This window comes from Hyaena hyaena, unplaced genomic scaffold (genome assembly GCF_003009895.1).
Source record: "Hyaena hyaena isolate Hyena2069 unplaced genomic scaffold, ASM300989v1 scaffold_158, whole genome shotgun sequence".
In the NCBI taxonomy this organism is placed as follows: Eukaryota; Metazoa; Chordata; class Mammalia; order Carnivora; family Hyaenidae; genus Hyaena; species Hyaena hyaena.
Genome location: NW_024080790.1, coordinates 2,536,701 through 2,676,546, shown reverse-complemented (window position 1 = coordinate 2,676,546; position 139,846 = coordinate 2,536,701). Strand labels below are relative to the sequence as shown.

At 37.3% G+C, this 139,846-nt stretch overlaps 2 protein-coding genes across 8 annotated transcripts; one reads left to right on the top strand and one right to left on the bottom strand.

The window, feature by feature from the left end:
• Positions 1 to 35,115: 35,115 nt before the first annotated feature.
• FBXO48 (F-box protein 48) lies at positions 35,116 to 38,457 on the bottom strand. 4 transcript variants are annotated; one of them, XM_039239517.1, is made up of 4 exons: positions 38,380 to 38,457; positions 37,594 to 37,737; positions 36,199 to 36,540; positions 35,116 to 35,729 (listed from the first exon to the last, which is right to left on the bottom strand). In XM_039239517.1, the coding sequence occupies exons 2-4, from the start codon at positions 37,630 to 37,632 to the stop codon at positions 35,568 to 35,570; spliced, it is 543 nt and encodes a 180-aa protein (XP_039095448.1). In that variant the 5' UTR covers positions 37,633 to 37,737; positions 38,380 to 38,457; the 3' UTR covers positions 35,116 to 35,567. The 4 variants fall into 4 exon arrangements, with proteins under 4 accessions (XP_039095448.1, XP_039095450.1, XP_039095451.1 ...); XM_039239519.1 differs by having other exon boundaries at positions 37,594 to 37,829; positions 38,380 to 38,451; XM_039239520.1 differs by lacking the exon at positions 38,380 to 38,457 and adding an exon at positions 38,111 to 38,371.
• Positions 38,458 to 38,763: 306 nt separating this feature from the next.
• APLF (aprataxin and PNKP like factor) lies at positions 38,764 to 118,551 on the top strand. Of its 4 annotated transcripts, none has more exons than XR_005529736.1 (11): positions 38,764 to 39,003; positions 53,384 to 53,455; positions 61,916 to 62,088; positions 70,955 to 71,099; positions 71,413 to 71,545; positions 79,693 to 79,838; positions 91,649 to 92,004; positions 92,670 to 92,795; positions 94,534 to 94,579; positions 108,666 to 108,712; positions 118,057 to 118,095. XR_005529736.1 is itself a non-coding variant. In XM_039239619.1 (11 exons), exons 2-11 carry the CDS (start codon positions 47,164 to 47,166, stop codon positions 118,257 to 118,259), a joined length of 1,419 nt encoding a protein of 472 aa, XP_039095550.1. In that variant the 5' UTR covers positions 38,915 to 39,003; positions 46,988 to 47,163; the 3' UTR covers positions 118,260 to 118,551. The 4 variants fall into 4 exon arrangements, 2 of the variants coding, with proteins under 2 accessions (XP_039095549.1, XP_039095550.1); XR_005529738.1 differs by having other exon boundaries at positions 94,534 to 94,583; positions 118,057 to 118,086; XM_039239619.1 differs by lacking the exon at positions 94,534 to 94,579 and adding an exon at positions 46,988 to 47,181 and having other exon boundaries at positions 38,915 to 39,003; positions 118,057 to 118,551.
• The last annotated feature ends 21,295 nt before the right edge of the window (positions 118,552 to 139,846 follow it).

Sequence of the window (139,846 nt, the reverse complement as noted above, 5' to 3'; positions counted from 1 at the left end):
AAAAAAAAAAAAAAAAAAAAAAAAAAAAAAAAAGAATTCAACTTTGGCCTAAGTCATGATCTCACAGTTTGTGGGTCTGGGCCCTGCATTGGGCTCTGTGCTAACAGCGCAGAGTCTGGAGCCTGCTTCAAATTTTGTGCATCTCTCTCTCTCTCTCCGCTCCTACCCTGATACTCTCTTTCTCTCTAAAGTAAAAAAATAAAAACCATTAAAAAAATAAAAAAGAACCAGCTCCTGGTTTCATTAATCTGTAGTTTTTTTGATTTTGATATCATCGATTTATGCCCTAATTTTTATTATTTCCCCTCTTCTGCTGGTTGGCAGCTTTATTTGCTGTTTGTTTTTTTATAGCTCTTTTAGGTATAAGGTTAGGTTGTGTATTTGAGACCTTTCCCCTTTCTTTAGGGAGGCCTGGATTGCTATGTACTTCCCTTCTAATGACCACCTTTGCTGCATCCCAGAGGTTTTGGGCTGTCATGTTTACATTTTCATTGCCTTCTATGTACTTTTATTTTTTTTTACTTTTTTTTTTAATGTTTATTTTTGAGAGAGAGACACACACATAGAGTGCTGGTGGGAGGAGGGGCAGAGAAAGAGAGGGAGACACAGAATCCAAGGCAGTCTCCAGGCTCCGAGCTGTCAGCACAGAACCTGATGTGGGGCTGGAACCCATGAACTGAGAGATCAGGACCTAAGCTGAAGTCAGATGCTTAACTGACTGAGCCATGCAGGTGCCCTGGCTTCCATGTACTTGTTAATTTCTTCCTTAACGGGTTTCTTGTTTAAGCCATTCATTCTTTAGAAGGATATTCTTTAATCTCCAAGTATTCATGGTCTTTCCAAATTTTTTCTTGTGGTTGATTTGTTTCATAGTGTTGTGGTCTGAAAATATGCAAGGTATGATCTCAATTTTTTTGTGCTTGTTGAGGGCTGATTTGTGTCCCTGTATATGATCTATTCTGGAGAATGTTCCATGTGTACTCAAGAAGAATGTATATTCTGCTGCTTTAGGATGAAATGTTCTGAATATATCTGTTAAGTCCATCTGGTTCAGTGTGTCATTCAAAGCCATCATTTCCTTGTTGATTTTCTGCTTAGATGATCTGTCCATTGCTGTAAATGGGGTGTTGAAGTCTTCTCCTATTTAGTATTATTATCAATGGGTTTCTTTATGTTTGTGATTGATTTACATATGTGCCACATTGGGGGCATAAATATTTACAACTGTTAGATCTTCTTGGTGAATAGACCCCTTAATTATGATATAATGCCCTTCTTCATCTCTTGTTACAGTCTTTATTTTAAAATCTAGTCTGTCTGGTATAAGTATGGCTACTGCAGCTTTCTTTTGACGACCAATAGCATGATAGATGGTTCTCCATCCCTTCCTTTCAATCTGCAAATGTCTTTAGTTCTTAAATGGGTTTCTTGTAAGCAGCAAATCGATGGGTCTTGTTGTCTTATCTATTCTGATACTCTATGTCTTTTGATTGGAGCTTTCGTCCAATAACATTTAGAGTGAATACTGAAAGATATGAATTTAGTGCCATTGTGTTGCCTGTAGAGTTGGTGTTTCTGGTAATGTTCTCTGGTCCTTTCTAGTCTTTGCTGCTTTTGGCCTTTTTTGTTTTGTTTCATCTTTTCTCCATTTAAAGAGTTCCCCTTAAAATTTCCTGTATGCCACACTGAGATACCACCTCACGCCAGTCAGAGTGGCTAAAATGAGCAAATCAGAGAACTCTAGATGCTGGCGAGGATGTGGAGAAACGGGCAACCTCCTACACTGTTGGTGGGAATGTAAACTGGTACAGCCCCTCTGGAAAACAGTGTGGAGGTTCCTCAGGAAACTAACAATAGAACTCCCCTATGACCCAGCAATAGCACTGCTAGGAATTTACCCAAGGGATACAGAAATGCTGAGGCATAGGAGCACATGTACCCCAATGTTCATAGCAGCACTCTCCACAATAGCTAAAACATGGAAAGAGCCTAAGTGTCCATCAACAGATGAATGGATCAAGAAGATGTGGTTTATCTATACCATGGAATACTACATGGCAATGAGAAACAATGAAATCTGGCCATGTGTAGCAACATGGATGGACCTTGAGGGTGTTATGCTGAGCGAAATAAGTCAGGCAGAGAAGGACAAATATCATATGTTTGCACGTATAGGAGGATTAGGAGGAACTTGACGGAGGAACAAGGGGGAGAAGAAGGGCGGAAATGGTGGGGGAAAGGGAGAGAGGCAAACCATGAGAGACTCTTGAATGCTGACAAAAACTGAGGACTGATGGATGTGGGGGGGAGGGGGGGATGGGCATGGAGGAGGGCACTTTGGGGATGAGCACTGAGTGTTATGTAGAAACTAATTTGACAATAAACTATTTGTAAAAAAAAAAAAAAAAAAGTGAGACCATAAAAAAAAAAAAAAATTTTCCTGTATGGCTGGTTTAGTGGACATGAACTCCTTTAGTTTTGTTTGTCTGAGAAATGCTTTATCTCTCCTTCTATTTTATTTTTCTAAAATTTTTAAAAAATGTTTTGTTTATTTTTTGAGAGAGAGATAGAGACAGAGTGAGCAGGGGAGGGTCAGAGAGAGAAGGAGACATAGAATCCAAAACAGGCTCCAGGCTCTGAGCTAGCCGTCAGCACAGAGCCCGACATGGGGCCCAAACCCACGAACCATGAGATCATGACCTGAGCCGAAGTCGGATGCTTAACTGACTGAGCCACCCAGGCACCCCTCTCTCCTTCTATTTTAAATGATAGCCTTCTTGGATAAAGAATTCTTAGCTGCATATTTTTCTGATTCAGCACGTTGAATATATCCTGCTACTCCTTTCTGGCCAGCTGTTTTTGTGGATAGGTCTGCTGCGAACCTGATCTGTCTTTTCTTGTAGACTAAGGACTTTTTTTTCACCCCTTGCTACTTTCATAATTCATTCCTTGTCTGTGTATTTTGTAAATTTGACTATGTCTTGGTGATGGTTGGTTTTTGTTGACTCTAACGGGAGTTCTCTGTTCTTGGATTTTGACCTCTGTATCCTTCCCCAGATTAGAAAAGTTTCCTGCTATAATTTGCTCACATAAATCTTCTGCCCCTTTTTCTCTCTCTTCATTTTCTGGGACTCCTATGATTTCGATGTTATTCCTTTTTGATAAGTCATTGAGTACTCTAAGTCTTGTATTGTGCTCTTTTCCATTTGTTTCCCTTTTTTTCTGCTTCATTATTCTCTAAAATTTTGTCTTCTATATCACTGATTCACTGCTCTGCCTTGTCTATACTTTCCATCATGCCATCCATTCAAGACTGAATCTTGGTTATAGCATTTTAAATTTCATTCTGACTAGATTTTACTTCTTTTATCTTCACAGAAAGGGATTCTATGTTTTTCAACCTAGCTACTCTTATTACTGTGGTTCTAAATTCTAGTTCAGACATCTTGCTTATATCTGTGTTGATTAGGCCCCTTCCTGTCATTTCTTCCTGTTCTTTCTTTTGGAGTTAATTCCTTCATTTTGTCATTTTGAAGGAAGAAAAATTAATAAAAAATTAAAATTAAATAATTAAAAACAAATTAAAAAATCAAATAAAGGAAGCTATATCCTAGATGTGTTTTTGTCTGCTTATTGAAAGAAGCTTGATAGAATAGAGATAAAAAGGTAAGAAAAAATTTAAAAATTAGAAAAATTTATGTAATAAAATAGAACAGAAAACTTAAAAAAATAAAAATTAAGGTAAAAATAATTTTAAAAATTTTAATTAAAAAAACAAAAGTAAAAATACAATTTTCTCTTTCTGTATCCAAGAAAAAGAAAAGAAAAAAACCAACAAAAACAATGTAAACAAAAACAGAAGCAAAAAAAACCCCAAATAAATGAACCAGCAAAAAGAATGAAATTGAATGAAGTTACATATAGTTTCCTCTAGAACACAAACTACGAAGCCTTCTATAGTCCACACACTTAGCAGGTGGAGAGGCTTGTGCTGATTTTCTAGGAGATGTGCTTGGAAGGTGCAGCTGGGGTCTTAGTGTAACTGCTTCATTCACTTTTAGAGGGCGCTGCTTAGCTCACTGGGATGGATCAGTGTGGCGCGCATGGACGGGTAGAGATGGAAATGGCTTCACCCAGCTCCCTGGTCTCTGGCATAGGAACTCTGAGTTCTCACTGATGCATGATCAAGCACTCATGGTGTTTCTTTTTACTGTTTAAAATATGGCTATTAGAAAATTTAAAATTGTACACATGGCTTACGTTTGTGGCTTGCATTGTGTTTTTATTGGATAATGTGGTTCCAGACAGCAGTTCTTCTAACAGTCTGGATGCTTTCTAAAGAGGGGTTGTCAAAAACACGGAGCAGATCCTGCAGCTAATTCACAACGGATCTATAATGTGAGCAAGAAATAAATGTTTGCTGTTTTAAGCCACTGGGGTTTGGGGTTGTTTGTAGTATTAATGTCTTCACTATTCTGATTGGGTCAACATGGAAAAGGAAAGGCAGCAGAAGTGAACCTCCTGAATATTCTATCCTCTGAAATCTCCATGAAAGTCTGTTTTGCTTCTTTAGACTCATCTCCATGACCTACAACCAGAAATATCAGAATCTAAAAATTTTCCTTATCTTTTTAAATGAATTCTGGTCTAGAAGTAATTCAGAAGGAGAAAGGCAAATCTGATATCACTGTATGGATTTTTTTAAAAGTTTTTTTTTGTTGTTGTTTATTTATTTATTTTGAGAGCGAAAGAGCATGCAAGAATGGGGCAGGGGCAGAGAGAGGGCAGTCTTCACACTGTCAGCACAAAGCCCAATGGGAGGCCCGAATTCATGAACCATGAGATCATGACTTGAGCCAAAATCAAGAGTCAGACACTTAATTGAGCCACTCGGGTGCCCCTGGATGATATTATTATTATTATTATTATTATTATATTATTATTATTATTATTTTGTCGTGTCTTGACACACAAAGAAGATGACTTTCTAATTGTCTTGTCTTTGTAAATGAGGTCAATATAAGGCCAGGACTCATACCCCAGTTTGGTCATTTGCTTCCTGTCACAGTGACCCTTGGATAAACAGCCCACTCTTTTTTTTTCATGTTTTATTTATTTTTGAGAGAGAGATAGAGACAGCATGAGCAGAAGAGGGTCAGAGAGAGAGGGAGGTACAGAATCTGAAGCAGGCTCCAGGCTCTGAGCTAGCTATCAGCACAGAGCCCTATGTGGGGCTCAAACCCACGAACCGTGAGATCCTGACCTGAGCCAAAGTTGGACGCTTAACCGACTGAGCCACCCAGGTGCCCCTACAGCCCACTCTTTAAAAAAAATTTTTTTTAATGTTTATTTATTTTTGAGACAGAAACAGAGCATGAGCTGGGGAGGGGCAGAGAGAGAGGGAGACACAGAATCTGAAGCAGGCTCCAGGCTCTGAGATGGCAGCACAGAGCCCGATGCGGGGCTTGAACCCACGAACTGTGGGATCATGACTTGAGCCATAATCAGAGGCTTAACCAACTGAGCCACCTAGGTGTTCCAAACAGCCCACTCTTTCAGTTAAGCCTCCCTTCCTGTTTCTCTTGCTCCCTGGGCCTCTTTATGAAGTGTTCACATTAGGGTTTTATAAGCATATTCCAAAGACAGTGTGAAGGGCATATGGAGCTGGACATCCCTGGAAGAACAGTGGCAGTCAAACTTGTTGTCATAATCCAGGGAAGAGATGACAGAATCACACCAGTGAGGGTGAGGCCGGTAAGAGTTCATTTCAATCATTAGTTGAACAAATATTTACAGAAAATGCATCATATATCAGAAACTGTACCTGGATAAGAGGCAGCTAAGTTTTACTTTCTGCCCTCAAAGAGCTCTTAAGGTGATGATTTCAACATCCAGTGAGTGCTGAATGCTATGATGTGTGGGTAAAGAAAAGAAAATATGCTATTCTGTGAAGCTTTCCTAGAAATGGTGATAACTGAATGAAGTCTTGGAGGATGAATGGGATTTACCAGGGAAAGAGGGTAGGAGAAAGATTTGAAAGACACTTAGGGCAAGGAATCAATAAGAAGAAGGAATCTTAGATGATTTCCAGTTTATGACTTAGCACCTAGAAGATGGTTCTTAATTGATGAGTAAATCAATTTTATTCCTTACAGAATAAAAGAAGAACAGCCTGGTTAGCGGGAAAAAAGGATGCATTTAGATTTTAATAAAACAGTGAGTTTAGAGTTCTAGTTAGGAATCTAGGAGTGACTGCCCATTAGTGGTTAGAGATCTATAGGACTGGAGCAAAGAAGAAAGGTCAAAGCTTTCAGATTTCAGAGTCAAGAGCTCGTCTGTGGGTGTTCGAAATTATAATAATGGGTGTAAATGCCCAGGGAGAACAAGAGTCTGTGTATTCATTCCCTTATACATTCAGTGTTTATTGAGAGCCCACTATGTGGTAAATGAAAAAATGTGAAATCAGCCTGGGTAGGTGTGTACTTTTTTAAAAAGCAGGAGTGTAGACTCTTCTTTCAAGAAACTTTTGTTTGTTCAGGGAAAGTGATCAATAGCTGATAACTAGATAGGATAAGAAACCAAGAGAACACTTTTTAAGGATGAGAGAGACTTTCTGGAGTTGAAAATGTAGTTGAATTTGAAAAAAAGCTTTTCATCAATGAGAGAAAAGTTGGTTTTATGCATAGCTTTTAATATTATTAAAATTTGCAGAGGTTTCATATTTATTAATGTAACTGCTCACTTCTCTCATTATCTGATTGTTCTGCACTGCAAATAATGAATCTAGAAGACTTACGCTTCAAAAGAAATTGGTTAAACAAATTTTAATTGGCCATCTCCTGAGGTGTTATGCAGGCACTGAAAAGTTAAGACCCAATCATGCCATCTGGGACTTACCATCTGTTTATAAAGATTAATGCCTGTGAACTGCATAGATGATCACTGTGAAGAGATTGCACTTTCATTTGTAGAAAATCTCTTAAAAAGTAAGAAAGTGGAAACATTGAGGAAAGTCTAGAAAATTGAATTGAGGTTCTGTTTGTGTCAAATGAACAACTAAATAATTTAGCTTTCTCTTTTTCTTTGTAGGCAATGGGATCCATTTATTAAAGGGGCCTCTGCATAGAGGGGTCTTGTAGGACAGTGACTAAAAGGACAGGGAAATCAGATAGTGACTATTGTGGTTTATCTGTACGGGAGTTAACAGTGCGTAGGTAATAGAGATAAGGATGAACACAACTATTTCAAAGGAGGAATCCACAGATCATACCAACTGAATAAGATGGTGAGTATTAAGAGGTACTCAGGGAGGACTATAGTGTCTTGATCCTCTGAAGAGAGTAGTTTCTTAACAGAAAAAAGAAAGTCATAGAGTGAGGTGGGTTTGGGACATGAGTTTGAAGATAAGGAGAGAGGGGAGATGCACGGATCTGCTTAGACTCATGAACAAAGAAGTAAGAGCTGAGGTCCAAGGAGATGTGTTCACTAAAGGAGAATATGTAGAATTAAGAAATTAACACAGTTTTTGTTGTTTCGAAGGGGCACATGCAGCCCAGTTTTTATAGCAGTGCTATCAACAATAGCCAAAGTATGGAAGGGCCTCAATGTCCATTCCAGCAATCAAAATGAATGAAATATTGCCATTTGCAACAATGTGGATGGAACTAGATGACATTATGCTAGGCGAAATAAGTCAGTCAGAGAAAGACAAATATCATACGACTTTTAGGATAGAAAACAGATGAACATAAGGGAAGGGAAGCAAAGATAATATAAAAACAGGAAGGGGGACCAAACATAAGAGGCTCTTAAATACAGAGAACAAACTGAGGGTTGCTGGAGGGGCTGTGGGTGGGGGGATGAGCTAAATGGGTAAGGGGAATTAAAGAAGAGACTTGTTGGAATGAGCACTGGGTGTTATGCATAGGGGCTGAATCACTGGAATCTACTCCTGAAATCATTATTGCGATATATACTAAATTGGATGTAAATTAAAAAAAAAAAAAAAAAAGGAAATTGACACAGTTTTATGTCAGACAACTGGGAAGAACCATGGTAGAGATCGGAAGCAGGAAGAGGATCTAGCAAAGGGATTGGTAAAAGTGTGGTTTACTGAAGAAGACAGAAGTTTAGGGAGAAGGGTGATTCTACAAGAAGGAGGAAGTGGTCAAAAGTGTCAAATGCATAGAGCTTACAGAGGCTGAGGCCTCAAAAAGGCAGTTGAGTTTGGTGACTAATGTGCCATGGTGACTTTCAAGGGGGCAGTTTCAGAAGGAGGCCAAGGGAAAAGTCACACATAGAGAAAATGGGGTGGGGCTAGTGAAAAGGGGAAGGAGAGGTTGCAGACTATTCATTATAGAAGTTTGTTATAGTGAATTATAGAGAACTGGTTTGTAGTTTCCAGGAATTAATAGGTAACTCATTCATTTATTTGTTTACTAGGACCATATTTATTAGAGCCTACTAGGTGCTTGTTCACTGCTGGGTGAATAAGGTGGGCATAATCCCCATATTATGGAACTTGCGTTCTAGTGTGGAGGGATAGTCTGTGAACAATGAAGACTACTCCAGATATCGAAAGTGCTGTTGATGAAAATAAAATAAGGCATGAAATAAACACATAGCTGTCTATGGAAAGAGAAAATGTGTAGAACTTGAGGCAGGCATGAGCACCATACGTTCAAGGAACCCAAAGGACAGTATGCCTAGTGCTTGATACACCAGGGGAGAGTGATGGGAGACATCAGAGAGACATAGGGAAGGACTTTGAATTTTACTCCATGTTTAAGAGAACAGAAACCATTGGTGGATTTTAAATGAGAAGTGACATGATCAGATTTACAACTTTCAAATTCTCTTTGGCTGCTGTGAAGAATGGATTGTAGAAGAAAGCATGAGTTCAAGCTTGGACACATTATGAGAAGCTGCTGAATAATTCAGCAAAGGGATAAGCATGGCTTAGACCAGACTGTAGCCCTGAAAATGGGGAGAAGGGATCAGATTTGGGATATGTTTTGGTGGTAGAATCACCAATAGGGTATGCTAAATGATGCTGAGGATAAGGGGAAGAGACAAATGAAGAATGACTCTTAGGTTTTTGGCCTGAGTGACTGCATAAACAGGGAAAAGTTTGCTGATATGGGAAGACTGGAGGAGGTGCACATGTGGGGTGTGGTATGGTGGTAGGGATCAGGGGTTTCATTATGCTTATATGGGACATGTTCTGAGTCATCCAAGGCGAGGTGGAGTTCAGAGGAGTGCTCTCCTAGTGAAGGGCTGTATGTTTGTAAGGCATAGATTGAGGGCAGGAATATGCTGGAGAGAAGAAGAGAGGAGGAATGAGGGTTTGGGAGGGGGTGAAAAGAAGGATTGGATCACTGGCCTAGACAGTGGGTTTCCATGGAAAGCAGGAGGGACACCACTGATGCAGAAAAGGAAATAAAGACACATGTAGCAATAGAGTCCTTTAGAGGCTGAAGGAAGAAAGGAGACAAAGCTTAGGCTGAATGCCCTCTGATGTTTCTCTGAAGAGAGTGATGAAAGTCACCTGCTCAGGGGGATGTGAGTGGAAGGAACTGTTGGAGCCTGAAGACACAGAAGGTTTGGAATAACATTTTGGAGAATCATTTGAGAGCTGAGAGCCTGGAGTGAGAAAGCCCTTGACTTCTGTCAGAGTCCTTAATGACCCTAAGGAAAGAACAAGGAACCCGAATAGAATAACCCAGTGAGGGAATGTGTGGGATACAAAAAGGTCCTAGCGCACTGAGAGGGGCTGAGAGGTTAGGTTCTTGGTGTAGACAAAAGGCTGGGTGTTTGCAGTAGCATAAAAATGTGGAAGTGCAACTAAAAGCTGGGTCTACAGACCACGGTTTCAGCATCCCCTGGCAGGCTGTTCTAGAAAGCCAGCACTCCAACCGAGATCCGAGTCAGGCCGTGCAATTTAATTAGGTCCCTGGGTAATGTCCTGTGTGTATTAAAATTTGTAATGAGCTGCTCTAGGGAATGAGGCTTTTAAGGGTTAAACACTTTAAAAAATAAGAATGGTGTATTTCTACCAATGGTCAGAGGATCTTTCTTATAGATTAATTTAATACATTTTCCTTTTTATAGATTTTATGTTTTCCTGATTTTAAAAAAGAATGTAGACTTATTTCAGAAGTGGAAATATGGGCATGTAAGAAGACACTAATGTCAAGCCACATTCTTAGGGCCTTTTCAATAATAAAAGGAACTGAGTAATGACTGTGAGGCTCCCCGCAAGTTTAGACTCTCCCAGGGAGTTATCGCCAGGAGGCAGTTTAGCAGCAGAGCATTTATTTCCTTGTAAGAAGATCTTCAGCCAGTTGCTTAACTTATCCTCTGTTTCTTTATCAGCAAAATGGGTATGTAAGTAATACTACATATGATTAACATAAGAATTACATTAAAAATTTATGTAAATACCTTAATAAAAGTTCCAAAAGTTATTATTATATGTTAAGATTGTACTAGGGTAAGAAATCTCTAAGCAAAACAAACTTTTAATGCATATGATATAAAAGTTCGCCTGCTTGGTGGTCTTTGGGGCACTTCAAGTACAGACTACTGTTTTGAAGATCCTTACCAGCATGACAGTTTAGGAGAAGAACCCAGGAGGACTGATGAGACAATACATATGCCGAATGTGAGGCACATGGTCAGGGAATGGAAGCCGAGGTTTGTGCAAAGGGAAACAAGGCATGAAGACTTTGATGTGGGAAACTGGAAGCAACAGAGCAAAATTCCAGGACCTGGATGGAACACAGGCTTCTCCTGGGGCTTCTTCCACTTTGTATTTGGTGTTAACACCTTTTCCCTTTGTCTCATTAAGTCCCTAGCTGCAATGTAAATTGCTTTTGCAGTTAATAGCTGCAAATCACATGCAATTTGGAAATCCCCCATTTTCTCATGGTGGCTTGCCTACATATTTGAATAAGTACTGATGAAACACTATGATACGTGTTCAGCATGATGCCCTATAAGGGTATATGAGATGCTTAATTTGCCATGTGGCAAGTGTAAGGCCGAAGGAGTCCATACCTTCTAATGCACTGAGTGTGTCCCTCTTTCTGAAAGTCCCTCTAACTACAGGTTGTGCTTGAGCTACAGCAATAATATTATCTTTGTGTGAGGGAATAATGAAAAACCCTGGTCTTGCTTCTTTAACATCCTTTGCATCCTGGAGAATGAACGCAGAATTGAAATTATTTTATGCGTGGTAGATTTGTTTACAAGAGCAAAGATGGTACACTTTGGGTGGCACAGTTTTAACTGCATTTTTGCAGTTCTTCTGGGTGAAAGATGCACACTATCATTAATTCCTTGAGGAGTGACACGTGATATTAGAGCTTCCTTGGATTTAATACAATAACAACCACTTACAGAATAGGTAGCCTGGGCTTGACACTGTGTTAGGTACTTGGCAAGCATTGTTTTATTCCAACCTCACACTAATCCTCTGAGGCAGTTCCTTCTATTATTCCCAGATAAGGGCACTGAGGCTCAGAAGAGTGAAGTAAATTGGCCAAGTTTATGTGACTAGAATAGTAGAGATGGGATTCAAACCCAGATTTTGCACTTGTAATCAATGTTATGTTTTTTCTTCTTATTCCTCACACTCTTCCTTGGGATGTCATTCGAATCATGTACTACATTTAACATCTACTGTAGCAGGAATTCTTCAGCTTTCTAAGGTTACCTTTTCTTTTAGCATCCAAATAAAATGACTCTGTTCCTTTATACTGGCATACCTGAGAAATCTAACCACCTCATCAACTTTTCAAAAACGTCTGAAGGGTAGAGGAGAAGATTTACATTCTTCCACCCTTTCTTATTCTGAATTCTTCCTTCTATCTTAGTTCTCATTACCTGCCCCTGACATAAAGCTGTTGCTGTTCACTGTCAACATATAGCCTCATATCCCACACATGCACACAGCCTTTCCTTCTCCATTATCCTGAACACCACTCATCTAAAGGGAGAATATATCAACTGGGTTTTCTGGAAAGCAGAAGCTGAGACAGAATTAGAAGTGGAAGAGGTTTATTGAAAAGTGGAGGTTGTAATCCCATGTAAGATGAAAGAAAAAAGAAGCAGAGTTGGGCAGAGAAGGCCTTCAGACTGTGATATAGATCTGACAGGGGTGGCCTTGAATGAGAGTCTCACAGATTAATCCTCCTAATAGACACAGCTTTGAGCTTTGTTTGGAAGAAGAAGTGGCCCAAGATGACAATATATATGGACTCATGAAGTAGCCAATGGCTCGGTCAGGGTCCTTTAAAGAAAAAGATCATAGACAAGAAAGACTGAGGTAGCAGCATATGGACACAATGGGAGTGGGCCTGAAGTCTGAAGGTGTTTGTATCATTTGTTAATACCCTGAAAAAGGCATTCACCCCCCAAATCAGTTGGCCATTTGATGTTATCCAGTTCCTGGTCTACTCTAGAACCGGCAGAACAGGCACATGAATAGAGTGGTTGCAGTGGCAGAGACGGGGGCTACGCCTAGTGCCCACAGTCTAGACTTCCACTCTCCAAGGCTCATCTAGCTACTTCCATCTCTGAATGCCCAATCTGTGAGTAACAGAGCCTGATGCTGAGCTCCCTGTATGGCACTGTTCTTCAAGGAGGCGAACCAGTCATTTGGCAAGTTGACTACATTGAACACCTTCCATCCTGGTAGAGCCAATTATTTATTCTCATAGGAATGGATATCAGCTTTGAGTGTGAATTTTCCTTTCCTGTCCATAGAGTTCTCAGCCAACATCACTATCCAAGAGCTTATAGAGTGCTTGACCTAAGGCATGGGACCATATACAGCATAGCATCCAAACAGCCGACTCACTTCGCAATGAGGGAGGTGAGGAAATGAACCTGTTACTGTGGGATCCATTAGTCCTATGACATATGGTACCATCCAGAAGCTTTGGGGGCATGGTATAAAATCTGTGAAATTGCTTTTCGCAGATGACATGATACTCTACACGAAAAACCTGACAGACTCCACCAAAATCTGCTAGAACTGATACATGAATTCAGCAAAGTCACAGGGTCCAAAATCAATGTACAGAAATCGGTTACATTTTTATACAGAAATAATGAAGCAAAAGAAAGAAATAAATAAAATGACCCCATTCACAATTGCACCAAAAACCATGAAATGCCTAGGAATAAACCTAACCAAAGATGTAAAATATCTGTATGCTGAAAATTATAGGAAACTTATGAAGAAAATCGAACAAGACACAAAGAAATGGAAAAACATTCCATGCTCATGGATTGGAAGAATAAATATTGTTAAAATGTCAACACTACCCAAAGCAATCTACACATTGAATGCAATCCCAATCAAAATTGCACCAGCATTCTTCTCAAAACTAGAACAAACTAGTGTTATATGGAAACCAACTTGACAATAAACTATTTGTAAACAAAAACAAAAACGAAAACTAGAACAAACTATTCTAAAATTTGTATGGAACCATAAAAACCTCAAATAGCCAAAGTAATACTAAAGAAGAAAACCAAAACGGGAGGCATCACAATCCCAGATTTTAGCCTCTACTACAAAGCTGTAATCATCAAGACAGTATGGTATTGGGACAAAAGCAGACACAGAGACCAATGGAATAGAATAGAGAACCCAGAACTGGACCCACAAATGTATGGCCCACTAATCTTTGACAAAGCAGGTAAGAGTATCTAATGGAAAAAAGACAGCCTCTTTAACAGATGGTGCTGGGAGAACTGGACAGCAGCATTCAGAAGAATGAAACTAGACCACTTTCTTATGCCATACACAAAAATAGACCCAAAATACATGAAGGACCTGAATGTGAGACAGGAAACCATCAAAGCCCTAGAGGAGAAAGCAGGAAACAACCTCCTTGACCTCAGCCGCAACAATTTCTTACTCGACGCACCTCCAAAGGCAAGGAAATCAAAAACAAAAATGAACTATTGGGACCTCATCGAGATAAAGAAGCTTCTGCACTGCAAAAGGAAAACAATCAACAAAACCAATAGGCAACTGACAGAATGGGAAAAGATAGTTGCAAATGACATATTGAATAAAGGGCTAGTATCCATATATATAAGGAACTCAACAAACTCCATACCCAAAAAACAAATAATCCAGTGAAGAAATGGGCAGAAGACATGAATAGACACTTTTACAAAGAAGACGTCCAGATGGCCAACAGACACATGAAACGATGTTCTGCGTCATTCATCATCAGGGAAATACAAATAAAAATCACACTGAGATACCACCTTATGCCGGTCAGAGTAGCTAAAATGAACAAATCAGAAAACTATAGATGCTCGTGAGGATGTGGAGAAATGGGCACCCTCTTACACTGTTGGTGGGAAGGCAAACTGGTGCAGCTGTTCTGGAGAACAGTGTGGAGGTTCCTCAAAAAATTAAAAATAGAACTACCCTATAACTCAGCAATAGCACTGCTAGGAATTTACCCAAGAGATACAGGAGTGCTGATGCATAGGGGCACATGTATCCCAATGTTCACAGCAGCACTTTCAATAATATCCAAATCACGGAAAGAGCGTAAGTGTCCATCAACTGACAAATGGATCAAGAAGATGTGGTTTATGTATACAATGGAATACTACATGGCATTGAGAAAGAATGAAATCTGACCGTTTGTAGCAACGTGGATGGAACTGGAGGATATTAAGCTAAGTGAAATACGTCAGGCAGAGAAAGACAGAAACCACATGTTTTCACTGATATGTGGATCTTGAGAAACTTAACAGAAGACCATGTGGGAGGGGAAGGGGAAAAAAGTTACAGAGAGGGAGGGAGGCAAACCACAAGAGACTCTTAAAGACTGAGAACAAATTGAGGGTTGTTGAGGGGTGGGGAAGAGGGGAAAGTGGGTGATGGGTATGGAGGAGGGTACTTACTGGGATGAGTACTGGGTGTTATATGGAGACCAATTTGACAATAAATTATATTTAAAAAATAAAATCTGTGAAATTGCAGGAGGGAATCTTGTAGGATGGTGGAATGTTCTATAACTTGACCTAAGAACTGTGTATTAATATGTGGAATGCTATCTTGTTACCTGTACATCTTGCACACATTTCTGTGGCTATCATTATGCATTCATGCATCAGTACTGAATGTTCTCTCTCTATGTGGATGCTACTTCAGGGCCCACAGACTTATCAGAAATTGGAAAAATACCTTTCGAATCGATTCTCTCCCACATCCTCCAGATCCTTACTCTTCATTTGCATTTGCCTTTGGGGACTGGTTTCTTGCATTGTCAGGTGAATCAGCAAAGATGCAAATGTCCCCTTACTGGATTTGTTTCTTGTGTTTCAAAGGTGCCAGGGATGCTGTTTCAAAGTCCGTGGTCTGTGCACATGGTGAACTGCACACAAGTGAAGGCATCCATTTACCTCCTCTATGCCATCTGGACCTGGATGTCAGCTACAAATACTAATTGATTGAATGGTTTGTATGCTTTCTCTTACAAAGTCTGAAGTTTAAAAAAAAAACCCTGAAATTTCTTTTTATTTTTAAAAGTTATTTTAACTATTTTTATTTGAGAGAGAGAGAGAAAAAAAAAGAGAGCATGAGCAGGGAAGAGGGGCAAGAGGAGAGACAGAATCTTAAGCAGCCTCCACAATGAGCAATGCCATGACCCTGGGATCATGACTGGAGCCAAAATCAAGAGTTACGCATTCAACCGATTGAGCCGCCTAGGTGCCTCAAAACTGACTTTTCTAAAATCAGTAGAATGGTTAGTTAAAAAGTGAAGCCTCAAAAGAAAATGTGGTCATTATAGTTTATTAAAGATTAACTTAGGCAAATTATTTAAAATGGAAGTAAATTTAAAGTAATATATAGGCACTATTGTGTGATTTTCTATTAACTAGTGTGCAAACACTTTTATAGTATATATTTTTCTCATTCATTCAAAGTGAAGTCAAAAACTTCAGAAACAGTTGTTACTGAATGGAATTCAGAGAATAGGAAAGAATTACACTAGTGCTTTGAGGAGAATGCTCCTGTGCAGCCATTTATATCTTACTAGATAGAAGTATATGTGTGGGAGTGTAAGACATTTGCCTTGTAGATTATAAAAACATGTCCCTTAATCAAAGTTGGGGTTTTCTCCCTTCTTGGGAGGTTATTACGCTGTAACGAGTTACTGTGAAAATATTCTAATTGTTTTTCATTCATTCATTTATTTTTATTTATTAAAAATATTTTAAATATGTTTATTTTTGAGAGAGAGACACAGAGAGAGACAGAGTGTGTGTTGAGGAGGGGAAGAGAGAGAAGGAGACACAGAATCTGAAGCAGGCTCCAGCCTCTGAGCTGTCAGCACAGAGCTTGACACAGGGCTTGAACTCACAAACCAGGAGATTATGACCTGAGCAAAAGTCAGAGGCTTAACTGACTAAGCCACCCAGACACCCCTATTTTTATGATTTTTTAAATGTTTGTTTATTTGAGGGATGCCTGGGTGGCTCAGTCGGTTAAGCATCTGACTTCGGCTCAGGTCATGATCTTACAGTTCGTGGATTCGAGCCCTGCATCGGGGTCTGTGTTGATTGCTAGCTCAGAGCCTGCAGCCTGTTTCAGATTCTGTGTCTCCTTCTCTCTCTGACCCTTTCCTGCTCACACTGTCTCTCTCAGAAATAGATAAAACATTTTAAAAAAATTAAAAAAAATGTTTATTTGAGAGAGAGAGAGAGAGAGAATAGGCAGTGAGAGGGAGAGAGGGAATCCCAAGCAGGCTCCACATGGAGCCCATCACAGGGCTTGATCTCATGACAGTGTTATCATGACCTGAACCGAAATCAAGAATTGGACATTCAACTGACTGAGCCACTCATGCACCTCTCATTTATTTAATATCCATTAGAAATATTTATTGATTAACCACTATGTACAGCAAATAAGAAAAAAGTTGAGGGTCAGTGGCTAGTGGTACTCTTTTAGTGAGGATAGTTAGGAAAGTCTTCTCCAATAAGATGACATTGGATAGAGACCTAAAGGAAGAGAGCGAGCCATGTTGATATCTGGAGGAAAAGCATCCCAGATCAAGAGAACAGCAAGTGCAAAGATCCTGAGGTGGCTTGAGGAACATCAAGGATGCCAGTATGGCAAAAGCAGAGTATGAGTGGGAGGCAGAAAAAGGTCCTGAAGGTAAGATCAAAGCAGCAGTGGAGTCCAGGTGAGATAAGACCATTTAAGAAAATACCACATATAAGTAAAAACTTCTATGTAATGTGTTCTATAAGTTCTCTGGCATTTTTAAAATTCCTGAGCAACAGTATCTTCAATTAGATTTATATATGCAATAAATTGCATCTGTCAGCCTACTGGCTACTTAGATGACCTCCACATAGTTCAAACCAATGGTCACAGTCATCCTATTATTTGACCTATCAGCGCCTTCTGATGTCAGTCATCCTCCCAACCTCCTTAAAGCATTTCACTTTACTCCCTAGTTTTCCCTCTACTTCACTTCTCAGTTTCTGGCTCCTTTTCATCCTCTTCAGTCTCTCAATGATGTAGTGTCACAGGGCTTAATCCTTGGATCTCTTTTTTTATCTAGTTAATCCTGTGCTGTGAAAAGTCTTGAACTTTTTAATATGATTATGATCAAAATGATTATTCTCCTGTGATGGTTGGTGTTGATGCTGAACTTGTTACAAAACTTAAATTAAAAGGCAAAATACTTTGCAAGGATACAATCATGAAGATACTCACTAGTCATCAAGAATACTCTGTCCTTGGGGCACCCGGGTGGCTTAGTCGGTTAAGCGTCCGACTTTCGCTTAGGTCATGATCTCGCGGTTTGTGGGTTCGAGCCCCGCGTCGGGCTCTGTGCTGACTGCCAGCTCAGAGCCTGGAGCCTGTTTCAGTCTGTGACTCCCTCTCTCTCTGACCCTCCCCTGCTCGCGCTGTCTCTCTCTCTCTCTCCTATAAATAAATTTTAAAAAAAAACATAAAAAAAAAGAATACTCTGTCCTTAAAATCAAATATGGAAACACTATGGATGTGGGGCACCTGGGTGGCTCAGTTGGTTGAGCATCCAACTTCGGCTCAGGTCATGATCTCACGGTTTGTGGGTTCGAGTCCTGTGTCAGGCTCTGTGCTGACAGCCAGCTCAGAGCCTGGAGCCTGCTTTGGATTCTGTGTCTCCCTCTCTCTCTGACCCTCCCCTGCTCACGTTGTCTCTCTCTCTCTCTCTCTCTCTCTCAGAAATAAATAAAATAAAAAAAATTTTTAAAAAAGGAAACACTATGGATGTATTGCTTGTGAACTAAATATGGCCCCATTGCTTGATACCCAGGCAGTTCCATGCTCTGCTTAATAAACTGGCTGCATGATGTGGTAGCAGCAATTGAATGGGTTATTTCTGCAAAATGTTGAAGAGATTGTTTGAAATGTGAAAATGAAACAAAACAACCAACTTGTTTTATGCCATTAAAGAAAAACAATCCCTGCCATAGGTAACCATCAAGCTCAGATCAAAGACTTGGTCATTTGGTTGACATTTCCACTCATCACACTGAGTATAACCTTGCATGGGCACTCATAGGTGGTGACATAAATACATCATGTAATCTACCTATCCTTCATGAAACTGTGTCTTGAGGAAATTCAAGCGGTGGAAAATAATCTGACCCACTTTGCTACATTGAAGTCAGTTTCCAAAAATAGAAATCATGGTATAAAGTATAATTGTGAAGCTAAATTTCAAAAAGTCCTCTGATTTCAACTTTATGAAAATGAACTAAGATTATTCTTTTTACCATCTGAGTATTGATACTGTGGAAAATTGCTACAAAGGAAAGTTACTAAATGCAGTTCAATAAGAGCATAGAAAAAGAAATCAAATGATTTTAGGAGAGCAGAATTTTACAAGTACTTTAAGAACGGTAACTCTAGGTATAAAAACCATGATGCAAAGACTATCCATATTTGCAAGTACCTATATTTGTGATCAGTTGATTTCACTATGAATAAAAATAAACCTCTTTCTTACCTAAATGATTTAAGGCTAAATTCTGCATTGCAAACTATAAGAAGAGATACAAACTTGATAAGGACAGCTTAGTGAGGAAGAAAATGCATTATATTTTATATCCAAATTAAAGTAGTAACCAATTAAAAAAGGAAAATACAATTTAACGGTAGTGATATTTAAAGAAAAGTTATTATTTTGTACTTTACAAGTACATGACCGTTTTCCTGGTTAGCCTTGGAGGAGATTTGGATCTGTTACTGAAGCAATGTGAGAACAAAATAAGGCATTACTCTTTTATTGGCATGCTTTGAAATTTACAGAAAGACAATATGCTTAAGATTCAGTTAATGGGAGACTGAGAGGGCTTGTGTTTTTCTAAGACTTGAAAAACTGAGATCATAGTGCTCATGTAAAGGAGAGACTCCTCTGGGACAGCCAGCTGGGGAGGCTAGATAGAGCACAGAAAGGGATGGTGGTGGTTGAAACCCACCCATTCTACTTCTGGGGTTGTGGGAGAAGGCAGAGAGAAAGAATCAGTGTGTGTGGTTGTCCATCTTTGGGCCTTGGTGTTGAGAATGGGAAATCAGATAAACTGAAGGGAGAATGGCTTTCCCTGCACTCAGGTGGAGATTCTGGAGGAGATTCCTGTGTAAAGGCTCCGTGCCAGTATGGGTGAACCAAGAGAGCTATCGGGTGTGGCCAGGAAGAGAGCAACTCTCACTTAGACACCAGCCTCTCTTGGTTCCACACTAAGAGCCGGGGGGGCTTGTCATCAGGCCTACCATTGTTGGGAGCAGGTTGCCCCACAGCAGATCCTGAACGGGGAGCTACTGGCGGTGAGACTGCATGGAGGACCTAGGGGAGTCAGGTCTATAGGCAGGCGATAGCTAAAGGCAGGCCTGCTTAGCATGAGACAGCGGACAAAAGCCCATGTGTGCATTCATGTAAGCCAGCAGTAGAGGCCAGTAGAAAGCCCAGGACAGTATCAGCCAACCATGCGTTAGCAGCCATGAGATCAGATGATGTAGAAGAATAAATGTCACATGACTTCTGGTACAAAACCATATGAATCCTCTGCGCTCAGTGTCTTCACCATTTTGAATGAGAACAGGGCAGAGATCAATGGAAACACAAGATAATGAGCATTTTTCTCAGAAGTTTGATATTTAATAATTCTTTATGTTACTGCGTGGTCTAAGGCTTGAAATGGATTGAACAGTAAACCTTTCCTCTGCTGAAACTTAGAGGTTGGAAGCTTGCAAGGGTTTATTTATTTATACTTTTCAATTTGTAGTATTTCATTTTTAAAATAAAACTTTCAGTATTCTATGAATGTGTTTGAGATTCTGTGCTTAAACCACAATTCTATAAAAATAAGTCAAGTTTGGGGGCATCTGGGTGGCTCAGTTGGTTAAGCACCTGACCTCAGCTCAGGTCATGATCTCATGATTTTTGAGTTTGAGACCCCCATCAGGCTCTGCACTGAAAGTGAGGAGCCTGCTTCAGATCCTCTGTCTCCCTCTCTCTCTGCCCCTCTCCAGCACATGCTCTCTCTCTCAAAATAAATAAATAAACATTAAATAAAAATAAGGCAAATTTGGTTATCTGTCTTCACTGGACTTTTCTTACACTCAGCTTGCTTCATTCCTGTGTATTGCCAGCTTGTGCCCTGAAGGTATTTGCAGTTTATGTATTTCTGTATTTAAAGAAATCAAATGACTCTTTAGGAACTCCTTGACTCTAGAAGGAACACAAAGAGAGGAAAGAAAAGAAAATTCACACACTAAACTCACACATTGAAAGGATCTTTCAGTAATTCCATGAAAAATGAACACAAATCCAATTAAAATGAATTCCAAATCCAAAAATCCATAGAAGGAGGTTTTTGAAGAATGGGTTTGCTTTATTACATTGGGGTTTAGGGGATGGTTAAATACTATATGGTTCCTTACAAAAGTAAGCCTTTTTTTTTTTTTTTTAAACCAGGATGGAGCTAAGAATAAATCAGAAAAGTAAAGTAAGAGATTTGGTTTTAAAAAAGAAAAACAAAAGAGTAAGACAGATTTAGCTAAAAAATTAAACAAAGATTACAGGTAAATATTAGACCTAAATAAAAAAAGGGATATGAAAAGGATAAAATATACACTGTAAAGTCAAGAATAGATAGGGTGAAAAGTAAAAACAAAGCTAAAATAAATAAGCTAAAGGATAAATAGAGAGAACAAAAATAGAGAGGTGACAAAAGACTAAAACGGGAAGTGCACAAAATCAAAATGTTAAACCTTACTAAATTTAACTCCAAATCTTCAAGTATTTGTGGAATGAAGGTCTGGAAAAATAAGCTCTCATTACTTAAAAAGAAACAAAGCTGATAAGTCACATAAGTAACTCAGAATGACCTCTGGGCTGAAGTAACTTCCAGGGGTTGGGGTCCCCAGCAGAGCTTCTTAAGGACAGAGATGGCCCGAATTTCTGGGGTCTGCAGTCTCTCAAGGGTCTCTTTAATGCCAACAGCAGGCCTGTTCATCCACAGCAAGAAATCAGCCTGGAGCATCACTGATAACCAATATCAGTATTTCTATTGCCCTCTCTCTGTTCCTATTTGTTACTGCACAAATTTTTATTTATTAGATACTATTTATTATACCATACTGTATAATATAGAAAATACCAGAGGAACAATATATCTTGAGTATTAATGTATTATTAAATGCCTTCTGTTACTTTAGCTACAAAAGAGATATACTCCATGCTGAAACTGGCAGAAAAGACAGCCGAATCACTCAGAAGTCTTTTTTTTTTTTTTCCTGGGACAGTTTTATCTCTCCTCCTCATGGAACACTCCCCCAGGTACAGTAAGGTTAAAAACCAAACAAACAAAAAACTATTCTCCTGAGAGTCAGAATAGTCAAAACAATCTTTTAAAAGAACAAGGTTAGAGAACTTAGACTTCCCAATTGCACTTAATGCAAAGCTACAGTAATCAAGACAAAGGGGTACTGGAGTAAGAGTAGATAGATCAATGGAATAGAATTGAGAGTCCAGAATGAACCCATGTATCTGTGGTCAAGTGATTTTCAACAAGGGTGCCAAACCTATTCAATGAGAAAGGAACAGTCTTTTCAAAAAATAGTGCTGGGAAAAGTAAAGAGCCACACGCAAAAGAATGAAGCCCTACCTCACAACATTTGTAAAAACTGACCTAAGTGAAAAGAATGGGCAAATCTATAGAATCAAGTTGATAAGTAGTAGCTGAGGGAGAGAAAGGGATATGAGGAGATGGAATATGACTGCTGATCTTCATAACAGTTCCATGAGATGAATCTTTTTGGAATCATATTTCAGATTAAAAATTAAGGCATAGATAACTTGCCCACACAGTTAATAAGGGGAAGATTCAGGAATGGACTGTCTCCAGTGGTTGTTTGAAAGATATCTTGTACATAGTAATAAGCACTTACCTTAGGGTAGCAATTATTATCTATAGACATTAATCTTGAGTGGGGACTCTAATACTACAAATATACTGTACTTTAGGCAGGGTCAGTAAAATAGAATACAAAACTAAGTGATATGATAAAAAAATTATACAGTGTACTTGAGCACATTTAGCTTTCCATTTTGAGATGTGAATATTGTATATAAAATAAAATGTGTAATCCAGGATATGGATTTCAAAATGTACATGTGACAGGTTTATTTGTAAGTGAAAGAGAATCTTGCACACAAATTTTGATTACCTTGCTCAGTTCCTCAAGGCCCCTGGCTCACTCTTTCTGCCCAAATTAGTTTCAAAGGGAAATAATAAAAACATAATTCTAGAAGAGTCTTCACCTCTGGATGAATTCCTTTTATAGTCTCTTCATATATGGGAGTAGAATTTAGTCACAGTATTGGTAAAAGGGTGAGAAATTTATTGACACCTAAAGACTGTTTAACCATAAATGTCTAATTCTAAGCTCTTGGAGTCATTGTCAGAGCTTATATCTGTTACTCAGAAGAATATACTCACATTAACAGCCCAACTTCATAGAACTACAGTATCCATTGACCCTGGGCTGAAAATTTGGAGAACTTGTGGAAAATGAAATTATGCCCTCATGTAAAGACATGTACATAGAATAATGACGTGGGCCTAAATTTTTGGGGAAAAAATTGTAAAACTGAATTCATATGTTCTTTATTGTGCCTTTGGAAATGAAGCTAGAACTCTCTTGGGCAGTGGAGACAAGAATGAAGGGCAGAGTGGTATAAGAATCTTTTTCATTGGAGGGTTATAGTCCCTGACATCTTAACATTCTAGCTAGAAAGGTTGATTATGATTTTTGAGTTATATCCAGTCTTCTCTTGTTGGAAAGGCCTAGAAGATGGGCAGGATTAATTTCAGTTCTGTCATTTACAACAAAAGGGTTTGTACAAATTCTGACTTCTGACATTTTGCAATCAGCTAACATGGCTGAAATGAGGAACTGTGACCTCCCACACATAAGCTCTTGTCAGTTTCAATAGAAGTATTGCTGCTCCCTCTGCTGGCAGCTGATTAGTATTTACCAGGTCTCAAGGATGGTGTAGCCGACCCAGCTCCCTGAACCAGTCCTGAGGTCAGGGTCCTTTTCTCCAGGTACAAGCTGCTCGACCTGACTCAAATTACTTTGCTTCCATGAAACTCAATTTTTGTATTTTAAAAATATTGAAAACTATCTTTCAAGACTATTTGATGGGTAAATGGCCATGTAAAATGTGCTCAATCATTGGAAGATATTATTATAAGACAATTTGGGGGAAGAGAGCTAGCCTGTTCATCAAGTTTTTCATTGTTGTAAAATAGGATTTTCAATATTGTTGGTTTTCTGGATCTGAAAAAAAAATGCATGTGTTATAGCAACTTAAGAAGCTATTGCCACAGCATGTAGAATAATAACAAAATGTTTGTCAAGTTCTTAAAAATTCTCAGGTGTATAACTTAAGTCATAGATGCCAAACAGTCATTTTATGAAATTCAGTATCCACTGCTAATAAAAGTAGTAGATAAAAATAGAAATTAATGGATATTCCTTTGATGTGATTAATCTAATCTAATATAAATGATATAATTATTATATATTGTCCTATAACTATATACATAGTTATATATCTTTTTTAGCCTGCTGATTACTGAACTATTTTGTTCATATTGGTGTTATCATTGATTCTATTGGGTTTTCCAGATATATTATCATACCACCTGCAAGTGGAATTTTACTTCTCTTCCAATTCTTATGCCTCTACTTTTTTCCCCCCTTGAATGAGTACACTGACTAATGCATCCAGTATGGTATGAAATAATAATGGAGATGGGGATTGTGGACATTTGTATCTTGTTCCTTACCTTCATGGGGATGCTTTCACTGGAGAGAATGTTGAAATAAAGAAACACTGAAAGCATTCCCATGAAGGTAAGCAACAAGGCAAAAATGTATTCACCCCTCAGTAGTTCTTGCAGAAATTGGCAAATGCTCCATGGCAAGAATAACTTCAATCATGGGCCTAGGTCTCTGGTTCTCTTTATTTCCCGACACTGGTCCAATATTTCTTTACTATTTGTTAGCTCTATCTTCAGGAAACTATTTTTTTTTTCCCCAGGTTTTCAAGTTGCCGTAAGTAGGAAGGCTTCTTCCATTAGCATAAATGTCAAGTTCTATACATCTAATATTAATTTCCTCTGATTTTCTAGATATTTGTATTGGGAGGTGTTCCTTGTTAGCCTTAGTCCTTTATGTTGCCTTAATGTAAGGACTTTCAAAAGTGCTATACTCTAGTGGTTAAAAACTTGGTCTCTGAAATCAAAGAGAGCTGGGTTTAAATAGTGGCTTTACCTCTCTTTATATTGATATGGAAAACAACTTGGAGATGATTTCCTGCGTTCTTCTTTAAAAGTCTAATTATGAAGATGGAATATGAAAATATTATAAAGAGGTTAGCATAGGGTTTAGTTAACAGGGAATACTTTAGAAATTGGTTCTTCAAAAAAGAAGTCTTAACTCTATAAGAAAATATCCTTTGAATGGAAAGATTTGAGGATTACCACCTCAATCAAATAATCAGACTTATCTGGTCACACAGACATTAGGTGGCTCTTAAGTGGTGCATTAAGAAGCATACTACATTTACCTGTGTAGAATAATTGCTAAATACATTTTACCTGAACCAAATAATGAAGAGATAATCAGACAAATCATTTACAGAACATTAAACCAACCTGAATTCTTTAAAAAACCCAACAAATCAGGGCACCTGGGTGGCACAGTTGGTTCTTGGTTTTGGCTCAGGTCATGATCTCACAATTCGTGGGTCCAACTGAGCTCTGCTTCAGGCTTGCAGCTGGAAGCATGGGTCCTGCTTGGGATTCTCTCTCTCTCTCTCTCTCTCTCTCTCTCTCTCTCTGCCCTCCACCCACTTGCACCATCTCTGTCTCTCTCAAAATAAATGAATACACTTAAACAAACAAAAAAACCCCAACAAGTCAATATTTTGAAGAACAAAACCAAGGGCAGAGGGATATACTTCTGGTTCCGAGAGATTAAGGGGACATAAAAAATGATATGCATTTGTAAACCTTGTTTGGATTCTGAATTGGAAAAAAAAAAATCTACATATTTTTGATGCCATTAAGGAAATTTACATAGGGATTAAAAGTTACATTATTGAATCAATATAAAATTTTATATGTGATAATGGTATTGCATATAGGAGAATGTACTTAGGAGACGTATGTTAAAGTATTGAGCGGTAAAGTATTATCATGTCGCAACATAGTTTCAAATGCTTCAGCTAAATAAACAACAAATAAAACAAACGTGGAAATGTTAACAACTGGCCTAAGTGAAGGCAACGATCTGCACAACCTGAAATACAGAACTCAGCAGGTACACAGTGCGAAGAGGTGAACCGGCGGAGAGAGAAGCCGTAGAGGTCAGGGAGCTGTTGTTTTTGCTTGCAGAGAGGACAGAGACAAGGGGAGAGTATGGGAAAAGCACCCTCCCCGCCAAAAGTAGCTGGAGAGAAAGTGGAAAAGTGGAAACAGCCACAGGGACTGAACTAAAAATGGAGAAAGGAGAGGGCTTAAATTCAATTAAGACTCTATAAACAGGGAAAGCACAGAGTCTATACCTGGCGGTGCTCTGGTGAGAAGGGTGAATCCCCAGGAGTAGAGTGAAGTCCCAGGGTCCTTGGGCCACACAAGAGATGCGGTTCCCCTGCTGGGAGGACATTTGGTAGAGGTGGCACGGCCTCCCCACAGGCAAAAGTCCTAGCAGACCCCAGAGAACAACCACATTCGCTGGTGCTGGAACAAGGTCCATTAAGGGTGAAGCCTGATGCCAGATGTGTGTTGTGATTTTCCATAATCTCTGCAACGCTGCTGCTACACGACCGTGTGAACTTTCTCTGCCCAGTTGCAGTCTCTGGGCATCGTCAGCAGCATGGTGCCACAAACATTCCTGGGTGCGGCCTGCACAGACAGTTGCTCAGTTAGACCCTCCCGCAGAGGGTCAGTAAGAGCCAAAGCCAAAGTTCCTCAGAAGTGACGGGTAGGGAAACAGCCGCATCTGAGATAAAACTCAGGAGGGAGGTGCTGCCTGGCAACCTGTTGGCTTGGTCGTGGACAGTGTAAAAGCGGGGAGTGGATGGAAACCAGAGACAAGGACCGGTGCGTATTTGCTGCTCGGGAAAAACGGAGACGGGATATCTGGGTGATGCCATTTTCACCGATCCCGCACATGCGTGCACACACCTACAAGCGCCACAACAACGCACCCTAGTAAGCTAAGCAGCGCCATCTAGTGGAGAACGGGGCCATACACTAAGCCCCACCCAACTGAGACAACCTTGCTATTCAGGAACACAAGTCTCTTTGCCTGCTTAGTTTACAGACTATAAAGTGCTTCATAGTTTGACTTCTAGAGGAAAACAATGTTATTTCGATTGTATTTCAGTCGGCTCACTGGTGCATCTATTCAATTTTCTTTTTTTTCATTTCTTTTCTTTTTCTTGAATACAGAAAAAATATTTTAATTTTAAATTTTTATTAAAAATATTTTTAATTTTTTCTACTATTTTTTACTTTTCTTGGTAAATTTTTCAAGTTCCACTTTACTTCCATCATTTCATTTTATTCTATTTCATTGTATTCACTTTTTCAAATTTTCAAACGTTTTCCTTTTCTTTTTCTTTTTCCCTTTTTTCTCTAATCTATCAAGCTCCTTTCAACACCCAGACCAAAACACACCTAGGATCTAGCATCATTTATTTGATTTGTGTGCGTGTGTGTGTGTGTGTTGTTTTTAATTTTTTAAATTTAACTTTTGGACCTTATTAATTCCTTTTCTTCCTTCAAAATGACGAAATGAAGGAATTCACCCCAAAAGAAAGAGCAGGAAGAAATGACAGCCAGGGACTTAATCAACACAGATACAAGCAAGATTGCTGAACCAGAATTTAGAATCACGATAATAATAATACTAGCTGGGGTCGAAAATAGATTAGAATCCCTTTCTGTGCAGATAAAAGAAGTAAAAGGTAGTCAAGATGAAATAAAAATTGCTACAACTGAGCTGCAAACTCGAATGGATGCCACAGCAGCAAGGATGGATAATGCAGAGCAGTGAAACAGAGATATAGAAGACAAACTTATGGAGAATAATGAAGCAGAAAAAAGAGGGAGACTAAGACAAAAGAGCACGATTTAAGAATTAGAGAAATCAGTGACTCATTAAAAAGGAACAACATCAGAATCATAGGAGTCCTAGAAGATGAAAAGAGAGAAAAAGGGGTAGAAGGGTTTTGTGAGCAAATCATAGTGGAAAACTTTCCTAACCTGGGGAAAGACATAGACATCAAAATCCAGCAAGCACGGAGGACTCCCATTGGATTCAACAAAAACTGACCATCAACAAGGCAAATCATAGTCAAATTCACAAAATACTCAGGCAAACAAAGAATCATGAAAGTAGCAAGGGAAAAAGTCCTTAACCTACAAGGGAAGACAGATCAGGTTTGCAGCAGACCTATCCCAGAAACTTGGAAGGTCAGAAAGGAGTGGCAGGATATATTCAATATGCTAAACTGGAAAAATATGCAGCCAAGAATTCTTTATCCAGCAAGGATGTCGTTCAAAATAGGAGAGATTAAAAGTTTCCCAGAAAAATAAAAATAAAGTAGTTTGTGACCACTAAACCAGCCCTGCAAGAAATTTTAGGGGGACTCTCTGAGGGGAGAAAAGACAAAAAAAAAAAAAAAAGACCAAAGCAACAAAGACTAGAAAGAACCAGAACCACCAGAAACTCCAACTCTCCAAGAAACACAATGGCAATAAATTCATATCTTTCAATACGCACTCAAAATGCCCATTGAGGAAATGCTCCAATCAAAAGACATAGGGTAACAGAATGGATACGAAAACAAAATCCAGCTATATGCTGTTTACAAGGGACCCACTTGAGACCTAAAGACACCTTCAGATTGAAAGTAAGGGGATGGAGAACCATCTATCATGCTAATGGTCGACAAAAGAAAGTCATCGTAGTCATAGACAACCTAGACTTTAAAATAAAGACTATAACAAGAGATGAAGAAGAGCATTATATTATAATTACGGGGTCTATCCACCAAGAAGACCTAACAATTGTAAACACCTATGCTCCAAATGTGAAGGCACGCAAATATATAAATCAATTAATCACAAACATAAAGAAACTCATTGATAATAATACCATAATAGCAGTGGACTTCAACACTCCACTTACAGCAATGGACAGATCATCTAAATAGAAAACCAACAAAACAATGGCTTTGAATGACACACTGAACCAGATAGACTTAACATATATTCAGAACATTTCATCCTAAGACAGCAGAATATATATTCTTTTCCAGTGCACATGGAATTTTCTCCAGAATAGATCACATACTGGGACACAAATCAGCCCTCAACAAGTACAAAAATACTGGTATCATACTGTGCATATTTTCAGACCACAACCCTATGGAACTTGAAATCAACCACAAGAAAAAATTTGGAACAGTAACAAATATTGGAGACTAAAGAATATCCTACTAAAGAATGAATGGTCTAACTAAGAAGTTAAAGAGGAAACTAAAAAATATATGGAAGCCAATGAAAATGATAATACCAAAGCCCAAAACCTCTGGGACGCAGCAAAGGCGGTCATAAGAGGAAAGTATAGAGCAATCCAGGCCTTCCTAAAGAAGGAAGCTAGGTCTGATACACAACCTAACCTTACACCTTAAAGATCTGGAAAAAGAACAGGAAATAAAACCCCAAACCAGCAGAAAACAGGAAATAATAAAGATTAGAGCAGAAATCAATGCTATTGAAAAAAAAAAACAAACAAACCCCAAAACCCCAGTAGAACAGAACAATGAAACCAGAAGCTGATTCTTTGAAAGAATTAATAAAACTGATAAACCACTAGCCAGTTGGATCAAAAAGAAAAAGGAAAGAACCCAAATAAATAAAATCAAGAATAAAGAGAAAAGATCACAACCAACACAACAGAAATAAAATCAATAATAAGAGAATATTATTATACCAATAAAATGGGCAATCTGGAAGAAATGGACAAATTCCTAGAAACATATAAACTAACAAAACTGAAACAGGAAGATAGAAAATTTGAACAGACCCATAACCAGTAAAGAAAGTGAATTAGTAATCAAAAGTCTCCCCCCAAAAACAAAAAAGCAAAAAACAAAACAAGAGGCCAGGGCCAGATGGCTTTCCAGGGGAATTCTACCAAACATTTAAAGAAGAGTTAACACCTATTCTCTTGAAGCTGTCCCAAAAAATAGAAATCGAAGGAAAACTTCCAAACTCTTTCTTTTTCTCTTTCTTTCCTTTCTTTTTCTCTTTCTTTCTTTCTTTCATGTGCTTTTAATGTTTTAATTATTTTTGAGACCGAAAGACAGAGCATGAGAGGGGGAGGGGCAGAGAGACAGGGAGACATAGAAACCGAAGCAGGCTCCAAGCTGTCAGCACAGAGCCCAACACGGGGCTCGAACCCACGAACGTGAGATCATGACCTGAGCCAAAGTCAGAGGCTTGACCAACTGAGCCACCCAGGCGCCCCTACTTCCAAACTCTATGAAGCCAGCACTACCTTGATTCTAAAACCAGACAAAGACTCCACTAAAAAGGAAAACTATAGACCAATTTCCCTGATGAACATCGATGCAAAAATCCTCAACAAGATATTAGCCAACTAGATCCAACAATACATTAAAAAAGTTACTCACCATGACCAAGTCGGATTTATATCTGGGATGCAGGGCTGGTTCAATATCTGCAAAACCATCAATGTGATTTGTCACATCAATAAAAGGAAGGACAAGAACCACAGGATCCTCTCAATAGATCCACAGAAAGCATTCGACAAAATACAGCATCCTTTCCTGATAAAAAACACTCAAGAAAGTAGGGATAGAAGGATCATACTTCAAGATCATAAGAGACATATGAAAGACCCACAGCTAATGTCATCCTTAGTGGGGAAAAACTGAGAGCTTTCCCCCTAAGGTCAGGAATAAGACATGGATGTCCACTCTTGCCACTGTTATTCAACATAGTATTGAAAGTCTTAGTCTCAGCAAACAGACAATACAAAGAAATAAAAGGCATCCAAATCAGCCAGGAGGAGGTCAAATTTTCATTCTTCGCAGAAGACTTGATGCTCTATATGGAAAACTGAAAAGATTACACCAAAAAAACAAACAAACGCAAGAACTGATCCATGAATTCAGCAAAGTCGCAGGATATAAAATCAATGCACAGAAATTGGTTGCATTCCTATACACCAATAATGAAGCAACAGAAAGAGAAATCAAGGAATTGATCCCATTTACAATTGCATCGAAACCCAGAAAATACCTAGGAATAAATCTAACCAAAGAGGTGAAAATCTACACACTGAAAACTGTTGAAAGCTTATGAAAGAAATTGAAGAAGATACACACACACACAAAAGGAAAAATATTCCATGCTCCTGGATAGGAAGAACAAATATTGTTAAAATGTCAATACTACCCAAAGCAATCTAAATATTCAATATAATATCTATCAAAATAACACCAGCATTCTTCACAGAGCTAAAACAAACAATCCTAAAATTTGATGGAACCAGAAAAGACGTTGAATAACCAAAGCAATCTTGAAAAAGAAAACCAAAGCAGGAGGCATCACAATCCCAGACTTCAAGCTGAATTACAAAGCTGTAATTATTAAGACAGTATGGTACTGGCACAGAAACAGACATTCAGATCAAAGGAACAGAATAGAGAACCCAGAAATGGACCCAGAAATGTATGGCCAACTCATCTTTGATAAAGCAAGAAAGAATATCCAATGGAATAAAGACCGTCTCTTCAGCAAGTGGTGCTGGGAAAGCTGGAAAGCGACATGTAGAAAGATGAACCTGGACCACTTTCTTACACCATACATAAAAATAAACTCAAAATGGATGAAAGACCTAAATGTAAGAATCCATCAAAATCCTCGAGGAGGAAGCAGGCAAAATCCTCTTTGACCTTGGCCGCAGAAACTTCTTACCCAACATGTCTTTGGAGGCAAGGGAAACAAAAGCAAAAATGAACTATTGGGACCTCATCAAAATAAAAAGATTCTGTACAGTGAAGGAAACAATCAGTAAAACTAAAAGGCAACCATCAGAATGAGAGAAGATATTTGCAAACGACATATCAGATAAAGGGTTAGTTAGTATCCAAAATCTATAAAGAACTTATCAAACTCAACACCCAAAAAACAACCCAATGAAAAATGGGCAAAAGACATGAATAGACACTTCTCCAAAGAAGACATCTAGATGGCCAACTGACACATGGAAAATGCTCAACATTACTCATTGTCAGGGAAATACAAATCAAAACAATGAGATACCACCTCACACCTGTCAGAATGGCTAACATTAACAACTCAGGCAACAACAGATGTTGGCGAGGATGTAGAGAAAGAGGTCTCTTTTGCACTGCTGGTGGAAATGCAAACTGGTGCAGCCACTCTGGAAAACAGTATGGAGTTTCCTCAAAAACTTAAAAATAGAACTACCCTACGGTCCAGCAATTGCACTACTAGGTATTTATCCAAGGGATACAGGTATGCTGTTTCGAAGGGACACAGGCACCCCAATGTTTATAGCAAAACTATCAACAATAGCAAAAGTATAGAAAGAGCCCAAATGTCCATTGATGGATGAATGGATCAAGAAGATGTGGTACATATATACAATGGAGCATTACTTGGTAATCAAAAAGAATGAAATCTTGCCATTTGCAACTATGTGGATGGAACTAGAGGGCATTATGCTAAGCGAAATTAGTCAGAGAAAGACAAATATCCTATGACTTCACTCATATGAGGACTTTAAGATACAAAACAGATGAACATAAGGGAAGGGAAGCAAAAATAATATAAAAACAGGGAGGGGGACAAAACACAAGAGACTCTTAAATATGGAGAACAGAGGGTTGCTGGAGGGATTGTGGGAGGGGGATGGGCTAAATGGCTAAGGGGCATTAAGGAATCATTGTTACATTATAAGCTAACTAACTTGGATGTAAATTAAAAAAATAAATTAAAAAAAATGCCCAAACAGAAAAAAAATGTATTGAGCACTCACTACGTGTCATGTACTCATAGGTGCTGGGGAGTGGTGATGAACAGGATAGTTAAGATCATTCTGTAATTTTCAGTTTTCTCATCCATAAAATAGATACAGAATTATAGTATCTCCCACATTAGCACTATGCTTGGTTCAGAGTAGGCACTAAACAAATGTTAGCTATTATAATGAATTGACTTCGTCCATTGTTGATCTAATTTCATCTATTTGATGATTTTGGTCTTTCAATTCTGCTTTAAATAAAAATGTGTGCTCTCCATCTATCTATTCTTCCCAATCCACTTCCTGGTGTTACCACTCATTGTTAATATTATTAGGGTATTTGAAGTTTTGGAGAGAAGAGAATATATGAAGTCAAAGCAAAGATAAAATTAAAGTGGTTAGGGGTATGTTTTTCAGATTAGGCTTTTATATACTTGAGTATTCTAAGATCTAAAGTTTATATTCATATAGATTTTTATTGATGATTATGTCCTGGCTTAAGATTGTGTTATAAACTGCAGGCAACTAAAGAAAAATTTCTAAATTAAAAAAATATATATTAGATCTTAAACTGATTTAATATTAAACAATACTAGAAACTCCTTAATATTCTATCCCAATAATCTTGCCTGTCTTACAAACTGTGTATATGTAACATTTTATCTGTAAGTAAGAGCATGTCTTCTCTTCATTCTACTCCACCCACTCATGTTCTCAGATGCTAATGGCTTGGTCTGATAAATGTACAGTTCATTCTAAGCCCATACCATAAATTTATCATTAATTTCCCAAACTTTGCTTTCTGTGTAGACTGTAATCAAAGCTTATAGCTTATTATATAAAAATTATTTTAATGTTACAGTACCAAAAGCAACTAAACTAAAGATTATTCATATAGCTTGCAAAATAATACTTAAAACTTATTGGGATAAGTTTTGTGAGATAAATTACAGTAAGTGATGCTTTGGGTTAAGTTTATTTTCAAGTGTTTACTCAAAAACATAAAACACAACATTTCTATTTCCTTGTTTGTCCCTTATAGATTTTGAGAAGACTAAAACAATTATTCAAGTATTAGCATTAATTGTAAGCATCCCATCTATCTTACGGGTTTACGTTGCATTTCAATACAGTTTTGTCCACTAACAATATAGTAAATTATTTTTATTATACATTCCGGGTAGGATTAAAATAAATAACATAGAAATAATTTAACAAATCATTAGGGAAAAGCTACTATATTCCAGGTTTTGAGAACACATAAATAAATAAATGGTCCCTGCCTTTAAGAAGCTCACATACCTGGGGCGACTGGGTGGCTCAGTAAGTTGAAGATCTGACTCTTGATTTTGGCTTAGGTCATGATCTCACAGTTCATGAGATTGAGCCCTGCGTTTGGCTCTGAGCTGACAGCATGGAGCCTGCTTCGGATTGTCTCTCTACCTCTCTCAAAATAAATAAACAAACTTAAGAAAAAAAAGAATCTCATAGTCTAAAGTGGGGCGTGGGGACGAGGCACATGAATAAGACTGACAGTTTAATGTAGTAGACAGCTTTGAGAATGGTATGTACAAAGAACTATGGGAATTTTAGGATTAAGGGCCACTTAATCCAGAATGGTATAATCTAGGGATGGTTTCCAGGTCCAGAGGATAAGTTTTACAAAAGAAATTGCCAAGAAGAGAGTTAATGGTGGCTGAAAGGTATTCCTCTAAAAGGGATTGTCACCTAGTCCTAGAGAACACTGCCTGATCTTCAAGGCTCCTTTCAACAGATCCTCATCTGAATAGAGCGAGGCATCTTTTCAGTATTATGCCTATTTGTTAAATACTGATTTCCTGGATTCTTATTTTTTGTGCTACAGAGCACAATTTAAGAGAAAATGCCATACTGACTAAAATGTTTCATAGGCACTTTTTACTATGGTGCTGACCACAGATTCAGAATGAACAATCTGGTATAGTGGGTACTATACCATCTACTTTTAAGAAAAAGAGAACAAAAGTTTAAGATTCCTGGGAAGCTACAAATTTAAACAAGTCAGGTATATAGGGTTCCCTACATAATACATTTCTTCTCCTTTTTTTTTTTTTTACATTTTCTTTTCTTTTAAATGTGGGGAAAACAAAAAGGATCAAAGTCCTTCACCTTGGTTATCTATAAGCAGTACACTAGATGGTGCTGGAAGGCTGTTAGAACGTGTTTACCAAGAAAACCAGTGTGGCAGTTCTGACAGCTGTCCCTGAGAGGGGTTCCAGGTCTGTAGGCAAGTAAGGGGAATCCTACTTAGTCTTACAATTTTGGTCTTTCAGTCAGATTAATTTTAAACTAAACCACAAGTTTAGTACATTTTAAAATGGGCTCACTGTTTGACAATTCAATCGGATTCCCCTGAAATGGACATTTCAAAGTTATCAAAGTATAAATTTATTATACATTTCAGCATGTTGCTATTAATTTCATTTAGGTAGTCTTCCTAATTATGTCTACTCCTAGTTATGAGCCTAGTTATGTCTACTGCTTAATGAATCACTAATCAGTTTCTTCATATGGTTTCCTGAATTTTTAAATTACCACTAAGCAGAAAATATCAATCAAACTCTCTTGTCATTAAAGTACTGCAATATACTAATATAAATACATGAAGCAATACATTTTGAAATCACTCTATCAGTATAGTATTTCTTACATAAATAACATATCATGATTTTTCCACATTACAGTAAAGCCAGAATTTTTATGAAAGTGCAGGATAAAAACAAAGCTGGACTTTTACAATATTTTCTTTTGAATGTTAAACAAACCGAAGAGTCATTTTAGTTTTAAACTTTCAAATTACAAGATGTGTTTGTAATTTTTCAGCTTATCTCTCCAGTTCTGCTTCTAGAATTTCCCCCCATGTATCTACATCCATGGGGTACATGATTTTTTCTGGTAGGCTAAGAGGAGAACATATGTTGCTGTATCTGCCACTTAGCCATTCATGTTTCACTTTACTCTTCTGGTAATTCCTCCGTAGTATTACCTGAAAGAGGTAAATCATCATTGTTAAAAAATGGAGTAGGTGGTTAGTCAGTGAGTTTGTTTAAAACTAGAGAAGCTGAATGATAGGGCTGAAAAGAAGATTAAATATTTACACTGATATACACATAGACGAATACCTTTGTGATGAGCCTATGTGTGTGTGTGAGTGGATGTGGGTATAGGTGTACGTATATGTACACATACAGAGTGAGCTAGAGTTTGCTGTGAGTTTTGGAGAAGGTGGAATGAAGTAGCTAACAGAGGAATATGCCTGAGTTTAGTATTTAAAAAATGTAAAAGGATGGATGGGATGGTGTGGTTTGTAAGATAAGAATATTAATTCGACTTCAAGGCCGAAAGCCAACACACTCTGTATATGAAATCCTACCTCCTCCCTGCAGAAGGCAGAGTTGACTCAAACCTATCACCATATTGTGAAGAACACCGCAGACTTCAAAGACTAAACTTACTCTCCAGGAATATCCACTCTTTAGATCGTTGTCTACTTCTCTTTGGCACACAGCTCTTAGGGTCAAGCAGTGAGGTTTCCACAAGGAGTCACTGTTTCTTACTGTGTAATTCCAGCTCCTGCATGTTATGGAAGCCCTGCACAAGCTCTGCATGTCCAGCTGACTAAAAATTTTAAAAGTGACTTCTGGAGGCAGCAGTTCAACAAAATTATTCTGACTCTCTTTTTTTTCCTTCTCAGCATCCACAGAATTCAATTTTATGCCAGAAACTCTTGAATTATTGTTCCTCTTGGGGCTTTTCTGCATAGCTTGATGTTTTAGCAAATTATCCAGATATGTAACCTAAAAGGCAAAGTTTAAACATGCTCAGTCTCCTCAGCTCCGACTATAGAACCTACTCTGAGCCAGATATTTTCTGGGTATGATTTAAGAACCTTAACTTTCCTGACTTGAGGTTTTTCAATCTGTAAAATGGGGCCAATGACGCTCTTTTCCTGTGTGTTCTTACAAGGATTAACAGGGATAATGTGTAAACCATTTAGTTTCATCTAAATTGCACATGGGAGGCACTCAACACGTTACTTCCCTTCTTTTTGAATGTTTTTTGGTAAATGGGTTTGTTTCTAAACATTCATGTTTCTGCTCCTGAAGTACATTATCTAAAAAAGAGAAATGATTTCCCAGACTATAATTTGAGTTTAGTAGTAGGAATAACCATTGTGGGAACATGTTTGATTCCAAGCATTTGCTGAAAATACTTTTGAAAATGTGTATGATTCAATTCTCTTAAACTACTAAATACTTTTCTGTGGGAATTGATGTCGTTAAGTTCTTCATCTCCAATTTGTGACTTAGTCATAACCCTGATGGACTTTTGTAGTTTATATGATAATTGTTATCTACTTGTACCTAATAGGTCGGTGCTCACAGTTGACACAAATACTATCTGAAATGGACAAGAGGTTAAAGTCCAGGTTATAATGACACAAAGTCTCAAATATTCAATTCAGTTATCAGTGTTTTAGAAATAGCCTCTTGAAGCTACCCTATATGCATAATTATGAACTAAGAACAGTAGTCATTGAGGCCATAAAGCAACAGTAACAAGCAACTATAAACAATGTTTATAATTCAGTTAGGTAGAGCATATAATTACAGACTGAAAGTCCAGTTTCAGCTAATTTTCCTGTGGCTTATGCTTCCAAAATGAGTTGAAAGCATGGAGCTATTTTTGAACATAAGGACAGCTCAGATTACTCAAAATCAGTTTATCCCACGTTGCACTTCCTTTTATAATGGGGGGGGTGCTGGGTTACAGTGCAGGAAGAAGGGTTTCCTAAATACTTCTTTTTAACTCAGCTAATGATGATTCCCTTTTCTAGATATGCTACTCACCTCTGTTTCTGGACTTGTCAAAGCCACAGCTGCTCCCATTCATTTGGTTGTTTATGATCCAAATTAGCTACGGTGGTTAGAATTTTAATGTCTGTGTTCAATAGAGGGCTTCCTCTCGAAGTTTTAGGGAAGTAAGAAAGCAAACTGACAGAAACAAGTTCGAGTCAAGAGCAAATTTTTGTCAGGAACTCATCTCTCTCAACATCAGTACAAACCAAACCCGAATTACTATATTTCTGAAAAAAAAAATTCTCACATTAGGAGAACATTACTGTTGCATTTAAACATTTGTTACTTCTCCCAGAATCTCACTGGGGAATAAAATGTGTCCTCTCGTTAAGAGTTCTTTCCCAGGAGGAAAACGAATTTTTTAATTTAACAGTTGGGGCGCGCCTTGGTGAAGTTCCTAAACTCACGCTAAGCATCTTCTTCTAAGTCCAGTTTTGCCTGGATACCTGGAAAACTATCCCTCTTCTGCCCCTTCTTCTTCTTTATGAACCAAACTTTGCTCAATTACCAGTCGAGTTAGGGAAGAGCTCGCCCCACTTTCAGATCGGGGGGCGGCGCACCCCGACCCCACAGGTGAGAAGGATCGACTCCACATCGCTTCTGAGCCGCCCTCCTTGAGGATCTCGCGCACTCTGAAGCTGCCCGAGTCGAAAGAACATGGAGCAGTGACAAATAAGCGACAATAACAACCATCAGCACCGACTGTCACCGCAGCTCCAGGAGGCTGAGCTGAGGCTGCGCCGTCCAGACGTCAGCGGGAAGGGAAAACCCTCCTACCTCCAATGCCGCGGTCGCTTCTCCGGCGAATTAAATCCTTTGGAATTCGAATCCTTCGCCATACTCCCTCCAGTTCCGCCCACTGTAGTCCCGCCTTGCTGCCTCCGGTTTCGCACAGGCGTAGAGAGGAGCGCGCGTTGCCTCTTGGGAGTGGTAGTTTCATCTGGGCGTCTCAACTCAGCAAGAGAGGAGAAGGAAGGCGCCACGGACTACAAGGCCCGACGTCCTCCATGACGGGTGGGCGGTGAAAAACGGTGAGGGGGTGTTAAACCGGGGCTTTTAAAAGGTAATTTTGAGGCGGAGTGTTGGAGAAATCCCCGCGCTTGTCGCTGGCCGGAGGGTAGAGGCGGGGTTCTGGACGCGGCGCCGGAGCTCCTACTGCGGCAGGCCTGGACGCACAAGAGCGGAGCCTGTGCTACTCCCCCCTGCGTTTTTTCCGAGGGCCTGCCTAGGTCCCGCGCGTGTCCATGGAAGGCGGAAGCGGCTGCGGCGACCGTCCCCTTGCCAAGAGGTGTAGTCTTCGCCGCCATGTCCGGGGGCTTCGAGCTGCAGCCGCTGGACGGTGGCCCCCGAGTGGCCCTTGCGCCCGGGGAGACGGTAATCGGCCGCGGGCCGCTGCTTCGAGTAAGTGTGGCAGGGGACTCGGCCGGACCCAGAGAGCTGAGCCGAGGTCCTGTTTGTCTCCTGAAGCCCCGTTTCTGGCTTCCCCACCACGCCGGCCCTGCCTGTCTGGATTTTAGAAGTTGGGGAGCAGCACGTTTTTCAGTAAACTTTAATCAGGTCTCAAACGTTTTCTAGTATTGCCCTTAATAAGCACTGACTTGTATGATCATTATTATAGTCTTATCCAGGGGTCGGCAAACTATGGCCCTGGGTCCAAATCCAGTCTCTTTTTGTATGGCGCCATGCCCTAAGGATGGTTCTTGAGTTTTAAAATGTGAAATGTAAACAAACAAAAAACCTATTAGCTTTTTAGGAAGAATAATTGGCCCAAAGGTTGAGGATATTGCCTCTTGGCCTGACAAGGCACAGTATTTACAGTAGAATTTAGCCCTTTACAGGAAAAGTTTGCCAACCTCTGATTCTATCTTTCCTAGAATGATTTCTTTTAAGCTTTTGGCTTCTTGTGGGACTGTATGGGCCTTTTATGGAATAGTCTTTTTCAGTAATATCAGCTGCCAACCCTTAATGTAGTGTGTAGTGTTCCAGGCATTGATCTAAGGACTTTACGTGTCCCAACTTTTTAATCACTTCAAAATCGTAGGAGTTAGGTGCTCTTATTATCTTCATTGTTTGGAAGAGAAAATTGAGCCATAGAACAGTTCAGATAAACTTTTGGATATGTAGTGCCATTAAGCTATATATTTTCCACCATCTTTGGGATGTTTAGGAGTTAGAAAATTTTCCTGTTGCATTCTTGAATTTTATAGATCTCTACCTAAAACAGATACATTATTTTTTGTAACATTCAACATATTTTGTTTAGTGTCCACTTTGTGCAGCATCTTTGCAGACGGTAGCACAGTGGGGTTACAAAGATAAATGAGATATAGGTCTCTGCCCTCTAGGAATTTTCTCTTGAGCTCTGGAGACAAACCTGTCAGTGAGCTAACACCAGCCAGTAAGGAGTATGGACTGTTATCCTGGCTAGCCTCCAGTGTCTACATGGAAGCATTGGTATTATTAGCCTTAGGATCCTTCTCAGAGCAGGTTAAGGAGTGGTGCTTGGGGGTTCTGATGCTGACATCAGCCCTAACGTGGTATGTGTGTACGTTTATGGATATGCAATAAGGTTATTGAGACAGTTGTGAAGTTCATCTGCTCTTTATTTTTTTACTGGACAGATAATTACTTAAATGTTTAAATAACATTGTAACCTTTTTCCATAGTTTGTTAGTTTACACAAACATTTGAGAGATTTGTTTCCTTCTTCCCTCCCTCCTTTCTCCATATATATTTAAATATATGTGTGTGTATATATACATACATATACATATATATGAGATTTAAGAGTATGTGTTTCATCTAGAAACCTTATGTCTGTTGACAAGTGACTTTTGATTGCTTAACAAATTGAATCACCAATATATAGAGTACTGTGGATCTAAGGGTTGATGAATTTTAGGCCCATGTTTTATAAACATGGCAGCAGGTTGCAGATCCTTTCATTATTTGTAGCTTGATCTTTGTATTATACGCTTGCTAATGTGAGATGAGCTTACTTGGTTTTCTGTCTTAAAATAGTAAGGAGTAAAAAGTTAGTCTATGTGGTCAGAATTTTGCTTCTCCTTTTCAAATCATTCTGTGATGAGATTCTCTTGCCAAGTTTGGCAGATATTAGAAGTGGTTATGAACGGTGTCCTAGGTGTGTTTAAGGGAAAAAATCAACTTGTGGTTTTTTAAAAAAGATACTCTTTCTTTGCAGTGGTTAAAACTCAACATGAAGGTGCTGTTTCAAACAGCAGCAATTCCAGTGAGGCTTTTTTTTGTAGTGTGAAAGCAAAGACTTAATTCAAGTGGGAAAACTCAGGATGTTCGTTGTAAATTACTCATAATGTGATTATTAATTAATTATGTTTAATAATTAATAATGACTTTTGAATTCATTTAACAGGTTGTGTTTTTTGGAGACAAATTTCACAAGCCTTCATGGCCACACAAGCATAAAGATTTTTAATTCCAATGTGTAAAAGGGGCTTGGTGGTGAAACAAGTTGATGAGAATGTCTTTGTCTTTACAGTGGCAGGAGAGCACTTATCCAGAACACTTACAGATAACAGAGTACAGTGAAATTTAATGTTCTTGTGCCATTTGCTTTAGTGGGAGTCATCAGTGAACCCAAGGTCTTTGGTTACTTTACTAGGTTGTAATTGTGCTTTATGATCTATACCAATTAAAGGTTTTACACCAGGATGAATCTTCATGGAATTATCCTGGCTGAAAACAGCCAATCCCAAAGGTTACATATTGTATGAATTTATTTACATAACATTATTGAAATTACAAAATTGTAAACATGGAGATCAGATTAGTGGTTGCCAGGAGTTAAAAGAAGTGGGGAGGGGGGTAGGAGGATATTGGTATGACTATAACACAGCAACAAGAGGCATTTGTGTGGTGGTGGGAATGTTTTGTATCTTGACTGTATCGATATTAGTATCTGGTTGTAATACTGTACTATAATGTTATAAGATGTTACTGCTGGGGGAAACTGGGGCTATGGTACAAGAGATCTTTGTGTATTATATCTTCCACCTATATGTGAACCTATAATTATCTTAAGTAAAAAATTTGATTTTAGAAAAGGTTTTACAGTACAACATCTCAAGCAAGGGTACCTTTAGGCCAAACTATTTGGTTTTTCTTTAACTTACGGCCAAAAATTTATGGTTTTTCTTTAATTAAAGCTGATTATATAGTCTTTTAGAAAAGCTGTTTATACTCTTAAATGAAAACCACTGTTTCTGATTTCAAATTTTCCTTTTTCTGTTTTGATGGAGATCATATGACACATTCCTTTCTGATCTTTTTCCTCCAAGGAAATAGGACAACCCTAGCCATCTAGTGAGTCTTCCTAAGGGCAGGTATCATGGAATCGACTGCTTCAATTGAAAGGAGAAGAGGCCCTCAATTGTGGGTAGGGATAGTCATGGGCTCTTGTATATACCTTCCCTGGCATCACTTTGCCATTTCTAAGAATGCTGTACATGTCCTACAAAGTTTATACAAACTAGCCAGTAACCACTCCCTGGCCTGGCAACTCTGTGTTGTTTCTGCCTTTTACAGAATCTCACTGGCCTTTCTGGAACCTAGTCTCTAGGGATGTGCCTAGCACTCCTCGCTCCTGGGTGTCTCCGCCCCCCCCCCCCCCACCTTGCACCTTAATTTTTGAGTCTAGTATAGTGCCTAGCACGTAGTAGGCCTTCAAAGCACAGGATCTCTCCTTTTTCTATGTCTCTGCTTCTCATTCTTCCAACCTTCAACAAAAGCCTACTTGTAACTTACGTGTGAAAAGGATATAAAATTTTGAAGTGAACTTAAGCAGTGCTACCAACTGCTAAAGCTTTCAGAGCAACATTCATGATGGATCGAATGTTAGGATTTTTCCTATTTTATTGACTAATAATTTAGTAAATTCAGATAATAGTTGAATATATTTTGTGGTCAGAATGGAGGGATGAAAGAGAAACAAGTCATTACTCTCAAGAAACTTACAGTTTCCTGGGTTTGAGAGTCAGAGAAACAAGTAACTAAACAGCATTTGCAACATCAAATGGGGACTGGAACCAGGCGAGCACCTGAGTGACTGAAATGGGAGGGTATAGGAAAAACAATGCAGGGATGATGGTAAATAAATCACAGCAGTGTCATAGATGACAGCTGCCTCAGTGTTGGAAAGGCCACAAGGAAAATGATCTGTAATGTGGTCCCCGCTATTCACCCCCATGCCCACCTGGTAACAGTGTGCTACGGTTATTTTTAAGATTAGTAAGAAATCTGGGGGTGGGGTGGAAAGAGTAGTAAGAAATCTGAATTTTTAGATATAACCTCCAACTTCTGAAAGGTCATGTTGAATTAAAAATTCTGTTTCACTGCTATGAGCCAAACAGAAAAAAGATGTTACATGATACAGAGAGATATAGGAAGGAACCCACAATTATGATGAGAGGTTCTGGAAGGCTTCCTGACTCAGTGACATTGAGTTGACTTTGGAGTGTCAGAAAAGTTAGAAGTTTGGTAGGTGGAGAGTGGGTGGTAGAGAGGGAAAGGCTCTTCAGCTTAAGTGGATGTATGATTTCCTGGCTGCAAGACAGAAAGTGTATGACATATTGGATGATTGGATAAGTGCTGACCAGGCTTGTGGGATAATCACATTGCATCACTGATCCCTTTTTAACTCTTACGGACTTTGCTTTTACAGTATTTATTTTTCTCCTTTAAAATAGGCTTTATTTTTTTTGAGGAGTCTTAGGATCACGGCAGAATTGAGTGCGAAATACAAAGAGTTTTCATATACCTCTGTTCCTCACCCCACCTTCCTTTGCTATTGATAATCTCGCACCACAGTGTTATAGTCAGTGAACCTATATTGACTTGTCATTATCATCCAAAGTCCATAGTTTAACACTAAACTTTACTCTTGGTGTACATTCTGTGGGTTTTGACAAACGTACAATGACACACATCAGGTATTATAGTATCACACAGAATAGTTTCACTGTCCTTAAAAATCCTCTATGTTCTTTCTGTTCTTTCTTCCTTTCCCAACCCCTGACAACTACTGAACTTTTTACTGTCTCCATAATTTACCTTTTCCAGAATATCATATAGTTGGAACTATACAGTGTGTATATATAGACTTTTTTAGGCTGGCTTCTTTCACTTAGTAGTAGTATTTAAGATTCCTCCATGTCTTCTCATGGCTTTTTACTGATGGGTCATATTGCAGTGTCTGAATGTTCCACAGTTTATCCTTTTATCTGCTGAAGGATCTCTTGGTTACTTCCAAGTTGTGGCAATTATGAGTAAAGCTGTTACAACCATCCACGTGCAAGTTTTTTGTAGACATAAGTTTTCAGTTCATTTGGAGGAAATACCAAGGAGCTTAATCGCTGGACCATATGTTAAGAGTGTGTTTGGTTTTGTAAGAAGGTGCCAACTGTCTTTCAACGTAGCTGTACCATTTTGTATCCCCACCATCCATGAATGATTTCCTCTTGTTCCACAACTTCACCAGCATTTGGTGTTCTCAGTGCTTTGGGTTTTGGCCATTCTAATAGGTGCATAGTGAATTACTTTTCATATGTACATATGTTCATGCATATTTTACATATATTGATTTATTTCTAAATCAAATCTTTCCAAATTATCTCCCATATACTGCTCAGCCTGAATATGCCATCTTCTCACATGCTTCTGTACCTCTGTCTGCCTTCCTTCCACTGGGAATTTGATTCTGTAGGTAGCATTTGGATATCTGTATTTTTAAAAGCTCTGAAGATGATTCTGTTGTGAACCACTTCTAGACACACTAAGAATGCTTGGCACAGAAGAAGTCTTTAAGAAATGTTTGCTGAGGGGCGCCTGGGTGGCTTAGTCGGGTAAAGCGTCCGACTTTTGCTTAGGTCATGATCTCGCGGTTCGTGGGTTCGAGCCCCGCGTCGGGCTCTGTTCTTACTGCCAGCTCAGAGCCTGGAGCCTGTTTCAGAGTCTGTGACTCCCTCTCTCTCTGACCCTCCCCTGCTCACGCTGTCTCTCTCTCTCTCTCTCCTAGAAATAAATAAAACATTAAAAAAATTAAAAAAAAAAAGAAATGTTTGCTGAACTGAATTAAATAATTATTAAATAACTTTAATTTATTGAAGTCCCAAGTGGAGATTTAAACCCAGTTTTGACTTCCTAAGCTCTGCTTATGTTTTTACTCATTATGTTGCCTCAGTCACATCAATGGTGAGGATGATGTTCTCACATTTTGTATAGCATTCACTTCATAAGTAGCATTGCAAGCCAAACAGGTTGGGTGAGTTGAAATTTCAGTGGTGTCAGATCAGCCAAGTTTTATCATATTGGCTAACTATTCAGCAGACTTGAATTAGGAGCTCAGAAGGTATTGCATTTTACTTTTTAAAATCTAAGTGATCCATATTTCATCAGTATTGTAGATTAAATTGACATTTGTGAGGTGACCTGATAACCTGACTACTATTATATCATTAGTCTTATGGGAAAGTATTTCAGAAGTTTCCAAGACCATTTCACATCCAGTGTTTTAATAACCTTTTAAAGAATCTTACTGGAATCTGTCTAGAGAGCCTCTGGCAAAAATCAAGTTTGTTTCTCAAATTTGCCCTTTGTTAATATCAGAAAATGAACTTTGGTACATTCCAAGTACAATAATATTAAACACCTTGTGTCAACTAACTTTTGCTCTGTTGGGAAATAAGATCGACTTATCTAATGTTGTGACAGTCTCAAGGTTGATTGAGCTCTGTGGAGTGCGTCTTGAACCTGGTAACTGGGAAGTACTCTAGATAAGAAAATTTTATGGTTTGTCAACAAGTTTATCAACAATCAGTCTCTATTTAATTTGGGTTTTAATTTTAGATTTTGTGTATTTGCCACGTATACACACAAAAGTTTGAGGAAGTCATTTTATGCAAATTATGCCTAGTGTAGAGCCTATGCGTCTTTAGGTTTATGCATTTTCTCATGATACAGCCTCAAATCTCCTAACAGATGTTTTTTTATTTTTCTCTACTGCAGAAGTTTGAGTTTGTCTGTTTTTTATTTGTCTGTTGCTAATAGAGCAAACTAGATAATCTTATATGAAAGCACTGTAAGTTATGAAGTTTTGTACAAGAAAATTTTTATTATCTTAGCCTTTGGTGACGTGTGTAATTTATATTGGAAAAAGCAAATCTTGCTTCTTTGTTCTTATGTTCATGGGAGCAAGGCTACATGGGGATATTGTATTTATGAGATGTATTATACCTGCCTGTGATATTTAGAAATTTCTCTAGGAAAACATTTTAAGAAAAATGGACCTTTGTTGGTTTTTTAGTAAATATATATAGGAAAAAATGAAATGAAAGGTACAAGTTTATTCTGTTTTAAGGTCCTGTAGCTTTTCTGCTTTTATTTTATTCAGGTTTTTTATTTTTAGAATTTTGGAAATAATAAATAGGTCAGAGACCTTGAGTCAAAACATCCAAGCATTTCTGCCAGTAGCCTAAGAAATCTTCATTTTGTTTGACTTCAGTAAATGTCAAAAATAAATTTTTGGCAAACAAGTCACAAACAGTTCTTTTATCTTTTCATATCTTTATCTTTTCTTCTAGCACAAACTTCATGTCTTAAAAATGAGACATGAAGACAAGGAGAAAGGACTTGTCCTTATCAGGAAACATTCAATTCAGAACCAGAAAATCAAAGAGAAGGCATCCACATTGTATCAATACAAAAGACAGAGTCCTGTTCCCATTCAAGAAACAGTATGAAGAATTCAAGTAAAAAGGATTTGTTCTGTAATGTCTGAAGAATTGTGGTCATTTCAGCTGTTGTTAACAAAGGATAGGAGTGATTTCAGCATTATCCGTTAGCCTGCATATGCTTTAGCTCCTGCTATATGCTGTGCAGTGTTTGTTAATACTAAAAAAAATTCTTGTGCTTGAATGCTCACATTTGGTTAGCTTCTCTGCTTTCTAATATTCCTTCTCTGACTGGCTGAACATAAATGAGTTTGTTATTAGATGTCCAGTATTGTTGAAGTAAAGGGTATTAATCATAATTGCTTTTGGCTGCAAGTAACTGAGATGTGACAAACAGCAGCTCAGTCAAATTGGGGTAGCCCAGGGGCAGTCAGTCCAGGGCTGGTACAGATACTCAAGGAACAGGCTCTTCTTCCTTGATCATCCTTTGCACGTGGTTCATGCCAGTAGTTGAGATGGCTGCCGTACGTTGAAGTATCCCATTTAAGCAGGAAGAAAAGAGAAAGGCAGAGGGCAAAATAAGGTCCATGGCGGTTGAGCCTGTTTCTTGTTATCTTGAAGACAATAATCTTTCCAGACACTCCACTGTTTTAAAATGGAGGTTTTGTTGTTTCGTTCAGGAATGCTGAAGCCAACAGATCAGATGATTGCCTCTGAAAAGATAATTTATTACTCACAGTTCCCAAGAGAAAGAAAGCAACATCATGCCACGGCAGGGCCACATGAAGTTGGTGGAAGGCAGAAGGCAGAGAGCTAGGGGAACTACAGGAAAGCCTTTCTTACGGTTTTCTCAGGAATGAATGGGCAAGGCAAGGTAAGCAGGTATAGTGTGGTCTAGTTTGAATCATTTTATGGGCCTCTGAGCTGCACAGGGTGTCCCTAGTTGTCTGATGCCTAGTCCTGGGGTGATTAGCGGAGCATAAGAGCCAGGTAAAGCCATCATTGGGGGTACAGGCCTTAGACTGGTTAGTTTGCATATGAAGCGTATACTTGTAGGTGAGTAGATTACTGTCTCTAAGAATCTGATAATCCTTGGGGTAGTCCTTCCGTAGTCCAAGGTGCCAATATTAAAACATCAGATACAGAAACTAGGAAATGTCGTTAATACACACTCCCTCTTATATCCTTTACTAGAACTTGTCATTTGGCTGTCCATAGTGGCAAGGAATTCTGGGTATTTGGACATAGCTACAAGGAATTCTGGGCATTTGGATATTTTTAAATGGGTACATTGTTGACATAAAACTGGAGTAAATTTTATTATGGAAGAAGAAATGAATAGCTATCGATTAAGCAGCTAGTAGCACCTGATACACAATGTCACATGTGAAGAACTGGCATCTAAAAACGTGTAGTTTAAGGGTGCCAAGCTGGCTTAGTTGGTGGAATGTGTGACTCTCGATCTCAGGGTTCTGAGTTCAAGCCCCATGTTGGGTGCAGAGACTACTTAAAATAAAATCTTAAAAAAAATCTTGAAAAAGTTGTACTTTAAATCATAAGTTGCAAATTCAAATGCCTGCAGAGGCCAGGTATACACTAAAAAGTGAAGTGTGCTCAGTGGAAGATTATAGTGGGTGCTGGAGACTCTGGTGAGATGGAGGGTACATATACTTTTCAAAACCTAAAAAACATACAAACAGCCTGAATGATTTGTGGCCTAATGGCTACCAGTTTGTGGTGCCTAGTCTCAATCAAAGAAGTTAAAAAATTAGTTACAACTAAATAAAAAGAGGCTTATTAATTTTACTGAGATGTATTTATGTCATTTAGCAATCATATACTACATTTTCTAGGTAATTTGATAATAACCTTTTTAGGTACCAACATATTTGAAATTTTAACAATTTTTCCCTAAACTTTTCATTCTGAAAGATTTCAAACCTGCAGAAAAGTTGAAAGAATAGTACAATGAACAATATGTCTTTAAGCAGATTAACGCTTAACATTTTGGCACATTTTCTTTTTCTCTCATATATACACATAGACACGCACCCATATATATATATATGTTTTTTTTTTTTTTTTTTTTTTTACTTATTTGAAAGTACATTGTATGGATCATGGCTCTTACTTGTCAACATGTATCCCCTAAGAACAGGGACATTTTTATATAAAATGTATATATACATACATANCTTTTTCTCTCATATATACACATAGACACGCACCCATTTTTTTTTTTTTTTTTTTTTTTTTTTTTTTTTTTTTCTGAACCTATCTGAAAGTACATTGTATGGATCATGGCTCTTACTTGTCAACATGTATCCCCTAAGAACAGGGACATTTTTATATAAAATGTATATATACATACATATATATATATAAACTGTTATGTACGTATATATAAACTTATTACACTTGAGAAATTAATAATTATGCAGTAAATTTTAATAGTCCTATATTTAATTTTACCCAACTCTTCCCATAGTGTCCTTTTTAGCATTTAAAAAAAGAAAATTAGGATCCAATCAAATGTTACCTTCGTTAATCCAGAACTATTCTGTCTTTCGTGACATTCATGTTTTTAGGAGTCTAGACCAGTTGTTTTAAGGAAGGCCAACAGTTTTGATTGTCTGATTATTTCTTTATAATAGGATTCATGTTAAACATTTTGGGCAAGAATATTCCATATTCGATGTGAATTTGAAGCAGGTTATCACAAGGCCCAGCTAGGAGTTTGTGCTGTTGTTGGTGATGTTGGGTGGTCACGTGGGGGAGGTGGTATCTATCAGACTTCCCCAGAAAAGACACAGTTCCCTTTGTGAGTAATCTGTGCAGTGATGCTTTGAGACTTCAGGAATATTCTTTTTCCCATCAAGCTTTCACCTGAAAGTTAACATCCATTGGACCTTTACTGAGTCAATTATTGTATTTGTAGGTACAAAATAGTGGTTTTCTGGCTCAATCATTTCTTCTTCATTAGCTGGTATTCTTTTATGAAGAAGGACTTTTCCTCCCAGCCCTAGCCCTAGGCCCTTTCTTGAGTTCAGTGTGAACTCATGGATTAATTTTGTATTCAGTGTTTGTATTACATTGTTATCATTATTCCTACTGTTGCTCAGATTGTTTCCAATTTTCCTGGACCGCTGAACTGCTGGATGTGAGATGTGTTTTCTTTATTTCCCACTCAAGGCATGACTATTTCTGGGAGTGATATTATCTGTGCCCCACCACCCCTAGGTTCTCATTCCCTCTCTTCTCTTTTCCTCCCAGTTATCACTTGACTTGAAGCTTGATCTGTGTTTGGTGTTTCCTTCCCCTCCTACATATAAAGTTTGTGGTAATCTCTGTCTCCTAGTTGTGCTTTAGATGTGGAATATGGGTGGTTTTATGTGTCCTGTTTGTTGAACTCTGATTTCTTTTGTATGGTATGATTAGTATTTAGGTGGCTACAGTTATTTGACAGGAAATTAGAATTCCTCTATTTTAACTATTTTTATGGCTTTCTAAGATGTGAAATGTCTGGCTATCAAATGAAGTTTTCATTTAAACAGGGTAATCAATAAGTAGAACCAGGTAAGTATTTAGTACCTTTTGAAGTATGTTATGCCATTTGTCTCTACTCTCACTAGCTTCTAGCCAGTACATTCTATTTGAGTCTTTGGGGTTCTTTGCTTTTCTATAGCCTTTTTCTTTCCTCTTATGGACCAACAGCAGTCATTTTCCCCCAGTGTCAGTGCACTGCTACTAAACCCTATCCACTTTATTGTTTGCTGTGAATAGAGAATTGGAAATTCATATAACACAGCTTGTTAGATTTGGGTATGACATTAGAATAAATGAATAAATGGAAACCTGAAGATCTTCTGGAATTTTATTTAGGGCTTGATTTTCTCAGACTGTCTACTTGCTTATTAAATAGTCATTCTACCATATTTCCAGTCCTTTAGTATGTTCTAGTTTAGATAGTTAAGCTGATGATAAATAATATAAAAAATTATAGTTTATGTAATGATAATGAGTACAGTGTTAAAAGCAAGACTGTCCTGTCCCTAGAATCAGGTTCCTTGGTTTCAAGTCCTGGTCCTGCTGCTTATTGGCTGTGTGACTATAAGTATTTGCTTAGCTTCTCTGCACTTAAAAATGAAGGGGCGCCTGGGTGGCTTAGTCGGTTAAGTGTCCAACTTTCGCTTAGGTCATGATCTTGCGGTTCGTGGGTTCGAGCCCCGTGTCGGGCTCTGTGCTGACTGCCAGCTCAGAGCCTGGAGCCTGTTTCAGTCTGTGACTCCCTCTCTCTCTGACCCTCCCCTGCTCACGCTGTCTCTCTCTCTCTCCTAGAAATAAATAAAACATTAAAAAAAAAAAAAGAGTATAAAAAAATGAAGGTAATAATGTCTTCTTCTCAGGTTTTGTGAAGACCTAAGAAGATAATACGTGGAGCTCCTGGGTAGTTTAGTTGGGTAAGCATCCGACTCTTGATTTTGGCTCAGGTCATGATCTCACGGTTCATAGGTTCAAGCCACGAGTCATGCTCTACACTGACACCACAGAACCTGCTTGGGATTCTGTATCTCCCTCCCTTTATGCCCCTCCCCCCATCTCTCAAAATAAATAAATAAACATTTAAAAATGAAAAACCCACTTTTTTTCAGCATACTATAGAAATGCACAGCTTGCCATGCAATTACACTGTTGTGGAGTCATGTGTCCACTAGAGGTCATGTTATGCTTTTATAGATTTCTTTCATGCTGGGGTCCAGAAAGCCTACTTTAAAGAAAGACGGAAGTAGGAAAGTCCATTATTGCTTCCTGCAAAAATATGGTTTGAAAAATAAAGAAACCCAAGCTGGACTATTACAGGAACCATCATTGCTTGCCATAATTTTATATTTGGCGGTCTGTTACTCAGTTGGTTAGAAAATCAATTTGTATTATTGAAGTTAACAATGAAATCTTACTACCCAGGTTAGAAGTAGAAATTTCTTACTCCCTGACACAGAGTAATTTTCTTCCTTTTTTTTTTAAGTTTTTTAAAAATGTTTTTTAATTTGTTTCTGAGAGAGAGAGAGACAGTGTGAGCAGGGGAGGGTCAGAGAGAGAGGGAGATACAGAATCTGAAACGGGCTCCAGGCTCAGAGCTGGCAGTCAGCACAGAGCCCGATGCGGGGCTTGAACCCATGAACCGCGAGATCATGACCTGAGCTGAAGTCAGATGCTTAACCGACTGAGCCACCCAGGCTCCCTATAATTTTCATTTCTTGAAACTATTTCTGAATGATTATGTATAGATGTAGAATCATAAATGACTCTTTTCCTCACATATTTATTTTTATTAATGAATATGGATCTGTAGTCTGCCTACTCAAGGAGTGGCCTACACAAGTTACTTAAATTCTCTAGACTTTGAGTTTCCAAATTCACAACATGTGAATAATAGCTATGACAGTATTATGGTAAATCTCAAGATTTAAGTGAAGTTCTATGAAAATGAGAAATCATTTTTATAAATGGTAAAGTGCATTATTAGGTAACTCTGATTTTGGTCCACAAGGCACATTATGCGAAAGAATATAGGAGCCTCCAAATTTCTTCTCCTTTTTCTTTTTTTTTTTTTTTTTTAATTTTTATTTATTTCTAGGAGAGAGAGAGAGAGACAGCGCGAGCAGGGGAGGGTCAGAGAGAGAGAGGGAGATACAGACTCTGAAACAGGCTCCAGGCTCTGAGCTGGCAGTCAGCACAGAGCCCGACGCGGGGCTCGAACCCACGAACCGCGAGATCATGACCCAAGCGAAAGTCGGACGCTTAACCGACTAAGCTACCCAGGCACCCCTCTTCTCCTCTTTCTGATTGTTTATTAGTTTATATTTACTTTCTGAACTAGCCATTGTGGCTAATAGTGTATATATTTTAGATGGGCTCTCTTTAAGATCCTTTATTTTAGAAAATGTCCTAAAAATCAACTGTAGCTATCAAAAATTCACATGTGCAGAATTCATTCCACTGTGATGCTTGACGTTACTACTTTTATATAGTCATAGTCCTACATGTGGAACTGCTCTCTGGTTAAAAAAGATTCTTGGCATTTTGACATTTTTGTAAGTTTTTGCAGAACTAATGGGTTGAATTAACTGGACATTGTTGTAGTCTGTTTTTACTGATAATTTTGATCCTGATATGGGTAGTATCAGAGTTGAAGTGATATAGATACTAAGGTAATCAAGCGATAGGCCGAATAATTATGATGTTAAGTAAAGTTGGTGCTTGAAATGTTTTCATTATGTATTGACCACAAATAACAAAGGCAGTCTTAACTATCCTGTCTATAGTCCTGCAGGGAAGGCTCAGTTGGCAATTTCAGCATTTGAAGTGCAAGCCATTTTTAAACTTTGGTATGTAGAAGTGCTTGTGAATAACTAGAGAATGTTGGCTCAAAAGAGGAAGCAAATATATGTATTGTAGCTTTTTATGTTAACATGTGTATATATTGTATTATACACGTACACGCACACATAATCTCTTCACTGTAAGTATTTGGTTTACACCACTTCCCCTCCCACCTTCCTGTTCTCTTAACTACTGTTGATGGCCCCAGGGCTCCAGTACAGGTTGGCCTGACCCCAAACCTTGTTGTCACACCTTTATATTTTTACCAGACTGCTGCTCTTTAAAAACCTTTGTCATTGTAACATGCTACATATTTCTTGTGCTTGAGAAGTTTCCTAATAAGTACACAATGTGTAGATTTTTTTTCTCATTTTATGAATTTTAGTGATAAGAATCTCAACTAAATGTCTATCTTGAATGGAAGCCATCATGAAAGATTTGGGGATGTGTTGGATATCAAGTTTGAGTCTCTGCCATTCTTCCTATTACCTTGGTCAGGTCCCTTAATGTCTTGAGTTGTTTTGTTATCTGTTCAATGAAGACAATCATTTTAATACACAGTTGCCAAATGAATATTTCATATCTAGCCTACTAATTTCAGAAACGTTGTTGTGGGTTTTTGTTGTTGTTGTTGTTACTGTTGTTTTTTATGGAGGTAGCTGCGTTAGAAATGTTTATTTTTTCCCCTGTAGATAACAGACAAGAGAGTGTCCAGAAGACATGCAATTCTTGAGGTGGTCGGTGGTCAGCTTCGAATCAAACCGGTAAATATGTTATTCGTGACTTATTAAAATTTTTTTTTTAACATTTATTCATTTTTGAGAAACAGAGTGTGAATGAGGAAGGGGGCAGAGAGAGAGGGAGACACAGAATCCGAAGCAGGCTCCAGGCTCTGAGCTGTCAACACAGAGCCCAATGCAGGGCTCGAACCCATGGACCAGACTGCGAGATCATGACCTGAGCCAAAGTAGGATGCTCAACTGACTGAGCTACCCAGGTGCCTCTATTCATGACTCATTCTAACTCTTTGTCTCTCACCTTCTTCCAGATCCTGGTGAGAGAGGCTTATTTTCTAAGGTTATGCAAATAGGGAATTAATGTCAGAATATATCCTTCTTATTTCCAGAGGATAATTGGGAGATAAAGATCTAAACTATTAAAATATTTTTTCCCCATAAGGCAGTGCTACATTTACATGGTTAGGATTTTAGTGAAAGATGACTGCCAGTTCATGTATAAATTGGGATTTCGTTCATAACTGGGTATTACAAATAAGATCCTATAAGAAAGCCCATAACTATGTAATGGTTTATTTTTGGGGGGTGGGGTAGTGACCAAAGTCACTTAAAAGTTACAGGATTGGGGGCACCGGGGTGGCTCAGTTGGTTAAGCATCTGACTCTTGATTTTGGCTCAGGTTATGATCACACGGTTTGTGAGACAGTTTGTATCCTGCTTGGGATTCTCCCACTTCCCCTCTCTTTATCCTTCCCCTGCTTGTTCTCTCTCTCACTCTCTCTTTCTCTCAAAATAATAAATAAACTTTAAATAAATGTTACAGCATTGCATTTTAATAGACTTTTATATCTGTGTGTAGAATCGAATATTTCTAAAATTTAGAATTTGTTCTTTAGGGTTGTATTTTAATTTGAACGTTCCTGTTGAGGGCTAAAATTTTAACTGCTTGCTTTATAGTTAAGTACTGATATATTGTAGGGATATCAGTTTCTGATATTTCATTTGAACAATTAGTTGTGTAGGAGAATAAAAATTGTGTATAAGGGTCCATCTATTTTGGACTACATGCTGTGGCAGTAAAATTATCATGGCACGAAAGTATATAAATTATATGTAATATATAAATAAATATATAATAAGTTATATATAACATAATATTAAATTAATTTATAATGTTTTAAACCTAGATGTATTTTCATCTAATATGTACAACTGCCTTTTGTATCATCAGTGCTTTCTTTTACACATAGAGTACTTTTATTATCCTATGTTGAGCTATCAAGATTGACAAATGCCCATGAATTTTTTTTTTAAATGTTTATCTATTTTGAGAAAGAGAGTATGAGTAGGTGAGGAGCTGAGGGAGGGAGAGAGAGAATCTCAAACAGGCTACAAGCTGTCAGCCCATCTCACAAACCATGTGATCATGACCTGAGCCAAAGTCAGATGCTTAACTGACTGAGCCACTCAGGCACCCCCCCTTCGGCCTTTTTTTTTAATGTTTATTTTTGAGAGAGAGAGAGAGGGAGGGAGGGGAGCGAGAGAGAGTATGAGCAAGGGAGGGGCAGAGATCGCTGCGGGGGTGGGGGACAGAAGATCCTAAGCAGGCTGTGTGCTGAAAGCAGACAGCTTGATGCAGGGCTTGAACTCAAGAACTATGAGATCAAGACCTGCGCCTAAGTCAGATGCTTTACTGACTGAGCCACCCAGGTGCCCTGAGTTAAACTTTATTTTTTGTGAAATGGGTCAGATTTCTGCATGGGAGTTTAACAATTTTCCATTAAAAGAATATATCTTTTAGAAAGCATTCTTTATCTTTACTTGGTCTTTAATTAGATTGTACTCCTAGAAAACAATTATTTGAGGTCAACAAGTGTCTTCTGAGTTCCAGACTTCGGTAGATACAAAATTAGAAGCTAGAGGAAGAAATTCCTCATTAGATTATAGATATAAAACTAAAATTTGATATAATAGCTTGTTTAAATTATACTTCTGTTTATATTTATCTTTTAAATATTATTAGCATAATTTATGAACTTTCTAGTAAATGTGACCTTATATACATGGGAGAAAGATAAATATTTTTTACCTTTTCCTTGGTAGCACTGTTTTTGACAGTTTAGAATATCAGGGCCCTCTAGAGAATGCCTAATTTTACAGAGTCAGCACGTTGTCAAGTGGGAATTAGAGCTCAGGTTCTTTGACTCCTCTGCAGTGGCTTTTTTTTTTTTTCATTGTATTTCCCAAGTCAGGATTTGTTTGCTGTTTGATAGTCTCTTCTTTAAAAAAATTTCTTGAAGTTAAGACTTGACTTTTTTTCACAAGATGTTTTGGTGTCTTCAGTCGAATAGAATTTTACAACTCAAACCACACTTAGATTCAGTCTCATGTATGTGGGAATTTGATTTGGGCTAGAGCTGGCACTGCATTATCAGTGGAAATGGGGATTTTTCATTAATAAATGGTATTGGGACAGTTTGTTATTTGTTTAGGGAAAAAAATTAGACTCCCTGCCTCAAACCATACACACACATCAGTTTTAGGTGGCTTAAATGTGAAAGTCAAAACTGTAAAACTATTAGATGATATAGGAAAAAAAACCTTTGTGATTTTAGAGTAGGGAAGTTTTAAAATGGCTATAAAAAAGATTAAAAAACCTAATTACATTAAAATTAAGAAACTTTGCTTATCAAAACACTATATTGAAAATGAAAAACATAATATGGAAAAGTTATTTAAAACACAAGTAATTGACAAAGGAATGGTATCCAAAATATATAGCAAATGCCTTCAATCAGCAAGAAAAAGATAAACAATCTGATCGAAAAATGAGCTGAAGACTTGAATGGCACATTATAGAATCAGAAATCTGACTGTTCAGTAAACATGAGAAGGGTATTCAGCCTTCTTATTAAGCAGAGAAATCTAAAAAAACAGCAATGAGATACCATTGCACACCCAACAGATTGGCAAAAATGGAAAGTCTAACAATTTCAAGTGTTGAGGATGTAGAACAAGTAGAACAATTACAAACTTTGGATGGGAGCTTAAATGTTGTAGCCACTTTGAAAAATGAAAAATAGCTTGACATTATTTCCTAAAATGAAGGCATGCATTCCCTACAAGCCAGATCTCACACACACATAGATGTTTACAGGAACCTGAAGAGCAAAATTATTTATAGAATAGCAAGAAACTAGACACAACATAAATTTCCATCAACAATGGAATTGATAAATATATTGTGATATATTCATTTAATGAAATACACTACAGTAGTGAAGATAAATTACAGTGAAAGCATGAAAAATGTGGATTAGGATCAGGGACATAACACTGAATGATAAAAGCAACATTGAAAGAATATATATAGCATAGTTTCATTTATATAAGATTAAAAATTCAACAAAATAAACAGTATATTCATGGTCATAAACCTGGGTGCTAAAATCATAAAGAACATTAGGGAAGTGATAGATAGAACAGGCAGTATAATAATTACCTTTGAGTGAACTAAGAAGAGGATGGATAGGGAAAGACTCAGAAGGCACATCAAAAGTTAATATTCTTTTTCTGAAACTGGGTGGTGAATCCATACATCATATCTACAATGTATTGTGTCTTTAAAAATTATTATGGAACACTTAGGGCATGAAAAAGGTGTGGTGAATAGTACAGGGTTGTGCAACTACTTCTGTAATGCCAAACTACCAAGCATTGAAAGACATGAAAAAAAATGTATTTATTTTTAAGGAAATGTACAACTCTAGTACTAAAATATGATTTTATAGAACAGTATTTAATCGGGTTTTGAATTTAATTCAGAGAATTATTTACACCATACCAGTTGAAGGAAAGTTGTTTCTTACACTTGGTGATATACATTATCAGTCCTTTGCTTTATATAATGCTTGATTTCTTGTTTATGTTAACATAGTTGCAACAAAATGCCTATCTCCTAGAAATAAATGTATTTGTTTATTCAGCTGATTAATGTAGCTGTGCCGTCAAGGTGCAATTTAGAGAAATTTAGAGAAATTCTAAACTGACTATAATTGTTAATAGAAATGTTAAGGTCTTGAAAATAAAGAGATAGACAAGTAACTTCTAATTCATTCATTTAATCTTAACCTGTGCTAAATATCATTTACCTTCTGTTCTCTAGTCAGTCACAAATTGATCTATTAAAGCAGTTTATATATACAACTAAAATAAAATTTTGAGAGATAAATCTTAGTTTAAAATTTTTTGTAAAATTGTGTAAATGAATTATAGCAAATGTTTTATTATGATCCCTTCTGTATGCTGTATACTCCAAATTATGTTTAAGTGATTAAATATTTTTCTACTTTCCTTCAAATTAGAAATCCAATCAAATAGAAAAGTAGATTTGACAATGATGGGTGAATGCAATTAAGGCAATTACTAATTTCTACTTTTAAACTGGATGAATTTGTCTTTTTTTTCCTCTAATATTTCCTTTTAAAAAAGACTCTAGCTATCAACAGTTCTTGGAAATAGAGCATGAGGAGATAATGTTAGCTCATAGGAGATGATGTTAGCTTATTTGTGAGTCATTTAAATTTAATCTCTAGTCTGGTATCAGCAGGGAGGAAATGTATTATAAAGACAAAATGACAGTGTTCTCTATAAATGACTATATCACCAGTAGTTAAATATGTCCTCTGGGTAAATTCATAGCTGTCAATGCTTTTATTTCATTTTAATAAAATCTTACTCTTTTTGGTTCTTGGAGGATTGAGGGAGTAGTTCTGTAAGTACATATAAATTACAAAAGATTATATTTTTTGCCATTTGGTATTAATCCTCAAAATATCCATCTTTGGGTGACTGTGTTTTTTTTCTTTTGTGTAATAAAATTCCTGAGTTGTGATTATTTTTCTTCTTATGAAATTATGAGTGTACTTGGAAGATAGCTATAAAATGCAGCAATAGCTTTTCCACAGCTCATTTTGTGAAAAGAAGAAAGAAGAAAAGAAAAACAATGCTTCCCTAATAAAAAAATAATAATTGGAAATAAGAGGAACTTTTGGGGGGGGGTGTGCACATTAATCTTTCTTTAATGCTTATGATAATTTCAAGAGAAAGCTGTGGAAAACTGCTTTGTATTAAGTTTGTACTTATAATCCCATGGATATGTTAAAAGGCACTTACCAAAACTATGCTTCTCATAGAGGTAGCTCATATCTTTTATTCACTATGAGTATGGGTTTGCCAGTATTTTGCCTACGCTTATCTGCTGTTAGAATCAAAGGAAACCTAGCCTTATTAAAGGAATTGGAGAGCTTTCCATAGTTTTCTGGTCTCAGGAAGACTTTGAATATTCAGAAAAGTTTTAAATTCATTTGGATCTGGTTTGGGGAGAGGTTAGAAAGATTTTTATTACTGATTGTATTTTTAAAACATTCTAGGCCTTATCAAACAAAACACATACACGCGCATGCATGTGCATGCTTGGTTTTTGTTTTTGTTTCTTTGGTCAGTTCGGTGTATATTCTGTAAGATAATTGTCAGTTTTGGCCATATTTATGAATATATTGGCATGAAGTATTTTGTAGTATTCTACTAAGTTTTATGTGTACTTAACATCATTGTTTTCATTCCAAAATGTATGTGTATGTGGTGTGTATGTGTATCTTCTCCCTTTTTGTTTATTAATATTGCTAGATTTTTGTCTACCTTATAACTTTAAAAAAACTACCATTTCTTTTGGACTTCATGTTTGTGTAGCTTTTTAGTTGAAGTGTATGTAGTTTGACATAAATTTTAAAAACTTGGGGCACCTGGGTGGTTTAGTAAGTTGAGTGTCTGCCTCTATTTTTTTTTTAATTTTAAAAAATATTTATTTTTGAGAGAGAGAGAGAGAGAAAACGCGAGCAGGGGAGCGGCAGAGAGAAGGGAGACACAGAATATGAAACAGGCTCCAGACTCTGAGCTGTCAGCACAGAGCCTGGCACGGGGCTTGAACTCACAAGCCTTCAGGCCATGAGATCATGACCTGAACCGAAGTCAACCACTTAACTGACTGAGCCACCCAGACACCTTGAGGGTCTGACTCTTGATTTTGGCTCAAGTCATGATCCCAGGGTCAGGGGATTGAACCCTGCATTGAGCTCCACACTGAGCATGGAGCCTGCTTAAGATTCTCTCTTTTTCCCTCTGCCCTGCTCATGTGCACACTCCTCTCTCTCAAAAAAAAAAAAAATGCCGTTTAAAAAGTTACTCAATAAGTAATATTTATTTAGGTTTAGGTTGTAGGACCAAATATTAGATTTCTTGGAATGTTGTTTTTGTTCTTGGCTCTGGAATCCCCTGTATGAACAATTTTAGGAAAAGAAAAAGATGATCATGGACCACATACATTGATCAACTTTCTCTGTGACTGGATTTGCTAAATACCTAATATTTATCCACTTGAAATTTAAATGTTAAGTGCATATTAACAATAGCCAAATTATGGAAAGAGCTCAAGTGTCCATCGACTGATGAATGGATAAAGAAGATGTGATATATATGTACATTGGAATATTACTCAACGATCAAGAAGAATGGAGTTTTGCCATTTGTAACGATGTGGATGGAACTAGAATGTATTATGCGAAGTGAAATAAGTCAGAGAAAGATAAATATCTTATGATTTCACTCATATATGGAATTTAAGAAAAAAAGAAGATGAATATAGGAGAAGGGAAGGAAAACTAAGATAAAAACAGAGAGGGAGGCAAACCATAAGTGACTCTTAAATCCAGAGAACAAACTGAGGGTTGTTGGTGGGGTATTGGGTGGGGAGATGGGCTAAATGGGTGATGGGCATTAAGGAGGGCACTTGTAGGGATGAGCACTAAAGTGCTAAATTCTACTCCTGAAACCATTATTACACTATATGTTAACTATCTGGGATTTAAGTAAAAAACAAACTTTAAATAAAATAAAAAATGTTAACTGTATTCAACTGAGTAAAAAATACTGAAAATAAATGTCTTTTTTTGACTTTGGGGTTTTGATGCCTTATTAAAATAATGTAATTAGTTTCCTTTTTCAAAATGTATTTTACCTTTTCTACTTTTAGAATATTATGACTTTGTATTTAACATCTTATCCTTTGAAAATTTAGGACTAAGTTATTTAATATTTAGAGATTCATCTGAAAGTTTAAAATACTAATAAATAAGAGTATGGTCTTATCTTAGCCTATTAGAAGCAAACCTCATTTATAGAGTATTTGGGGTTCAGGCAGAAGCTATGGATATTTCTGTCCTGACTCTTGTCCTCGGTACTTAACATCCCTGACTTTGGTGACTGTGCTATACTCAAGAAAGGGCAGGCTTCATTTAAAAGTCTGGGGATTAACGGGAAACAATTTTCAAGTCTAGCAGTGTGCACAGGCTCAGAATCTGGTGGTTTGTCCTAGCTCAAAAACCCTAGCCATGAGCCAGAGCCACTTTGAGAGATAAATTAGGGGTGGTTGGTACTGTAATGAAAGATTTCTAAACATTAAGTTTAAATTATAACTTGATTTTTAAAAATGAAGTGTTCACAATTCTTAGTGTTATGGTGTTGCATAAATAGGGTGTTACATTGCATGTCCATTCTTATGAAGTCTTGTATATAGTTTGTAAAATAACTGACCTATAAAATAATTGCCTACCATATTTATATAGTCTCTGTGTTTAACTTCTACCTCTAATCTTTATCTCCACATTTTATTCACTGCATTCTTTTAACATATTTAAAAAAAAATAGAAACATTTTCAATTGCAGATATATATATGAAGGACTTATGACCAGATCATCATGAAATTAAATTGCCAGAACTAGAAAATTATATTCATTCTAGCTTTCAAAGTTTTTTGTTTTTTTCTTTTTTAAATTTGAGCATGTAGGCAACAACGCTTATTTATTTATTTTTGGCAGCTTTTGTTTTAATGCTCCCTTTTCTATATTAGTCTATATTAGAAAACTCCTCAGTGAGGAGCAAAAGCAATCAGAACAAGCTATGTTGTTTGTTGAGGGATTTGAGCAAGGTCTGTCTTTTCATATTAGCTCATTTTTTAATCATAGTAAGAAATTACTAGGAGAAAATAAGTATAAAAGAAGCTAGCCATTTCCAAGAGATTAGTGAATTATGGATATGAAAGTTGGGGCACTCAATTTCCATACTGAGAATTACTTTTCATCTGATTGTCCCTCTTAAAAAAGCAGACTTATCTTTTAACCAGGTAATTGATAACTTTGCTTCTTTCTTTGATTCCTAGAGAAATGGGAGGTATATTTTAGCTCTTTTTGTCTTTTTGCTTTTTTATGTATAGATAATTACGGTTATAAGTGCCAAATTTATTAGACTTTTAATTAAGTCTAAGTTTGCACTAAAATTGTTTTGATACTGAAATTTTGGATCAGTTTGTATTTAGTTGTATTTTTCTCATAATTTACAGTTATTTCACTGTATTCTTTTTTATTTGTTAGATACACACAAATCCATGTTTTTATCAGTCTTCTGAGAAGAGCCAGCTTGTACCATTGAAGAGAAATCTATGGCGCTGGTTGAATCCTGGAGACAGTTTTTCTTTGCTAGTCGACAAATACGTTTTTTGTGTTTTCTCTACACACTCTGAAACAGAAATGGAATGTACTTTAAGGTAAGATTGCCTGATGAAATTAAGTAATGGTGTTTGTAACCTAATTCCTCAGCCATCCACAAATGTTTCAGTACAAACCATATTAAGATTAAACTATGTTGGCAACATAGGAGTTACATGGTGTGTGTCTGTGTGTGTGTGTGTGTGTGTGTGTGTGTGTGTGTGTGTCTGTGTGTTTCTCTAGAAAACATTTGACATTGGAAACTTATGCCTCAGTAGTGACTGCTCACATACATAGTGCCTTTTGCCAATATTTTCCATTTCATAGTAACTAGGATAGTTAATTTGAAACCAACTACATTTTCTTAATCTTTTCTTTTAGCTTTTGAAATTTTATTAAGTTATTAACCTCTGGCTTAGACTACGCTTATATAAATCATTTTTCTTATAAAAATAACAAAATTGGGGTGCCTAAGTGCTCAGTTGGTTGAGCATCTGACTCTTGATTTTGTCTCAGGTCATAATCCTAGGGTCATGGGATCAAGCCCCACATTGGGCTCCATGCTCAGCATGGAACCTGCTTAAGATTCTCTCTCTCTCTCTCTCTCTCTCTCTCTCTCTCTCTCTCTCTCTCTCTCTTTCAGGGGACCTGGGTGGCTCAGTTGGTTAAGTGTCTGGTTCTTGACTTTGGCTCAGATCATGATCTCATGATTTGTGAGTTCAAGCCCCGAGTAGGGCTCCATGCTGACAGCTGAGAGTGCAGAGCCCGCTTAGGATTCTTAACCTTTTTCTCTGCTCCTCCGCTGCTTGTGTGCCATCTCTCTCTCTCTCTCTCTCTCTCTTTCTCTCTCTCTTAAAATAAGTAAACACATTTAAAAGAAAATAGATTCTCTTTCTCCTTCCTGCCCCTCCCCCAGTTCTTTCTCTCACTCTCTCTCTAAAAGAAGAAAAAAACCCCAGAAAATATAGAATGGAAAAACTGAGGAAATGAGTTATTACAATAAGCATCTGGTGTAAAGTTAAAATTAATACACTAGTTTTGTTGAGGCAGTCAATAGCAGATTATTTACCTCTGTTTCAGCTCTTATAGACTACATAAACTGGATTTATAGAATTAGGACAAAAGTATAGAGTGTGATAATTGTAGTGTTAAATTAAAAATCAATAACAATACAGGGGCGCCTGGGTGGCCTAGTCAGTTAAAGTGTCTCACTCTTGATTTCAGCTCAGTTCATGCATGATCTCACTGTTTGTGAGTTCGAGCCCCAAGTCAGCCTTCATGCTAACAATGTGAAGCGTGCTTGGGATTCTCTCTCTCTCTCTCTCTCTCTCTCTCTCTCAACTCTGTCCCTTCTCTGCTCTCTCTGTCTCAAAACAAGTAAATAAGCTTAAAAATTAAAAAAAATCAATAACAATAAAATAGAAAAATCTCCCAAAATTTAAAATTAAACAGCACACTTCTGAATAACTCACAAGTCTAATAAGAGAAATCACAACGGAAATTAGAAAACATTTTGGAGATGCCTGGGTAGCTCATTTGGTTAAAAGTCTGAGACTCTTGGTTTTGGCTCAGGTCATAGTCTTATGGTTCGTGAGTTTGAGCCCCCGCTTTGGGCTCCAAGCTGGCAGTGCAGATGGACCCTGCTTGGGATTCTCTCTCCCCCTTTCTTCCTGCCCCTCCCCTCACTCTCTCTTTCTCAAAAATAAATACACTTAAAAAAAAAAAACAACATTTTGAACAACTACTGAAAACAGCATAAAAATTTGTGAGTTGAAGCTAAAGTTGTTCTTAGAGGGAAATTTATATTAAATACCTGTGTTAGAAGAGAAGAAAGCTATAAAACCAATGATTTGTGCTTCTACTTTAAGAATATAGGCAGACAGCAGCATATTAATGCCAAAGCTGATAGGAAAAAGGAAATAAGAGTAGACTAGAAGTCATTGAAATAAAAATAGACAAGTAACAAAGAAAATCAACAAAACTAAAAGTTGGTTCTTTGAAAAGATTAATAAAATTGGTAAACTTAGGCTTCCCAAGAAAAATAATGAGCAAAAGGAAAAAATACAAATTATCAATATCATAAATAGTATGAATATATCACTAGTGATTTTACAGACCTTAAAAGAATGATGAAGAAATATTATTTAAAACTTTATGCCAGTAAATTTAACAGTCTAAATGAATGGATGCATTCCTGGGAAAACATAATTTACCAAAACTAATACAGAAAGAAATAGAAAATCTAATGAGTTTTATATTTATTAAAGAAACTGAGTTCACAGTCTAAGAATTTTCCACAAGGAATCTCACTAGTGAGTTCCGTGAACTTTCAAGAAGGAAATACCAATATTATACCATTTTCCCCCAAATAGAAGAGGGTATACTTTCTCACTTATTTTAAGAAGCTTCCATAATCCTGATATCAAAATCAGATAATAACATTACAAGAAAACTAGATCAAAAAAAAAAAAAGAAAAGAAAAGAAAGAAAACTATATCAATATTCCTCATGAAAATAGAGAGAAGTCAAATCCAGCAATATGTAGAGAGGGTAATATACCATAACCAAGTGGAATTTATCTGAGAAATGCAAGGTGGATTTATCAGATAAAAATCAATACATTTCACTGTTGCAGATTGAAGAATTGTCATTTCAACTGATGCTTAAGAATAATTGTGACAAAATTCAACACCTGTTCATGGTTAAGAAAAAAACTAGAAAAAGAAGGAAATGTCTTTCTATGAAAAATATTGTATTTATTTGCAGATGAAATGATTGTGGATTTAGAAAATGCTGAGTTATCTATCCTAGGAAGCAAAATAGCACCTGATGTGATTACATTTATATTATGTTCTATAATAAACAAACTAATCTATACTGTGGAAATCCAGTTAGTGGTTATTTCCAGAGGCATAGGCAAATTTTTTGGTGATGGACATATTCTGTGCCTCAATAAGGATATAGGTTACATGGATGTATGTATTTGTCAAAACTGACCAAATTGTGTACTTCAGATCTGTGCATTTCAGTAAATATAAATTACAGCTACAATTTCTTAAACTAGTAAATGAAAAGAAATTATGTGAGGAAATGTTTTTTGATTTGTTAAATGAAATCCAGTAACCTTTGCTTGCCACTTTACATATCTTCCTTTTTTTTTCTCTTATCACGCATGTAGAAAGAACACTATTTTAAACCAGTGGTTGACCAGAGAAATATAAACAACTAATTTTTTTGTTACAGTAAATTTCCACAGTAGAATTATATGCTTTTTAAAATAATTTATTTTTATTTTAGAGAGAGCACAAGCAGGGAGAGGGGCAGAGTAAGAGAGAGAAAATCTTAAGGAAATTTCCATGCTCAGCATGATCTGAGCCAAAATCAAGAGTCTGACACTCAGTCCACTGAGCCACCCATGTGCCCCTATCTACTTAAAAAAAAAAAAATCTGGAAAATATTGCACATCTCAATAAAACAAAATATAGTCATTGCCTCATACTTAGAGTATTATATGTCAACTTTAATTTTATGTGTATCCATTCAGACAGGCTTGTCCCCTGAACGTGAGAGACCAGTGCTGTAACTCAAATAAATCAGATTGTGAGAAGAGTGAATTTTGAATGTTTGTAGTATTGATAAACGTAAGAATACAACTTACTTTAGCAGCAGTGTACTTTTTCAGGCTATTTATTATGAATAATAATATCTGGTGTACTGTTGCTATCAAGCTATGTGTTGAAAGAGGTAATAAATATTTTGCATATACTTTGGTAATTATGTTCCTAGGTTAGGGTAATCAAATTAATTGTGTTGTTTTAAATTTAAAAATTAAATATTCTGTTTTAGCTTACTAGCGCAAGATATCCTTCATGATGATTTCACCTTCAGCTTTTTCCCACTTATGATTTAGAGTTTTCAGATATTTCCATAATAGATTGAATTTCTGATGTGTGATAATAATTTTTAGTGTTTTTTATGATGTTTACAATTCATTTATGATTTCTTTTTTTGTTTTAGGGAGAGAGAGTGGGAGATGGGGAAGAGGGACAGAGGGAAAGAGAATCTTAAGCAGGCTCCATACTCAGTGTGGACCCTGACGCGGGGCTTGATTCCACAATGCTGGAATCATGAATCAAGAATTGCATGCTCAACCAACTGAGCCACCCAGGCACTCCTATGATTTTTAAAACTTATTTCTAGATCCAGCTCATATATGTTAGTAGCATATTTTATATTAAAGATGAAAAATAGTTTATATTTAACTGTAATTTGGAGTATATTTTTAAGATTTAATAATAACTTAATTGCTAAAATAGTCTTTAAAAAGAAGAATAGAGACACCTGGCTCAGTTGGTTGAGCGTCCAACTTCAGCTCAGGTCATGGTCCCACAGCTTGTGAGTTCAAGCTCCATGTCGGAGCTAACAGCTCAAAGCCTGGAGCCCTCTTTAGTCTTTGTGACTCCCTCTCTCTCTCCTTCTCCCGCTCCCCTGCTTGCACTCTGTTTCTCTATCTCACTCTCTCAAAAATAAATAAACATTAAAAAAATATTAAAGAAAAAAATGGAGAATAGAACTTTCCATGCTACCCAGGGAGTGGGTTCATATAGCATTGTTCTGCATGAATTCCCCTGGTTCCCAGCATCCCCCAAAGCCACCAGAACAAGCTTGCTGCTGGAGTGAGGGATTTCTGTCATTATTTAAAGAGGAGCTTTCACAATGTCTGGAGCCCTCCATGTCCTGCAAATGAAGGAGGATATTCTCAAATTCCTTGTAGCAGGGACCCACTTTGGTGGCACCAATCTTGACTTCTAGATTACAAAACGAAAAGTGATGGCATCTGCATCTCATGGTCTGAAGAGAACCTAGGAGAAGCTTCTCCTGGCAGCTCATGCCATTGTTGCCATTGAAAACCTGGCTGATGTCAGTTCATATCATTCAGGAATACTGCCCAGTGAGCTGTGCCGAAGTTTGCCACTGCTACTGGAACCACTCGTCTTGCTGGCTGCTTCACTCCTGGAGCCTTCCTAACCAGATCCAGTCAGCCTTCTGGGAGCTGAGACTTCTGGTGTTTGCTGGTGATTCCAGGGCTGACCACCAGCCTCTCACAGTGGGGTTTTATCTTAACCTGCCTACCATTGCTGTGTGTAAGACAGATTCTCTTCTGCACTATGTGACATTGCCATCTCTTGAAACAACAAAGGAGCTCACTCAGTGGGTCAATGTGATGGATGCTGGCATGGGAAGTTCTGTGCATGCATGGAACCATTTCCCGTGAACACCGTTGGGAGGTCATGCCTGATCTCTACTTCTGCAGAGATCCTGAAGAGCTTGAAAAATGAAGAGCAGGCCACTGCTGAAAAGGCTATGACCAAGGAGGAATTTCAGGGTGAATGGACTGCTTCAGTTCCCAAGTTCTGCTACTCTATCTGGAGTTGCAGACTGGTCTAAAGGTATGCAAATGCCTATTCAGCAGTTCCTTACTGAAGACTGGGGCATTTAGCCCGCCACTGAAGACTGGTCTTTTGCTCCCACTGCTCAGGAGACTGAATGGGATAGGAACAATTACTGAGTGGTCTTAAGCTCCTCTTCCACAAAGGCAAACAAAATGGAAATAAGGTTGGTGGAAAATAAACAGTTTCTAAAAGTTGGAACAAAAAGAGTTGGAGGATTCATTCTTCCCAACTTTAAAACCTACTACAAAGCTACAGTAATGAAGACAGTATGGTAGTAGCATGAAGAAACACAGATCAGTGAAATAGAATTGAGAGTCCAGAAATAAGCCCTTACATTATGGCCAATTGATTTTTGACCAGATTGTTAAGACAATTAAATGGGGGAAAAGAAGTCTTCTCAGCAAATGGTGTTGGGACAACTGGATATCCATATGTGAAAGAATGACTCCTACCTCACCCTATATAAAAATGGACTTAAAATGGATCAGAGACCTAAATACTAGAGCTAAAATTATGAAATGCTTAGGAAAATACACAGGTGTAAATCTTTGTGACTTTGGATTAGGCAGTGGTTTCTTAGCTATAACCCCAAAAGCACAAGCAAAGAAAACATAGATCAACTGGACTTCATCACAGTTAAAAGCTTCCTAGCTTCTAAGACACTAGTAAGATTGTAGAAAGACAACTCACAGAATGAGAGAAAATATTTGCAAATCATATGTCTGATAAGGAACATATATCCAGGATATATAAAGAACTCTTGCAATTCAACAGTAAAAGGGCAAATAAACCAATTAAAAAATACAGAAAGGATTTGAGTAGACATTTCTCCAAAGAAGAAATCCAAATGGCCAATATCGAAGCTCATGGAAAGATACTCAACATGATTAGTCATTAGGAAAATGCAAATTAAAATCACAATGAGATATCACTTCACATCTACTAGGATGGCTGTACTTAAAAAAGATAATAACAAGTATGGACAAGGATGTAGAGAAATTGAAATGCTTATGCACTGCTGGTGGGTTTGTAAAATGGTACAGCCTCTTTGGAACATATTCTTACAGTTCCTCAAAATTTTAAACATAGAATTACAAGTGGTCCAGCAATTCCACTCTGTCCATACATAGGACAGGAAACATCTGTTTGTACAAAAACCTATATAGTTCCATTTATATGAAATGTGAAGAAAATGTAGATTCATAGAGAGAGAAGGTAGTTTAGTGGTTGCCAGGGGCTGGATGAAAAGGGAATGGGAAGTGATTACTAACACATACAGGATTTCTTTATGAAGTGATGAATATGTTCCAAAATTAGATATTGAAGATGACTGCATTGCAGATTAACTTTGTAAATATCCTAAAAACCACTAAATTTTATATATACTTTAACAGGATGAATTTTATTGTTATGTGAATTATATCTCAGTAAAGCTATTTTAAAAAGAAAACTCAATTTCCTTTATTATACTGTATTTAGATAATTTCCAGGTTTTAATTTTTGCATTTAGCAAGTTCTGGTAACACTGCATTATAAATCCTGTGATACTTGCGTATAGAAGTATTTTAAGATAAAAATATAGCTATATCGCAGTGACAGTGTTTGGTGTTTAAATAAAAGTGTAATAAAATAATTTGTACTTTGACCTATTTGGAACTAAATGTTAATTAGAATTTTGTTCTGGGATTGGATTTTTTTGTTGTTACATTTATTCTTAGTAAATATTAACAAAAATTTATCTCTGGGCCATAGGGTGTGTTTATATTAGTCTTGAATTTATGCCACAATAGAAAATAAACTAAAAATGGAATAGATGATGTTGCTTAATTTCTAAAACTATAAATTGTGAAAAACTATTGCACTAGTGAATCTTTCTTAATATTTTTCAAATTAAATATGAAGAAAATTTGGGGAAAAATCATAATTTGGAAGCACACCTGTATCCTATGAGTAAAATGGATCTGAATATTGGAAGGGGAGTGAGGTATCATAGATGGGATAATTATACATTTTCAGTCTTTATCTCTGGCATCTGGCACAGTACCTGACACACCGTAGGTGTTTTAAAAATATTGAAGAAAAGGCACAGCATAGGGAATACAATGATATTATAATAGCATTGCACGGTGACAGATAGATGGTAGCTATACTTGTGGTGAGCATAGTACATTTGGAAAAGTTGAATCACTATGTTATATACCTGAAATTAATGTAACATTATGTGTCAACTATACTCAAAAGAATTTAAGCAATATTTACCAAATGAACAAAAACTGTCTTGTTGCACAGTGATTTAGTCTAAGTAAGTTGTTCTCTTTTGGCTAATTTCTGCCATTGAGATTCAAGTCTGCCTTTGAAGGAAATTATTCCTATATAAGAAATAAAACAAGCCATTAGTTATTATCTTCTCAGACACATTTCTAAAATCTTCTATCTTCCGTTTTACACACACTGAAATTCCTTTTAAATGTACAATTCATTGTACTCTGACAAATATATTTGTTTGTGAAAGTTCTACCACAGTGAGATAGAGAACATTTCCATTTCCCCAGAAAGCGCCCTCATGCCTGTCTGTAGTCATTCCCCTCATCCCACTCCGGGCCTGGGTATCTGGATCTGATTTCTGTCCCTGTAGCTTTATCTCTTCAGAATGTCATACGAATGGAATTAGATGATATGTAGCCTTTTGTGTCAGGCTTCTTAGACTTAGCAAAATGCCTTTTAGATTCATTTGTGTTGTTGTATATCAATTTGTTCCTTTTTATTTCTGAGTAGTATTTCCATCCATATTTTCAGTTTTTCAAAAAAGCACATTTGTTGGGTTGCCTTTAAGCGCATATAATGAATAACGGCCTGTCAGCTTTGGATGATCTTAGTGAACTTTGCAGCAAGTGTGAGGTAGTTGGTTCTGCTATTGTGTTCCACATGTGACTGTGGATGTTCCTGCTTCAGAACATTTAGCTTCCAGGTGGACTACAGATTTGGGGAGATCTTACAACTGGCTGTACCGGCCAGAACTCCAGTAGCAGCCATGTGTGAACATGACGTTAGAATTTTATTTATTCTTTTCTCCAGAAGCCAAACTAGCTTAGCTGACATTTTTGCAATTTGCATTGTCTCTTTGGATGCTGGGTGCTGATCTTAACTTTTATGGGCTATCTGGAAAAATACTAAGTAAATAGCTCTTAAGCTTTAAGAGAGATGGCCACTACCCATCTTCATAAATAGCTGTGGTTACTAGGCCCATGATTCAGAGAGATAAATGTATTTTATGCTGATACAGTGGCAGAAGATGAAGAACATATTTTCACCTGTATATTTTATTCTAGTATACTGTGATCTGCTTTTTTTGTCTTGCTAAAGCCAAGAAAAGGAGCACAGTTCATTAGTTAGATGTACTTGGGAGAATCACATTTATAATTACAGAGTATAATAAAAGTGTTTTAAGTCATTGTTTATTTTATTTTTATAGGAATAGTCAGATGCTTGATGAAGATAATCTAAATGAAATGCCAAAATCGTCCGTGGTTAACTTATCTGATGAGACAACTGGTAACCCACAGCTGGAAAGAAGCACAGAAATAGCTAAGACTCACACCACCATTGCAAATAGTGAGGTGAGAAATTTAAGATCACATCCCTTTGTAACATATTCCTTGCTTCAAGGAGAGAAAAGACACCTGAAATTAGTCATGTCATGACAGTATTACTGGCATTATCATTTTTAGGTTAAGCTGTACAGAATAGAGCTTAGTCGAACACATCAACTAATAGAGATAATGAATTTCTTTCTTTGAGAAATTTGACTAATTCAGTCCACAGTTACAGATAGGTTTTTCTAATGGTAGTTTTCTGCAAAGTTAATAATCTTACAGTTTCATTAAGGCTGCATGATTATTTTTAGTAATTAATATATAGATGCCTTTTTAGTGTTTCCTAGGTGAAGATAGAGACCTCAGTAAGCAACAGTCAAACTCCACCCAGAGGAGAAGAATCCTGCCAGCATGGATGTTAACAGACAATCAAAGTGACCAAAACCTTTCAGCACCAGCCAGCAGTGGGGGTAGGTTTTGTTTAGAATACAGTAAGCAGAATTTGGAACTTTTTCTGAACGCATGGATATAGACTAGTGGTTATGTAAGTGTATAACTTAGCCTACCATTTTTAGATATGTACATGAAGTCTAATTTAAAACATAAGTTATTATTTTATGCCGTTTATCACATCTATCATACACCATCCTGCTAATTACCATTTGATTTAACAAGTGCTATTTATCTTATGTGCTGGACTTATGTTAATGTAGATTTTCAAACATACCTGTTGGTATGTCAACCATGACATGACATAAAAGGCCTGCGTGGTAAGAAATTTCTAAATTAAGTTAATTAAATAAAAAGCTGCCAAGCACACAATATTATGAGCAGGAAGATTCAAAGAGGGGGGGCCCTCTCTCCTGGCACAGCTCACTTTCACGGCAGGTACCACAATGATTTATGTCACCTGCTGGGCGTTTCCATCGAATCGAGATGATTAAAACCAGTTCTAGTTTGGATCTAGTAGGATTAGAATGACTTCGTGGGAAAAATAGGTTATATATTATGTATTGTGGGAGATATGATCTGGAGAATTTTCATATCTAACCCTGAGATTTCCTGGTAAGAGTTTTATAGTGGTTTTCAGTTGCCACAACCCATCATTACATGTGTAATTTATCAGTAACATTTCACATTAAGCATGGTAATTCCTCAGTTGGCAGGAAGGAAATGGGGAGTGGGGAATGGTACTGGAGAGGGGGCAGGTACTTACTCTCAGTAGAAAAGTTTTTCTAATATAGAAAGAATAACTTTACTTGACCAAAATTTGGACCAATGTGAACTGCCTGCAAACAAGTCCTTTTCTTTCAGAGTTGTTTTGCACAGGACCTGCTTCTGTGCTACCGCTATTCTATTGCCTTTAATAGTCCAATATATATATGGCTTCAAATTAAAAATAGCTATTAACTTTCACTAGCTAGATATACCATGTAAAATTTGAAGCATCTTTCTGAGTACTTCACCTTAAACATGCAAAGGAAAACAATTTGACATTGATTTAGATAGGAATATTATATAATACACAATGTTCTTAATGTGCTAAAGCTTCAAAATAAGATAGAAAAGTCTTTGGATTCTGGCGTGAATTCTTCCTTGTAAACAGACTTTGAGGGTACCTGTAAGAATAATGTTAAGTTGCTTTTTTCCTTCAGAGACAGGAAGATTTAGAAGTACATTTAGGACAGTTTAGTACTTGAATCTAGCTAATAAAAAATCAAAATAATGTGACTTTTTCTGTTGTGTAGTTTATAATTATCATTATTGTTGTTGTTTTATTTGTTTAAGTAACAAATCATCCAGGTCAATGGATCAATGCTAGAGATTTAAAAAATCAATTTCTAGGATGCATTTTGGACTCATTTAGATGTCTGTTACTTTCTTAAAGTCTTTTGCAGCTTTAGTACTATACCTTGTTCATTCATATCTCTTTAGGTGATCTGATTAACTTGATATTTTGGAACCTTTTGTGTCATTAGGTACAGAACAGATAATGTAAACTGAGTTAAATGACTTCTACAAGATCACGTAATAAATGCCAGAGCCATGATTGAGACCTAGCTGTGGGTCTGACTTTAAAGCCCATGCTCTGAGCTTTGTCACTGTACTGCCACCCAAATTTGCCCTCCCTATGGTCTGGTGTTTTTATTCTTTTCTTTTTTAATATGCTCTTGCATCTTCTGCTAGATCTTTTCTCACTTTAACTCTTGGTTTTCTCTTTAAATGTACCTGAATATTTGCTGTGATCAGGCAGGCTGTCCTTTTAGTTTTTCAGCCAAAATAGTTCTAGTTTATTTTCTAGATATTAGCCCTTGGGTCTTATGAGTTTCTCAGGTCTGGGCTGAAATTTCCTCCGTGTCCCTTGATGATTGGTAAGCGAATATAAATTTGGGCATGGGCTTTCAGAGCCTGCCCTTTCTTGTCTGCCAGTCAGATCTGTTCCCTCAGCCTTCTAGATTCTAGGACTAGTCATAATTCCTCAGCTAGGATATTCTTACTAGACTGAAAAAGGAGCTTTCATAGTTTCACTGGTGTCATGCTACTCTGCCGTACCCTTCTTCTCCCATCTTCTAACCTTCCAACATGGAGTCATGAATGGTGGCACAGTTTGAAAAAGATTGAAGTTGTCCCTAAATCCTTTGGTTTGCATTTAATTTTGTACTCCAAATGTTTTCCACATGACCACTCGATGCAGAGTATAAATGGTGAACCAACATTCTATTAATATAACTATAGCCTATTTATTTATTTTTTTTGAGGTTTTTAAAAAAATTTTTTATTATTATTTTTTCTTAAATAGTTTATTGTCAGGTTGGTTTCCATATAACACCCAGTACTCATCCCAACAAATGCCCTCCTCCATGCCCATCACACTCCTTCCCCTCTCTCCCACCCCTATGCGCCCTCATTTGTTCTCAGCATTCAAGAGTCTCTTCATGGTTTGCCTCCCTCCCCCCCACTGTTTTTCCCCTTCTTCTCTCCCATGGTCCTCCATTAAGTTCCTCCTAATCTTCCTATACGTGCAAACATATGTTATTTGTCCTTCTCTGCCTGACTTATTTCGCTCAGCATAACACCCTCAAGGTCCATCCATGTTGCTACACATGGCCAGATTTCATTGTTTCTCATTGCCATGTGGTATTCCATTGTATAGATGAGCCACATCTTCTTGATGCATTTGTCCGTTGAAAGACACTTAGGCTTTTTCCATGTTTTGGCTATTGTTGAGAGTGCTGCTATGAACATTGGGGTACATGTGCTCCTATGCATCAGCACTCCTGTATCCCTTGGGTAAATTCCTAGCAGTGCTATTGCTGGGTCATAGAGGAGTTCTTTTGTTAATTTTTTGAGGAACCTCCACACTGTTTTCCAGAGGGGGTGCACCAGTTTATATTCCCACCAAGAGTGTAGTTTAAAATTTACTTAAAGTGCTAGTTATTCTATGTTTACTTTATTTCTAGCAGTCCTGCTAAATTATCTAATTAACTCTCATAGTTTGTAAGTCTCTCAGATTATCTAGTTGTATAGTCATATCTATAAAATTATGATAATTCTGGCTCTTCTGCTCTACTGCTTTTAAAAAATGTTTAGTTAATGAACTGAACCCTATAAATTTTAAATAAAAGTGGATAAAATTGGCATCTCTATCTTATTCCTGATTTTAATAGGGATTCTATTAGTATTTCAGCATTAAAATGATTGGTATTTAATTCTAATACTCTTTATCATTTTTAGGATATTTATTTATTTTTCCTTCAGGAATAACTATTGAATTATTTGACAAATTTTTTGAATTTACAAAACTATAGAAATAGCCCTGTCAAGGGGTGGGTGGAGGTAGAGAAAGGGGAGGGCATAGGTGAGCGGTGGGGTTGGGGCGGGGCTAAAACAAAACAAAACAAACAAAAGAAATAGTCCTGCATTTTCTTGTGTCTGTGTAATTAGTGATGTTTGTAGATTTCCTGATGTGCCATGCTTGGTTTCCTGGAATAAGTTTAATTTATCATGATGGCTTATTGTTTTTAAGATGTGTTAAAGTCGCTGATAGTTAGTTTAGATATCTGTATTTATATTCGTAAGTGTGGTTAGGATTTTTCTCCATGTGTGGCATCTATGTGAGATTTTAGCATTGAGCTATGTCGGTGTTGTATAAAATAGGAGGTTTTTCCTTGTATGCTCAAGGACAGTTTGAATAACAGAAATACCTCTTCCTTTAGAGAACCTTTTTATGTCACAATCTAGTGATATAATATAAGTAGTTCCTATTATAAGTAGTTGATAGTTCTAGCATAGGAATAGGTAAGTTAGACCAGGAAAAAATGAACAAAACACCCAGAAACAGACCGAAGTAACATACAGTTAATATATTCAAAAGTATCAGGTCAAATTGATCAGGAAAGGATGCATTATTATTATAAATGATGCTGGGAAAATTAGCTTTCTATTTGGAAGACAACAATATTAGAACACTATCTAATGCCATGTTCTGAAATAAATTTTTATTGAGTTAATAATCTTGATGTAAAAATGAAAACTATTAAGGCATTTGAAGAATATACGGGCACAGTATTTTCTGGGGAGCTTTCTTAAGATGGTAAGGAGCCTGGAACCATCAGGGAAAAATTGACAGGTACATTTAGATTAAAAATGAAAAAAAATTCATGTGCAAAGGACACTTATAAACAAAGTCAAAGGGAAATAGCAAAGTGGCAAACCTACTGGCAGATATTATCTGTCACACTTATAAAAGATAGAAGTTTTTAAATAGTAACAAAAAAGAAGGTAAAACTCAGAAATTTGGGGCATAGTATGTGACATACTATGGAAGAATAGTTAGGCAATAAATATATGATTACTTTGGCAATATCTCTTACATATTTAAATATATAATCTCTTAAATCCAGAAATTCCAATTCTAGGTCTTTATCCCACAGAAATAATAGCATTTATACTTTTAATCATGTGTGTGTTTGCATATATGTATTTGCATATTTGGCTAACCTTAGGAAGTTGGGAAGGATACACTTCAAATTGTTAATGTAACTGTTAGGGTGGTTCTTTTGGAGGATAAAGTTGGATGGATGTCATTTTAATGACATCTGCATATAGCTGTTAGTGTAACAGCTCATGTAAGTAAGTTAAACTAGTAATATTAAAAAAATTGTTTTAACAGTTATTTTCTTTTATATTGTGATCATTTAACTATACCCATTTTGGATTTAGAAAAATATTTGATATGCCAGATATAAAGATTATTGTGAGCTATTTGTTTGATATATACTCTTTGTAAAGAGCATTTTTACAACAATATCAAAATGGCTTCTTCCTATGCAAAAAGAAATTAGCTCTGGTCCTTAGAAGAAAGTTTGTAGTAGAAAATTTGGAATTTTGAAGAATATTTTAAATATATAGTTTTTAAGTTTAGGATTTTATGTACATGTGTGACACTTTGGATGTGGTAAACTGCCATTTGGGCAGATGCTGTGTCTTGCTTAATTTACATTTTTAGTTCTTAGCATAGTAAGCAGTACTATTTGTTGGTTATTTCCCTTGATTTGACTGATTCTTAGCTCTTGTAGCATTTGGACATTTGTTGCATGAAGCTGTATAGTCTTATTCCTGACAGTTTCTAAAATGATATGAAATCTTCCTAATTTAGATTGAAAGCAAATATTTAAGTAATTTAGGCAAGTTTTAGTTATTGAAAAGTTTATTCGTAAGTTTCTTATATGAATACATTATATTTATATTGGCTCAACTAATTTTCCTTTTAAATAATATGGACAGTATTTCTTTCCTTAATTCAGACTACTTGAATATCCTTTAGTTTAGACTACAATCCATGAGCCAAATCTGGAATTCTGCCTGTTTTTGTCAATAAAGTTTTACTGGACACAGCCATGCTCATCCATGCATGTTTTGTCTGTGGCTGATTTTGTGTTCTAAAGATGGAGGCAGGTAGTTGTGACAGGCAATATATAGCCAATGGAACTTAAAATATTTACATTCTGGCCTTTTGTAGAAAAAATAGCTAAATCTTGCTCTAGAACATTGGAATAATGACTGTGGATTCCCTTACATACCTCTCTTAAGGCTCTCAAGGGAACCTTTGAGCCAATTCTGTTTTTTTTTTTGTTTTCCATTCTCAAAAAATAATTTATTAAAATGTATCAATCACATGGTGAGTCAATTTTGTAGTAGTACATACAAACATTCACAGATTTGTTACAAAGAAAACTGAACAGGTTTTGAAGTGAAGACATTTTAGTTGTGGAAATGGAGAGCAAAGTTAAGTACTTTATTTTTTAATTTGCAGAGACTGAAATGCTTAAAGATATGTGTGCATTAAAAAAAAAGTTAAAAAAAGCATGTTATCACCTTACACAGTGTGATTAAGCCTGCCTATTTCTAGAAAGAGTGATTTGAAGCTGAGAATAACTGCACGAATGGAACATTAATACACTTAGAGGGGACTGCTGAAGAAGGGTGAAATTTCTACTTCATGTGTCTTCCAGTGGGAATTCCTAGATTCCTAACTAATGTCATCATGAACATAAAATCGTTATGCCACAATGATTGAAAAATCATTGCCTCGTAGAGTCTGTTCACTACATTTGTGGTTATGTTTCCATACCACTATTCATTTTTTCTTTTTGTATTTTTTAAAAATTTGCATCCAAGTTAGTTAGCTTATAGTGCAACAATGATTTCAGGAGTAGATTCCTTAATTCCATTTAGCGCATTCCCCTTCCAGCTACCCTCTGTTTGTTCTCCATATTTAAGAGTCTCTTATGTTTTGTCCCCCTCCCTGTTTTTATATTATTTTTGCTTCCTTTCCCTTATGTTCATCTGTTTTGTATCTTAAAGTCCTCATATGAGTGAAGTCATATGACATTTGTCTTTCTCTGACTAATTTTGCTTGGCATAATGCCCTCTCGTTCCACCCACATAGATGCTAATGCAAGATTTCATTCTTTTTGACTCCTGAGTAATCCTCCATTGTGTGTGTGTGTTTATACATATATGTATATATATACATATATGTATATACACACATACATACATACATATACACCACATCTTCTTGATCCATTCATCTGTTGATAGACATTTGGGCTCTTTCCATACTTTAGCTGTTGTTGATAGTGCTGCTATAAACATTAGGGTGCATGTGCCCCTTCGAAACAGCATACCTGTGTCCCTTGGATGAATACCTAGTAGTGCAATTGCTGGGTCATAGCGTAGTTCTAGTTTTAATTTTTTGAGGAAACTCCACACTGTTTTCCAGAGTAGCTGCACAAGTTTGCATTCCCACCAGCAGTGCAAAAGAGACCTCTTTCTCCACATCCTCGCCAACATCTGTTGTTGCCTGAGTTGTTAGTGTTAGCCATTCTGACGGGTGTGAGTTGGTATCTCATTGTGGTTTTGATTTGTATTTCCCTGATGATGAGTGGTGTTGAGCATTTTTTCATGTGTCATTTGGCCCTCTGGATATCTTCTTTGGAGAAGTGTCTATTCTATTCGTGTCTTTTGCCCATTTCGTCACTGGATTGTTTTTTGCGTGTTGTTTGGTAAGGTCTTTATAGATTTTGGATACTAACTCTTTATCTGATATGTCATTTGCAAATATCTTCTCACATTCTGTCGGTTGCCTTCTAGTCTTGCTGATTGCCAATTCTGTTTATGTTCACAATTTGTTTAGTCAGATATTTACCGAGCACCAGTTTTATGAGAGGCATATTTCTAGGTGCTGGAGACACAAAGAGGGAACAGTGAACAAAGCACATAAAGTTCCTGCCCTTATGAAGTTGTCATTTGATGGTAGGGGAGACAGATAATTAAGCATGAAGATTATCTTCTTAAAAAGAGTAGATTTTTTTTTTTGAAGGCTCATGGATTTATTAACAAAATATGATACTGACTTAGGTTTGCCAACTATATTGCACCTTGGCTAAGTATTATATGGGATACAATGTCCATTGTTATTGAGACATAATTATTTTCTATATTGGTGAAGTTTGTGAAGGTCTCTCTCCCTTTTGGGTAATTTTGGGTTCCTAATCTGTTATTAAGTTTAATTTCTCACTGTGGATGTTGGGAGCTCAATAGTTCTATGTAAAATTCATTGGCTAACTATATGTTAAATTTTCTATTAGAGAAATTCAATGCTAAAATAAAAATGAATACTTAACACATATCAAGTACTCTGCCACATAGTTTAAATATCATACCTCATTTACTCCTGGTAACTTTATGAGTTATTATTTTAATTCCCTTGTTTGGGATGATAAAAGCAGAGTTCGGAGAGGCAAGGTGAAGCAGTTCACGGATGGCACCTGTTCACGTTAGCATCTTGGCCTGACTCTCTCCAGGGCTGCAGCTCCTGGCCAAAGTGCTGCTTAATACTTTTTTGAGATTTGCAAATAAGTGTTTTCAAGATGGCATTAATATAAATGGAACTTTACTTTTAATTGCCTTTTAATCTACCTATTTCTTTCCTTCCTTCCTTCCTTCCTTCCTTCCTTCCTTCCTTCCTTCCTTCCTTTTTCTTTCTGATTATTAACCTTTGAAGATAAAAGAGATAATTTTTTTCTTTTTCTTTCTGTATGTGTTTAAGATAATATAATCCAGGGAAGTGGAAAAGAAGGAATCTGCAAAAAGCGATTAATTTCATCAGGAAGTTCAAAAGGTACATCAGCAGAGCAAGACACAGGGAAAAAGTGCAAAAGTGCTGATCAGGAAGAGTGTGTCATTTCATCCAAGGTGATTTTTTAAAAAATTATTATTTGGGGGTGCCTGGCTGGCTCCTTTGGTAGAGTGTGTGACTCTTTTTTAAATTTAAAAAAATTTTTTTTAAAGTTTATTTATTTTTTGAGAGACAGAGACGTGTGAGTGGGGCAGGGGCAGAGAGAGACACAGAGTCACAGAATCCAAAGAAGGCTCCAGGCTTTGAGCTACCAGCATAGAGCCTGACGTGGGGCTTGAACTCTGAACCACGAGATCATGACTGGAGCTGAAGTTGGACACTTAACTGACTGAGCCACTCCAGTGCCCCTAGAGTGTGTGACTCTTGATCATGAGGTTGTAGTTCGAGCCCCACAGGTGTAGAGATTACTTAAAAACAAAATCTTTAAAAATATTTATTACTTGATCATTTATTTTCTTCATCAAGTGTTCTAGATGAGAATTATATGTTGTATGCAGCAAGGAAAAACCCAAACTGCTATTTATTACTTAGTTTATGAAGATAAAAACTAGACCAGGTTTTTTTGGCTTACAAAAACTAATATAATACTTGCTTTGTAGAAAACATACCTATTTAATTTAGAAATTTTCAGACTGGAAAAAAAATGGAGACCACTTGACTCTGGTTGTAATTGGTACCTCCATTCTGAAAACCTGGTTTCTTCTATTTCATTAGTCATCCTCAGACTGCATGTAGCCACCTGTTTCTTGATACCTGTGAAGAACAACTGATAGGCTAGTTCTTAATAGTCTATTGCAGGATTATTTCTGGGCTAATTTACAATATTTAGAAACCTTCTCTTTCGTCTTTCAGTTTTTGCTAACTCATTACAATTGTTTGGCTGACTTAAGCATTCTTTAATACTGGGTACTTAATGAAAATGGGACCTATTATTGGATGCATTTAAAATGAGAGAATTAGAGAAAGAGAGAGAGCATGGGTGAGCAAGCCCCAGGGCGGAAAGTTCAGGTGTTTTTCCTCTTCAGAGAGGGGTGGCTTTAGGTAACATTTTTTTGCGATCTGTAGTCCTGTGGCAGAGCCCTGTGGGGCCTCATCTTTTTAGTCTTGGTGGGAGCCAAAGGAGTAGGATTGGTTTTAGAATAGTGTACACTGGGCTGATTGAAATGCTATCAGGTGTTCCAGAGGGTTGGGCCTTTTATATAGTACTCACCTCACTCCTGCCTCATTAGAAAAGATCTGGCTTCTCACTGGATCGTTTCTTCCAGCTAGGGAAGTGGGGTCTAATCCCTGTGTGGTCAACTCCTTTGCTTACTTGTGGAGTCAGGTTTAATAAACAAAATGTTTTCTAACTCACATATATTGACCATTAAAGCTATTAAGATAAAACTTGTTTACTTTGAGCCCTCATATGCTCTATTTTCTGAACATATTAATATGACTGCCTTTTGTTTCCAAGAAGAAAGATTATTTTTTTCAGAAGAAAATTTGTAGTATATATATTTTGCTATGTTTATCCCAACTCATTACCCAAGCTTGGTAATTACAAAACTTAAGAACACTTTCTTAATTGATAGATTGCAGGGAGTAGTGAGCAGTAAACAGATCCAAGATATTTGAGGTATTTGTGAGATTTTGAAGACACACAAAGTAGACTATCTACAAGATTTGTGACTCTAATAATGTCTGGTCATGAAGATAATTGCTCTGAAATTGTCCATATTTCTCATTAATTCTTACATCTTTCTGCAGCTCCTTACGGGCTATATAATTGTCCATTTTGGGAGTGAACACGAGGGTGCTTGATCTAACTTTAAAGAAGTAATCTACATAATTCACATAATCTAATTAGGCCTCTGTTATAAACAGAAGGAAACCTACCTGAAACAACTTAAGCAAATAGTATTTTAAAAAAAATTTTTTTAATGTTTTATTTATTTCTAGGAGAGAGAGAGAGAGAGAGAGAGAGAGAAAGACAGCGTAAGCAGGGGAGGGTCAGAGAGAGAGGGAGTCACAGACTCTGAAATAGGCTCCAGGCTCTGAGCTGGCAGTCAGCACAGAGCCCGATGCGGGGCTCTAACCCACAAACCGCGAGATCATGACCTAATGAAAGTCAGACGCTTAACCAACTAAACCACCCAGGTGCCCCTTAAGCAAATAGTATTATAAAGCGTGTTAACTGTTGCTGGGAAGCCGGGTCCCAGGAATGCCAGAGCTCTACTTGGCCAATTGATTGCTCTTCCTTAGGGTTTCTGAGGGAGATTCACCTCTCCTAGTACAGGAGAAATAAGCCTCAATTTTCCATAACCTTTTCATAACCCTTTATGCATGTGTCTCTGGTAAAGTGGGGGCCATGCTCTGTCCCTGTCCAGTTTCAGTTTTAACACTGGTTGGCAGCTGGTCCTGAGGAGTTTCTATAGTGTGGAGCAAGTGAGGAAAAAAGTTAAAAGTGAGAGAAAACTAGAGGCTGGGCCCACCTATTTAGTCAAATGGCAGGAGGATTACCAGTTACAAGGGACTACGAACAGTTTGGCCAGGCCTATAGAGTAGACTTGGGTCAATTTACTTGGGTCAATTTAGAAAGAATCACATTCTCTTGGGGAGAATTGGTGAGAAAGGAAGTGGAAAGAAGGGGCAGAAATCACCTTGACCCTCCTGGGCCGTATTCCTGAGATCCTGATTCAGTCGGTCTGCAGGGCCTGTGCATCGTATTATTATAAATGAATTCCCACAATTTTAAGGGCACTGAAGGGTGAGAGCTACTGATGTACCATCATTTAACACCTTAGAGGAAACTGCGGACCAAGATCATATTGCTAGAGACCTCAGGACTCAAATGTAAGTCTTTCCATTTGGGGTATAATGGATTTCTCTACCACACAAATTAGACTGTCTACAGGCTTTGTGACTCAATGTCTGGTCATGAAGATAATTGCTCTGAAATTGTCCATATTTCTCATTAATTCTCTTACATCTTTCCGCGGCTTCTTACAGGTTATGTAATTGTCCAATTTGGGAATGAACATGAGGGTACTTGAATCTACTAATGTTAAAGAAATAATCTACATAATTCACATAATCTAATTACTGCTCTGTCACAAAAAACAGAAGGAAGCCTAACTGAAACAACTTAAGCAAATAGTATTATAAAGCGTGCTAACTGTTCCTGGGAAGCAAGCTACCCTAATATGTAGTGAGTTAACAGTGTTTTATTATTTCTGATAATTCTAGGGGTTGGCTGGATATAGCAGTTCTTTCATGACACATTTTTCGTGTTGAGCTGGGCTACATTCTGCTGGGAACTCAGCAGAGGCTGGAACATCCAAAATGGCTTTCGTTACATGAATGGTGCTTCCACAATGGTTGATTGAATGGCTGGTTGCTGGCTGGGCCTCTGTTTCTCCACTTAATGATTAAGTAATCTAGGCTGAGCATCTTCACCTGACAGCTGGATTTCAAGGGAGTGAAAGTAGAAGCATCCTTCTCTTAAGGCCTAGGATTGAAACTGGTACATTGTCATTTCTGCTGCATTCTTTTGGTCAGAGCAAGTTACCAGGCCAGGCTAGATTCAAGGGGAGGGGATAAGGACTTCCCTGCCTAACGGATAACGGGATGGAAAGAATTGTTGGCAGTCATCTTTGATGACTATCACACAAAGATGGAGGAATAATTTAGTTTCCGGAATGGAAAAGAAAACAGCAAGAACTATGGACCAAAAGACCAGCTGGGACAAGGGGCTTGATCACAATCATGTTGGTCTATGGTTTTACTATTTTTACCTCTTTAATCGTTCTTCATTGCTGTTGGTAGGCTTGTTTCACCTTGAGTACAACATGGTCACTGGTAGCTCCAGGCTCGTGTCATCTAGTTGCTCAGCTTAAGAGGAAAAATGAGTTTCTCTGTAGCTGCTTCTGTGTTAAGTTCTAGGGACTTGGGTCATGAAATCTCCATTTAGACCATTTATAATGGTTGGGGAGATGAAGTCGTTTCATTATCCCTTTCTGGGTTATATATGTACTTATTATCAGACAGATGGAGGAAAGGCGGTTGAGAAAGAAATAAATAGTAGGTATTGTATTTGGGGGCGATACTATAGTTAGATCTGGATAAATCAGAGAGGGGAGAAAACTGGTAGTTTTTAAGTTGGTGGATATCAGCCTAACAGATGAGTTTTGGAACAGTTGAGAACACTTGGGGTATACCATAAGGTGAAAGAGCAGATGTGAGGAAGAAAGGACTAGGACTTTCAGAATTTCAGTGTATCTAGAGGGGATTCTCTTGTTTTGACTTGGCCTCTGTTGATCAATCAGGCCTCTGTTGTCAAGGTGGTCAGTTAGGACAAAGAGCCAAACTGAAAGTGACTCAAGCCTTTTTTTACATAGTGCGACAGTGCAACCAAAGGGGGAAATGAGCTGTCAGCTTCCCAGTGTTACATTTTGTTCCAAGGAACAGCACTTGGCAAGGGTCAGGTAGAAGCAGCACAGGTATGGAGAATCTTCTAACTGCTGAGGATCCCTGAACCAAAGGCTTCTGCCTCTTTCTCGACCAGGAGGAAGAGGAAGAGCTAGGAGTGGAAAGGTACTGAGTCGAGTCAGAGTAGAGAAAAGTGCCTGTGCCTCAGCCAAGGCCCCCCCCATAGGGAAATCTCAGTGGAGATCCCAGGGAAGGGCCTTAGCCAATCGCCCCCTTCCCATACACACCTCTCCAAAGAGACTTCTGGATGGAGGCACCTGGGCAAGGAATGTACCATAAGTATGCCTCGTCCAGCACGGCTTGAGTCCTTACTTACAACTCCCTCCAGAAAACTGTAACATACTGGCTGTGTACTATGTCTGTATGGGGGGGTGGAGGGGCAGGGAAACTTCCCCCATGAAGCCTACAAGCCAAAGACTTGTGATTGTCTAAACTTGTACTTGAAAGATCACATATAGGATTTTGGCCTAGAGCCAGACTCCTCAGTCTATACCTTGCTCTACTGAATGCTGTTCCACATGAGTTCCAGACAGACCAAGAGGCCTGAGTGTACTCCAGTCAGCTGCTGTCTGTTCCTTTTAATCTGAGTTAGGGCTCCCACCTTGAATCCCATCTGCTTTTTTGTTTGATAGGCTTGACTAGACATTGTAGAAGGTGGCATATTAAACTAACAGTTTACAATAATGTAATCTTACCTCCATTTCCACCCCCCACCCATATTTGCCTGACCCAGATCTAAATTTCACATTTAAATCTTTGAGTACTTATAGTAATATGCCCTTATTTGAGCCTTGGGACTGATAGTATTAGGTGATATGGCAGGTGGAATGATCTTGACCTCTAGGTCTAGCTATGGGGGTCATAAGTCCCTAAGTCACATTGGGAGTCTTAGCCAGTTAACCCTGAGCATCCCAGAAGTCCATTCAGGTTGTAAGATATTAAAGAGATATAAAGAGGACAAAAATACCCAATTTAGAGCATCCTGAAGAGAAAGGCTATTCTGCCTTATTAGGATGCTATAGTGACTTATTTGGCAAAACCAACAATTTGGCAAGTATTTTCTCAGAAAGTATGAATCTGAACAACTGATCATAGAGTGTAATGCAGGCCTATTGGTAGTTTGGATATATCATTTTTTCTGCCAACTTGAAGACTGCAGTCAGGGTTATTCAGAAAGAATTTTTTAAAAAGTCATCCAGAATATCAAAAGGTCAAAGTATTCAATAAAGTCTTTAAGGCATCACCAAAAATAGGTTGTTTATTCTTGAAAGCTGGTTGGGAGGTAGGGTGGTATTTTGAAACTATCTTCACTTGTCTTGAGCACGTTAGATACCTTGGGTTTGCTGCTTATATTATAGTTTGGTGGAAGGTGTATGTTTGAGGGGAGGAGAAAGATGCTTATTTAATGTCTTTGAAGGAGATTTTGTATTAGGTGTTGAAAGATGGCTGGCATGCTAGCACGTGGGCGTGACAGCAAGAAGTATCAGTGAACGGCACAGTGTGAGCAGAAGCACAGAGGCAGGAAAGTGTGTGTGGCCCGTTAGTATACATTTACACTGGGTGTCACATGCATGCTTGCATGGACATGTGTGTGGATGTGGGTTGGCAGGTTAAGGGGAGGAAGCCACCACAGTAGACTGGGAAACAAATCAGGATGGCACTTGACACCAGACTGAATAGAAATCAGGACTGTATTGTATGGCGTCAGAGACTTTTTGGGAAGGAGAGTAAGGTGGTCAGGAAGATAGCTGTAGCAATGGTATGTAACATGGAGGCAGGAACCACCTAAGAAGCTGCCAGGGGAGGCCGCAGGGAATGAAGACCCGAGCTAGAACGGTGGCATTGGGACCAGAAAGAAGTGAAGGATAGGAGAGACAGTTTGGAGAGAAAACTAATGGAGCCAGATGACTTAACAGCATATTGAGGAGGAGGTATTGAAAATATTCTCAATACAACAGAGGATTAGGTTTGACAAGGGTGTAGCTGCTTGCAGTGAGGCAATGGTAGCATATCTCTGATAGCTGTCTAATAGACGGGAATGAAAGTCTATTTCACGGAGGAGGTAAAAATCAGCACTAAGGAGGAATTTCTGTTATATTTGTGTTATTTAGAAGCAGACTTGCAAGTTGTGCATTTAGAGTATAGGAGTATATGGAGGTGGAGGCTTTGTCAGTGAGAGCCATTTCCGGTTTCACTGCCTGTTCTGTGTTTATATGCAGCTTCCCCTATGCTAATAATGCTGACATGAGTATGCTAGCTGTTAGATATTTCATTTCTCTGTATACAGATGCCTGCTGTGGCGTACTCATACTTCTTTATGAAAATAGCAGGGGAGATGAAGACTATAACTTTTCTTGTGCAGCCATCTCTTAAGTAAATCTGTATTCCCCAGAGCTCCTTGATACTGGTTTATTACATCAAAGAATCCTACATACTTTGCTTCTGACTGGCCATATAATACCATTTATGGCATGGCTCTGATGAGCCCTACAGAAACATCTTTTTATTCATTTATTTATTCAGTAAGCATGCATTAAATAGTGGTAATGTAATGGCATTGATAATGATATTGATAAAAACAACTTATACACACAACCTAATTATGGGCTAGACCCACTATGATATACTTGTTTACGATATACTTATTTAATTTTTTAGAAAATCGTGGAAAGTTGATTGATAGTTTACAGATCAAGAGACCTGAAACTCTGAGAGTTTATTTTATTTTTTAATGTTTTTATGTATTTCTGAGAGAGAAAGCATGAGCAGGGGAGGGGCAGAGAGACAGAGACACAGAATCTGAAGCAGGCTCCAGGTTCTGAACTGTCAGCACAGAGCTTGACACGGTGCTTGAACTCATGAACTGCGAGATCATGACACTCAAAGTCTGACACTCAACTGACTGAGCCACCCAGGTGCTCTGAGACTCTGAGTTTAAATTAACTTGTTCGAAGTCAAAAGTTAAGAAATGGCCAATCAGATAATCAAAATACGATTTTTTACTTTAAAGACCATTGTAATAATCATTACACCAGCAGTCTTTCTGTTATATTCAAGGTAATGTGCTAGAATCTGGATAGAAAATGAATAAGATAGCTGATAAGTAGTTCATAGTCTTGTGGGGGACATGCTTAAATACATGAAATAATGTGACACTACATAGATTTTTCTCGAGGCCTTGTGGACTGCTTAATCCAAGCCTTGTGGACTGCCTAAGCCAACTCCTAGGGAAGGGATCCTCAAGTAAGTGATCTGAGTTGAATATTAACAGAAGAGGAGTAGGCATGAACCAGGTGCAGAAGAGGTAGAGGAAGGACTCCATCCACGTAGATGGGCAGCAGGTACAGGAGCAGAGGGAGTACAAATAGTATGCTGGGAACTGTTGTTCTTAGAATTCTTGGTATAAAGCTGGGTGACAATGTGAGATGAGGTTGGAGCTGGCAATGGGGACCAGTTGTAGAAGAAGGACCTTGAAATGTTTTTGGCCACAGAGATAATCCTGGCAACTCTTTAGAAAAGAGATGGAAAGAGAACAAAATAAAAGACAGAGGGATGAGGACATCTCAGTCAAGAAATTAAGAGGATCTGATGGAGGTTAGTGCCATTAGGATGGCACAAGCCATTGGGTTAGAGAAATCTTTAAGAAGCACTACTGCAGGACTTGTTGCTTGCATCTGGACAGAGTGAGGGAAAGGAGTGAAAGACAGACTTCCAAGTTTCTGGCTAGAATGGATGGAGAAGTCCTGTTGGCAGAAACTTGAAAGGATTTCAGTTTTGACATTTTGAGTTTGAGGTATGCAGGATACTGAGGAAGAAATGTCTAGCTCGTAGTTGAGTATAAGTTTGAAGCTCAAGAGTGAATTTGGGACTGGAAATTGGGATTTTTTTTGAGAGAGTGAGCGAGAGCGAGAGCGCACGAGCAAGCATGAGCAGGGAAGGAGCAAAGAGAAAGATAGGGAAAGAGAGAATCCCAAGCAGGCTCTGCATTGTCAGCACAGAGCCTGATATAGGGCTCGAACTCATGAACTGTGAGATCATAACCTGAGCTGAAATCAAGAGTTAGATGTTTAACCAATTGACTACCCAGGTACCCTGGAGGTTGGGATTTTTGAATCCTTAGTATGTGGGTGCTAATAAAACTAATGCAGGACTTTTAAGGCAACTTGGTACAGACATTCTTCCCAAGGGTAACGAATTACTTCAATGAACTTGAATTGGCAAGAAGTTCTTTATCCTGTCCTTTCTGGCACGTTAAAACTTCAGATGGTTTAGGGACAAGGGAGGGCTTGCTGGGTTAACAGACTATTTTGATAGCCTTAATAGTACATTCCAGCCACCTCCCAGCACCAGGGTCACCTTATACTAACTCCATGCTCCTTGATCCTTGAGGCCTCTAGCATATATTTTTATAGTGAAGGGAATCTGGGTTCTCTATCTTGAATCTTCAGCCTCCCCCATTTCATTCTTCACATTTTCATCAAGTCTAAGAAATAAGCAGTGTGGGTGTTTATAGAATATGGCCCTTTCTGCCTTTCTCCTGCTTCTTCCAAGTACAGAGTACCTTCCATCTTTCCTGTCCCTCCCCTGAACTTTGTAACTGGCACAGGTCGAATTTATGTCTCAGCAAACTTACAAATTACTGCATGTAATGGATTTTTGGGATCATTTATAAATAATTGAAACCATGAATGTTAAATTCTTGAATGCCAAGGGTCTACTGAGTATCAATATTTCATGAAGTTCCATAAAGAACATTATGAATTCCAGCTTTTGTGCCTCTTAAAATATATTTGAGAACACCTGATCCACAGTATTGATATCTGTGTCTTTATCATTCATTTTTCTTTTAGAATAAATTAGCATGTTAAAGTTACTCTTTGTGAAGATTTATTTTAAGAAACAGGGAGAGTTGAAATAATGTTAAACATCTCATATCTTATATTTCATTTTCTTTGGTTTGTTTTTTATTTTTTAAATGGCAAAAAATACATGCTGTTGTCAAAAAATAGACTGTCAGAGCATGTGGAACATAGTGAGAATCTTGATTTGCCTTATCCTTCAATCCCATTGGCCTTACTAATATTTTGGTTTGTATCCTTCTAACCTTTTATTTGGATTTATACAAGTAAGTACACACATAGGTATATAGGGATTTTTTAAAAGCTAAATGGAATCATAGTATATATACATTATTCTTAATTTAAAAATCCATATATATAGAGAGAGAGAGAGAGAAAGAGAGGGGGAGGGTGGGCGGGAGAGAGAGAGAGAGATCTGTTCATTTTTCACCTCTGCTTAGTGTTTCATGGTAAAAATGGATTCTAATTTATTTTACTACTTCCCTAGTTGTGTCCTTTTTTTTCCCCTGTAGTAACTGACAGGATGTTGAGTGGGATTTTTTCCCTCTATCCTCCCCAAACTGCTGCTGAGGCCCAGAGCTGGGGACAAAAGTACTAAGTATAGGTATCTCATGTTTGAAAGGAGCCTCCAGCAGTGATAGCCAGGCCTTTCCCTGTGAAGCCTGTTGAAAGGTTTGAGAAATGTTCACCACCCAACCCCCAGGCTTTATACAAACTGAGGGGCCAGAAAATTTTTAAATTTGGGGAATGCTGTGTTTGTAGAGAGATGTTATGTTCTTTTTAAAACCCAAACTATAAGAGAATTCATTGTGGAATTTAGAGATACCAGTAGGAACAAGAGACAGGCATTTCATTGGATATCTGCTAACCTACCCTACTTCTACTTAAACAGAAAGGAAATCGGTGAGTTGACCCAGTGGGGAACTGCTATGAGGGGAGATGGGTCAGGATTGCCCCAATCCCACGCAGAGTTCCAGTCCCTGGCATGTGTCACTTAGTCATGTATTGGAGGGAGATGAGAGTGGGGTGTAACTGAGCAGCTTGTGAGAAAAGAATGTGTGTTTTAGACAGGTGTGGCATGAATGCCACTAGCTGAGGGTCAGCTCCAAGAGGTACCCAAACCACTGCCTTTCCTAGGGGTTATTTATTACTATACAAGAAACATGATAAGAACTAGATTCCTTTTGCAAGGTCTTTAGTTAGTTTGGATTGCATTTTAAAGTTATATACTATGTTTCTTAAAAAAGAAAAGACTATCAAAACATTTAAGTAATTAGTCCCAAAGAAGTCATACTAATTAGTATCTTCTCAGGAAATTTGAGCCATTGGATATTAAGTAATATCAAAACCAGCTTTCTCCAGATGGCAGGCCAGCATACATGAGTCTTTAGCTATAGATTGGTTTGAATCTTCCTATATACCTGGTATGACACAACACATCCTAGAAGTGGTTACCAGGAACACTGAAGTTTATCTGAGCAATATTTCCACTCCACAGGATGTATAAGTAATTAAGAAGTCATTTTTAATAGGATAGGACTAGGCTTATTGTTCCTTGGGGTAAGCACAGATTAAAAAGGTTCTGCAGTGATAATGAGAATATTTACTTTGTTCAAAACACCTTCTGGTTAAACTGAAACTTTTATTCAGATCATTTCAAGTGAGTCATTAATTTTCAGAGTTTGTCATAACACAGCTTCATACAAATTTTTCTATGAGGGAGGAGCAATTTTATCATTCAGCTAAAGGGAAAAAGTAATGATTGTATTTGTAGCAACGTGGATGGAACTTGAGGGTGTTATGCTGAGCGAAATAAGTCAGGCAGAGAAAGACAGATACCATATGTTTTTCTTATAAGTGGATCAGGAGAAACTTAACAGACGACCATGGGGGAGGAGAAGGGGAAAAAATAGTTGGGGAGAGAGAGGGAGGCAAACCATGAGAGACTCTTGAATACTGAGAACAAACTGAGGGCTGATGGGGTGGGGGAGAGGGGAAGGGAGGTGATGAGCATGGAAGAGGGCACTTGTTGGGATGAGCACTGGGTGTTATATGGAAACCGACTTGACAATAAACTATGAAAGAAAAAAAAGTCATGGTTGTATTTAGAGGGTAGAAATAAAGTATTGCAATAACAGAAATTATAAAGATAGCTCACGTTAAGAGCTATTATTGAATGGGAAATTTAAAAGACTGGTAGTTTTAGGGAGAAAGATTATATTGAAATGGAAGCAAGGTTGTGTCCTCTTATGTTTCATTTGTATTTTTCTGGTTATTTTTCAGTGAATGTTTGACATGATTATAAAGGTTTGATATAGCTGTATATTCCTTTTCTAGTAACTGTATATTATTTTAAAGTTATCAGATTAGAGACATGGAAAATGGCATTTTTAATAACTTTAGAATGTGAATCTTAAAGTTTAAAAAATGTAATATTGAATGAATCTTCCAATTTCATGCCTTTTATTAAATTTACATATTTCTTTTAAAGCATGTTTCATTTATTTCTAATATCTTTTTTCTGATTTATCTTGTAGGAAATGCTGCAGTCATCTTCTGCAATCATATTAGGTAATGCAGAAGTGAATAATGTGAAGGCTAATACACAGAGAAATGAAATCCCAGTAGAGGAACTTGGTAAGATTCCTGAACATAAGATTATTACGAAAGGAACGCGAAATAAAGAAGGCAAGGTGATGGACTGTTCTGAGAGTTACTTGAGTGTCCAGGGCAAATCCTTTCACGAGGAGTCTGAAGGATCTCCTCCTGAGTCCAGCTCTGATCTCCCCAATCCTGAAACTTTGCATGCAGAGGCAACTGATTCAGTTCCACAAGGTTCTGAAGAAAACAAAATCAAGAGGACATCCTGTATGTATGGGGCAAACTGCTACAGGTAAAATAAAATTACAGGTAGCACGAAATTCTGTTGTTTCAGTAGCCTGTAGCTATGTGATACATGTGTGTTTAAAGCTTAATAAAATACATTGGCCTAAAGGTTAGGAGCTTTATCATGTTTCTACTGGCTGGCACTTTCTCAATATTCATTACTGCGAATCCTGCTTGAGGCTTTCAAGATACAGTGGGGGAATGAAATGTTTCGTATGTAGACATGCTAATTAATGCAAAGACATGAACTAGGCAATCCAGACTTGAGAATTTAATCACCCAGACCTAAATACTTGCTTATTTAATGTCTTATTTAGATATTAGAAAGATGGCTTCATAAATAGTTGTAATATATAATGTAAATATCAAGAGAATTGTAAGCTGTGTTTAAGGCATCCTACTAGTGCTTTTTTTTTTTTTTTTATATTTTTCTACTTGTGCTTATGATTCACCATGATACTTTTATTTTGGTACCTGGAAAGCTCTGTACTGACTAGATGTCATGAGTCTTGTTTTTAACAGTGTAGCACATTGGTTCAATTTCTGGAATAATTAGATGTGTGTTACTTGGTTTCCTGCCATATCTTATAAATTATTTTTTTGTGGTATATCTAGAATTCTAGTATACCCTATTAATTATTTTTTCTGACCGTATATTTGCCACCTTCTCAGGAAGAATCCTGTTCATTTTCAACACTTTAGTCACCCTGGTGATAGTGATTATGGAGGTGTACAAGTCACATGTCAAGATGAGGCTGATGAGCGGCCTGAATGTCCCTATGGAGCATCTTGCTATAGGTATGTACACTTGAAACGTTAGCCTGTATTCCTTTTCTCCTTAATCTGTTGTATATTCAGAAGCAGTTGCAGGCAACTTCTCACTTTAAGCCCTTTACTCCTTAAACTTCCATAGATAGTAGGTTTTCATTTTGTTCATAGGTAGGATCCATAATGTTTCTTTTAGATAAATATACATTGTTGAAGTTATTAACCTTGTGAGTGCCTAAAATTGTTCCTCATTTCTAACTTTCCAAAATGCAAATTAGGGAATTGAGAAGCTCTCCATGCTACCCCATCATACACTCTATCCAGAAGAAGTGAAGATAAGCTACAAAATGGGAAAAAAATTGCAACCACATAATTGATAGTAGGTATTTATCCAGAGCGCTGAAAGAGGACTTACAGATTGCTATTGTTTTTCTCTTAGTGACATGTACAGGCTTTCTGTCCAAAAGAAAATCTAAATAGAGAATAAACTTATGAAAAAGTATTCAGTATCATTATTAATTAGGGAAATTTCACACCAGCATGTACACACATGCACATACACACATGCACATACATACACCCTTGAAGTAACTAATTCCTGTTCCCTTTTATTCATTCAATGGATATTTCACAAAGAATCATTAAATGCCAAGTACTGATGAAACAACGTTGAGTGAGATTACTTGTAGAAGGAATGTCAGTCTGTCTGTCTGTCTGTCTGTCTATCTGTCTATCTATCTATCTTTAAAATAAAATACCTTTCATAGCTCATGACAAAATGGTGATATTCCTTTTCGTTTTTAGGGAGCTTTAGGGAACATTTTAGGGAACTTTTGTAATATAGAATTTTATACATATCCACACGTGGGGGAAATTTAGAACAAGTTCCAGCAACGCCATAATTCATTTCCAAGTATTGTCTAATATTGTTTCATCTATACTTTCCTCTCTACCTGCTATCCCTACCCCTAGATTAGTTTGAATGAAACACTTGATGTTGTATCTTTTCATCCCATTTTATTCATAGGTATCTTAGGGTATATCACTAAAAGATAAAGACTTTCTAGAAATATACTGTAACACCATTATTAAATAAGTATCATTTAGATCCTATCAGGTATCCCAATTCTCTTATAGTCTCTTTTTTCTTCATTTTTTTCTTTGAATTAGGAGCCAGGCAAGGTCCATATATGGCAAAAGGCAGCCATGTTTCTTAAGTTATTTAATCAATTGGTTCCTCTTCATTTTTTTTCCCCCTTGAATATATTTGTTGAAGAAAGCTGACCATTTGTTTTGAGGAGTGTCTGATCGTCTGGATTTTGCTGAGTGCATTACCAAATTGTCATTCATTATGTTCCCCTGTATTTCCCTAATTATTGGCAGTTAGAGCTAGAGACTTGATCAGATATCAGTTCTAAAAATTGTAAAAGTTGCCTGGTCCTATGAATATCAAGTCCCTCTTAGTCTCTAAAATGCTTCTTGCTATAAAGTCTCCTTTGTCTAATATTTACAAATGTTTAGGAATTGCTCTAGATATACTGTTATTATTAATTTACAATTTAGTTTTGTTGTGGTCATATAAAATTTTTTAGAATTTATAATTTATTGAGATTTCGTTTTGGCCCAACATATGGTCTGTTTTTGTTGGACATGATATGTGCACTTATATATACTGTGATTTGGGGGAATAAGGTTCCATAAATGTCAATTTGAGCAAATAGTTATAGTGTTGTTCATGTATTTATTTGCTGATTTTTTTTTTCTTTAGTTCTATCAGTTACTGAGGAAAGGATATGAGAATCTCCACTGTAATTGTAGGTTTGTCTATTTCGTCTCCTAATTCTGTCACATTTTATTAAAATACCACTGTGGTCTGTCCTCAGTGGAAAAGCCATTAAAATGGGAAACTCACTCAAGCTGCTCTCTTTTTCCATGTGTTGACTCCCCTCTGCTTTTGGTGGCTTTCTATAGCCTTAAGATTATGTTTGTTTGTTTGTTTGTTTAAGATTATTTATTTATTTTGAGAGAAAGAATGAGAAAGAGAGAGAGCATGAGCAAGTGGGGGAAAGGAAGAAAGAGGGGGAGAAAAGAGAGAACTCCAAACAGGCTCCATGATGTCAGCACAGAGCCTGACATGGGGCTCAAACCCGTGAACCGTGAGATTATGACCTAAACTGAATCAAGAGCCGGACACTTAACCAACCGAGCCACCCAGGCACCTCAAGATTATTGTTTTTATATTTTTAACAGAGTATAATTGTTACCTGTAGGAGGTTTAGTCTGATATGATCTCCTCTGTCATTACCAGAACTAGAACTTCTGCTTTGTGTGGTATAATATAGCTACTCCAGCTTTCATCGGTTAGTGTTTGTGTGATATCATTTTTCATCCTTCTTCTTTCAACCTCTGTCCTTATATTTAAAGTCTGTCTCTTACAGATGGCATATAATTGGTTCACTGGTTTTATTTTCAATCCAATCTGATAGTCTTTTTTTTTTTCCAGTGGATTGCTAGTCCAATTACATTTAATACAATTAGTTTTCTTTCCTTTTTTTTGAGAGAGAGAGAGACACACGCAAACAGGGGAGAGACAGAGGGAGACAGAGAATCTCAAGCAGGCTCCACACCGAGGGCAGAGCCCAACACATGACTCAGTTTCACAACAGTGAGTTCATGACCTGAGCCCATATCAAGACAATACTTAACTGACTGAGCCACCCAGGTGCCCCCAGTTATGGATATTTTTAAGTTTAATTTTGTCATTTCACTATTTGTTTTCTATTTGTCCCACATATTCCTTGTTCCTTTATTCTTTTCCTGACCTCTTTTGGATTTATCAAGCATTTTTCATTCCATTTTTTCTCCTCCATTAACTTTTTAGTTACATATTCTTTTTTTTTTTTCAGTAGTTACATTTGATTTTAATTAACTTCATTGTCTTATTGCAGTCTACCATACAGTTGGTTCTCTAACCACTTCCCAAAGTGAACAGTAATCCTATGGGTCAATTTAAGTTCATTTTCTTTCTCTTTTGCCCTTTTTGAAAAAATACTGCTGTCATATATTTTTCACCTCTACACGTGTCAACTTGTAAGGCATTGCTGTTATTTTCCTAAATTTTAAGTATTAGCATTCTCTTCTATTTATTGACATACTTATCATTTGGGGTAGCCTTTATTTCTGAAGTTTTATCCTTTTATCTGAGATAATTTTCTTAGACTTAGGAACTTCGTTTCATATTTCTTTAGTGAAAATCATATGGAAAAGGATTCTTTCAGCTTTGATGGTTCTGAAAATGTCCTGATTGGTTGACTGTTTGATTGATGACTCTTTACTGGGTGTAGAATTTTAGCTTGCCAAATTGGAAGATGTTGTTCCATTGACTCTTGCATATATAGTTTCTGTTAAAAATTACTTGTTTGTCTTACTATTGCTTTCAAATTCATCTGTCTTTCCTCTGACCACCATTAAGATTTTTATCATGCTTTTTCTTTTAAGTAAACTCTGCCCCCAATGGGAGGCTCAAACTCATGACCCCACGCTCAAGAATCACATGTTCTATCAACTGAGCCACCAGGTTCCCCGTGTTGTTTTACTTTCAACAGTTTAACTGATTTGTTTCTAGGTATGATTTTTTTTGACATTTGTCTTGTTTGGGGTTCACTGAACTTTTCTGAAGGTTGATGTCTTTGTTAGTTTGAGGAGATTGCTTAGCTGTTCCTTAATTTCTCAGATATTACTCTGCCTTATTCTCTGTCTTCTCTTATTCTTCTACTCCATTTAAGCATGGCTCATTGGTCTCTTATACATTGTTTTATTTTTTCCATTCTTTTTTTTTACTTTGGTGCTTCAGATCAGCTATTTGCTATTCATCATCTTAGAGTTTAGTAGTTCTCTCTTCTCATGTGTCTAGTCTGCTAATAAACCTATCCAAAAAGTTCATAATTTTAGATACTGCATTTTGCACATGTTATCTTTCATCAGTGAGGGCATCCCTCTGTTTGGATAGGAGCTAGTCATCTCTGTTCAGTCAGAGATTTAGATGAGTAATCCCTAGGTTGATGTTTTAATAAAACTCAGTCTGCCTTTGGTTTGTCCCTGTTCCTTTGGCATAACTTTTCTAGACTTTTGATGGAAAAGCAGGTCTCTGTCTTCTTAGCTCTGAAACTTCCCTTTGGAGATTTTGAACGTAGCTTAGGCTACCACTCATGCATCCTAAATTCTGACATGTTTCTTGTGGGAAGACTACTTATGTGTTTGTTGTAGATCCTTTTTCCCTAGTGGGACTTTATTCTGAAGCACAACATGAATTAGAGATTTCATTCTGCCTTTTTGAAGTTTCAGACCTAGACCTTAAACCTCTCATACTTCCCAGGAACCCAGGAAATGTTTCTTAGAAAGAATCATCTTTGTGTTTGGGGTTCTTTTAGTTTTCACATTGTCATGACCTCCCTGTGAGACCATGAAAAGCTCTACTAGTTTATCTTTTCTCAACTAAAGTTCCTCTAGGTGACTCAAATCTTATTCTTCAGCCTACACCAAGAATTGGTAAAGACCTCTAGGGAAGAAATCAGCCAGCGATTGTCAGATAACCTCAGAAGGGCTTTTTTCTCTGTGGAATTTAAATAATCCAAAATTCGTATTGCTCCCACAGTTCCCTCATAAAAATAATTTTTATAGTTTATTAGTTTTTCCCTACTTGTTAAGAGTATTGGTCTGTCATGATGTTCTATATCCTTCTCAAAAGCAAAATCCAAATGTGCCTATTCTTTTTTTTTTTTTAAGTTTTTTTTTAATGTTTTTATTTATTTCTAGGAGAGAGAGAGAGAGAGACAGTGTGAGCAGGGGAGGGTCAGAGAGAGGGAGACACAGACTCTGAAACAGGCTCCAGGCTCTGAGCTGGCAGTCAGCACAGAGCCCGACGCGGGGCTCGAACCCACGAACCGTGAGATCATGACCCAAGCGAAAGTCGGACGCTCAACCGACTAAGCCACCCAGGTACCCCCAAATGTGCCTATTCTTGAGAAGAATGAACATAAAATATACAAAACTTCCTAAAAATAATCAAATGTCAAATACTGTCAAAAATGGTGTCAAAATTTGCTGCCTCCATCTCATTAGTCTCTTAAAAAGAAGTGAGAGGAGTGAATAGTCAAGAGAAAATGCCAGTGATCCACATATGCTAATAGAAACTTTCAGATCTATGTCTAAATATATTTATATATACACAGAGTTCATTTTTTTCATCTGTTGAACTAATTTTTTCCCTTGTTAATTTTAATTACAGTTCAGAGAGACTCTTGGAGAATGTTAGATATGATTGCTTACTCTGACTACTCTTTTACAAATAAGGGAATGGGAAATTAGAAAGGTTAAGTGAGTTGCCTAAGACTCCAAAGTCAGTGAGATCAAAACCCAGTCTTTTCTCTCCTCGAGTCCAGCATTTCTCTTGGCTTGGCCTGACTCCACCATTGTTATTCTTAGCTTTCTAAAGTATTAACAGGTGTTTTTTTTCTTTTTTTTTTTTTAAGTAGGCTGCACACCCAGCATGGTGCTTAAACTGAGATCAAGACCTGAGCTGAGATCAAGAGTCAAATGCTTAACCAACTGAGCCACCCAGGTGCCCCAGTAGTGGTTATTTTTTATTCAAATGGCAAAGTATCATTATGGAGTTAGAAAAAAGACTCTAGATAAGGTACTTTGATTGAAGAAATTGTAACTTTTTCAGATCAATGAAAATTTTTTGGATCACACCTAGTTACTGAAGCATGATATATATTTATATACTTTTTCTGGTCACATTATTACTATTAGTTAGGCAAAAAACATCATCTAGTAGATATGTCACTTATCATAATATAATATCACTTTAGTTTTAGCAGTTTACTCTTTAACAATCTTGATTTGTAAGAGTATATTATTGTTAAGCCATATACCATTTAGTGCTGTTAAAAATGATTAAAGAAGACAGGTAATATGAACAAATCTTATTTAACATTTCATGAAGCAGATGGTCTCCATTCAGAGAACTGCAAAATGGGTTGCAAGGTGGGAAGCTTTTAGAGGATAAAGAATAAAGAACAAGGAAGAGAAAAATAGAAAATATCTGATTGGCTGGGGCCACATAGTCAACCTTATTTGAGATAAGAAGAAACAAGGAAGTAAGTATGGAGCCCAGAGGTGGTATGGCATTTGGGATTGGCAGACTGGATATATTGTGTTTCTGGTCAAGCAGAGCATTTATAGGGACACGAACATTATCTAAGTGTTGGTTTGCTGATGTGATACCTCAGGCAGGAGTGGCACCATCTCAGGGCTCCTTACTTTTACAGTGCTAGAATAGAAGCCTACTGTATCAGAATGATAAAATGTTCTAATTTAGTTTGCTTAAAAGCAAGTTTTATGTAAATGCATGCTAGATTTTTTCCTAGAGCCATAGAAGAAAAATATTGATATCTCACAGATCATAAAATAACCCACAAAAATTAGCCAGAAATTATTATATTTAGAAAATTATTACATATGTGAATGTATATATATACATATACATATTCTGAAAGTAGAGATGTGATAAGCCTACATTTGGAAGGAAGATGAAATTTATGAGCTGAAATATCTTTGCTTTTTAATCTTTGAAAATTTGCCTTCACAAAACAGGATAAGAATTATCCTAAAGTAAAAACAATTAGTCTCTCATGTGAAATACTAGGTTGATTTTTTTTCTTTTCTTTTATTAAGAAATATTTTTTTAATGTTTATTTATTTTGAGGGGGAGAGAGAGACAGGGTGTGAGCAGGGGAGGGTCAGAGAGAGAGGGAGACACAGAAAGCTCCAGGCTCTGAGCTGTCAGCACAGAACCTGAGGCGGGGCTCAAACTTATGAACCACGAGATCATGACCTGACAAAGTCAGACACTCAACTGACTCAGGCACCTCTTTATTTTCTTTTTGCTTTCTAGTTTTATCTTCTAATTCCTTGAATGTGTGCAAGTCAGTTTCTCTTTTTGATATATTCAACTGTGTACAATACACTAAATAGTCTTATAATACTATGTCAGCTACCTAAAGTTATATGGTATTGTATTGTATTTCTAAGTATTGTTGTCTGCTGCCAAAATTTTTATCATGAGAGGGCAAATATGAAAACACCAAAATGTACGTATATGGGTATATTTCATTTTCAGCCATTCTATCAAAACAGAAAAACCAATGCGAATCACATATTATATGCATAGTTCAGTAAAAATAAAGATTCCTAAAGCCTATATAAGAGGTTATGTTAAAAAAAAGATTCGGCGATGCCTGGGTGGGTCAGTTAAGCATCCACCTTTTGATTTGGTCTCAAGTCATGATCTCATGGTTTCTGAGTTCGAGCGCCACATGAGGCTCTACATAGTACAGAACCTGCTTGGGATTCTCTCTCCCTCTCTCTCTGCCCCTTCCCTGCTCATGTGCCTTCTCTCTCTCTCAAAATAAACAGTTTAGTAAATAATTTTAAAAGATTTAATTATTAAATTTTACTCTTCTCTGGACAACAGGCATTACTAAAATTTTCTTAGACATTTGACTTTTTTAAACCTCACAAAAAGAAATAGTTGATGTTATTTTAAGTATCTTGCCCATTTAATCTGATTTATTCCTTTTGAGCTGTTTACTATGGTCTGTCAGAAGACTTGCTCAGTTTAATGTATTTGATTAGCTTAACGTACTTGTCTGAATTAGAACATTAGATACGTAATATCTAATATAACCTAGTGATTGCTGCACCTGCCTCTGAGTCATTCATTTCCTCTGGTATGTAATAGGATTTTATGCAGTACCCTATTCCTGTTCTCGTTTGTTAAATTAAGCACTAACCTCAGCGTGTACATGCGCGCACACACGCACACACACACACACTAAAATGAATAGAGTCCATCTTCAGCCAATTTAGTGCAAAAATGTAAAGTCAGACACACACATTTACAAAACTTAAGGCAGGTATGTATTATGCAAATGAAAATGTGCCTTGATGTTGGAAGCTAATGACCTACTTCTAGTTTTTTAAATTATCATACCTTCTAAGAGGGATTACATAAGGAAGTGTATTAGTTATCAACAATAAGTGCTCTCATTGTAATGGATCTTCATGATCTGTATAATTGAAAGAACACGGTGTTTTGCAACAAGCATAATTCATTTTTTAAAAAGTATATTTGATAGTAAATTCATTATCTTTTGTTATTTGGTGATCCAGATTTATAGGTATGATCTAAAATTTTGTGCTATTTCCTATTTTTGAAAAGTGTTCCAAGTTATTGCAATATTATCTTAATTGATCATATATGCAGATGTATGCTTCAAGCCAGGAGATACTGATTTTGGGGAGTCACTTCATAAAAATTAGGAAGGTGTGTTTACTGTAAATCCATTACTTTATTTGAGGCAAAATGAATAGGTTGTAATAGGGAAAAACTACTCAGTTGTCTGGCAGTTGAGATTCCCAGAATCAATCATGTGAGACCCATCAATCATTTTTCGTTAAGAATAGCGTCTTAATCCATTTTTATAGGATCTGCACACAGAAGGAGTAACCTGTCATTGTTTGCCATGCTTGCAGTTCTTTAATCATGTGTAAGAATATAATCTTAGAAGAAAATATCTTAGACTAAATATACCCACTTAGCTGTGCAGTGTTACATAAGACGTGGCTATACTTTTTTTTAAACTTCATTTAGAAGTAGCAGTGACCACATCAGTTATACTTTTGTAGCCTTGAAAAAGTGTACTGGAATGTCTTCTGTGGTTTTGTTTTTGTTGGTCCTTTATTTGAATATGCATCTCTTTTAATAATAAGAAATTTGATTATTTTTGTTCTGTTTAGTGTTAATTGCACATAGATAAGAATTTCAGAGTTTTTTTGGCACAGATAGTAAATTGTAATGATAGTCAATTAAAAAATTGGCTACTTTCTATTATCTTATGATGATTTACTCTTTTATTATTTAATAAAGACCGTATTTGTTAACTCTTTTTTTCTCCTAAATTTTGAGACTTAGATATTTGGTAACATAGGGTTCATGTTTTTTTTTTTTAAATAGTTTATTGTCAAGTTGGTTTCCATATAACACTCAGTGCTCATCCCCACAAGTGGCCTCCTCCATGCTCATCACCCCCCTTTCACTCCCCCCCCACACCCATCAGTCCTCAGTTTGTTCTCAGCATTCAAGAGTCTCTCATTGTCTGCCTCTCTCCCTCTCCTCTCCTATTTCCCCCTTTCTTCTCCCCCATGGTCCTCTGTTCAGTTCCTCCTAATCCTCCTATACGTGCAAACATATGGTAGCTGTCCTTCTCTGCCTGACTTATTTCGCTCAGTATAACACCCTCAAGGTCCATCCATGTTCTACACATGGCCAGATTTCATTCTTTCTCATTGCCATGTAGTATTCCACTGTATAGATAAACCACATCTTGATTCATTCGTCCGTTGGTGGACACTTAGGCTCTTTCCATGTTTTGGCTATTGTTGAGAGTGCTGCTATGAACATTGGGGTACATGTGCCCCTGTGCATCAGCACTCCTGTATCCCTTGGGTAAATTCCTAGCAGTGCTATTGCTGGGTCATAGGGGAGTTCTATTGTTAATTTTTTGAGGAACCTCCACACTGTTTTCCAGAGGGGCTGCAATAGGGTTCATGTTTGTGCTTTAGGTTTTAGAATCGATGATGACTTTCAAAAATCCAAGATAAATTATTTAGGAGTGAAAACAAAAATAATAATATGATCACTTATTTATTGAGCAAATATTGAACATCCAGTGTCCTAGTCACTATTGTAGAAGCTGATGTAAAATAGTACTTCAGGTTCATTTAAAACTTTGAGTAAGTTTTGGTATTAAGTTATCAAATCTTTGGAGGTAAACAAAAATAAACAGTATTATTCTGTTCTTGTTACCGTTGCCTAGTTAGTCCTTAGGTATTTCATTACTGTGGAGAGATAATGGGTTTTTAAGTCAGCAGACTTAGGTTATAGATGGTTATACTAACTCTGTGGCAATACTTTGTGTGTCATTTGATTTTTCTGGGCTTCAACTCCTCATGAAAACATGGAAAACACAGAGGTTGGATCATTTGTGTTCTGGGGTCCTGCACTCAGTAGTGGGGATATCCAGAGCAGAGAGCAGTTTATTCATATTCATAAAGCCAGACCAGTTATATTCCCGGCTGCTCTTCCTTAGCCTTCTTCGCTGTCTCTTCTTTTCCCTACCTGTAATTATCACAGAGCCACAGGGCTCAGTTCTCTGATTGCAGCCCTTCTGTATTCTGTTCTTACTGCCAAGAAGATCTAATTCAGTTTAATGGCTCCAGACTCATACAGTTGGTAGTTCAAACTTATTACATCTGAAACAGAACTCTTGCTTTTATCATTAGAAAACAACTCTTTCCTAAGTGTTCTCCACCTGTATAAATGACTTTATCATTCACATAGTGTTTAGGTCCCAAGCCTAAAAGCAGCCTTGCTTCTTCTCTTTTCTTCACATGCCTCATTCAACCCATCAGTGGTTCTTGCCATTTTAACCTTGAAAACATATTAGGACTCTGATCATTTCTTACTTCTCCTGCCTCTACTATTTGAATCATAGCCACCACCATCTTTTACCTGAACTACTGCAATAGCTTCTTAACAGATATCGCTGTTTCTCCTCCTGGCCTCCCAGGAGTAATTCTCTAAGATTAAGTCCTGTCATGTTTTCTTAATCAAAGTCTCCCAGTACTTTCCCACAAAACTTTTTATCATAGCTTACAAGCCCTTTTCTGACTTCATTTCCTGTTGCTTTCTTTCTCACCCATTCTCTTTGAGCTGCACAAATCTGTGTGTTTTTCCAGATACCCTAGCTTGTTTCTTACCTCAGGGCCTTAGTAAATTTACAGACATTTTCTATTTCCTCTTCCTGGAGTGTTCTTCCTTCAGATATGTATGTATTCAAATACCAATATCATTAAAAGCAAAAAAAATTTTTTTTGAAAGTGTGTATTTTAAAACATAACAACTTCTGAAACCCAGTGTGGTTATGGGTGTATAGTTTTAGGTTTAGAAATTAAAGATTACCATTAATAATTAGCAATAATGTGGAAAAAAAAACCAACTCAGAATTTTGAGGGCTGCTAAGTTATAGAAAATGCCATTTGTGAAAAAGATGGATGTAAATCTTTTATGAATGAACTCTAAATATTTCCATTCATTATTAGAAAAAAATCCTGAGTGGAATTTGACATTATCCTTGAAAGTTATTTCAGATGCTTATATGCCCCCATAGAGCTGCACAGAATTGCCACTTAGCCTCAACCCAGGGTTGTATGAAAAAGACATTCTGCCTTGTTATGAAATGACTGATTTTTGAAAATGAGATATGCATATGTGAATGTTAGAAAATATTCTATAAATATATGAAGTTTGGGGACAATATTCAGTCATAATAACATGTATTACTGAAAGCCAAATCAGGTATCTAAAAGTAAAGTTAATTTCTATTTCTTTTTTAAATTTTTAAAAAATGTTTATTTTTGGGAGAGAGAGAGGGAGAGGATGAGTGGGGAAGGGGCAGAGGGAGGGAGACAGAGGATCCAAAGCAGTCTTTGCACTGACAGCAGTGAGCCCAGTGTGGGGCTTGAGCTCACAAACTGAGATCAAAAGTCAGATGCTCAACCGACTAGGCACCCAGCCCCTTTAATTTCTATTTTTATAAAAATAGCTGACACCTGAAATAGGTAATAGCCTACAAGTGTTTATACATATTACTTCATTTAACCCTTGGAACAACCCCCTGTGAGGTAAGCAGTACTATCCCTGCTTTACAGATGAGTAAATGATGACAGTGTATAGGACTTGTCCTGAATCACACAACCAGTAAAAGGCATAGTTCAAATTCACAATCAGCTCTTTTGATCCTGAAACTTGAGCCCCTTCCACAGCAATGCCAGTGATCCAAAGTTTAACAAGCCAAGTGAGAACCGATCCAAGACACAGTGGCATCCATCTCTTAAGCATTTGTCATTTGTGAAGGACTCTGTGTTATTGTGTTCCTTTCACAATTGACTAGAACTAATTGTCTTATGATGCTGAGCAGTCAGTATCTCAGGAAACTTATTGCAGTGAAGTCTGCTTAATATGATTGTTACATTTTCATTGTTTCCTGGGGAAGTAATATGAATGGTTAATGGCAGGAAATTCTAACATATTTTAGGCTTAGGTTTGTATAAAAAGGTTCAGTGAGTACTCTGATGATTAACTTTGTAAGTGTGAATGGAAACCAGTTTCAGCACTTGACACTGTTTCCAACCTAATAGAGTAGGCATTCTCTGGCATCTTTCCCGTAGAAAAACTGCCTTTCAAAGGACATATCTGAAAACATCAGGATCCATCGATTAGGATTTACTAAAAGAAAAAAATGAAGTATTGACATGAACTCAAAAAACTTATCATCAGTCTAGAAATTGCTAGAAACTGCTTTCTTTATTCCATTAAACTTTTATTTGTATTGGAAATGATTCTTTCAAGTTCTTTTCAACAATTGTCTTAAAATTTTTTAAAAGTTTATTTTGAGAGAGAGAGAGAGAGAAAGAGAGCAAGCATGTGTGTGCATGTGCATGAGCAGGGGAGAGGCAGAGAGAGAGAGAGAATCCCAAGGAGGCTGTGCACCTTTAGGTTAGGGAAGAGCCTGAGTGAGGCTCAAACCCACAAACAGTGAGATCATAACCACAGCCAAAATCAGGAGTCGGACCCTCAACTGACTGGGCCACCCTGGTACTCCTCAACAATTATCTTCTTAAGAAATAATAGTAACGGTAGCAAAAACAAGTTTCTTTTTTTCTTATTAAATAGAAAAATAGAAAATATTCCATCATTTTGGAAACTCATGTAAAAGCTTAATTAAAAACTTTTTTCAAGGGAAAAAGTTGATTATATTCTAATAGATAAATTTGTTACTATTACAGTTGAATGCTACCTTGCTATAAAAGATATTAAAAGGTATAAGAAAAACTCCATGGCTTCCAGTGGCTGATTTGATGGATGATAGAGGTAAAACACACACACACACACACACACACACACATTTCTGTTGAAAATTTAGATGACAACATAAGAAATTAGGCAGTGAGTACCAAATGGTAGATATAGATAATATATTCTAGGTCTATGTCCCTGTGATTATTGGCATTGCCTTCTTGAAGGAGGTATGATTTGAACTTAGGCAATGTTTAGTTAGAACATTCTTGGCAAAAAGGCTGGGAGCAAGTACCTATCAATGGCAAAGAATTAAAAACTACTCTTCCAGAGTAGAAATGAAGGAAGGATTGGGCTGCAGATAAAGGTTGAGACTGGGATCATGGGCACCTTGAAGAAGAAGATAAGCTAAGAGTTTAACATTCAGAATACTTATTTTTTTTTTTTAACATTTAAATTGTTACATAAGCAAAACATGTCTAAAATTTGTTTTTATTTTGAGTGTGCTTTTGCATGTGATATACTATCTTTACTTTTTCGGCTCATTTTTCTCCTAAAGTGTGTCAATGCTGAGAGCTATATTTATCATCAACAAAGAAAATATACTTGGAAATATCCCATATTTCCCAGTATATATCCCAAAGTTCCTAAACAGGAAACTTTTGAACTTATCACAGAAAATAGTTTTTCTTCGTTTTCAAGATAGAGTTTGGCCTCTGAATGTGGAAGAGTACCCTTCCATTGCAGTCTTATATGCTTGTTTTAAAATAGCAAGTTCTACAAGAGGGTGGAAACTATTATCAGACCCTCAAAGAAACATTTCTCTCTCTAAGGCAGATGAAAATCTGTCCATGGAGCTGAAAATCTTTGTTTTCTGAGTAAAAAATTTCATAATGCATTTTTCTGCTCTTTTTGGGATATATAAATATTAAACTTTTTGTTTTTAGAAATCTTTCATTCTGAAACAGTTTGGCTATGTTAAGTTAGATTATGTAGGTGGGATATGTGAGTGCAATTATGAATGTGTTTCAGGATAATAAAGAAGAGGGGGCACCTGGGTGGTTCAGGGGATTGAGTGTCCAACTCTTGATTTTGGCTCAGGTCATGATCTGAGGTATATGGGATTGAGCCCTGCGTTTGTCTTTGTGCTGATGACGCAGAGCCTGCTTGGGATTCTCTTTCTCTCCGTCTCTCTGCCCCTCCTCTGCTTATGCTTGTATGCGCGCGCGCTCTCTCTCTCTCTCAAAATAAACTTTTAAAAATTAAAAAAAAAGAAAAAATTTAAATCTCAAAAGGTTGTAAATGGTAATAATAATAACAACAAAGGGGCATCTGTGTAGAATGTTAACATTTGATGAATCTTGATGAATATGGAATTTCAGTGTACTAATCTTGCTAATTTTGGGTATGTTTGATATTTTTTTTCCAAAACAAAAAGGTACCAGTGTGTTTAATTTTACCACACACACACACAGATTTTTTAAAAGGTTCCCAAAAATAATCGCAAATGACCAACAGTCTTTTCTAGATTATTGATGAAGAATAATTTTGATATTAATGTCCCTCATGTTTCTGTTCTTCCTCCCCTGACTTGTCCAGCATTAATTGAATTTTAATTAAGGCTAAATTAAACAAGTCAGTAAGGAAAGGTCTTCCGGTAAATTATCACTGCAGCTTTGTTCATTTGCACTTTCTTCACCACATTTAAATTGTCCAGTTTATTTCTCTCAACTTTGAAGTTTCTTTTCCATTAAAAGGTCAGATTGGGTTAATTACCCCAAATACACAATCTTTTGTAGAATCTTTTTTCTACTTTTCAAAACTGTTGAGTTATGACCCTAATTAACTGTGTGGTTGTAATCTTAATTTGTATTGAATGCTCATATGGTAGGAAAAGCTATCTTAAAAAAGAAGAGATCTTAGCAATAAGAAATGTCACCGACGCTTGACACAGAAATTGACATGCAATTAGCACCCCATGACTATTTCTTGAACCAGTGATGGATGTGTCAATGGCTAACATTAATTACTTACAATTTATCATGTCCTTAGACTAAGGACTTACTCTGTGTTCTTCATGAATCCTCACAACAGCTGTTGTCAGTGTCCCCCAGCTCTCCTGTATCAGCCCCCAGAGAGAGGGCCTACTCATCAAGGAGATCATGATCGACTGATTACTGCTTTGGATTTTGTGCTGCCTGGGCAGTTAATTAGCTAAATGCTATTTTATTAGCACTTAGTTAATAAAATAATAGAAGAGATCATAAGTACATATAATAAAAATAGATGTCCAAGCAGTAGTTTCCGTTTGACTTTGGAGTATGTCATATGAATTTCTCAGTGCAAATTAACTTTTCTGTTTCCTCATAACAACTGGCAATCTTTAGAGACATGACTTAAATGCGTTTGTCTTTGGATTCAAGAAGAGCCTTAAAAGTATCCTCTTAGACATTACACACACACAGACACACACATATTTGATACTTTGTGTTCTATGTTTTATACACTACTTTACATTATATTTTTATATATGTGGTATATGGCATTGACATTTTAGAAATATAATATTGTATTTTGGGGATATGATACATTCTCTTTTGTCTTACACTGTTTTTCTCTTGTAAGTCTTGAGGGAAAATTTTTGGTTCACCAGGATTTCTTTGCATCTAGAAATATGCCCAGCATGTAGTAGGCACTTCATAAATGTTGTAATTAAAAAGCAAATGCTTCATACAGCATGGTAAGTATAGTTAATAACAACAACAAAAAAGCAAATGCTTTTCAATAAGACACTTATTGGGATCTAATTTTACTTGTAGGTTAGTGAGAGTTTGAGTTTAATTTAAATAGTCTTACAAATTTTTAGCGATTGGAAAAATAGATCTTATTTTTGCCTTCTTTATTTTTTTATATTTTAGGAAGAATCCGCAGCACAAGATAGAATATAGACATAGTACACTTCCAGGTAAGTAATTTTACCTCAGGAAACTCAGAATGAAACTGTCAAATGATTCTCATGTTAAACCTAGATGTAGTTTCCAGTTATGTGATTTTTTAAATCTCTGCCTCCATGAATTTGCTGATTTTAATGATTTTTCTTAGATGAAAAAAGTGGTAATTTTTTTATATAGCAGAGGTTTTCTACACATACACAACAATGTATATATATCCTTGTATCTGTTAGGATTCTTTAGTTTGCCAGTACCTGAAAACATAATCTCAAACTAGCCTAAAAGGTAATGAGAACTTACTGACTTCTTTAAGTGAAAAATCCAGAAGAAGAGATGGATTTAGATAAGATTACTGCTTTGACTCATTAGTAATGTCAACAGTGTCACCAATGACCCAATATCCTTTCATCATTCTGTCCTGAGAGGGGTCATTATTATCCTAAGACTGGCTCCTGTCCCCACGAAGGAACTATGTGCATCCTTATCAGCACACATGTAAGTAGAGAGAGAGGATGAATAACTTTAGCTCACCGTTCCTATGAAAAATCAGAAAATCCACTTTTTTTACTGATTAGATCACATTCTTACTCTTGGACCAATCACTGTGACCACTGATTAGTTTGTACCACCCCCGGAACCAAGGTAGGGTCCCTTTCTTCAGAACCACAGGGATCCCCAACAGAAACGAAAGTTTTGGAAGAAGGAGAGGGAGGACAGATACCAGAGAAGCAACGATCAAATTTCCTTCAGTCCTAGGTACGGCAGTTCTGTTTTACTTTTTCTTTCCCCTGCTTCCAAACTCTAATTTTTTACCTTTAACAAATTCTGGTTCTTCATATCATTTATATAACGCAGAGGCCAATTCAGCACACAGCATTTCTGCCCACAGAGTGAGGGAATAAAATGCATAATATGCAGTCTGTGACCCCATGCACTTGTGTGTGCGTAAACACAATCACCTTGTAACCAAGTGATAAAAATAATTTCACCATAAGAGAATTCCATTTGAAATTTCTCTTTGAGATACACTTTCATGCTTTACTACTCCAGACACAAATAACTCATTTTATCTGAGCTAATAGGGTATAGATATTATATGTTATACTTTTTTTTACTGGGGTTCTATCTAATGATATAGCATGTATGATGGTTAAATGAACTTTCCTTCCAGGACTCATGTAATATATATCAATTTGAGCTATATTTTATTGACAGAGTTTAACACTGTCCTGTGAAAAGGCATTTGATACATCTATATCTATAGAAATAGGAACCATTTTCCTAAAAACTATTAATATGCATGAGATAGCATAGTTAAAATATCTGAATTTTCTTTGAAAAGTCTCTTTGAATTATCATTAGAGAATCTTCTGAAAGAAGGCATATTTTTGCAACAACTGTAAGAAAAACTTCTCATTGGAAAGACAGTTTTTAAAGTATAGATATTTTTATTTTCAATCTACTTTCAAGGGTTGTTATGTGGCAATACAGTCAGAACATTCTTCCAACTCTAAAACTTAGAAATTAAGTTGTCTGGAGTATTTCAAATATTAAATTGAATGTTGGGGGGTCCTCATTGTATTTCTTAATTTAGCGATATCTAACACTGAATTCTAACATCCTTGTTTTTCTCATCTCCCAAATCCTTAAAGTTTAACATCACCCAAGTTCCTAATCTCATTTGTATACTGATTTATTATATACTTATTTATTCATTTATTATATCTTCCAAGTGAGCAGAGTTACAGAGATCCGTGAAAATCAGCTATGGGTCTATATTCTTGTGGCAAAATCTCCAAGGAAGGGGCAGGAGAACTTTCTGCTTGGACTTATCAGGGCAGACCTTGATGTGGGTATTGAAGTTGGTCTTGGTCAGATTTAAATCATCTTTGTCTCTTAACTTTGTGGTTGGTAGGTATAGGATATCCCAGACAAAGTAAATAATATATAATCAAGGACATCAAGGTAGAAAATATAAGTTGTGTGTGGAGTTAGCAGTTAGCAAGTGGATCAGTTTAACTAATGTCGAGAGTCTCTGTAGTGACTGTGGATGATACTAAAAATATGTATTGAGGCAGATTATAGAAGGTCTTGAAAACTAGAACAAAGATGTGGGTACATTGGCGAATAATGGCAAGGCAGTATTTTATCCAAATCAAGCTGCTGACATCAGTCTGAATTAGAGTGGGAGAAGTCTTCTGGGTGTTAATTAGGCAGTTGAACAAAGGGCCAGAACTAGAGTGGCCACCATGAGAATGGAAAGATAGAATTGGATACAAGGGAGATTTTGAAGGAAAGATCAGATCTGCCAACTAATTGGTTATGGTGAGGGGGCTGGGATGACGTAATGGAAATAATGATGACTCAGAATTATGATACAGTTTATCAGGAGCCTGGGGATGATATTTACATATCATAGAGATCAGGAGGAAGAACCAGGTAGTTTTTTTTGTTTTTCTGTTTTGTTTTGCTTTTGTTTTTGTTTTTTGAGAGAGAAAGAAAGGGAGAGGCAGAAGGAGAGAGAAAGAGAACATCAAGCAGGTTCCATGCCTAGCGTGGAGCCTGACCTCACAGGATCGTGACCTGAGCCAAAATCAAGAGTCAGACACTTAACCCACTGAGCCACCTAGGCGCCCCCTCTCCTTTTTTAAAAATTCAAGCATGTTGAATTTGGGTTGGGGGTATCATAATTATACAATAAGACAATAGAATTTAATATAGTACCAATATTAAAATAACTGCATTGAACTCTTACTGTTTGACTTCTAATTTGTAGCACTTCTAAACACTTCTGTCTAAGGAGTTCTTCCACACATGCAACAATTTATGTAGTGATTTTGTTTTCTGTAAGTTTGGTGCTGTCATGTGTTAAACTTATTACATATCTAATTGGTTTAAATTTTCACCAACTTTCCACACCTTAAAATTTTAGAGTTCTGTGGTTTTGGCACAAGGTATTGAATGCAAGAGTAATCAGTGCCAGGAAAATTTTATTCTATACTTTTGTAGCTAACTTACCTGTTGAGAGCATTTAAAAGAAATTATCATCAGCATTTTATCATCTGATTATTGAAGTCATTCTGGCTTTTATCATTATGTGATATGCATTAGTCTAGGCTGTTGGTACCATTGATGGCTGAAAATTTAGAATGTTCTACTGATAGCTATTTTAATATTTCTCTAGTTCTGCCCTTGTATGCACACATTTACTTATATATGCTTTTTTCCCCAGAAGTAGAACCCAAAAGCTCTAAAAGCTATTATGAAAATTAATGGAACTTAGATGAGATTATATAAACTGCTGCTTAATGTGGCAAAAGCTGAGAGATTTGGGGAAAGGAAAAAGGCTAGTGCAGTGGTATTTTAAAAAAGAAGTAAATTTCATGTATAATAAAGTATATCAGAATGGGAAAGAAAGGATAATAAAATCTGAAGAATTATTGACATTAAGCTCTAAATCTGCTGTGAGACATCTGTCATCTTAGATCCTAACACCCAAAATCTGTCGCAAAAATCAGCAATTTGGAACAATCTTGTCTTTCTTTAAAACCAGCATTTCTTCCAGCATGTGTTTGTCACTGTACTCTTCACTAGCTCTTCAGACTTATGTTCTTGGGGTAAGAGTTTACAGGGAAATTTTAAACTGTAAAGGAAAGATTAGATACAAATTTAGGAATTGCCATTCTGATATCATACATTCCTCTTCATAAATAGAAAAGTCAGAAATTACTACAGCCTAATCCCAAATAGCTAATACTATGTTGTTTTAAACATGTTAAGAGTTTGTTTCTTCGCTAAAGGTGGTTATTTTCCATCATGGAAGTTCGATGTTACCTATCAATTTTTCAAAATAAGTGGCAGCCTATTTCTCTTGTACTGCTTTGTGCAGTCAAGCTGTCAGTCCATTCCTACATTTCATATTCACTGATCTGTAGAGAAAATGAAGATTCCTACTTTGGCCTTAAAATGAGAACTTCAGAGTCAGAAAGGATTTTTGGAGTAATTTAATCAACATCCTTTGACTCATAGATAAAAACATAAATTCAATTAAGACATTAAGTTAAGTGACTTGTTCATTTTTTATGGGCTTGTTGATGACCCAGATCTTTGAACTTTTCTACCCTCCAGTCTGTTCTCTTCCTCTTACCATGCTGCTTTTTAAAGAGACTTTTTGTTGGATGAGGGGGATAGATTATCACATAAAAACAGAAATAATTAGCAGCAAGAAGCTTCTAAGTGAAAGTATAGAAAAAAATGACTTCTGAGTTTGCCTTGATTTGGAAGAAACAACCTCACTCCTTTTTTTTTTTTTAATTGTTTTAATGTTTGTTTATTTTTGAGAGAAAGAGAGTGTGAGTGGGGGACGGACAGAGAGAGCCAGAGACACAGAATCTGAAGCCGGCCCCAGGCTCTGAGCTGTCAGCAACAGAGCCTGACGCGGGGCTTGAACTCACAAGCCATGAGATCATAACCTGAGCCGAAGTCAGATGCTTAACTGCCTGAGCCACCCAGGTGTTCAGAACCATGCTTCCTGAGATTATTTCCATGATTCAGGAAATCCTATAATAATTCAGATCAATAGGTGTGCTGATTCAGAGCATTTTCCAAATAAATAAAGTTTCACCATCTGCATGTCCCAGTTACACCAAACAGCAGAAACTGTAATTTTTCTAAAATCACCTTCAGCAATTAAAAAAAAAAAAAAAAAAAAAGGTGGGGCGCCTGGGTGGCTCAGTCAGTGAAGGGTTTGATTTGGCTCAGGTCATGATCTCACAGTCTGTGGATTCGAGTCCCGCATCAGGCTTTGTGCTGACAGCTCAGAGCCTGGAGCCTGCTTCAGATTCTGTGTTTCCCTCTCTATCTGCCCCTCCCCCGCTCATACTTTGTCTCTCTCAAAAAGAAATAAACATTAAAAAGTTTTTAAAAAAGGTAAATGCATATCTAGATGGCATTTACATTTTAGAATATTTATTTATTTTTGAGATGTTTATTTATTTTGAGAGAAAGGGAGAGAGAGCATGTGCGTGAGCAGAGGAGGCTAGGGCAGAGAGAGGGGAGAGATGGAGAACCCTAAGTGGGCTTCAAGCTGTCAGTATGGAGCCCAATGCAGGGCTGTGTCTCACAGACCATGAGATCATGACCTGAGCTGAAATTGAGTCAGACACTTAACCAACTGAGCCACCCAGGTGCCCCTACACTATGGAATATTTTAAAGTCACTCATTGTATTTGCTAAAGAGGGTCCATTATAATTGATTGCCGAAAGATAATCACATGTCAGAGTTTAAAACCCTATTAAGAGGTGTGGACATGACACTGCTCACAAAGGACACAGAGCTGAATTCTAGAGCTGACTTTGCTTTTGTCATGAGTTTGACTCTTCAGGTGCTTTTACTTAAAGCACAAAATACCTGTCCATGTAAAGTAAAATGGATGAAATTTGACTACTTGGAGTTCTGTTATGGATTTTTTTTTTTTCACAGATTCTGAACCTCCAATTAAAAGAATATGAGTGTAATGCTTATGTAAATAACAATTTGATAGATAAAAACAATTTTTTGAGGAAACATAATATGGCCTATTGCTCAAGAAATGAGCCTGCCCAGTAAGTTGCTAAAGATTTCAATTTTTCATTGAGGCTTAAATGCCCCTTCAGTTAGCAGGATTTAAATAAAAGCCTTCATTGTGATTCATTATATTGACAGGTTAGGGCTTAAAAGTGTAGATTATAATAAGTGTTTCTGTAAAACTAAGGGTATTCAGCAGTTGATTTGCAAATTGTTCATTTGGTCATTCATATATTAAACAAATATACATATTAAGTGTCTTCTATATGTTAGGTAGGCACTGTTGTTAGAGTCGAGGATACAATAGAGGCAAAGCTTTGCTCTTATAGAATTTTACAAAGGGCAGTGTGCATATAAACAACTATATGATGTCACATAGTGATAACTGCTAAGAAGAAAATGTTATGTAAGAGGACAGAATGACAAAGGTGTGTGTGGTGGGAGGCAGGTGCCATTTCAGGTAGGATGGTAAACGGACCCTGAAAATTTGACATTAGAGCAAGAGACTCGGAGGAGAGAGTAAGAGGTGATTATCTGAGAGAAGAGTATTCCAGGCAAGGGGAAGAGAACTCCAGAAGCTCTGGCGATGATCCTGCTTGTACTATTCAAGGAGCAGTAGAGAAAGGGTAGAACTGAAACAAAGTAAGTGAAGAATGGCAGATGGTATCAGAAAAGCTAGCTGTGGGCCAGTTGTGTAGGGTCTAAGAGGCCAGGACCTGTAAGTAAGGACTTCAGTTTTAATTCAGAGTGAGATAGAAAGCTATTGGAACATTTTCCGGCTCATCTGTGGAGAATAGACAAGAGTGGAAGGCAGAAACCAGTTAGGTGAACCTTGGAACTGGTTGAAAACAGTAGATAATGGAATGGGGACCAGAGTATGGAAGAGATGCGGTGAGAAGTAGCAGATAGATTTTGATGGCAGAGCCACTAGGATATCTTGACATATTGGATGTTGGGTTTTCAGTGGGGGGTATTCAAGGATGACTCCAAGAGATCGTGGAAGGTTGGAGAAGTCATATACTCATGACTGATATGAGAATGACAGGATTTGGGTGAAGTACCTCAAGAGTTGTGTTCTGAGAATATTACGTTTGGGATGCCTGTTAGTAAGTAGAGAGAGTATATAGGCAGTGAGATAAAAGAATCTGGAATTCAGGTGGTGGTCAGGGCTTAGGGTATACATTTGGGAATTTAGGATATAAGACTGGAGTATGTTAGAAAAGAGGTCCCAGCGAGAAACTTGAACACTCTAAAATTTAGAGGTTGGGGAAATGCAGAAGGTCCAGCCTTAGAAGAACAGCCAGTAAAGCAGGGGGAGAACCTGAGGTTGTTTCAGCTTTATGTATGTTTTTCTTGTAAATCTGCAGGGTAATTTCTGAATCTAAAAGGAAATGCTTTACCGAGATGTCACTGGTGATGTATATGAGATACTTCCAAAGCAGAGTGGCCAAGAAGAGATATTGATGTTCTTCCCTCCTCCCTCTTTTCTTCATCTGCAAACTGCCCTCTAAATGCTTTTGTAAATGTTTTCTATCATAAAAGTTATATGGGAAGTTGAGATTAGCTAGACATAAAACATCCCCTCAGGATACTTACAGGAGATAAGAAATGTATACAAATAAATACAGTGCTAGATTTCCCTTAAGGGACTGGTGTGCTTCTTATGCTAATAAGCACAGTGCAAATCATTATGTAGCCTTTGTAGCCTTGGCTACCAAGAAACTTGGGGAAAAACCTAATGCTCAATTTATAATAATTATGTTTAAAATGAAGATTGACATGTTTACATTCTGGTTTTTACGTTCTTAGTTTCTACTTTCATTTGTATTTTTTATGACTTTATTAATATAAGCTGGCTCAAATCCTCTCTGGAAATGAGTAGCGATATTAAGAAAAATGTGAATGTCCAGCCTATGGCAGTTAAGAAGACAGATAAATTACCTTGCTTTTTTGTGGGGTTTTTTTTGTCATCATTCTCATTTTTTCCTCATCGAATATCTTGAGTTTCATGTAAGTTACATCTGTCTATTACATGTGAACATTTTAGGAAGAGGTGAAGTAAAGCATATACAGAAGTACAAACAAAACTATTTTTAACTCATACATTTGGTGGTGTTCATCACAGGGATTGTCCTCTGCCATTCAGAGATTTCCAGATAGAATCTTCCTACTTGTTTCTTAAATGGTCCATATCATCTTAGAGCCTCTCACTGCTTATCTTAAAATAAGCCTGTTGCTTGCAATGGAAAGAAAATAAAAGAGTGGGATGAGGGAAGAAATGGATTTGGAGACAGAAGAATTCTAGTATTATAATCCTAGTATTATTGTTTAGAAACCTATACATTCTAATGGCTGTTACCATAGTCATCGTGATATTTTCAGTAATCCCAGTAACTGAAACATGAACCAGAAGATCTATAAAACTAAACTTTCCAAAATGAATAGACTCATATTTTCTCATTTCATCACAAACCTGGTATGTTAATAAGACTGTGCCAGGTTTACTGTGATAATAGCCTCCATGTTACAGCTGTGTGTTAGCTGTGGCCTTGTCCCATGTATAGTCTCATCCTGGAAACCGAGCTAAAGGATCTGGGACATGAAGGAGTCTGTGGCAGAGGGAAAATGATAGCAGCAGAACTACAAAAAGGCTCTTAAAGCTTCTCCTTGGAAGTGGCACATACCATTTCCACCCACTTTTCTTTGGCCATATCTGATGTCAGTAGGGTGGTTAAATATAATCATGTGACAGAGAGGGACAGTAAATAACCGGGACAAAAATACATTCTACCACCCCGGAGGGTAGCATAGCGTGAATATGATTATGATATTATTTATTTATTTATATATTTAATTTATTTTGAGAGAGAGAGATCAGGGGAAAGGCAGAGAGAGAGATAGAGAGAATCCCAACCAAGCAGGCTTGTGCTGTCAGCATGAAGCCTGGTGTGAGGTTTGAACTCAGGAACAGTAAGATCATGACCTGAGCCGAAATAGAGTCAGATGCCTAACCCACTGAGCCACCCAAGCACCCTTGATTATATTATTAAGGAACCATTATTAGGAATCTCACAGGACATTTAAAAAAAATTTTTTTTTACAAATAGTTTATTGTCAAGTTCGTTTCCATATAACACCTAATGCTCATCCCAAGTGCCCCCCTCCGTGCCCATCCCCCCCCCCACATCCATCAGTCCTCAGTTTTTGTCAGCATTCAAGAGTCTCATGGTTTGCCTCTCCCCCTTTCCCCCACCATTTCCCCCCTTCTTCTCCCCCATGGTCCTCCGTTAAGTTCCTCCTAATCCTCCTGTTCATGCAAACATATGATATTAGGACATTTAAATTTTTTTTAAAATTATTTTAAATGTTTAGTTTTGGAAGAGACTGAGCACAAGTGGGGAAGGGGCAGAGAGAGATGGAGACATAGAATCTGAAGCAGTCTTCAGGCTCTGATCTGTCAGCACAGAGCCCAAGGTGGGGCTTGAACCCACAAACTGTGAGATCATGACCTGAGCCGAAGTCAGATGCTCAACTGACTGATCCTCCCAGGGGCCTTCACAGGACATTTTAATTTCAAGATCCTCTTGGTAGAAGACTTAGAATTAAACAAATGTTGTTTTAAAAAGTTAGAATTCTAACAAAGAATAATTTTAGCCCCCTTTCTAGAAATTTGTGGTGGTTAGCTATATCTTAAGTAAAAATTCTTGTCAGAGAAAGACATTTTACAGTTAGGTATCTAACTAAATTGTCGTGGTGATTGATCTGTTGTGTACCGATTTTTTTTTTTTTCAGTGAGAAGCATCTCAGGTGAAGACAGTGATAATGTTGGGCAATCCAATGAGTGTGACCTCAATGACAGTTTTCCAGATGATGAGGAAGAATATGAGCCAACAGATGAAGATTCTGACTGGGAACCGGAACAGGAAGACCAAGAGAAGGAAGACATGGAAGAGCTTCTGAAAGAAGCAAAGAAATTTATAAAAAGGAAAAAGTAGCTTTTTTCTGCACTAATATATGGCTCATATTCTTTCTGGAAAAAACTCAGGAACTAAGGAGTCACTTGAGCGATAATTGTTTTCCTTCTTTTTATAGTTATGACTTTACTATTGACTCTTTGCAAATGAAACATTGATATGTCAACCTTCAGTGTAGTGGCTGGAATCTGTTTTGTTGCCTTGCTTCTTCTATCCTATTTAAAGCATCTGGCAATAGGAAGCAGAGAGTTAAAGGGAAATAATTGATACTTTTTCATTTACTTTGTGTGTTGGTAATAAAAAGTAAAAGCCATAGGTTGCACAAAACTTTGGCCTTGTTTCTTTTTTCCAAAGATTCTATCTTTATAGAATTCTAGGCAAGCACAACTAGGAAAATTACATCCTGGGTGGGAAAGCATGCCTCTCTTATTGCTATTGCAGTAATTCTTCAAGCAGAACCAGGCTTTACAAAGTAACAGCCAACATATACTGGCTATTATTTTTCTAAGTACCTTGGATATGAGCTTTACAATTTCATTTACTACTTTTGTGCTTTGAAACTTGGGGAAATTAGTACCAAATGGATACTGAAAATAGATTCAACTAGACTATCAAAATGTTCACCATGCAGGGAGTGTTATTTTGTCCCCAAAATCTGTAATTTACTATATGTCTGAATTTGAAAGTAGAAAAACCCAAAGCATTTGACAGGTTTTTTTTTTTTCTCAAAACTGGAGTCCTGCCTGATTATTTTAACTCTCAATGTTCTGTCTTTACATTAAAAGATATAGAAATGATTTTTAACCATAACATTGGTTCTTTTGTCCTCAGATGAAGGCAGCCAGTTGTCTGCCAGTGTTCAAGATTCTGGCCTTTTATTTCAAGAAGAAACCCCTTATTCTCCAGTTTTTTGAAGTATATATCTCTGTTCTCAAACAACTTTAAGCCCTGTAGTACTCTTCATTAGGTGAGTTAGAATTTTTTAAAATACAGTTTAGAATCTTTAATAGTGGTTGGGTATATGAACACAACAGTAGGCATAGTATTGAAATCATAAATCACTAAACCAAAAGTATCCTTGTTAAATATTAATATTTTCTATTCTAAAAGAACCTAGAAATTTATATCTTAAAAAAGCAAGACAGATTTATAATTGTTTTCTTAGTGTTTTTGAATATCTTTCCAAGTTAATTATGTAATATTAAAATTAGCTTAAACTGGCCAGGACAAGATAAATGTTTATTTAGACTATTATTACCTATTATTCTGACTTTGCCTTTGTTATTTAATAACTCATTTTCCCCTTCTAATGACCCTTTAGTCCTGGGGGCTTGACAAATCTGTGAAAAAAAACCTTTTGACTTATTCTCATCCCTGGACTTAATCCTTAAAGTGTTTTTAATCCACTCATAGATAAATCCCAAAGGAACTGAGAATGTGTTCCCATAAAACCTTATACACAATGTCCATAGAGGCATTATTTATAATGGTCAGAAAGTGGAAACACCTAAATGCTCATCAGCTGATGAATGGTTGAACAAAATGTGGCATATCTCTACAGTGGAATGTTTTTTGGCTATGAAAAAGAACTGAAGGATTGATACATGTTTGAAAATGTGCTAAATGAAAGAAGCCAGACACAAAAGGCCACATAATCTATGAACTTGTTTGTATGAAATACCCCAAACAGGTAAATCCATAGAAAGTAGATTAGTAAGGTTATCGGGGGCTGGAGAAGGTGGGGACAGGGGGTGACTGCTAATGGGTACAGGATCTCTTTATGATTGTTAAAATTGTTCTAAAATTAGTGGTAATGGTTGCACAACTCTGTAAATATACTAAAACCCACCAAATTTTACACTTTCAAAAGTGGATTTTATGATATGGGGTATTTTAATAAAGCTGCTATAAAAAGAGAATGTAAGAAGTAACACTAATCTTTCAGAAAGAAGAAAGCATTTAATGTCAGAATATGTTCTTGGCAATAGCGTGGTAGCTCATGGTAGCTGTTTTTTAAGGACAATTTGATGTGGCTTACTTACTCATCCTGAAGACACTATTGAGTAATGCATATATGCATAACTCAGTTGACTAGAGTGTAGTGTAAATTTGACACTCGCAATTGGATTATATTTAAATCCGTGATTTACAAAATAGAGGGAAGACTGATGACATTAGTGTTTCAATGGGCTCAGGGGCAAGAGCAATGCTAACAAAAACTTGGTTCTTTAAAAATAATTGCTGTCTCAGGGCGCCTAGGTGGCTCAGCTGGTTAAGTGTCTGACTTCGGCTCAGGTCATGATCTCATGGTTTGTGATTTTGAACCCCATTTTAGGCTCTGTGCTGACAGCTTGGAGCCTGGAGCCTGCTTCAATTTTGTGTCTCCCTTTCTTTCCACCCCTCCCCCGCTTGTGCAGGTTCATAGAATTTAAACCTGCACAGTATACATACATATACTTCCTCACATTATACATTTCTCACCAACATGCTTAATGTGCAAATGTTTTCTTGTTGATTTCTGGGTGGTGTTTCTGGGACCTTGGGAAGCTGAGACATGAAGACCTTTCACTGACCCCTGGACACTGATTCTGTTTTTGCCCCAGATAGACGATGGCCTTGTTGATACTATTGGTTTCTTGAACTAGAAGATTTTTGTGGTTGTAAGCATTCATTACATGGAGTGAGAGCAAATGGATTATGAGCATAATTTTCCAGAATGATGACATAAAGCTGAGAATAAATGGACAGTGACTTTCTTCCAATCGATGTGTGCAGACTTCAGTGTCACCAAAACATCCCATGGTGGGAGGAAATGCACACTGACATCCTGCATCCAACCCTGCTCTGTGGGACCACATTGTTCCTATTAAGTTCTCTTTCTTGAGTAGGGATCTCTAATCGGTGTGTGTGTGTGTTTGCGCACACGCGCATGTATGTGTGCTTTCCTTCTGCCATTCTGCAAACCATACTTACAAAGTTCCTCTACAATACATACTGAAAGAAAATGGATAAAGTTTACTTACTGCTCACATTATTACTGGCTATCCTAATATAATGTACATAATAAACTTTATTATCATAAAGAACAACAGTTGTGCTCTGTTGGGCCCACCACCCTGTCCTAGGTGTTGGTGATTCAAAGAAGAACATAGAATCCCTATTTCAATGTGCTTACGATATATTTGGGAAGATAGGATACACTCATTCAGTAATGATGACTACTGAATCCCATGGATGTTACAAGGGAGAAAAAGACATGGGGTCTACAGTCACAGGGCTTACAAAGGCAGTGAGATGATTACCCAAATAACAATGGATAGAATGGGACTAGTGAGAGAAGGGAATGCTGGATTATAATTTAATATCCTGTCTTGGTGCATATTGAAGTACAATCTCAGTCTTGAGGAAAAGCCTTTGTATGATGGAGTTGCCAGCTGAGTTGGTAGATTTTTTCAGGGGAAACAATTTTTACTTGAAAGAAAAGCAAATACGCTGTGGTTATTCAAACTTGAGTATTTGGCAGACATTTCCTCAAAAATGTTTCCTGTTCTTCGAGGAAAACAACCAACAGTATTTGTTATAATTGTAAAATTTGAGCTTTCAAGCAAAAATTGGAAATTTGGAAAATTGTATTTGTCATTGTGAGCTTGATAGCTTCCCAAAGCTTTAAAAACTGTTATGATATTGTTAGTAATATAATATGAGGAAATGTGTCAACATTTGGAAGAGCTGCAGAAGTGAGCAAGCCAATATTTTCCAAATGGTCAGTGTGTGTTACAAAATCAGGCCTGGGTAAAATCCATTCAGAGTGTAAGATAGACCAGTGGAACTTCATGTAACAGAGTCTGTACGGTTTATTAATTTAGTTTCAGATTAAATATTGCAACTAACCTTTCAGAAGCTACCATTTTTCTAATTTTTGTGACATATCAAAAATGATAACCACACTTATCTGAAAAACCCATTAAAATACTCCTTCCTTTTCCAAATACATATCTGTATAAGACCTACTTTTCTCCATATGCTTTTTTTAATGTTTTCATTTATTTCTGAGAGAGAGAGAGAGAGATACAGCGTGAGTAGGGGAGGGTCAGAGAGAGAGGGAGACACAGAATCTGAAGCAGGCTCCAGGATCTGAGCTGTCAGCACAGAGCCTGACATGGGGCTCGAACCCACAAACTGTGAGATCATGACCTGAGCCGAAGTTGGACGCCTAACCGACTGAGCCACCCAGGCGACCCCTCCATATACTTTAAGCAAAACAGCATAGGAGAGTAGACATGTGAACCCAGCTGTCTGCTATTAAGCTAGGCATTAGATTTATAAAAATGTAAAGCACTGGCTCTCATCTCACTAAATTAAAAAAACAAACCTAATTGTTTTCCATAGAATACGTTTGTATTAATGTGTAATAGGTTTGTTATTTTCAAATGAAGTAGAAATGTTTTTAATTTCTCAATTACAATTTCCAAAATGACATATAGCTATTGGTATGACCCTCATAAACAAAAGCTCTTTGGGGTCCTTAATAATCTTTATGAGTAAAAGAACTCCTAAGACTCAAAATTTTGAGAGCCACTCAATTATATCAGTGTACCATTCAGTTAGGTTAGTTACGGTGGGATAACCCTAAAATCTCTGTGATTTAACAGAAGGCACGTTTTCTTATGCCCAGATTTCCTGTGTTGGTTGACTCTCCAGGGCACTGACTTCCATGTGGCAGCTTGGCAGCCCAGGCTTCCAGAGCCCCATCATCTTGTAGTTGTACCGTCTCGAACCTGAAACCATGGCTACAAGGGGAATAGAGGAAGTCGGGGCTTGTGCCCTGCTAATCAGATACTGCAGGCTGGGAGTGAAGTCATTCCTCCTGCTCATAGACCGTTGGCCAGATGTACTCACGTGGCCCACTGAAAAGGGTGCCCAGAAAAGATGAGAACCAGATAGAATGAACAGTAGTCATGGCCACCACAATAACTAAAGGAGTGGGGGATATTAGGGAAAAGAGATTTGGGGACAAGATCTTGAATTCACTATTTAAGAGAGAGAAGCATAAGATTCATTGAAGGAGTTATCGAAGAGGGATGTCAGGAACTTGCCCTCTGTAACTCACAGTCTGTAATATGTAAAATTTCCTAAATGATCACCTCTTCCCCTTAACATTCCCATGACATGGCCCTTCATGATGGGCTCCTGCCTACGTCTACTAAAGGGAGAGGTCTCTTACCCCTCCTGGTCTCCTGCTCCTCCTCTCCATCTTGCTCATTCTACCTTAAGACTCATGTTTCTGGAATTCCCCAAACTCCTTCCTGCCCTGTGGCCTTTGTAGTAGGTACCTCTGTTGGGGATACTCTTCCTCTAGATCTTCACGTGGCCACCGCAATTCACTCTTGGTCTCTACTCAAATATCACTCCACAGGGAGCCTTCTCTGACTACCGATCTACCTCAAGCCCCAACCCCACTGTCTCTTTTTCCTGCTTTATTTTCATAGCACTTATTATACTACCTTCATAGTCCCAGTTTTGTTTGTTTATTTGCTGTCATCCCACAAGACTATCAGCTCCATTTGGGAAAGAACATGGTCTTGTTTATCTCTGCATCTTCAGTGCCAAGAACAATGTCTGCCATGGGTATAGCTACTCAACACACATTCGTTGAATGAAAGAGTGAATGAATATTCTAGAATTTCCAGGATGTTCCAGAAAGAAAATGTTTATATTAGTTTCAGAAACCATAAATACTATCAACCCAATTTTGAAGATTCACAGTACAGGTTTTCTTATGCAAGGCTATGCCATGCCTCCCAGTGAGGAGCACATTTAATACAGCATTTCACAAACTTCTAACACCAATTTACTCCTTTTTGAGCCTCACGTAATAAACATTCTATAAAATCAGAATTCCGTTTGGGAAAGGCTGCTGTTGGTTATGGAAACTGTTGAGGATATTTTAGGAGGGGAATGACCTCTGGGTAATCCCCTGCTCCCTTTCTTCCTCCTTCTGCCTCCAATTTGCTAAAACACCACTCTCCACAGTCCGAGCACCTGCACTCTGGGACTCCCATGAAAGAAAAAAAAGTCTGTCTGCTGATGGCCACCCAGGAGTTTGTGTGTGTGTGTGTGTGTGTGTTTGTATGTGTATATGTGTGTGTAAGTTTATTTATTTTGAAAGAGAGAGAGAGCGAGCAGAGGAGGAAGAGGGGCAAAGAGAGGAAGAGAGAGCAAATCCTAAGCAGGCTCTGCATGGTCAACTTGGAGCCAGATGAGGAGTTCAAACCCACAAACCATGAGACCATGACCTGAGCTGAAACCAAGAGTCAGACGCTGAACCAACTAAGCCACCCAAGTGCCCCTCAGTCGGGAGTTTTTTACCCAAAGAGCCACATGGTAACCAGCAGTGTGACACCAAAACTTGTCTCACATAGATTACAGAAACCTCCAGGACAGCATCATCCAATCTAGCCCCATTCCAGCCTCCTTCCAACACCAAGCTGTCCTTCTCCTTATAGGATGTGAGGGTTGGAGGACACTGGTAGGAGTGAGGATGTATCTCCTTGCCACCATAACTTGTTACTTTCCCCCAGAAGATCACTGTGCAGTCTTCATTCCAGCGAACACTGTGGCCAGAGGCCAAGCCTGGGGAAACTGTGCAGTAGGAGATATCTCAATTACATTTCATAGATTGCAAATTATCCCTAGACAAAGTGAAAGCCTTGGAAGACAGAGAAATGCAGTCTAGAGAGCCCTCTCCAACTTTGTTTAATCTTGGCACAGCCACAATGATAACTTCTGATGTTTAGTGGGAGACTCCCAAAAAGTGCGCTCAATCCTCACGGAAGCCTCCCTAGCAAATCCTAATTGCTAACTCTGCTTACATCCTCTCTGCTCTGTAAACCTGCAGTGGGATTATTTTCTCTGCCTTGGTAGCAGTTTAAAAGTTGACCTGGAAACAGAAATTATAAGCATGGCAGTAGTCTCCAAATATTATTGATGCACAGTGCATGAGCAAGAAATTTTAAGCATGCATTTCCTTTTATCAAGGATTTATGTAAATATGAAGTATTTATGTAAATCCTTGATATAAAGTATTTATATGTACCGCCATGTTAATATATACACTATAAAACACAAACAAAATTAAAAATTTAAAAGGATGAAGTCGACTTGAAATATTTTCTAACATAGGATTCTTTTGTTTTTCAGATTACAATAGAGCTATTCAACACTTCCTTTTAAGAAGTCTTTTTTTTTAAGGAAATCTTTTAAGAAGTCATCCCCATGTTCTTTTTCCTTTAAATTATTCTAATATTTTTAAGAAAAATCTCAAATATGCAGAAAGTTGAAATAATAGTATAATGAGTATTTGGGTACTCACCCACTAAATTCAACATTAACATTTTTACCATATTTGCATTATCTGTGTGTGTGTATGTGTATAAACAAAGCCATTAGAAAATAAGCTAAATTTATTATGCCACTTCTGCTATAAATACCTCAGTGTGTATCTCCTTCAATTGAGAACATTCTCCCTCGGAGTCAAAATACTGTTACCACAACTGAGGAAATTAACAATTTCTTAATATCATCTAATATTCAAGTTTAGTTCATATTCAAATTTCTCCAGTAGTCCTAAATACATCTTTTATAGCTGTGTTTTTTTTTTTTAAAACAAGGATCACATCAAGATTTATACGTTGCGTGTAGTAGTTAATATTCTTTATGCTAGGTCCACAGTGGTCCCCACCTATCTGTTTAGAATATTGTCTTTTTTGGAGAGACAAGATAGAATGCCCCACATTTTGTATTTATCTGGTTATTTTATTGTGGTGTAATTTACCATGTTCCTCTATCCACTGTATTTTCTGTATCCTGGGAGTTAGGTTCAAAGCTTGATTAGATTCTGTAAAACATTTTTGGCAAGAACATAGGTAAGAACATGTCAGGCCATTGCACTATTGGTGGGTGGCACCTGATATCACCATTATAAAGTTATGTTTTCTCATATGTAAATTATCTGTGGGAGGATGCTTTTCAGAATCTATTGATGATCCTTACCTGAATCAATTATTACACTGGAGGGTTAGATAATAGTTATTTCCTAATTTTCTCATTCCTTTCCCATTGATTAGCTGATATTCTATTATACAGAGATCTTTCTCATCTACTGGAAATGAAATAGAGTTCTCCAAAGGCAGAATAAGTGTTTAAGTTCCCAGAGTAAGAAGTTAGTGGAAATGAGTTTTTCCTTTCTTTCTTTTGCATTTTAAAAATATTTATTTCATAGTAGTAGCAGTAGTATCTCTAGGTACACAGATTTGTATTTATTTAATGTTTTATAATGAATTAGAGTCCTTAGTGTATATTTTTTCTCCAAAAAAATCAGGGGTGCCTGGGTGGCTCGGTCACTTAAGCATCTGACTCTTGATTTCAGCTCAGGTCATGGTCATGGTGGTTTGTGAGTTGACAAACCATGCTGACAGAATGTAGCCTGCTTGGGATTCTCTCTCTCTCTCTGGCCACCATCCCCCCTCCCATTCACTCTCTCTCAAAATATATAAATAAAACTTTTAAATAGTCACAGAAGACAGACAAGCAGAAAGGACAACCTAAAAATCACCCATAGCTATCATAAAAATCACCTTCAGACCATCACTAGTAATTCCCTTTTTGAGTGTCCTACTCCTGTTTTGCAATTGGTAAATTAAAGATTAGAGAGCTTAAGTGAGTTCTCCAAAGTTGCAGAGTAAAAATTAGTAGTGGGGGTTCTAAGAGGGATGGCAGGTGACTGAGGCCTTCTCCGCATTTACTCTACGTCAGTAGTTCAAGAACTCCCTTGCACTCTTCTGAGTCTCTTCTACCTTCTGAAGCTGCCTCTAGTTAGTAGTGGTGGGTTCAAGGTTAGAACCAGTTCACCTGATGCCTTGACCAACTCTCTCATACCTAATTTTATAAACAAAATGATGTGCGGGGCAGTCTGATTTTTATCCTGCTTCGATCTTGCTTCAGGACACTACTTTAGAATGTATAATCAATGACAGATTAATACAGTGTCCAGCCCTACCAGTTCCTTTCAGTGAACTAAATTCTTATTTGCTAGATTTGCTATTTAGAAGAATGAGAACTCAGGAAATAAATCAGGAAAGAAAATACATGCCAACGTGGTGTCATTCTTTCAGTGATAAAGTATTTCTGAAAGAGGAGTCATGATTAAAGATGCAAGGACCTTGTCATGTTGATATTAGCTCATTTCCTGCCTTAAAATGTCTTCCTGCATCTGTCACTGCCAGTGACTGACAGCTGGCTTACTAATTAAATTCAAGTAGTATTTGCGTTCCTTGACCTTTACTGAGAAATGGATTTTCAAGCTCTGGACATGAATAGAGTGCTTTAATTTGAAGAGAATAATGTGTTTGCATCATCCCAGCAATCTGTGGATCTGATTACCTGTATTATATCTACATTCCACTTCACAGTGTACTTTTGCGGGGGGGCTGGTAGGTACAGCCACACTGTAATTAGTGTCCAGTTTTGTCTCTTTGTGCATGTGTTACCCCAAAGAGGGCATGTCTGTTTTTGATGGAATGAGTGAAGGCTCTAGCTGACCGCTGCTCTCAAGAGCCTCCAAAACCTATTTCTTTTGCCCCCTCCCCCCCGCCCTAGATTTTTCATATTCTGCTAAGGTCTTTGTTTATGCTGGCTCACATGAACAGATAGTTCTCTCAAGTTGTAGCCTTGATTTTCTTGCCTTTCTTCACCTGCTCTTTTCTTGTTTCCTTATTGCTCTCTATCCCCCTCTCCCGGGGAAGACTGGGTGGTACAGCAGTTCTGTTCCATGCAAGGGACCCCAGGAGACGTGCCAAGGGGGTGCGCTCAACCAGGCGAGTGGGGAGCTGCACAGGAAACAAAAATAAAACCTGGAGAAATTGGGCTACATAAAAACGTAAAGCTTCTGCACGTCAAAGGACATAGTCAACAAAGTGAAATTTGTTAATCCTTTATCTAATAAGAAGTGAATACCCAGGATATATAAAGAACCTCTATAGTTCTACAACAGAAAAATCAAATAACCTGATTAAAATACGTGGAGAGGATGTAGATAGACGTTTCTCCAGAGAAGATTTGCAAATGGCCAAGAAACATACAAAAAGATGCGCAATATCAGTGATCATTAGTAAAATGCAAATCAAAACCACAGGAAAACATCACCTCACAATGATCAAGATGGCTACTTTCAAAAACCAAAAAACAACAACAAAACCTAGAAAATATGTGTTGGTTAGGACATGGAGAAATTGGAACCTAATGAAGTGCTTGGTGGGAATGTAAAACAGTACAGCTGCTGTTGAAATCATTATGGCGGTTCCTCAAAAAATTAAAAATAGAATTACCATATGATACATCAATTTCACTTCTGGGTATTGACCCCAAGGATTGAAATCAGGGTCTCAAAGACATTTTCAAGGCAGCATTAAACACAATAGGCAAAAAGTGAAAGCAACCCAAATGTCCATTGACAGATAAATGGATAAACAAAATGTTGTATTATGGACAATAGAATATTATTCAACTTTAAAACAGAAGGAAATGCTGACACCTGCTACCACACATAGATGAACCTTGAAGACCTTGTGCTGAGTGAAATGAGCTAGTCACAAAAAGACAAATACTTTATGATTCCATTTCTATGAGGGAGTAGACCAGTCAAATTCATAGAGACAGATAGCAGAATGGTGGTTGCCAGGAGCTGGGAGGAAGTGGAAAGTGAACAATTGTTTTGTTTTGTTTTGTTTTTTAAATATTTATTTATTTTTGAGAGACAGAGCGTGAGCAGGGTAGGGCAGAGAGAGAGGGAGACACAGAATCCGCAGAAGGCTCCAGGCTCTGAGCTGTCAGCCCAGATCCCTATGCGGGGCTGGAACTCAGCGAACCATGAGATCATGACCTGAGCTGAAGTCGGCCACTTAACCAACTGAGCTACCCAGGCGCCCCAGAACAATTGTTGTTTTATGGGTATAGAGTTTCAGTTTTGCGAGATGGAAAAGTTCTGAAGATTGTTTGCAAAACAATGTGAAGGTATTTATCATTACTGAAATGCACACTAGAAAATGGCTAAGATGGGGAGCCTGGGTGGCTCAGTCAGTTGAGCATCTGACTTTGGCTCAGGTCATGATCTCAGGTTGAGAGTTCAAGCCCCACATCGGCCTCTATGCTGACAGCTCAGAGCCTGGAGCCTGCTTCAGATTCTGTCTCCCTCTCTCTTTGCCCCTCCCCCACTCATGCTCTGTCTCTCAAAAATAAACATTAAAAATTTTTTTAAAAAAAGAAAGAAATTGGCTAAGATGGTAAATATTTATATGTATTTTATCACAATTTAAGCAAAGACATTTTTCTCGCAAGTGGAAACCTCCCAAAGCACAATTAGAGAATATCAGTTAAAGTTCTTATTTAAGTTTTTTAGATCCTCTAGCTTTTATTCAACATTTCTGCTTATAAGCTTTGTTTTCAATAATTGACATTTTCTAAAAGCTTTAAAAGTTGTTTTGGTGTTACAGTACTGAATACTTTAATTGAAGCTCTGAAACTGTTTATGCTCAAAATGCAACCAAAGTTTAGAGGGCCTATTAAAAAGGTTTTATATAATTGTAAGACACTTTAATTGACAAAGTTGTTTTTCAAAGGCACAGACATTTCTAAAATCTGATTGATAAAGTAAACAGAGAAATTCTGCCAAGCTAAAGGGATTTTTTTTGTATTTAACAATTTAATTTTAAAATTTTGTTATTCTGTGTATATTTATAATATTTATAAATGTTGACAACTATAGTGTCTATGTGGTTTTATAAAGTATTGAAGTTTGAGTAGAACTATGAATTATGTGTGCATCAAAACTAATTCTAGAGATAGAATTTAACTCCATAACTTTATTTAATAAGAACATAGTGTTTATTATAATACTGTGCTGCATTGAAGTTCCGATTATCAATACACATACACATACACATACACATACACACACACTCCAAATAATTTTATCATCATTGTTGAACTGATTACTTGGAATTATAATAACATTTACTATAATGTCAAATGTCTACCATAATGAACTTCCTTAAGTTTTACTATGAGTTTATAAGTATTGGGAAAAAAAAAAAACCTGATCAAACCATTATTGGAATCAGCTTAACTGACTTTCAATTACAATCATTTGAAGACACCAATATAAAATGTTTATATAGAATTTTTCTTTTATAAGTGGAGCCAAAACACTAATTGCTATTGCTTCATTTGTTTGCACAGACCAAAAGAACGGAATTAAAGCAGAGTTAAATTAGCTTAAAAGAATGGTCATTTGATCTAAATGGAAAGTCTTGCTTCACAGAGTGTAACTAAATTCACCTTCTGCTTTCAGACTAGCAAATTCGACAGTCTTCTTAAAATAATTTCTAATTCTCATAGTAGATGCTGATGCTTTCTGGCAGATGTGTATCTTCTTGTTTTCATGTGGTCAGTGATATCACCATGACCCCCGTAGTAGACATTTACCATCAACTTCCCTTTAAAAAATGAGAATTAGTACTTTCCTTTCTGTAAGTTCGTTGCTACCAAGAGGACTATTGCACACTATTTTTTTAAAACCTTAATTGTAAATTTTTAAAACTTCATATTTTCCTGATGCCTTAACATTACACAAACTGACTGTGAGCAGCCTGCCCAGGTGACCAGGTGCACCAGCGTGATGGAGCTGGGTGGCAGGGGTCACAGGTTCCCCTTCTTGCCCTCCCTGTGACCTAGTGACAATCATTTGCATTGATGAAATCCCCTCATGCCTTTTGCTTGTGTACTTCACCTTGACCCCAATTAAGTCACTTGTCCACAGGTCCTCACTCTCTCTTGGCTCCCCACTTGCTTGGTTGAGCCCATTCCCTCGACACTCCTGCCAGTGGCTCTCTTCATGAAGCACTGTGCCTTCCTCTTTTAGGACCCATGAGTATAATAAATCTCTGACTTTCATATGTCCTTCTGTCATGTTATTCCATGTCTGTAACAGACTGATTATCCTCCAAACCCCATTTTAAGTAACATAATTATTCCGTATAATGCACAAACGTTAAACATAAATACACAAATCTAGATTTACACCCCGAATGATCAAAGCACTGTAGCACAAACATTCAGGCTCCTCTGTACACGCTGGCAGGCAGCTCAGCCTCTGCTCCTAGCTCCTGTCCTATCATTTCCCGTCTTTACCAGGAACCCTGAAAGCTGATGGCTGGGAAGCTTGCAGCATCTCATACCAGGCATCACGGCAATGGCACCATTGGCTGGCTGCTTCACCAAGTAGCCAGCATGAACAGAAGCATTGAAGATTTCTGCTCCCACCAGAGAAGCTGAAGAAGTTAGATGACCTTCATATCTGGTTTTATCTGCCCTTTGAGGCAGACATTTGGCTTTGCAGCCCCTGGTTCTAAAATGGTTTTGCCCTACAGCCTTGTTAAGTATTTTTGTTTATAATCCTTGGAGTTCTCTAGATGATAACATGACTAGATTTGTCTAGTTTTTCAATTTTATTTACTTATTTTTTATTTGACATATATTTAAAATATATTTGACATGCCTCGTGTAAATTTAAGGTATACAGCATGGTAATTTATTTATATATTGAAATATGATTGTCAATGTGGCAATAATTAGCATCTCTATCACTTCATATAATTATCTTTTCAGCAGTTGGAATAATTAAGTTATTGTCTGCTTGCAAGTTTGATGATTATATCACAGTATTATTGTCTATGTTTACTGGATTGTGCATTGTATTTCTAGGGTGTGTTCGGTACTCATCGCATGTAGATGATTTCAAGTATCTCTGTTTTGCATCCCCTTACTTTCTCAAATACCTCTGACAGAAGCCAAGTGCCCCTCCCGTGCCTGCAGTGCAAGCTGAAAATACAGCTAATAAATGGCAGCACAGGAAGTATCTGATTCCAAGGCTCGTGCTCTGTCCAAGACTCCACGCTGCTCCCCTTGCACCTGAGCACTGGTGGGAACACAGATGATGGATGAGTGCGATCGTTGCTGCTTGTTGGCAGCTGCCAGGGCCTGTGGTAAGCATTTTCGGTTCTGAAGCACTTCAGTGTCTCAGTGTTGTTTTAAGCTGCTAAATTAGGGTAATTTTTATTTAGTGATCGATAATTAATGTTATTAATGTTTAATATGATTCCTTTAACCGACTAACCAACTTATTGAGCTTCCACTGCTGTCCAAGAAACTTTACCGAGAGAGAGCCAATGATTCTGGGGAATCTGCCTGTTCAAGATTCCGTGAGAGTTAGAGTTCTTTTTTTTTTTTTTTAAATAAGTTTGTCACTGGAAATGTTGATTTTATTCTTCAGTCTCACCTGCTGGAAATGATATGAGTCCACTTTTAAGAGATGGACCTGCCCGCCTTTGGCTGCAAAGTCAGGTTGGTGAGCCCATGAGGCTGCAGGCCGTACCCTGAGTGGCTGTGAACACAGGAAGTTAATGATTGCCCTGGGAGTGGGGTGGGACAGGCTTCAGGACATTCCTTTGGTGAATGCACCTGCTTTTCTACATAAAACTCCTCAGTGTGGGTACCTGGGAGTAAGTTGGAGTCTTAAGGAGCCCAACTTTCATGGGACCTTGAATCCACAGAGCCTATGACTCCTCTGTTCTGTTTTAATTTCAGTAGAAGCTGAATGAGATAGAAGTGGTGGCAGTTAAAGAAAGGAATCAAATATTTATGGGTATATTAGTATTGATTATTGCCTAAATGTTACCCATAACAACAAACACTTGTTTTTCTACACTTCTGTGTCTCAGAATCCTGGGTATGGCTTAGCTGGGAGTCTCTGGGTTAGAATCTCTCACAAGAAAAGCTGTCATATAGGGCTGGGCTTGTCTTGAGGCTCAACTGGGGAGGATCCATTTCCAAGTTCATTCATGTGACTGGTGGCAGGCCATGGGTCCCCACTGGTGAATGGCCAGAGACATTAGTTCCAGGGGTCATTGGGGGTCATCATAGAAGCTGCTTACCAGAGCTTTCCTTGTTCTTTTTCAAAATTGTCACAGCTTTTCGCACAAACTTTAGAATTAAATTTCCAAATTCAATACAGAATCTGAAAGACTCTATAAAAATCTGAAAGACTTCTAATTGGAGTACACCACATTTATAATTTGGGGACTGCTAACATATTCACAAAATTCAGTCTCATCCAGGAACATACTAGCCCCTCTACCTATTTTGTTCTTCTTTTATGTCCTTTAGTATTAGTGTTTTCCTAATAGGCCTTGCATATTTCCTGTCACTTTTCTTTCTTTTTCTGTTTTTAATGTTTATTTATTTTTTAGAGAGACAGAGGATGAGTGTGGGAGGGGCAGAGGGAGAGGGAGACACAGAATCTAGAGCAGGCTCCAGGCTCTGAGCTGTCAGCACAGAGCCCGATGTGGGGCTTGAACCCACAAACTGGGAGATCATGACCTGAGCCAAAGTCAGATACTTAACCGACACCCAGGTGCCCCTATTTCTAAGTACTTCTTAATAATTGTTGCCTTTGTGAATGGAATTTTTTTTCTTTGCATTTTCTTTTTTTTTTTTTAATCAGGGTGGTTTTTGTTGTTTCTTAATTTTTTTTAGTATTTTATTTATTTCTGAGAGAGAGAGAGACAGTGTGAACAGGGGAGGGTCAGAGAGAGAGGGAGACACAGAATCTGAAACAGGCTCCAGGTTCTGAGCTGGCAGTCAGCACAGAGCCCAACACGGGGCTCAAACCCACAAACTGCGAGATCATGATCTTTGCATGTTCTTGATTGCTTATTGCTATTGCTATAAATGTGAAAACAACTCCATTTCCTGTGCTCCTCTTTTATCAGGCCAATTTAATGGACTGTTTTATTAGTTTTAATATTTCATTCAATATATTCTAGAGATTTCCTAGTCAAACAATGATGTCATCTGCCAGCTATGGTAGCTTTGTTTATTCTTTCCCAGTATTTGTACTTCATTAATCTTTCTTGTTATACTGAATTAGCTAGAACTTCCAGGATAGAATTGGTAGTAGGAGTGACAGCTAGAATCCTTATCTTGTTCCTGATTTTAATGGGAGTGCTTCTAATGTCTCACCATGAGGTATGGAACCTGCCGCCATTATAGAGAAAAATCACAGTATTAGAATTTTATGAATGAAACTTTTGTCTCTTATAAAGAATTGTACAGAGGAAGAAATGAAGGAAACAAAAACAACAGCTTGGTCCTTTATCCATTAAAATCACAGTGGGTTTTTTTTTTTTTAATAATGTAAGCATAATCTAAGAGCTCTTTAAGAATTGCCTTAGGGTAAGCAATGAGGAGAAGGGTCTCATGACATCAAGTAGGAAAGAGAAGACACATGACATTCAAAAGGGAAGATGAGAGTGGCTCTTGTGTCATAATTTAGAAAGGTTATTGATAGGGATACTTGGATGGCTCAGTTGGTTAAGCATCAAACTTTGGCTCAGGTCATAATCTCATAGTTTGTGAGTTCGAGCCCCACATTGGGCTCTGTGCTGACAGCTCAGAGCCTGGAGCCTGCTTGGGACTCTGTGTCTCTCTCTCTCTCTCTCTTCTCCTCCCCCACTCACTTCCTGTCTCTCTCTCAAAAATAAATAAACATTAAAAAAAAAGAAAGATCATTGATAACATACATGATATTTATCCAGGGGAGTATTTGAGAAGGCATCACAACATCATTTCCAAGGGAGTCTAACATGGAAGATCTATAAAGAGATTCCAGAGTTAGTCCAGAGGAGTAAATATTAAATAATCCTTTGAGATATTTACATTTAGAATATGCAACATGATCTTTTATTGATTACTGGGTCTACTTTCTTCTCTAAATAGGTTTCTACTTAAATAAGTTTACTTTTATTCATAGCTTATAAAGAATTTTTTAAAAGAAGAATGGTTTGAATTTATCAAATTTTTTAGCATCTACTACATATATTTCTTTGCCATTCATCTATTGATGTAATGAACTGCATCATGTATTTCTAATACTGCACTCTGCTTGTGTTCCTGGAATGAATCCTGCTCATGATTCTCCTGCTGCATTCTATTTTGGTAATCTTTATTAAAGGTTTTTGATCTTTGTTCATAAGGGTGATGGGCAAATATATGGGGAGATTTCCCTCATCTGTTCCTCAACAGTTCAGTTGACATTTTGCATAAAACTGGGTTTGGCACCTTTACAAGGGAAGACCTTTAACTACTTTCTCATTTATCTGTAAATACTGTGATTTATACCTCTTCTTGAGTCAGTTTTTATAATTTCCATAAAATCACACATTTCAAATTTATAAATTTTTACTTTCATATTATAAAAATCTCCTATACAACCGTATTGACATCCCCTTTTTGATTGCCAGTGCTACTCTTTACCACTGATCTGTTTATTTCCTTCAGAGGTTTCATGCGCTTTGACTTTGCCTTAGTAATAGTGGATGGACTTTATGGTGACTATTGGGAATGGAAGGGAAAAACATAGTTACAAACAGTGAAGGATGGAGGCAAACCATAAGAGTCTCTTAAATACAGAGAACAAACTGAGAGTAGATGAGGGGGCTGAGGGAGAGGGGAAAATGGGTGATGGGCATTGAGGAGGGCACTTCTTGGGATGAGCACTGGATGTTGTATGTAAGCGATGAACCACAGGAATCTATCCCCAAAGCCAAGAGCACACTTTACACACTATGTGTAAAGTGTAACTATGTTACATACTGTATGTTAGCCAGTTTGACAATAAATTATATTAAACAACAACAACAACTAAATGGAGGGGGAAAAAGTTTGCTCTTACAAGCCTCAAAAAAATAAATAAATAAAAATTAAAAACAAAACCAGGGTAGTTCACTACTACTACTGAATCTTTCATACAACCTTTCTATGCCTCCCCATTACCTATTCCAAGAAGTCCTTTCCTTCCCAAAAGCCAAACGCCCATCCATTTCCTGCCTGGGTATGACTGAGTTGCAGAATAACTGCATTATTGTCTTGTCCTCTTGGGTTCCAAGAGGCAGTCTCCTTGGAGGGAAATAATATGAGTTGGGAATTCTACCAAAGCACGGATTATTCAGTCTTCCCTGTAGTTTCTTTGATTTGTATACATAGAGTATTCTAACAAACCATGTATACCATTATTAGAATGTTAAAATAATGTTCTGGCGGGGTGTCTGGGTGGTTCAGCTGGTTGAGTGTCTGACTCTTGATTTTGGCTCAGGTCATGACCTCTTGTTTGTGGATGTGAGCCCTGAGTCATCTGTATGCTGGCAGTGTGGACCCAGTTTGGGATTCTCTCTCTCCCTCTCTCTGCTCCTCCCCTGCTTGTGCTCTCTCTCTGTCAAAATAAATAAGCCCTTAAAAAAAATAATGTTCTGGCACTGAGGCAGGAATTTGAACACTTGTGACTTTATAGTCTCTCCTATTTGTTAAAATAGAGTGAACATATGGTAATATCACACTAATGGTTCTGTATAAGATTATTTTAAAACACTATATTTAAGAAAATATCAAATTGCTAATAATGGGATTAGGGATAAAGGCAAATGTGAGCGTTTTTGCTTTCTGTACTTAATTTGGTTTAAAAACTTAAAAAAAATTAAATGTTTATTTGTGAGGGAGGGAGGGGCAGAGAGAGAGGGAGACACAGAATCTGAAGCAGGCTTCAGGCTCTGAGCTGTCAGCACAGAGCCTGACATGGGGTTCAAACCCACAAACCACAATATCATGATCTGAGCTGACGTCAAACACTTAACCTTAACTGACTGAGCCACCCAGGCGCCCTGGTTTAAAAAACTTAATGACAACACATGTTACTTTTGTGATCAGACAAAACTTAAAGACATTGAAAATATATACTTCATGTACTGTTTCTAATTAAACATTATCTATCATCTATCTATCTATCTATCTATCTATCTATCTATCTATCTATCTATCTCTATCTATCGATCTATCCCCTTGTTCTTGAGAATAGTATTTGATTTCGGGGGAGGGAGAGAGAGATTGAGACAGAGAGCAGGTGCAAGTGAGAACAAACTCTAGACACATGCCTGAGCATGGGTGAGGTGATGTCATCAATGGGGAAAGGCTGATGTGGAGGCCAGGGAGTCAAAGAGAAGGTGCTGCCATACAAGGTGGCATTTCTGTCTGAGCACTTTCAACTCTTCTAAAACCCTGCTTTTTACTAAGCAGTGGCTTCCATTCTACTTTACCTGCTTTACAGAAAGTCCTAGTTCCTTGTCTCAATATTTGTCTTCCTCTCATTGCCCCCTCCCGCAATTCACTTTAGGTTAATCAACATTAAAAGTGATTTCATTAGATCAGCTGGGTCACTACAGTCTGGCTTTTGGTTGGGGATAAAGTGCTTCTGGGACTTTGCTGTGCATATCACTTACGTCTGCACTCTCCACCACACACACACACACACAAACCTTGAATATGGTCTGAACATAAGACAGTGTTGTAACTCATTCAATAAACCATGAAAAAGATTGATCACACATTTTTAGGTTTAATTTGAGTTCAACCTTCTCCTGTGGGTTTCTTTACAAATATAGGGGACACAGAACTCTGACACTTGACCTTACTTCGAATGACATCATCTTCTTGGTCCTGTGCCTGAGTCTGTTCCTGGCTGCAGCTCAAGTAAATGTCAGGCAGAACTAAAATCAGAAGAGGAGAAAATGGTTGTGTGAAATCAACTGAATAACCCATATTTATTACAAAGCAACTCGACACAATGCAGTACAGTCTGAAGAATCTCAGAAAGCTCAAGATTCTTCCAAAGTTAGAGTGTTTACTTGAATTCTTAAATTCAGCTACTGATTCAATTTCAATTTTTACAGTTTGTCATCTTTGCTTATTTGATAGGAAAAATGGTACTTCATTGTTTTTAGATAACATTTGTTTTTGTGAATTACCTATTTGTGTATCTGCCTGTTATTCCTCTGAAGTACCAGTTTTTTACTTATTACAACATAATAGTACTTCATATATTTACCAATCTTGACCTTTCGTTTGCAACATTTGTCATAAATATTTTTCCCCAGTTTGACATAGCTTTGTTTATGTTCCCTGGCTTTGTTTGTGATTTTTCTGACTTTCAAATGTTTTTAGTTTTAATGTAGAAATAAATATCTATTCATCTTTTCCCTTGGGATATCATCTGTTGTGCTTTTTGTTTTGTTCTGTTTGTTTTGTTTTTGCTTAATAAAGCCTTTATCACTCTGAAATCAGATAAATTTTTATCAATTTATAAAAACTAAAAAGTCTAAAATTTTTTGAATTCAACTCTTTAATCCTTCCATATTGCATTTTAGAATAGTATGAGATAATGATCTAAATTAATCACTTTTGCTAAGAGTTAAATCTCCTATTCATTGTTATTGATTACAAATTCACCCTTTTCTCACTTATAAAATTTAAAGCATTATGTAACTTACAGTTTCATTTTAAAAAATCAGAAAGTAAAAATAATTGAAATAAAGGGGAAAAACTGTATTTTCTTTCTATTCTGACTTGAATGTTAGCAATTTACTTTGATCCTCCAGATAGTTTCAATACATTTCCCGTCCAAATGGAATCATATTGCAATATGGTTTTGTAACTTGATGTTTTTCCATTCAGTAATATATCATGACTATCTCTCCATGTCAATCAGTATACTTTTACAGCACTGTGTCCTAATTAACTTTTCACTGAAATGTACTATACTTTCAGAAAAATGCATATTTCATAAGTGTACAGCTGGATGAATTTTTACCAACTGAACACACCATGTATCCAGCTACCAGCACAAGAAAAGGAATATCACTGGCACCCAGAAGCCTTACAAATGGCTCCTTCCAGTGATCTTCCTTCCCTGAGAGTAACCATTATCCTTTTATCCTGACTTCTAACAGCATAGATTCATTTCACAGCCCCATTTTTGATAGCTACATAGTATTCTGTCGTGTACAAATGTATCATAACATGCTTGTTTTGAGTTAAATTGTGTCCCCCCAAAAGAAAGGTTGAAATGCTGACCTCAGTACCTGTGAATGAGCTGTAATTTGGAAGTAGGCCCTTTGCCAATGTAATCAAGTAAAGATGAAGCCAGTAGGGTGGGTCCTAAGCCAGTAGGACGGGTCCTAAGCCAGTAGGACGAGTGTCCTTATGAGAAGGACATGCTGTATGAAGACAGAGACACGCAGGGAGAACAGCATGTGAGGACTGAGGACAGAGGCAGAAACTGGAGTGACATGGCTCAAGCCAAGGACACCAAGGGTTGTGGGCTGCCAGCAGAAGCTGGGGACAGGGCAGGAATGATCCCACCCAGAGTCCCAGAAGAAGCTGACCCTGCTGACACCTTGATTTCAGACTTTAGCTTCTGGCACAGTGGGAGAATACATTTCTGTTTTAAGACACCTAGATTTCTGGCAGCCCTAGGAAACTCATAGACACTTAACTCAATTTTTGATGGAGTTGGAGTCTTTCTAACATTTTATTATTTTTATACTGCTATGAATATTCCTTTAATTTTTTCCTTAGAAGAAACTAAGTGACTCTGTATCAAAGTATAT

Coding starts and splice junctions, on each gene's coding strand:
- APLF (XM_039239618.1), top strand. CDS start 38,908: ATGTCCGGGGGCTTCGAGCTGCAGCCGCTGGACGGTGGCCCCCGAGTG. Junction 71,100..71,412: donor CCACCATTGCAAATAGTGAG/GTGAGAAATTTA, acceptor ATGCCTTTTTAG/TGTTTCCTAGGTGAAGATAG. Junction 92,005..92,669: donor TATGGGGCAAACTGCTACAG/GTAAAATAAAAT, acceptor CCACCTTCTCAG/GAAGAATCCTGTTCATTTTC.
- FBXO48 (XM_039239517.1), bottom strand. CDS start 37,632: ATGGGAGCAGCTGTGGCTTTGACAAGTCCAGAAACAGAG. Junction 36,541..37,593: donor TGACAAGTCCAGAAACAGAG/GTGAGTAGCATA, acceptor TTTGCCTTTTAG/GTTACATATCTGGATAATTT. Junction 35,730..36,198: donor AGAGTGGATATTCCTGGAGA/GTAAGTTTAGTC, acceptor TACCTCTTTCAG/GTAATACTACGGAGGAATTA.